The sequence below is a fragment of the Adiantum capillus-veneris genome, chromosome 12 (genome assembly GCF_014529385.1).
Source record: "Adiantum capillus-veneris isolate H3 chromosome 12, ASM1452938v2, whole genome shotgun sequence".
NCBI lineage: Eukaryota > Viridiplantae > Streptophyta > Polypodiopsida > Polypodiales > Pteridaceae > Adiantum > Adiantum capillus-veneris.
This window is the reverse complement of record NC_140942.1, coordinates 2,554,010-2,659,597: the sequence shown is the minus strand read 5'-3', so window position 1 is coordinate 2,659,597 and position 105,588 is coordinate 2,554,010. Positions and strand designations below refer to the sequence as shown.

The 105,588-nt window shown below is 42.4% G+C and overlaps 1 protein-coding gene across 2 annotated transcripts; it reads left to right on the top strand.

Annotated features, from left to right (window-relative positions):
- Positions 1–34,524: 34,524 nt before the first annotated feature.
- On the top strand, positions 34,525–97,613 carry LOC147445216 (uncharacterized). 2 transcript variants are annotated; one of them, XM_086524770.1, is made up of 3 exons: positions 34,525–34,937; positions 93,918–94,568; positions 96,409–97,613. In XM_086524770.1, exons 1-3 carry the CDS (start codon positions 34,628–34,630, stop codon positions 97,479–97,481), a joined length of 2,034 nt encoding a protein of 677 aa, XP_086380896.1. In that variant the 5' UTR covers positions 34,525–34,627; the 3' UTR covers positions 97,482–97,613. The 2 variants fall into 2 exon arrangements, with proteins under 2 accessions (XP_086380896.1, XP_086380897.1); XM_086524771.1 differs by having other exon boundaries at positions 93,884–94,568.
- The last annotated feature ends 7,975 nt before the right edge of the window (positions 97,614–105,588 follow it).

Genomic DNA, 105,588 nt, shown 5'->3' with positions numbered 1-105,588 from the left:
GTATGCATTCTTGTGGACTCTAAGGATTCGAGAGTCGGATTCATCACAGGTTATGTGCATTGACTTGTGCGATTAAGTAGATTTCAAGAGTGTGGTGCACGGATTTGTAGACAGTTTTGACACATGTTTGATGCTTGTTTATATTGCCATGTGGATGCACATGATGTGCGCTTTTTGGCGGATTTTTTTGTTCAGCCATTGTTGTCATGTACTAGAGACAATAATGCAAGTTCACATGACATTTATGACACTTTGTTGCCTCCTTTCATTGGTGGAAGTTTGAATGTAAATTTCAATGAGGCAAATGTACAACCTATGGGGGTTTTTGAAAATGTTACAGATCAGCCTATTACTGATGTAGATGTACATGATGTACTTAATGAGGAAAGGGCTGAGAATGAGCAAGCTAGAGTTATGACAAAATGGCTGGTGCATACTTTGTGTAATAGTAAATTGGATGCACCTTTGTCTAGTTGTGCTCGATTAGGTTCTCACCATGCATCTTATGCATCAGAGTGTTATGCTTTGGCTGTGTCTAGCTTATGTGATGTTGAGGAATCTCTCTCTTTTGATGAAGCACATAATTCAAAAAATTAGATGGCTGCCATGCAATCTGAATATGATGCGCTTATAAAAAATGACACATGGACTTTATGTGATTTGCCCCCTTGCAAAAAGGCCATTAGTACGAAGTGGGTTTACAAGTTGAAACGCAAGCCGGATGGTAAGATTGATAGATATAAGGCTCGACTTGTTGCAAAGGGTTATGCACAACAAAAAGGCATAGATTATGAAGCGACTTTTGCTTCCACTTGTCGTATGACTACTGTGCATTTTCTATGTTCATTGGCAGCTCATTTTGGTTGGGATGTACATCAGCAATCAGACATTGTTACTGCTTTCTTGAATGGTGACATATTTGAGGAAGTTTATGTGATGCATTCTCACGGTTCTGTCATTAAAGGGCAAGAAGATAAAGTGTGCAAATGTAAGAAAGCTTTGTATGGGTTGAAGAAATGTCCTCGTGCTTGGTAGGAGAATGTTGATACTCATTTGGTCAAACGAGGCTTTTGTAATAGTCCAACAGAAAGCAAATTGTATGTAAAGCATGAGGGTGATGTACTTCTCATTTTGGTTCTCTATGTAGATGATTTGATGAGATCAGTGGACCAAATGGGAGACATATTTCTGAATTTAAGGCTAAATTGATTGCTACTTTCAAGATGAAGGATTTTGAATTGTTGCATCATTCTTTGGGTATATAGTTTAAGCAGTGTGATGGTGGTATTTCCTTGTGTTAGACAAGTTACATAGAGACATTGCTATGTAAGTTTGGACTTGAGGATTGCAAATCTATTTCCACTCCCATGGAAACAGGTTTGAAATTGAGTCCTCATGATGCTGGTGATCCTGTCGATGTCACTCTTTACCAATTTTCTATTGGCTGCCTTATTTATGTATGCAATACGAGGCCGGATATCCAGTTTGCGAGACAACAGATTCATGCGTAGCCCAAGGTCTAGACATTGGTAGGCTGTCAAGATGATTTTTTGCTACGTGAGTGGCACATTACATCTTGGCTGTTTTATCCCAAGGGGGGATCATTGCTGCCAAATTTACATGCTTTTTCAAACTCAAATTGGGTTGGTTGTTTTGACACACGATTGTCCACAAGTGGCTTTTGTTTCATGCTTGACAGTTCATGCATATCATGGTTGAGCAAGAAGCAACCTATTGTAGCCACTTCGAGTTGTGAGGCTGAGTACATGGTAGTCTTCACAGCTACAATTGAGTGTGTATGGCTTAGACGCCTTATGGCTGATTTGGGTGTTGGATAGGACACTGCCAACACTATCTACACTGACAATCAAAGTGCATTTGTAGTTGTGAGGAACCCAATTTTTCATGCTCGCACAAAGCTCATTGAGGTGCCTTACCAATATGTCAGGGAGAGGCTCTCAACCTTAGAGATCAGCTTGGCTTATGTGCCGACACAGGACACCCTTGTAGATCTTTTCACGAAGGCATTGTCTTGTGAGAAGTTTGAAGCTTTACGCAATGCTTTGGGCTTACTCCCCTTTGTAGACTGATCATGTCCTTAGGGCATGGCACTTCCCTATACTCTATGTGCCAAATTTCGTTCATCTCATCACTCCCGGGGGGATTTGTTATCGTATACATGTGGTAGTGATGTGTGTGAACACACATACGACTGGCATGGCATTTTTCCCTCACTAGAAGGTTTTTCTCCCTGTGGATTGTATATACGTCCATCACTCTAGGGCTATCTTATCTTTCCATTGCACACTAAGTAATATACTCTCAGTTGTGTGCCTTGAGATTCCTTCATCTTCTTCAAGCTGTGTGTGTTTCCGTGCAACTCTAATTGAATTTAATGCATTTATGGCTAGTCGTGGGATAAAACACCAATGTACAGTGTGATATATACCTTAGCAAAATGGTGTTGCTGAGAGGAAAAACAGGCCTGAGGCTATTATGTGTGCCACTTATGTACTTGATAGGTGTCCTACAAAAGCTTTGCAGTCTATGACTCCATATGAAGCATGGCATGATAGAAAGATTTTTTTTAAAAAAAGTGGTGAAAGCAAATTTTACAGGTTGTACCATCCGCAAACAAAGCGTATCTTGGTTTCACGAGATGTTGTGTTTGTGGGAGATTCTGTTTAGCCCTTGTTATCATGTACTAGAGACAGTAATGTAAGCGCACATGACATTTATGACAGTTTATTGCCTCTTTTCACTGATGAAAGTTCGAATGTAAACTCCAATGAGGCAAATGTAGAGCCTATGGGGGTTTTTGAAAATGTTACACATCAGCCTATTATTGATGCAGATGTACATGATGTACTTGATGACGAAAGGGCTGAGAATGAGTAGGCTAGAGTTATGCCAAAATGGTTGGTGCATACTTTGCAATTTGTCTAGTCGTACTCATTCAGGTTCGCCATGCATCTTATGCATCAAATTGTTATGCTTTGGTTGTTTCTAGCTTATGTGACGTTGAGGAACCTCCGCCTTTTGATGAAGCACATATTTCAAAGAATTGGATGGCTACCTTGCAATCAGAATATGATGCACTTATAGAAAATCACACGTGGACTTTATGTGATTTGCCTCCAGGCAAAAAGGCCATTGGTACAAAGTGGGATAACAAGTTAAAACACAAGTCGGATGGTGAGATTGATCGCTATAAGGCTCGACTTGTTGCAAAGGGTTATGCGCAACAAAAAGGCATACATTATAAAGATACTTTAACTCCCACTTGTGGTATGGCTACATTGCATTTTCTATGTGCATTGGCAGCTCATTTTGGTTAGGATGTACATCAATTAGATATTGTTACTGATTTCTTGAATGGTGACATATTTGAGGAATTTTATGTAACGTAGCCTCGCGGTTTTGTCATTAAAGGGTAGGAAGATAAACTGTACAAATGTAAAAATCTTTGTATGGATTGAAGCAAACTCCTCGTGCTTGGAATAATGAGAAAGCTAACACTCATTTGGTCAAATGGGGCTTCTGTAATAGTCCAACAGAAAGCACATTGTATGTAAAGCATGAGGGCGATGCACTTCTCATTGTTGTTCTATATGTGGATGATTTTCTGATCACTGGTCCAAATGAGGCACATATTGGTGAATTTAAGGCTGATTTGAATGCTACTTTCAAGATGAAAGATTTGGGGCCATTGCATCATTACTTGGGCATAAATAAGCAGTGTGATGATGGTATTGCCTTGTGTCAAAAACTTACATAGAGACATTGCTATGTAAGTTTGGGCTTGAGGATTGCAAACCTATTGCCACTCCCTTGGAAACAGGTTTGAAATTGAGTCTTCATGTGCTGGTGATCCTCTTGATGTCACTCTTTACGAGACTACTGTTGGATGCCTTATTTATGTATGCAACACCAGGCCAGATATTCAGTTTGCAGTCTCACAGGTCAACTAGTAGGATCTTTCGCTACTTGAGTGGCACTTTACATCTTGGGTTGTTTTATCCAAGAGGGGATCATTGTTGCCAGATTTACGAGCTTTTTTGGACTCAGATTGGGCTGGTTGTTATGACACGTGAGTGTCCACAAGGGGTTTTTGTTTCATACTTGATAGTTCATGCATATCATGGTTGAGCAAGAAGCAACCTACTGTCGCCACTTCGAGTCGTGAGGCTGAGTACATGGCAGTCTTTACAGCTATGGTTGAGTGTGTATGGCTCATATGCCCTATGGTTGATTTGGGTGTTGGACACAACACTGCTAACACCATCTACATTGACGGTCATAGTGCATTGGCAGTTGCGAGGAACCCAGTTTTTCATGCTCGCACAAAACATTGAGGTGAATTACCACATCATTACCACTATGTCAGGGAGAGGCTCTCAACATGAGAGATCAGCTTGGCTTATGTGCCAACACAGGACAACCTCGCAGATCTTTTCACAAAGGCATTGTCTTGGTGGGAAGTTCGAAGCTTTTCGCAAAGCTTTGGGCTTACTCCCCTTTGTGGACTGATCATGTCCTCATTGCATGGCACTTCCCTATACTCTATGTGTCAGCTCTGCTTCACCGCATCACTTCTAGGGGGATTTGTTACCGTATACATGTGGTAGTGATGTGTATGACCACACTTAGGACTGTCGGGGCATTTTTTCCCTCACAAGGAAGTTTTTTCCCCCGTGCATTTTATATATGCCCATTACTCTATTGCTATCTTATCTTTCCATTGCACACTAAGTAATACACTCTCTGTTGTGTGCCTTGAGCTTCCTTCGTCTTCTCCAAGCTGTGTGGGTTTCCCTGCAACCCTATTTCCAACAAAAATGACCCCTCTTTCTTAAAAAACTTACGGGTTTTTTTAAAAATCAATTAAAAAACCCTTTTGTTAATATAATCCTGTTAAATTTTTACAACTTTGGCAGTTAAAAAAACCCATACATTTGAACTCACATAGTAACGTTCATGTCTAAGAGGTGAACCCCCCGAGGATGAAGCCTGCACCATTCAAAATAAAAATGGTAGATCATTAAATGGTGCAAGCCAGTGGCCTAGTGGAGAATCTCAATATCAAGGTTGGTTCAAAAAAGTTCAAGATGAGTTTTCTAGTAATGAACGTACAAGGTGCTTACAATATTTTGTGGGAAGACCATGGCTAAGGAGTGCAACTACCATGCATGATTATGCTAACTAAACAGTCGCTATGGAGGGACCAAACATAAGGATTCAAATGGAGACAAATAACATTAGAACATGGAAGAAAGCAATGGAACCTAAAGAAATATGTTAAAAGTATGGCACAAAGAAGATAGAGAGAATGCTAGCCTCCACAAACATATTTCCCATAGCTGAAATTGGCCTCAATGGAATCCTTAAAAAACAAAGTAAAGAAAATAGAATCGAATAAAAAAGAATCCAAAGCCGGTTAAAAACGATTTAAAAATAGGAAAGTAGATAAAGAAAAAAAATAGGAAAAAGAAATAAAAGTGTGTGTGTGTTCAAGATTGAGCACAAGTAGTGGCGTGTGTGCATGCGAGAACATAAATTAGTGATAATATCCAAAAAAATCACCAAAATTTGTCAAAAAATCTCAATAAACTCTAGAAAATTCAAGAAAGCACTAGCAAGCAAGATATTACAATTTGCACACAAGTTTTAGATTTTAAGGTGTAATTAGTTGATAATTATGTGCATAAAATAGTAAATTGATACAAAAAAATTGCTCAAAAATGACAAATATTACCAAAGTATTGTTGAAAATTTTGCAGCATTTTGGCTCAGTTTATAGACATCAAAGCATAAAAAATATAGCATCTATCATTGCAAATCAAAATCATACTCCAATGGTGCATATTTATTCCAATTCCAAATTTTGCACTCAAATTTGCATGTAATTTACTTCAAAATCAAATATTTGCACATACTTGGATCAATCATAAAGAACCATAAAATTATGCATATACACACTGAAATTTAGGTGCACACACACCCAAAAAATATGCATATACACACTGAAATTTAGGTGCACACATACTTAAATTGATTGAAATTATTTGATATCAACACAATCGACCACACGATAAGCAACCAATTACTAATTAGATTTGCCAATTATATGCATACATTCATGCAATTTTTAGCAAAACTTTTGCATTATGAAACGAGATAAAAATTGGTCATTCAAAAGTCTCAAAAGTGTCAAATTGATCAACAATGTAGCATAATTGCATTTGAAAGAGATGTGCACTCACATCAAATCATATCCAAGCTTTCCTAGCCCCAGATGTAAGACTATGAAATCCCCAGATTAATCTTTGCTAGCAAGTTCACCTACTTTACACACACATGAAAAATGCATGTTAGAAATAAAATTCTTGTAAATCAAAAGCATAGAAGTGTTGACACACATTTCAATTAGGCATCTATCCATATAATGCACATGCGATTAATGATTAATTAAGTGCCATAATCAACAAAAAACCAAATAATTACGCACTTCTACATCACTCAAATATCATGCAATTTTGGAATTTCATTTCATAAGAATGACGGCCATGCCTCTAATCAAGCAGACAATCATGCATAACCCAAAACTAATTAGTGTGTTAGTGCATAATTAAGGTCTCTAATTAGTGAAAACTAGAGTTTTGATTAGGCAAAATTAGTGTGAAAAATCAACAAATTAGTGCGTAACGGGAGTGTTGGTGCATTAAGCACATGCAAATAATGCACACACAAAGATTTCACGATTAAATTGCAGCCCAAATTCGTACACACACATTGACAAAACAAAAAAATTGCAGAAATAATCAATGAAATTAAACTCAATACCTAATCCAATTGGCTCCTCTAGTTTAAGTGTGATGTCCTTGGAAACGACGCCAAATGTTGGGGGGTCATCATAGCACAACCAAACCAACACTCAATTGAGAATGGTAGCTACCCAGTTAGGACATGGAAATATCACACACACATGGTGCATGTGAGAGCTAATTAGAGGATTAAAAAAGAGAGCTAGCCTATGTTGCCTAATTTAATCAATTATGCACGTGAGTGTGGCTACTAATCAAATGTGTGTTGGGTCAGCCCAACTTGGGCGGCCATCTTTGTGCGTGAACAAGATGTAAGCCTATTTAAAGGCTAAGAAAACCTAATCCAACCTCTCTTTTCATTGTTTGTAAATGTGTACCTTATCCTTTCAATCTCTCTCTACTTGTTCTCTACCCCTCCATTGCCATGTCCATTTGCAACACCATCTTCTTTGTATGCTCAATAGCTGGTATCAGAGCAGAGGTAGCAAGCTTGTGGAACTCGTGAAGGGATGAAGAAGGCACACTAGTTACACAAATGCTTGTCAACATCGATTTGAGGTGGTTGAAGCTCAAATTATAAGCAATGAGAGTAGTGCTAAGTCAGTCGGATAATCTTACCATGTCATAGAACCTTGTCTTCATGTCGAAGGATAGCTTCGGGTTGTAGCACCTCTTCTTGGTCTTTGATTTCTGGAGGGTCTTCAATAATTGGTTCTCTTAGTGGATCTCCTTTGTAGAGCTTAAGTAGGCTCACATGAAAAGCATTGTGTATGAGCCAATGGTTGGGCAACTTGAGTTGCTAAGCCACGTCATTGATTGGCTTCAAGATGTCAAAAGGACCATAGTATCTTTTTGCTAGTTTAGCATAATACTTTTGATGGCCCGTAGGATTTTTGCCCGTCGTTTGCCTCAATCGAGCCTTGGGAAACTTAAGTAAGACCCAATCATTTTCTTTGAACATTAAGGCCCTTCTGTGCTTGTCAGCAGCAGCTCGTGGCTATGGCTCTTGCTACCCTTTGAGAGGTGGGCACCAATGCTCCTTGGTTCTTAGAGAATAACAGCAAGCAACAACGTCATCCATGATGCCAGGCAAGCGGTGGCACAACAATCGGCATTATCTTACACGCCAGATGCAGTTTAAAAAAAAAGCTTATGTATGCTTTATTAAAATAGATCTCTTAGAGATCTTTCACACCAATCAGCCCATGCAACTAGGATTAACACGTTTTAAGTTTGTGAATATTTTGGACAAAATGATATGTATGCCAAATAAATTGTGTACAAAACCCCACACTTGCTTACACTCTCCTTCAAGATGTTCATGATCGTGTTTATGACAACGTTTTTTGTTGATCGTGACATAATCATGTATGATTACAATTATACACATGATTGCCTAATATCATGATTACAATGATGTAAAAGGAGTACATTGTCCAGACTAAGAGAATAAGAGGCCCGAGGTAAGACCTTCCCAAATGTTAAGCCCCATGTCTTTGTATTCCACACTCGTGAGGTAATTGGGTAAACCTAAAACCCAAGATTTGGGAGTAAACCAAAAAGCCCAAATGCGTTGTAGCCTGCGTGTTCAGGGGAAGTTATTAGTGGTAGCACTAGGTTATGGGAAAACCTAAAATCATTGGTTGTGAAAAAACTAAAACTCAGGGTTGGCGTGTAATGGAAATGGCCTATGAACTTTGAGGATAGCCGAATTAAGAAAATTAGAGAGAGCATTTTTTGAGATTACTTTGAGAACATAGAGGGTGAACTTAATTGATGTTAGCAACATAAACATAGAACTCAATGAACTCCGCACGAACAATGCTTTTGCAAGAGAGAGTATTAGAGAACATGGCAATAATTGAGGACCGGATTGACTTGGAATCGGTCCCCCCTCCAAAAGCCGTTTGTATTATAGATTCTCCCATCAAGAAAGACTTGGTACAATACAATCTTTGTGTTCCTTGTGGCCTAAGTGATGCAATGAAGATGGAAAGCTTCATGCATCACAAGCATAACATAAAATTTGCAAAAAGCATTAACTATCCCAAGGCCTCAAACACCTTCAAAGGTGGAGAGAGCGAGCAGGGAATGAGGGTAGGGAAGAGGAAGAAGAATCATTCATAGGAGAAAGAAATAGTTCCTCGCTTATCATCACTCTTCTTGCTTAGCATAGCATAACAACATAATACTGAAAATGAAGAACATGGCAAGCTTAAGCATTGAAGCATGGCTCTTTGTTGGATTTGCGTTCCATAGCCAAGAGTGTTGGTGTAGGCTCTCAACTTCGCAACAAGCTTGGAGAAGGAGATGGAGATGGAGCTCTTGCACTTTGCACTTCACACAATGAGAGAGAGAGAGAGAGAGAGAGAGAGAGAGAGAGAGAGAGAGTGTATGGGAGAATATACTCCCTCTCATGCTTGGTACACCCCTCTCTCTCTCTCTCGTATTATTTGATTATATCATATGGACAAGTGGCCTTATTTTTCCTCTTTGAGAGAAAGAACTAAATTATTTATTCTTATGCATTTATATTCTCATTGGACCCCCTTAAAGCCTATCCAATAGGATTCAAGCACATCATGGGGGCCAAATGGGGAGGATCTTGACATGTGTCTTTTATGCTTCGTAAGATATCATGTTTGAATTGAACACTTCAAGCACCTTAGTCATTTAAGCATGAAAATTATTTATGCCTCTTGAAATATCATGTTTGAATTGAATACTTCAAGAACCTTAATCATTTAAGCATGAGAACCCCTCAAGCTTGGGCAAGGTTCCCACACACACTTTAAGCACCTTAGCTAGCAAGCATGACAAGCACCTCATGCTTGGGTAGGATTCCAACCTCAAGGTCAGTCCTAGCTTGCCTAAGGTCAAAGGACTTTTTAACACTAACTTTTAGAGGTCTTTAATGAAGCTAACCCTAAGGTCTTTAAGCTCCATAGCATTGCTCGTTAACACACCATCTCTCATCTGGACCCCTTTAACCTTGGCCTTGTGTTGAGACAGATCCATAAGCACATTGTCTATATTCTAACCCTTGTTCCCATTTATTCTCCCACATTAAATGATCAGTTTAATATGAGAAAATCATTTGGATTGGTCAAATATTAGGTTTTATGACATTACCTCTCTCTTGAAATCATAGTCGTCCTCGACTATGAGGTAGAAGCAATAAAGTCTTAGTCATTAATCTACATTTCTTAGTAGGTAGAGGATCCCTTTACACCCTACAAAATCATTGCGGAATTGATGACTAGTCCATTTGGTGCTTGGGAGACGTAGCTACCGTAAGCATGTTTGCTCTTTAGTCCATATCATACTCCCAAAGTAGAGTGATAAATTCTACTTGGTGTTTGAGTGACGTCGTCATCACAAATATGATTCTAAGCATGCATACTATTTAAACTTGTGCACAAAAGAGGATTAGTCCTATAAGACAAAAACATTGTTCATTTAGAAATCATTTACATTTGCTTCCTCTAGTGTAGCACGATAAGCATTGACAAGGTTCATACTATCCTTAAGTTGTATTCCTAGCATCCATCTAGCATCTTCAAAAGGATAATATTTGCACTTAATAAGATACCGTTGGATAATCTTACCATGTCGTAGAACCTTGTCTTCATGTCGAAGGATAGCTTCGGGTTGTAGCACCTCTTCTTGGTCTTTGATTTCTGGAGGGTCTTCAATAATTGGTTCTCTTAGTGGATCTCCTTTGTAGAGCTTAAGTAGGCTCAAATGAAAAGCATTGTGTATGAGCCAATGGTTGGGCAACTTGAGTTGCTAAGCCACGTCATTGATTGGCTTCAAGATGTCAAAAGGACCATAGTATCTTTTTGCTAGTTTAGCATAATACTTTTGATGGCCCGTAGGATTTTTGCCCGTCATTTGCCTCAATCGAGCCTTGGGAAACTTAAGTAAGACCCAATCATTTTCTTTGAACATTAAGGCCCTTCTGTGCTTGTCAGCAGCAGCTCGTGGCTATGGCTCTTGCTACCCTTTGAGAGGTGGGCACCAATGCTCCTTGGTTCTTAGAGAATAACAGCAAGCAACAACGTCATCCATGATGCCAGGCAAGCGGTGGCACAACAATCGGCATTATCTTACACGCCAGATGCAGTTAAAAAAAAAAGCTTATGTATGCTTTATTAAAATAGATCTCTTAGAGATCTTTCACACCAATCAGCCCATGCAACTAGGATTAACACGTTTTAAGTTTGTGAATATTTTGGACAAAATGATATGTATGCCAAATAAATTGTGTACAAAACCCCACACTTGCTTACACTCTCCTTCAAGATGTTCATGATCGTGTTTATGACAACGCTTTTTGTTGATCGTGACATAATCATGTATGATTACAATTATACACATGATTGCCTAATATCATGATTACAATGATGTAAAAGGAGTACATTGTCCAGACTAAGAGAATAAGAGGCCCGAGGTAAGACCTTCCCAAATGTTAAGCCCCATGTCTTTGTATTCCACACTCGTGAGGTAATTGGGTAAACCTAAAACCCAAGATTTGGGAGTAAACCAAAAAGCCCAAATGCGTTGTAGCCTGTGTGTTCAGGGGAAGTTATTAGTGGTAGCACTAGGTTATGGGAAAACCTAAAATCATTGGTTGTGAAAAAACTAAAACTCAGGGTTGGCGTGTAATGGAAATGGTCTATGAACTTTGGGGATAGCCGAATTAAGAAAATTAGAGAGAGCATTTTTTGAGATTACTTTGAGAACATAGAGGGTGAACTTAATTGATGTTAGCAACATAAACATAGAACTCAATGAACTCGGCACGAACAATGCTTTTGCAAGAGAGAGTATTAGAGAACATGGCAATAATTGAGGACCGGATTGACTTGGAATCGGTCCCCCCTCCAAAAGCCGTTTGTATTATAGATTCTCCATCAAGAAAGACTTGGTACAATACAATCTTTGTGTTCCTTGTGGCCTAAGTGATGCAATGAAGATGGAAAGCTTCATGCATCACAAGCATAACATAAAATTTGCAAAAAGCATTAACTATCCCAAGGCCTCAAACACCTTCAAAGGTGGAGAGAGCGAGCAGGGAATGAGGGTAGGGAAGAGGAAGAAGAATCATTCATAGGAGAAAGAAATAGTTCCTCGCTTATCATCACTCTTCTTGCTTAGCATAGCATAACAACATAATACTGAAAATGAAGAACATGGCAAGCTTAAGCATTGAAGCATGGCTCTTTGTTGGATTTGCATTCCATAGCCAAGAGTGTTGGTGTAGGCTCTCAACTTCGCAACAAGCTTGGAGAAGGAGATGGAGCTCTTGCACTTTGCACTTCACACAATGAGAGAGAGAGAGAGAGAGAGAGAGAGAGAGAGAGAGAGAGAGAGTGTATGGGAGAATATACTCCCTCTCATGCTTGGTACACCCCTCTCTCTCTCTCTCGTATTATTTGATTATATCATATGGACAAGTGGCCTTATTTTTCCTCTTTGAGAGAAAGAACTAAATTATTTATTCTTATGCATTTATATTCTCATTGGCTCCATAGCATTGCTCTTTAACACACCATCTCTCATCTGGACCCCTTTAACCTTGGCCTTGTGTTGAGACGGATCCATAAGCACATTGTCTATATTCTAACCCTTCTTCCCATTTATTCTCCCACATTAAATGATCAGTTTAATATGAGAAAATCATTTGGATTGGTCAAATATTAGGTTTTATGACATTACCTCTCTCTTGAAATCATAGTCGTCCTCGATTATGAGGTAGAAGCAATAAAGTCTTAGTCATTAGTCTACGTTTCTTAGCAGGTAGAGGATCCCTTTACACCCTACAAAATCATTGCGGAATTGATGACTAGTCCATTTGGTGCTTGGGAGACGTAGCTACCGCAAGCATGTTTGCTCTTTAGTCCATATCATACTCCCAAAGTAGAGTGATAAATTCTACTTGGTGTTTGAGTGACGTCGTCATCACAAATATGATTCTAAGCATGCATACTATTTAAACTTGTGCACAAAAGAGGATTAGTCCTATAAGACAAAAACATTGTTCATTTAGAAATCATTTACATTTGCTTCCTCTAGTGTAGCACGGTAAGCATTGACAAGGTTCATACTATCCTTAAGTTGTATTCCTAGAATCCATCTAGCATCTTCAAAAGGATAATATTTGCACTTAATAAGATACCGTCGGATAATCTTACCATGTCGTAGAACCTTGTCTTCATGTCGAAGGATAGCTTCGGGTTGTAGCACCTCTTCTTGGTCTTTGATTTCTGGAGGGTCTTCAATAATTGGTTCTCTTAGTGGATCTCCTTTGTAGAGCTTAAGTAGGCTCACATGAAAAGCATTGTGTATGAGCCAATGGTTGGGCAACTTGAGTTGCTAAGCCACGTCATTGATTGGCTTCAAGATGTCAAAAGGACCATAGTATCTTTTTGCTAGTTTAGCATAATACTTTTGATGGCCCGTAAGATTTTTGCCCGTCGTTTGCCTCAATCGAGCCTTGGGAAACTTAAGTAAGACCCAATCATTTTCTTTAAACATTAAGGCCCTTCTGTGCTTGTCAGCAGCAGCTTTTTGCCTTTGTCGAGAGATGGATATAGTCTCCTTAACTTATTGAAAAGATTTTTGTACGTCATGGCTATACTCATCTTCAACGAAGATCTTCCCATGTACTTTAAGTAGCAAGGGACTTTTAGGTCTTCCCTCTATGATCTCAAAAGGTGCTTTTCTTATAGTAGTATGGACAATATTATTATACGCATACTCTACAACGAGTAAGTACTTCTCCCATTGTGAGTGTTGATATACTTCTGTAACATGAGTCTTTAGTAGATCGAGTATCATAAGATTGGCTATCTCACTTTGGCCATTCGTTTGTGGATCATAGGCCAAAGAGAAATTCAAGCTTGTACCTAGATTTTGAAAGAGACCTTTCTAGATAGTACTAGTCATTCTAGGATCTCTATCTGACACGATGGATGTTGGTCAACTATTGTCCATATTCCCATATTCTCATGGATAGACTTGGGTAAACCAAAGGTAAAATCCATGGATATACTCTCTTAGGGATTGGCAATGGCTGGAGTAATCCAAGTTTCTTCCCTCTATCATACTTAGTCTTTTGGCATACCACACATTTTGAAACATATTCGTATGTCCACTTTCATGGTAGGCCAATAGAAGTACGTCTCTACTCCTCGAAGAGTAGGTTGAATGCCTCTATGCCCCGCATAGGGAGGAGCATGGGATTCATACGTGACTTTCTCACGAAGGGAGTGGGTAACACATAGCCTATTGCCATAGAGAAGATAACCACCGTGCAAGGTGAATGGTTTCTCTTTCTTCCCCAAAGCAAGGGCTGACATTACATCTTTAAAGTTAGGGTCAATAGCATTCTCATCTATCATAGAAGATAGATCATTGTGTGAGTTTCTATAGTCATCGCATTAACTTTTGGTCATCATGAAAGTGCATCAACCACTTGATTGTGCTTAGGAGCAATGTGAGCAATATGAAAATAAAATTGCAAAAGAATATTTGTCCACCTCATTTGTTTGTCGGAAAGCTTGGTTTGCTCATAAAGTACTTGAGACGTTGGTGGTCTGTTTGTAAAATGGAGTCCCCAATATATCTTACTTCCATGTGTCTAGGGTATGTAGAACAACTAAAAGCTCTTTCTCATAAATGCCCAAGATCTCTTCCATCCGTATTGAGCCTTCAACTCTCATATGCTATGGCATGCCCTTCTTTAAGCAAGACTGCTCCAAGGCAATTCCCACAAGCATCACATTGGACCTCAAATGGCTTTGAGAGACCCGGAAGCATGAGGACTGGTTGAGAGGGAAGCTTCTCTTTAAGCTTGTCAAAAGCATTTTGCTCCTTAGAAGTCCATGGATACTTAATGTTTTTCTTTGTTATGTCATGTAATGGTCTTGCTATTTGAGAAAATTTTGCTATCAAGCGTCTATAAGATGCACACATACCAATAAAACTTCTTAGCTCATGTAGATTCCTTGGATTAGGCCATGCTTTTATTACCTCTAACTTCAATGGATCCATACAGATACCATTTTGAGAGATAATATGACCTAAGTATTAAATCTCTTGAAGGAAATATTCGCTTTTCTTTTGGTTGAGAAAAAGCTTGTTCTCCCTCAATGCTTGAAACATCACTTGGAGATGGTGCTCGCGTTCCTCCAACGACTTGGAGTAGATGATAATATCATCAAAGAACACTCCAGTGAACTTGTGATAGGGTCTAAAGATTTTCTCCATTAATCGATTGAACGTGGCCGGTGCATTAGTCAAGCCAAAAGGCATGACTAGATATTCATAAAGACCAAACGTTGTGCGAAATGCGGTCTTTAGGATATCTTCATCTACTATATTTATTTGATGAGAGCCACTTTTGAGGTCAATCCTACTAAAGTAGGTAGAGCCTTGTAGCTTATCAAATGGATTTTCTATCAAAGGCATGAGAACTCTATTTTTTATAGTGATATGGTTTAGTGCTCGATAGTCCACACACATACGGTATGTACCATCTTTCTTTTGCACCAAAAGAACTGGAGAACAAAAGGAAGAGGAGCTAGGCCTCACCATCCCTTTGTCAACCAATCCTTGTACTTACCTCATGATCTCCTCTTGTTGAGCTTGGGAAACTCGATAAGGAGGCTTGTTAGGCGGTGAGCTTCCTGGTAGGAGCTCAATTTGCTGGTCATAGTCCCCTCATTTTGGAGGTAAGTCCATAAGGATATCATCGATAAAAACATCTTGGAATCCATTTAGAAAAGTAGACAAGTCTAACTCTTCTTGATTCCTACCATTTTCATTTGATAAATCATTAGCGTCATTAGTGGATTCTTTGACAAAAATCATGTACATAGAAACCGAGATTTTCATTGACTTATCAAAACACGGTGAATTTACAAGTGGTGTAGTACAACCAGACTCATTAGCATCTATATACATGCTCTTTCCCCTATAGGTGAAGTAGATTCTCCTTTCAGGGAACTCCATCTTGGTAGCCATGCGGTTGAACCATGGTGCCCCTAGGATAGAATCCTCATGTTGGAGAGGAGAGATGAAAAATTCTTCTTTGTTGACATAGCTTTCGACATGAAGCTCAACTTCCCAATCGAGGGAGTAAGGGTTGTCTTGAAAGTTGTGTCAGCAGTTACAGTATCTCCCATCTCAAAAGCTTGAATGCCCAACTTAGTGGCCAACTCTATTGATATGAATTTGCGAGTTGAGCGAGGGTCAAACAAGATGAAGGCATCATCTTCCCTTACCTTTCCCCAAGCATAGGAGAGAGGTGATCCTTTGCAATGAGCATACTCTTTTGGAGCTTCAATGGTGGAAGCTCTAGAAGTCTCACTACGGGAGTTTCTCTTGGGGCAAGAACGATAGCCATGTCCTTCCTCCTCACACTTAAAACACTTATGGTCCTTGCGAAAAGATTCAAGCTCTTCAGGAGAGAGTTTGTTTTTACCTTTGAGCTCCCTTCTCCTCGGACCGATTGTTGTCGTTGTTGTTGTTATTGGAATTGTCTTGGGAAGAATTTTGGGCATTGGTTTTCCCCTTTGCATCACTTTTGTCTTTGTTTTCTATTGGCTTGATATTCTGTCTAGCCCCTTGTTGGAAATTGATGCAGGAAGCAACCATGGTGTGGTGGATTACTTCGGTGATAGAACCAGGTCGTTGGGAGTTGACATACTCGGCCATTTCTTCAGGTAATCCCACACAAAATTGTTGCTTTTGCTCGGCAAAGTCTATCTTTTGGAAGACAGTAGCCTTGAGATGTAAATCCCAAACCTTGTCCACATATTTTTGAATAGACTCATGGGAGAGAAGCTTCAAATTGCGCCATTCGTCGGTAAGTACATTGCCCTTTGCATCGCTTGCATGGAATTGCTTCCTGATGGAAACTTGTAGAGTTTTCCATGTCTTTGGGGCTTCACCATTGCCACAAAGGCTAGCCCACCATTGACAAGCCAATTTCTGGAAGCGCATAGCTACATAGTATAGCTTGGAGGACTCCGTGAAGCTCTCATCTCCAAGGTTGCATCAAATTGCTAGATGAAGGCCAATACTTTGTCGGTGGCACCAAAGGTGCCATCATAGGCGAGAAAATAGATACTCTTTCCTCCCTCTTTGAACTTCTTGAGCTTTTGTGACCTTCGCCATATGCAGGGCATGATTTGTGACGTCCTCCCTTCTTGTATTCTCTAGGAGAATAGCATAGCTTTTGTCGGAAGAGGAGAAAGGTGAAGAAGAAGGAGAAGAGGGTGACTTCTTTTTCTTGACCTTTTCTTCCTTTGTTTCCTCTCTTCCCTTTTGGAGTTATGAGGAGAAGGACTGTGTGTTGCCCGTTTTCTCTTGGGAGGAGTTGGCGATCATCTAGACCGCCATCTTTGTGGAGCCACATCTTCAGAGGAACTTAGGAATTTATTACTTTCTTGGTCTTTGGATTCCTCCTCTCGTATGGGAGAGAGTCTTCTTTTGAGGGTCTCATCAAAAGGCCTCCTAAGCTCTCTCTCCTCTTGGAGAGGAAGGGAAATCCCATAAGCACAAAGTTGTTAACTTCGGCTTGCAAAGCAAGGTTGCCCATAGCTTGTTGCAACGTAGTAACAAGATAATTGACGAACATGGGGGCATCATCATTAGCACCTTCATGTGCAAAATCAAAGTTAGCAATGTTCATTCTACTCTCTTGGTTATTGCCAACCATGCTATTATACTTATGTGTTTACTTAGTGTATTATTTGGCAATTCAAAACCTTAGTTGCTACTGCTCTTAGCCTTTGAAAATCAGCACTTAAGTATCTGCACCCACGGTATTTAAACAGGTGAGGGTGCATTTTGCCTCTCACTTAGCCTTGAGTGTGTTTGATAGTGTGTGAGTTTGAAAGAGAGGATCGTGCGCATTGCTGCTTGCTGTGGTGGTATGGAGCTCACAGTGCAGCCCACACAGGTTTGTACGTGGCTTAAATTCATTCTTATATTGTAATATGTTAATCTCTCTATTAAAGGGTTGTTCTGAGGTGATGTAAGCACATCTGCTTTTTTTTTGTACCTCAGTAAGACACACAAAACTTGGAAGGATGATTTGCGGTAACTACCTAGCGGTTGGGTTAAAAAGGCTTGATAAGGCCCATGTATTAGTTAGAATAGCCTGTGAATGTGTATAACATCACCATAATAAGGCTGCTAACAGTAATTTTGGACAGTGTTAATGAGGTTTAAAGGTATAAAGCACAGTCTTTTTATGGCTATCTTTGGCTCTGTGTATGAATGATGAGACTTGGAGTGGTTGATTGTTATGTTATATTGACTGATACAACACCACAAGCGGCGGTTCCTTGTCAAAAAAGGCACTGTGTAAGATGAAAAACTAGGTATAGGGGTGTTCTATCCCATTGACGTTACTGCCCACTATGGTCTATATGGCACTGTAGCTTAGTACTGAGCTCTCCTTAAAAAAAACCCCACTGCATAATCCAAATTATACTTGGCACCCTTCTTGCCTTAATGTAGGAATCACACATGGAGGGGGAGTGTCTCACTACTTTTGTTTGGTAAGTTTTTCCATGGTCTGTTCATACTATAAACGGGACTATTTCCATATGACTTTGGATTCTGGCAGTACTGTACATAACTATGGCGCTTAGTAACTAGTAGGACCACTTGCCTTTTGGGAGTAAAAAACACAGATGTCTTGATTATCTGTTTGTTCTTTGGACTGTTTATCTGAAGAATAATAACCTTTGCTTATTACCGCATACTCTAGTAGGCTTTGCTTCCCTGGTACCATTTGGGGAACATTGCACTTGTCGGAGTAAATCTAGTACAATACTCTTGCTTACTGTATTTTGTGGCATTTAGCATGACATGTGAAATGGTTGATACGCTATCAGGACTGTACACAAGTATGTTTTTATGCTAAACAAGCTATAAAAGGATTTCACAAATGATGCATAAACATCTTAGTTCTGGCTTTTTTCTAATATGGAAGGATGGGTTACTACGTTGGTTTTCGAGGGGAGGGATTGGTACCTCGTTCACTAGTTTGGTCCTCATGAATTCTTAGATTGGTTGAGCCAAATATTAGCTCCATCTCTCTGTTGGTTTTCTTTCGGTATAGTTGTATCTAGACCCATACACAAGTTAATATTGTAATAGCATGGTTGATCCTCTAGATGAAATATGGATCTAGTAGAGTACAGAGGTTCTACTCTCAACATCTGGGTATAGTTACACTAAGTCATGGTGGCTTTCAAGTACTTCAACATGTTATTTCATTTACTTTTGTAGCATAGAGAGTGCTTTCTCTAAAGATTGAGTATACGAAAACATTTTTAAGTACATGGCAACATTTAACTCGTTGAAAAGTGCAATATACTTGGTGGAAAGATTGGTATACAAAATGACACGGGACATACAAACTAAAGTAGGATGATTTAGTTTGCCCAAGTGGACTTATATATTTTTGTTGTGTTTGATAAACGTGGCCGAGCTAGATACCTTTTTATTGTCAAATGGAATTTTTTGTTAAGCAAAGCCTTTTTGATCTGGTTACTTTATAGCTTCATGGTACTTAAAAAGCTAGAGGAATTGGAGCTTGACAAATTTGGCAAAGTAAATCTGATATTGATTGATGAGATGCTATAGGTTGGATCAGAAGGGGTTGTGGCCTTCTAAACAAAATATTATGTTTGCTATTATCTATTTAAGGTCTAATAAGAAATGGGGATATTTAGAAACCATACTTATAAATACAATTTTGTTTAAAAAAATCTTTGGGATAATAAAACCTTTTTTACAGAAAATCTGGAATACTTGAACACTTTGCACAGTGGTTTTAAGTTAAAAAAGGTTGCAAGTTGGACATGGATAACAACTGATATAATCCATTGACACCTGTAAAACACATCCAAGGCTAGCATATGTGTTGTCTTGTTTGGATGGATGCAGGTGAGGGCCCTATCCTTTCTTGGAATTTTTTGGCTTAAAGCAAATGTCTGTCCATGATTACACTTGCTCGTTCTACTTGGGAAGTACTTCTACTATCAATTTATATTGGAACGAGGATTCATTATCATAAGCCATGTACAAAGATATTTCTAAGACTGAGTTGTTTTTGTACTTATCATTGCCTTTTCTCTAAAGCAAGCTAAGTTTTGAATGTTAAATTTCAATTATGTCTTAGTAGTTAGGTAAAAACAGCTACACACACACACACACATACTAAGGTACTGATACTTAAAACGTGGCCAATCAACCTCTTTTACTCTACTCATTGTATTGAGGAAGGTTTCACGCCCCCACTCTCCCCCTCTACAGCACTCAGAGTTATCTACACTCCTAAACCTTAGATTAGTAGCCTCCATTGAGGCAGCCACATTTGCTTCTCTACTTCGTTTACTACAGCTTGTAGATCTTACAGATCTTGGTGGATGATTTTTCCTAGAGCATGTCATGATGTTGCCACTGGCCTGGACTACTACTTTAAGAGGTGAGGGCGCCTTTTTCCCCTCACTTAGCCTTGATTGTGATTGGTGTGCGTATGTGAAAGAGAGGAGTGTGGTGGTTGCTGCTTACTGAGAGAATGGAACTTGTGGAGCAATCGTCTTAGGTTTGTGAGTTCTCTGTTTGGTTTTATCGATATATTCAGAGGCACACTACATTCGATCAAAATTATCAACTGCCTATGGTTTATTGCATTGTATTTTGTTTATACTATGTATTTAGAGGTTTAAAATGGGCTCTTCATAATTTAAGGTTTTTTTTTGGAGGCTCACAAGCCTTTTAATAGCACACCTTTGTCTTTTTAGTTTTACAAACATCCTTTCCTATTGTTGCCCTCCATGGGGGGTAGTGAGGATATAGTAACACTTCGGTATATAATGGCATGCTGCACAATTAAAAAAACAACAACAATATTGTGGCATTTTTTGGCATCTAGCATGGGATACCTAGCCCGGCGGCTGCACATGACAATCAACCACTGTTTTTTTGGGGGGGACTCTCGTTTTTGCATACTGTTTAGTAATGATTGGTTTACTCTGCATATGGTATACTGCACAATGATCATGATTTTACTGCATAAGCATAATGTTATTAGCTTGGTCATTAGTTGGTTCGGTTCAAAACATCTAGTGCTATTTGTTCAAAACTCTCGCAAGTTTTTAAGGTTCTTACTTGCCCTGCAAATTGGTATGTTGACTGGGTCTTTTGGAAACTTGGAACTGTTTACCAGAGGTGGTAAATAAAACATGATCACTTAGTGACCATTTTGGCTGCTACATTACTTTGTATATATACCACGCCCATTGAGGTTTTTTGCAGGCATAAAAGGGTTGTTTTTTGCTTTTAATATAATGGGTACCTCGGTAGGTTTTAAGGTATTACAATTTAAGGTTTGCCCAATAGGTAATTAAAAGGGGTTTTTGTGTTCTGGACATGGTAATGCCTTATTGCACGAAAATAAGTAAGATAAAGACAAGTGGGATGGTACCTCATCCATTTTTTTGGTTTTTTATTGCTTTGATTAAACTAGGATATGAAGATCAAGGGTACATCGTTTTTTTGACATTCAGTGAAAATATGGGAGGAACTGATTATCGTAGGTGGTAAAGAAAACATGATCACTTAGTGGCCATTTTGGGTGTTACACGGCTCTATATATATACCACGCCCTTGAGGTTTTTTGCTGGCATAAAAGGGTGGTTTTTTGCTTTTAATATAATGGGTACCTCAACAGGTTTTAAGGTATTACAATTTAAGGTTTTCCCAACAGGTAGTTAAAAGGGGGTTTTATGTTCTGTACATGGTAACGCCCTATTGCACAACAAAAAGTAAGATAAAGACAAGTGGGATGGTACCTCATCTTTTTTTTTTTGCTGCTTTGATTAAACTAGTATAGGAAGATCAGGGGTACATGTTTTTGTTGACATTCAGTGAAAATATGGGACCTAATTGGGACTTGGACATTTGGATCGGAAGGATATGTATTTAAATAGATATTTAAGGTCTTAAAAAAAAATTTAAGTACATAACAACCTTATCTATAACTTAAAAAAAACATACATGGATCTTAAAGGAGTGATGACCTTTATGATTTCAAGTTATAAAATGAACAAGTAAACAATAGATATAGAAACCAAATCTTCACCAAGGACTCTTAGAATAGAGGCACAAAATCAACATGCATGGGTGGGTAGAGGTGTGTGTGTGTGTGTGTGTGTGTGTGTGTGTGTGTGTGAGAGAGAGAGAGAGAGAGAGAGAGAGAGAGAGAGAGAGAGGCTATTGTGGGGTGCATGATTAAGCAAAAAAAAATAAGCGAGTCTTAGAAGACTTGCTGCAAAGCTTGTGTGCGTTAGTATGTTGGGCATCATGAGAGCCACAATGGAAACCTAGGGAAGATGCATAAGAAACCTATGTGTGAATTGAAATGTCACAACCATGTCAAGAGAAAAAGCAAGAGACACAGAGAGAGGTTTCCTACTTCCTTGAACTACCTATTTGGTTTGAAGTTGTGAGTAAGAATAGAGTGAAATCCATTCCAATATATGTTCAGCTGGAAACACGTTGTTTGGTGCAAAGCAACCTATGCTACTCTCTCTCTCTCTCTCTCTCTCTCTCTCTCTCTCTATTGAAAGAGCGCTTGAGCAAAGTTGAGAGTGATCATGTATTGAAAGAGGAAACAATAGATACAATACGACATGATGTATGTGAGATGAGAAATGCATCCAAATCATGGGCTGATATATGTAAGGATAATGTGGTTTCTACATCTCCTATCACGCAAGCCATTGTCCAAGCAAAGAATGTAGAGAATGTGGACACTCAAGAATTGCAAGAACGACAAAAATGCTCAAAGAACATTGTCATTCGTGGAATCAAGGAGGAAAGCATGGAAACACCCCAATCTCTTGCAGTTGCTATTGAAGATTTTTTTGCTACACACTTTGGCATGTCAGGAATCATGGCTTATGGTGCACATCGAGTTGGAAAACAAGGAGTCCCTCGCTCGAGAGAAAGACCTATTGTATGTACCATGGCTGATGAGGTAAAGAGAAAGATCATCCTTGACAATGGTTGGATCTACCTCAAAGGAACAAGTTGTAATGTATATGAGGATCGCACTATTATGCAACAAAATGTACGTCGCAAAGCATATGAAGAAAGAAGCAAGAAGGTTAAGGTATCACCTCAAGAAGAAAATCCACTTAAGGAGGATGCAAGTCCACCCAACAAATAGGGACACATGATCTATGAGACCAACTCACGCTTGCGAATGAGCTTTTGGAATTGTAACGGGTATCCATGGAATGCGGGAATTGGCATTGATGAGCTTACCAATGACTCCGATGTGATACTTCTTGTCGAAACATGGGAGCATGATGCGCAACGAATTCTTGGATTTGACAAATACGATGTGCATTCTTTGATGTGGGCCAAAAATGCAAAGCAACGAAGAGGCCAAGGAGGCGTAGCATGTATGATCAAAAAGGGTTTGAAATATGTTTCCATTGTCAAAGAAGATAAGTATAAACGCTACTTATGGCTGAAAATCAGCCCACCAAATGGTCAAGTCATGTTTGTGGCCGGTTGCTACATTCCTCACTATGACTCCAACTTTTATGCTTGTTTGAATATGGATAGAGATCAGCCCTTTGTTGAACTAGAGGAAGACATTGCTCATTACAAGGATCAAGGTGAAGTCATTGTTTTTGGAGACATGAATGCTCGCACAAATATGCTACAACACGACACACAACAAGTAGACATGCCGCATGTCTCAAGAAGAATGGATGACTCATACATGTATAATCGAAGTTCTAATGATGCAAAAGAAGTGGATCACTATGGAAAGTCACTTCTACATATGTGCAATAGTACCGGAATGCTCATTGCAAATGGTGTATCTCTATGGCAAGGCACCAATGACTTTACATGTAGAAAGCACAACGGTGCTAGCGTGATTGACTATATGTTGTTCTTGGAAGCCACTCTAGAATGCATACAAAGCTTTACACTTGGTGAATGGAATCCGGAATCGGATCATAGGATGTTATGTATTGACCTCAAGTGTGGTAAACGGCCCGAGCATGTAGCCTCCAATCATGATGTGAATCATTTGTACCTACGTCTAGACTTCAAACGAGCACTTATATATGCTAATATGGTGGACCAAATGTTAAGCATGATCGAGCATCAAGAGACCCCAACATTAGAATGCAAGTGGAAATTTTTCAAAGAAGTAATTTTCTCTTGTGCGAAGGAATGCTTTTCGGTGAAACACATGTCTTGCAAAAGGTCTAAGAAGGGTAGCACCAAGAAGAAATGGTTTGACATGGAATGTAGTCAAGCCCGAAAACACTTGCTAAGTTTGGATGCAATAAAAAACAAGGAAGTTTACTTGGAATGTTCACACACATACAAAGCACTTGTTCAAAAGAAGAGGAGAAGGTGGGAAGTCGAAAAACAACTTCTTTTAGCACAAGAGAAAGCACATGCATGTGGCAAGTTTTGGCAAAATCTAAAAGGCAAGCGCGTTGAGAGCTTTGGTGACTTGACTCTTGAGGATATGTATATGCATTGTAAGAATCTCTATGAGCAACCCAATGTTGATAAGATGGAGTGTTGTAGCTCCCTTCCGTTTATGTCTCCCTTCTTTACCATTGAAGATGTATGCCACGCGCTTGAGAAACTTGCTACTCGTAAGGCAGGTGACCTTCAAGGTTTCAAGGCTGAAATGATTAAATGGACAAGCAAGAAAACACGATATTGGATATGTGATATGTTTAACCTTGCACTTCAGTATGGCATGCCTCATGATTGGAGTGCAAATTGGATCAAACCTTTGCACAAAGGAGGAGATGTAAACAATGTGAACAACTATCGCACTATAATGGTTGGTTCTTTAATGGCAAAGTTATTTGGATGTATCATGGAGATGAAGATAAGTGAATGGGCTGAAAAGAATGGCAAACGTGCACTTGGCCAAGCAGGTTTTCGAAAGCATCATAGCACTATTGATCACCTTGTCACTCTTCGAGTTCTTATGGAAGCGTCTCGATTGAAAGGAAAAAAGTTGTATTGTTGCTTTGTGGATTTAAAGAAAGCTTTTGACATGGTACCACGAGGAAATCTTTGGAGACGTATGCAAAGCCTTCAAGTACCGAGAGAATTTATGCATGCAGTCTTTCGCATCTACCAAAAAGTGATATGTCGATTACGTATGGGAGATGGAATTTCAAAATTTTTTGCAAGCGCTATTGGTGTCAAACAAGGATGCCCACTTTCCCCAACCCTCTTTGGGCTACTCATTGATGAATTGGAATGCATGGTTCTTGACTTTATGCAGCAAGAAGGCATAGAAGAGGTTAAGATTGGAAATGCGGTGATCATGCTTTTGCTTTATGCCGATGATGTAGTGCTCTTGGCACATACCTTAGAAGATGCACAAAAGCTTATGAGTGTCTTGGAACGCTTTTGCCTACATAGCGGGCTGATCGTGAATGGATCCAAAACCAAGGTTATGCTTGTAAAGACCCTCAATGATGAAAATCCATGCATTGTATATAACAATGAGAAACTTGAAGTGGTAGATCACTTCAAGTACCTTGGCCTTGAGGTTCCATCCAATCATAAATGGAAGGATTGTGCAATGCGTCGCTTGGAAGCTGGAAAGAGGGCCTATTATGCATTTGAGAACATGTGCAATGCAGGAGAGATCAAGTGTTGGGCTCTCAAAAAGTACCTCTTTGACACATTGGTGACACCCTGCTTCTTTATGGAGTGGAGGTGTGGGGTGGAAGCATCGGGAAGTCTACTTGGAAAGAGTTTGAGAATGTCCAAAAGCGTTTTCTCACCAACTTTCTCCAAGTCAAGACACAAACACCCTACATGCTCTTACTTCTTGAGTCCGGATTGCTTCCCATTGAGGTCTTGGGCATGCAAAGGGTTGTGGAGTACATGCGTAAGACACAACGTAGCCCTTTGCATCGACTTCCTAGAATCGCATATGAAGCAAGTCAAATGGTTCAAAAGACATGCAAGAGCAAAATACTAAGTTCGGGGTGGATGCTTGATATCAAGAAATGGTTTGGAAGATGGGATGCATGTCACTCGGTCAAGGATGCGTCGATCGACTCCCAAGTTAATGAGGCCTTCTTACAACGCCAATGTATCACGGCTTGGGAGAAATCCAGAGGTTCTCGCTTCAGCCATTACACCACACACGTTGCCCCAAACTACAAATCTCTCTTCTTCTCGGAACGAGGTAACCGAACCCATTCCTACATCCTTGAGCCCATTCCGTTGAGTGCGATCCGCACCATTGCCTCCATTCGTCTTAGCTCCCATTCTCTACGCTCCGAGACAGGACGTTGGGGCACCGGCGAGGAGTGTCATCGACTTTGCACCTTATGCCCTCGTCAAGTGCGAGAGAGTGAGTACCACACACTACTTGAGTGCTCAGCTTTTGACCACATTAGGTCCTCTTTTCCCCATATATTCAGCCATGATCTCTCCCTACATACCTTCCTCTCCCAACCACGATGTGGACTCTCTATTGCGACGCTCATTTCAGCCATTTTTGAGCATCGAGAGTCACTTATGAACTCCATTCACACCACGTGACATGTTCATTTGGTCCCATAGGTCATATTTGACCTCCCAGGACGATAATAGAACTATCTATCTATCTATCTCTCTCTCTCTCTCTCTTTCTCTCTCTCTCTCTCTCTCTCTCTCTCTCTCTCTCTCTCTCTCTCTCTCTCTCTCCCAAATAGAGGATAGGGCAAAATTATTGGTTAGTTATTAGTGCTTGAGTTATGGAATGTCTATTTGTAGCAAAGCATCACCAATATAGCACCCACATCATGGATAGGGGTTTTCTCTATAGGAATCTAAAAATATTCCTCCTCTCTCTATTTGCATCATCCAATCGTTTTTACAATTTCTATTTTTACTTGGTTGATCTAGTAGCTTTTTATACAATGAGCCTCCTAGACACAGCCCCTTGGCCTAAACTTGGCTGCTTGGCTCAAACCAAATCAAACAATCAAACCTTACTTGTGTGCTTTCAAAAGGATCACTCCACAAGTTCATGTGACGAAGGGTGCTCTCTACAACATGGAGAGTCACTAGCCAGAATAACAAAAGTTTCATTTTGAAACCATTTAGTCTCCATACAAAAGGTGGTTTCTTGTGCCACCCTTATATGTAGTAGCAACCCCTTCTCTCGGCCGATGGATCTAATAGCAGGTTGGGATAGAGGTGTTGGCCATGGACAATGCATATTGTTAACAACATGTAAGCATGAACAACATCTATCTTGTATAGACCTTCATGATAAGTAGAAGCTGGCTTTGGTTAAAGATCATTCACATGCAATCTCTCTCTCTCTCTCTCTCTCTCTCTCTCTCTCTCTCACATGCGCACACAATTTAGTGTTAGTCACGAGGTGAAAAACCTTTAAGTATCTTTCTCATATGTAGGTTTTCCAAGTTTTACGAAAGAGATCTTTTTTGAGCAATGATGCATGGTAGACCTATAGCTCCGTCCCTTTCCTTACACCTAGGATAGCCTTATAGGAAAAAAGCTCATTGTGTGCGTTGAAGGATTCCAGTGGCACATCATGGGATTCGGGAAGGTGGAAGCACAGTAAGAATTTGAGCATTGCGCGTGTGAGGCTGGCACTGGAGCTACAAGTTTGGTGGCAAGGGTGATGATTAGAAGTAAGACTTGTATGACACATGGGCAGTAGACAAGCCCAAAAAAGACGTGCTTGGGCATTGTGACAAATTGCAATTTTACAAATGTTTTGTTTGAGGAATTAGCGTGTACCAATTCGAGACGTGTCTACACTTGCTGGGTTGCACTGAGTTCAATTCCCCATTTTTGTAGGTTGCATGACGAACCTTTTGCATGTCCGTAGTATGGGTGAGGAGGTGAGAACAATAAGGCTTGCTTTGTAACAGACACAAATGCCGGCTTATCACCTTTTGTCACCTTACTCACTAACATGTTTGTTCAAGTCATGGTGGTAACTGGCCTATGATCATGTTCATAATGGATGTTATGGCAAGTTTTTGAACACTATTAATAATTCATCTCAAAAGGTTAACGATCCACTTTTCCACTACTCTACAACCAAAAACGTCCATACAAAAAGAGCTAACATATGATCACATCAAAATGTACCTATCATAGACCTCCCTTGATCATGTTGTTTCCTTTGGTATTGGACTTTTATCTCATGGTAATTGCAAACATGCTGAAAAGATCTTAAGAACATTTAATATAGAGTTTTCCACAAAACAACACATTTTTATCCTTATTCATGTACACATATGACTCTGTAAAGAAAGGTCTTCATCTCTATAAGGCAAAAAGAGTTGTACTCTAGATTCAACACGTCAATTGTAATCTCAATTTTTCTAGCTCTAGTGAAAGGTTTAGTGAAGCAACCAAGTTGACTTGATCAAGAAATCAAGTTGACCTAATCAAGCAATGCCCTTTGTAGTAAGTACAATGCTATTTATGAACTTTGGAGACACTGTGCCAACTCTCCATATGGGAGTGGAAATCTGCCACTCTCTCTCTCTCTCTCTCTCTCTCTCTCTCTCTCTCTCTCATGCAAGTTGTCTTGATGTGATAAAACGTGCAGAGTTTTGTAGATTGTAGTTATATTGGTGTTTCCATACGATCCCTCACTGTAAGTGACTATAGTGGTATCATAGTTCAAGTTGCTTCTTTTGCCCTCTGCAAATCAAAACACGATCCTAACAACATGGACAAAGAGCATGGGAATTGGAATGGAGAAGTGGAAAATTCACCGATTTAGAAGCATCCAAAGGAGACTCATGCTCACTGGAAGATATGGAGTTTGATGAAGAAGAAACAATAAGAAAAGGAGGAGAAGAAGAAGAAGGATGCTTTTTGATGTTTTTAAAGTGTTGCAAAAGCCTCTAAAAATCCTCTTACACATGGACGCAAGTGGATTTTCATTTTGATAACTTTAAAAAAATAGGGCTTTTGCAAACTATTTCAACATGTGTACAATACATGTTTTGGGAAGCTCTTGTTATAACTATAAATTTTGTTTTGTTTAATGGAATTTGTATGAATTTATGACAAATACGATTATGAATTTGATATGGTATGGCTGATTTCATGCGTCCATCATATCATGAGGAAGATGTTCACTTTTGTGACTCTCCATGGACTTTGGATGAATGATTGCATCCAAAGAGACATGAATTGGGTATTTTCCCTCTAGTTGTTGAAGATGATGAAGCAGGAAACAGAAGGAAGACAGCAACTCAGAGTAGGAAGAAGATGGAGAAGGAGAAGACACAGAGCTTGTGTACGAGATCTCTGTAGTCTGTCTCTTTGTATTAGAATAATAGAGTATATAAACTCAGAGCTACAAAGCTTATATGAAACCCTAAGAGATAAGGTGTCCTTTCACACCAGATGTCCAGGGGGAAAAACCCAATGGGAGAAAAGTGCCCCTGGTGAAGCGCGTATACACACTAACACTACTACATGTCTACAAATCCCCCCTGTAGTGATAGTGTGAATCCGTACAAGGTAGCAGATCATCATGTGTATGAGAGTAAGCCCAAAGCTTTTTGGAAAGCTTCAAAATTTTCTCGTGATAACGCCTTCGTAAATAGATCTGCAATGTTATTCTGTGTAGGACAGTAAGTTAGTGTGATCTCCCCTGCATGTAGCCTCTCCCTGACATAGTGGTAGTGAACCTCTATGTGCTTTGTTCTTTCGTGAAATACTGGATTCCTTGCAACTGCCATAGCACTCTGACTGTCAATGAAAATGGTAGTGGGTGCCTGTTGACACTCACAAAGATCTGCCAATAACCTGCGTATCCATACACAATCAACTGTTGCCTTGAAAGCTGCCCTGTACTCAGCTTCACAAGTTGATGTAGCCACTGTGGGTTGCTTCTTGCTTAGCCAAGATATACATGCATTTCCCAAGAAAAAACAATTGCCACTTGTGGAATGTCGTGTGTCAAAATCACCAGCCCAATCTGAATCGCTGTAACCAAGAAGCTGCATAGAACTTTGCTTTCCATACATATCCCCCCTTGGAAAGAACATGGCAAGATTAGGGGTACCAGAAAGGTAACGAAGTATGCGCTTCACAGCCTGCCAATGATGCATACCTGGGCTGTGCATAAATCTGCTTGCTTGTGAAACCCCAAATTGAATGTCTGGACGAGTGTTGCCTGCCAAATATATCAAGCAACCAATGGCTGCTGCATAAGTATGTACATCAAAAGGTTCTCCAGCATCATGCATGCTCAACTTTGATCCAGTTTCTACGGGTGTAGAGATTGGCTTACAATTTTGCATACCAAACTCGTCCAAAATTTTATGCAAATATTTTGCCTGCAACATGTATATGCCATCCTCTGATTGCACAAACTGAATACCCAAGTAATAATGTAGCAAACCAAGATCAGACATCTCAAAGGTTTTTCTCAAAGCATCTTTAAACGCTTCAATTTCATTTGCATTATTGCTTGTAAGAAGTATATCATCCACATAAAGTGTTAGCATAATGAGAACTCCATCTCTCTTTTTGACATACAAAGTACTTTCTGTTGGACTATCTGAAATCCCTGGCCAATCAAATAAGTATGTATCTTCTCATACCATGCTCTTGGAGCCTGTTTGAGACCATACAAAGCTTTACGCAATCTACATATCTTTTGATCTTGACCTTTTACAACAAAACCACTTGGTTGACTTACATAAACTTCTTCCTGCAAATCACCATTCAAAAAAGCAGTTTTGATATCCAACTGATGCACTTTCCAACCATGATGAGCAGCAATTGCAACTAGTGATCTAACTGTGGACGCACGAGAAGTAGGAGCAAAGGTTTCATCATAATCTATGCCTTTCTGTTGCGCATAGCCTTTTGCCACAAGCCTTGCTTTGTACCTGTAAACAGTACCATCTTGTTTTCTTTTTACCTTAAAAACCCACTTTGTACCAATAGGCTTTTTACCTGTAGGCAAGTCCACTAGATCCCATGTATGATTCGTATGAATAGAATCAATTTCTTGCTGCATAGCATCTTTCCACTGAACACACTCTAAAGCTTGTTCAAATGAATCAGGCTCATCTGCATCACAAAGAGTGCTAAAGCAAGTCAAATCTACTTGCTCTCTGCCAAAAGTAGTACTAGCACGTTTTTTTCGTGGCAACGGTGCATCCAACTTGCTATGCTGCAAAGTTTTCTGAACCCATTTAGGCAAGGTTCTTTCTTCCCTGAGAACTTCTTGCTCTTCACGCACAATTTCCTCTACATCATGAGGTGTCACATGCTGATCAAAAGATTGAACAAGATTATCAACCTGTTGTGATTCTTGATTCTCCACAAAAGAAGGAAGCAAACCTTCAAATACATCATGTGTGTGCATATGAGGTACATCAAAAGCAACCATAGGTTGAGCAGTAGTTTCTGCAAAAATTACATCACGACTTTCAAAAATCTTGTTTGTAGCAGGATTGTAAAGTCTATAACCTTTACTTCCACTACTGTACCCCACAAATATACATTTGATTGCCTTATCATCAAGCTTCCCATGTAACTGCTGAGGGATGTGAGCATAAGCAAGACAACCAAAAACACGAAGATAACTGACCGAAGGTTTTCTGTCATAGCAAGCTTCATATGGAGTAATGGTCTTCAAGGCACGAGTAGGACACCTGTTCAAAACATGTGTTGCACAAGCAACTGCCTCCATCCATAGCTTATGAGGCAAACTCTTAGCCTTGAGCATACATCTAGCTGTCTCCATTAAAGACCTGTTCTTCCTTTCTGCAACACCATTCTGTTGTGGTGTGTATGGCATAGTGCATTGGTGTTTAATGCCTTTCTTTCCCAAAAAATCCTTAAATGCACCTGCCATGTATTCACCTCCTCGATCGGTACGAAGAGTCTGTACTTTGCAACCTGTTTCATTTTCAACCATGGCGACATAATGTTGAAAAACTGCAAACACATCTGACTTTGCTTTGAGTGGATACACCCAACAAAACCTGGAAAAGTCATCAATGAAGGTCACAAAATAAAGGCTGTTTCCTATAGATAATCCCACAATCCTTTACCAACCAAAATATTTTTGGCCATAAAAGACCAAAGAGAATAGTTGGTACCATCCAATTTGTCTTCGGATGTAAACGCACCAAAAATCTCTTTCTCCATAGATTGAGCCATACTGTGGATGCACACAAGAGAGCAAAAGAACCTCCGAGAGATTCACAAATCTCCTCTCCAATGCAAGCAAAACTCTACACAAAATCTCAGCACAAAGCTAAGACAAGATGCTTCCCAAAAGAACTGTTTACCTGAAGAAAATCTGTCCAAAAGCACACCCTCTTGATCTAAACGCCTCCGAAAGGTAACTTCTGCTACGCTACTCAGAACAAAATTCTGAGGGCTCGAACGGCTTCGAAAGGGGGGTAAAACTTCAGGTCACCTATTCAGAATACTCCCGGAACGTCGAGGATGCTCCCACAAGCAAATTTTCCGAAAACTGCCTGAAAATTGCGATTGCGCGCGCGGATGCGAAAATGCGAGTAGAGGCTCTGGAAATCACCTTGCTCTGATACCAATTGTTGAAGATGATGAAACAGGAAACAGAAGGAAGACAACAACTCAGAGTAGGAAGAAGATGGAGAAGGAGAAGACACAGAGCTTGTGTACGAGATCTCTGTAGTCTGTCTCTCTGTATCAGAATAATAGAGTATATAAACTCAGAGCTACAAAGCTTATATGAAACCCTAAGAGATAAGGTGTCCTTTCACACCAGATGTTCAGGGGGAAAAACCCAGTGGGAGAAAAGTGCCCTTGGTGAAGCGCGTATACACACTAACACTACTACATGTCTACACTAATGAGATCCAATGTCATCTGTATATGCATTGAAATGGTGTACATTTGTGACATATTGTTCATATGACTAGGAGTATGAAGATGTAATGGAAATGGACTATGAACTTTCAGAATTGTGGAATTAGGAGAATTAGAGAGATCATTTTTGTGATATTACTTTGAGAACATACAGGGTGAATTTATTTCACGGTAGCAACTTAACCATAATACTTAATTAACTAGGCACGAACAATACTTTTGCAAGAGAGAGAGTTTAAAGAACTTGTGACAACAGTTGAGGACCGGATTTATGTGGAGCCGGTCCCCCCTCCAATAGGCTTTTGTATTATAGATTCTCCCATCAAGGGAGACTTGGTACAATACAATCTTTGTGTTCCTTGTGACCTAGGTGATGCAATGAAGATGGAAATCTTTATGCATCACGAGCATAACATAGACTTTTTAGAAAGAATTAACCATCCCCAGCCTCAAACACCTTCAAAGGTGGAGAGAGCTAGTGGGGAATGAGGGTAAGAAAGAGGAAGAAGAAAGATTCATAGGAGAAAGAAATAGCTCATCATTTTATCATCACTCTTCTTGCTAGCATACATAATCGCATAGTAATGAAGATGGAGAAGATAACAAGCTTAAGCATTGAAGCATGGATCTTGGTTGGATTTGCATTCCATAGCCAAGAGTGTTGGTGTAGGCTCTCAACTTCTCTACTAGCTTGGAGAAGGAGATGGAGCTCTTGCACTTTGCACTTCACACAATGAGAGTGTTTGTGGGAGAGTATACCCCCCAAGCATGCCCCTAGCTTCCTTGGTCAACCCCCCTTGTAGTTCATGCTTGATGCTCATGAGACCCCTGCAAGACTGACCAATCACATGCAGGATACATTACAAGCAACAAGGGTAGTCTCGGGACAAGTGTCCCCCTTTTCCTTTCCCCAAAAGGGAAGGGACTTGATAAATGTAAAAATAATTAATTAAATCCACTAAATTATCATTGGGCCCCTTAGAAGGCTAACCAATAGGCTTTAGGCACACCATGAGAGCAATACGAGGAGGAGCTTGACAAGTGTCCCTTTTGCTTTCTTTGCACTACGATTGCCTTGTGTGAGGGCGTGTGTGTTCTCTCTCATACCCCTAGCTTTAGGGCTCGCCTCCTCTCTTATAGGGATGGGATTTGACTTTTTGAACACGTTACCTCCAAGCACCTTAGTCAGCAAGCATGACAAAGCACCTCAAGTTGGGTAGTGTTCCCACAAGCACCTCAGGCTCCCCAATCATCAAGCACGACGAGCACCTCAAGCACCTTAGTCATCAAGACGACAAATACCTCAAGCTTGAGCCGGGTTCGCACCTCAAGCTCAGCTCTAGCTTACCTAAGGTCAAAGGATTTTTTAACACTAACCTTTGGAGGTCTTTAATGAAGCTAACCCTAAGGTCTTTAAAATCCATTAGCTAGCCTTGCTCTTTGACAGACCATCTCTAATTTGGACCCCTTTACCATTGGTCCCGTGTTGAGATAGATATGAAAGCACATATTTATATTCTAACCCTTGTTCTCGTTTATTCTCCCACATTAAATGATCAATTTAATATGAAAAAATAATTTGGGTTGGTTAGATATTAGATTTTATGACATAAGGTCTAAAAGCTCCATTAGCTAAGCCCTTCGACAAAGCATCTCTCATTTGGACCCTTTTACCATTTGCCCCGTGTACTACGTAAGCTTGCTCACATTAGAGTTGAGTTTTATAGTATCTTAGGCCCTAGTCACACATGGGTGCCGGACATGCGGGCGCTTACAGAGTCCTGCTGTGAAAGGCGTACCTCCAGCAGCGTGATGTCCCGCAGTTCAACGCTGATCTGTGTATGTCGTGCGCAGTTTTTACATGTGTCCGCAGCTTGCTGAAGAGAGCACTTTTTGACGAGCAGCCTTTCACACACACATGCGCGCGTGCACAGCTGCACGGAATGCCGAACCTCTTGGAGCTGGACCAATGGCGAACCACGATGGAGCTGTACCCATGGCAGGAAGAGCAGATGGAGCAAAGAGACAGGAGCAGAGAGAAATTTTTGGAGAGGGCAGGGCTGGATCCCCCCGCCTTTTTGCGAGTCATTGATTGCCAGCACTCTGTTAGCGAAGGGGCCGTGGTGCTCATCGATTGGGACCTCTCGCCAGGTACCCCCCCTTTCGCTCCCCTTCCTTTAGGCACATAGGGCATCCAAAGCCCCAGTTTCATGGGTGCAAGATATGTGGGTGTACCGGGTCAGGTTGTTGCACGAACCGACCCAGGCTGTTCGCGAGGGAGACACTAACGAGGTGGGTTGTGTGTCAGCCTGCAGACGATGCCAGAGGTGTGCCTCTCGGGTTGCGGGCAGGTTTGAACAGGGATGCCGAAGGGCGCTCTCTCTTTCTCAGATCCAAGATGAGTTCGACCCCCTCTGTCTTTCTCTCTCTATGTGTGTCTTTGTGCGCAGGTCCGAAGAGACGAGAGGAAGCAGGGCGAGGCGAAGGGGATGACGTGGATTTTTAGGGGGAGGGAGAGCAGGGGAGAGAGAATATCCAAAGGGTATCTGGCTAGTTGGGAGTATAGCAGATTGCTCAAGGGGTATGCAGATTGCTGAAGGGAAATTCTTTGAGCTGGTGCCATTCTAGCAAACTGGATTGCCACCTAGTCCAAGACAACTCCTGAATTGGGCTGGGCATTGTTCAAATCCTGAAAATACTTTTAGACATGCCCATTCACGCTTGGACAGACAATAGCATTAGACCTATTGCACTCAGGTTTATGAGAGAGTCACGTGACTGCACCAGGAAATTGGTGGTGTGATTTTCCTCTTCTTAGGCTATCATAATCTACATGCTATAGATATTACATTACATTCATACTAATGCATCATCCTGGATTGTGTAAAATGTGGCTCTTGCTGGAATTTCTCAGATTTTTCTTTTCACAATTTGTTGAACATCTCTGTGGATCATTGCAACATCATCTTTGTTACCCGGCACTTAAATTTGTATGAATTGCATCGACTGATTGCCACCAACATTGCTTAATGAGTGGTCATAGTTCACCTTCATTTTTCTGTGATGACCCGCTTCTTATGCTTGGTAAGTGGGTAGTGAGAAGATGCTCAGCAGAGAGCCTGCTTCCATGGTAGTGCCAATGTGCGAGAGGAGTCCAAAAGCAAGGCATGTTCATTACTTTCTAGCCTACCTTTTAGCCTATGTTTGTGCGCCATCCATTCTTTAAATGCTTATTTGCTGGCTCTAGACCTCTCTAGACGCTTGTTTTTGTGTGTGGAAATGTAGGGGGTGTGACATTCTCTCTGCCTTTAGGAAGGGAGCGTCATGGGCAATGGATGTAAAATGTGAACACCTAAATCATTTATCCCACAAACATGCTCCTTTGCCCTTGTTATGGGTCTTTCTTGGATTGTTGGAGGCGACTTCAACAATCTGGAGTGCATTGATGATGTGCATGTAGTAGAAGGGCAGCGGGACATCTAGTGCTCCAATCATAGTTATAGGGAATGGCCGTTCCCCGTTCCCATTCCAACTTCCTATTTCGAATCTCCGCTCCGTGTTTTAGACGTGAATATCTGTAATAGGGAATGGCACTTCATGCTTGGGATTCTTTTTTGTTTGCACTCTCAAGTAATGGATGCATGGCGACTGCCAGCCTTTGTGCACACATTTGCAGTCCATAGCTTTTTTGGAGAGAGGAGTGCAGGCTATTGGACAGATTGGACCGTTTCTACATTGGATATTGGGCTACTTTCGGGTGGTTCTGTCACGAGGACGTGGCAACTGCTAACCTTAGTTGTTGGTTTCTTTCCAATGATTTTTGTTTTATTTTTGAGACCCTCTTTTTGAAGTAGCAAACGGTCGAACATTGTATTGCCAATGTGAATGGTAGTTTCACCCGCAGACGGGAAGTTGGAATTTGTATAGTAAGAGGATGTCTAGGCTCAGAGCAAGATCATGTAGGTCCCCCTGTCGCACTTAGCAAGTTGGTGGATACTAGGAAGTGAACTCAATAAAGGCATAAAGTCAAGGTGGGACTACCAACAGAAAGTATCGGACAGTTGGGCCACATTGCACTTTTTGATGCGGTCCCAATGAGGATAGATGGTCAGATGACTAGTGGGAGCCCAATAGAAGCACCTCCTAAAAATTAGGAAACTGCTATTTTAATGTGTTCGCGTCATTACCTTCGGTATGACCAGGGGAACACTTTACAACTCTGGGCGAAGTCAAGTGGGCAACCAATCGGGAGATTTTTAGGTGGCAATTTCAAAACGGGCAAAAGCTTGTAATTGCGCCAAGTGGCAGATTTTCATGCACTTGCTCCATTCAAAAAAATGGACGCTGAATTTTATGTTGTGAGAGGCCTCATTTTGGTTTTTGGTCACAGGTTAAGAGCTATGGAGTGCTTTCTTTCCCTCTCATGTACAGTGTGGTGCTAGGAGTGATGCCCTGCACTCTACACACTTCTCTCTCCCCCCCCTACGTGCAGTTATGTGATGCCCCACAAGAGGGCTCTTCATTTGGCTTATGTACAACTATGTGGATTCATGCTTTTGTGCCGAGGCAAGAGCCTCCTTGAGCAGGAATAGGGGTAGCTAACTGCTACTCCAAAGCAGGCATCGGTGAGGGTCATAACCTCACCGTACAGGTGCGTTTTCAGCGCTGTGTATGCGTTGTAAATTGACTGTTTTTCAACCATGTGGACGCTAGAACCCTTGGGAATCGTGTCCCACTGGCAGAGGACAGCTAGGGGACTGTTTGGGGCTGAAAACAGAGCAAAAACCAGTAAATACAGCGTGCTGAATTTGCTGTTTTTGGGTAGGAATCAGAGGGCATATGTTAGTGGAAGTGAGTTCTAGCAGGGGAATTGGTTTTGCGCAAGTTTTGGGGTTGTTATGTTGCTGAAATTTGGCGAAAATTGGTAGTATCTAGCGGGATACATGTAAAGGATTCCCAGGACTCTACTTTGTAATTTACCCTCTCAAAGTATAAAGAAATACCGAAAGGGGCGCCAATTTTGGGGCCTACAGGTTGTCGGCGTCTGCTCGGAGCATTCGAGCTTCCGAGCCGTGTGTGTACTCAAGTGTTAATTCCCGTCACAGGTTTCCTTTGCACGTTCTCTTTGTGTGTGTCTAAAGTAAAGAATTTCGGGTGAAAGCCAAAACCTACCGCCCCACGGGCCGGTTTCAAGGTTCCATTGCCGGGATATCAATCACTTTTTCCTCAAAGAGTGAGCCTCGGTTGTTTTGGGTAAAGACACAGAGTATAGGAACGCGGGATTACACTATGGCCGGCAAAGGGAAGGGCATTATGGAAGAGGGTTCCTCTTCAAAGCACATACAGGAAATCCCTATGGTATTTGAGATTGGCGAGAGCTCACGGCCACGTCAATCTCTACCTCCTGTCGATGTGAATGTCCCTCTAGTAGTATAGGGCTTTATGACTGGGCAACTTTAGGATGATGCGTTCAGGACTCAGTAAGTTGCCGCGGTGAATGTCTTTTTGCAACTAGTGCAAAATCCAAGGTTTATGGAGTTCTTGCAAGTGCCACCAGTACAACAACAAAATAGACAACCTACACCGTGTACGGAGCTTGTTGAGACTCAAGCCCAAGTACTTAATACGACTCAGTAGGATAGGGAACACTCGCATGTTGTGGAGTCAGGGGCTCCAAAACAGGTTCCTCCCATGCTTGAACAGGTGGCTAGAACGCCTATTCCACAGGTTATGCCAATTCAGCCCGCCACCTTTCAGAGTCCGCATGTTGTCTTGAATGGACAGGGAATTGGTTACCAGGCAATGCACCCAGTTTTTTCACCACCCACGGTACATCCTGGGTATTTCGGGGGTGGATCAGTGTTCCAAAGTATGGTTGGTTATGCGCCTGGAAGTCAGCCGTACATGCCAGGAACAATGTTTGGAGGTATGCAAGGTATGATGCCAAACCCCATTTATGGAAGTATCGGCATGCACCAGGGTTTTCAGTGCAACCAGGGCCAGCTTGGGGTGCCACAGGGTCATTTTGGCATGGCTGGTTTTTCTGGTCAGCAGCTAGATATCGCACCTCTGACGCAAAATGTGAATGGCCAAGATGTGCCGATCATGCCTACTATAGTGCCCATGTTGCTGACCATTCCTTATGACAACTTTGGGGCACTGGAGAAGCCAAAAGCTTATAAAGAAGGTGGTGCAGCTGTGAAGTTTAGCTCTTTTAGCGGCTTCGAGGATAAGACAAAGGCTCTCACTTTCCTCCAGTAGTTTGATACAGCTTATGCAGGAGGGAATTTTACAGAGGCCTCCAAGGTCAAGAAAGCTGCCACTTTCTTAAAGGACAATGCGCTTACATGGTGGACGACATTGTTAATGCAAGGGCAGGCACCCGCCACTTGGGTTTACTTCAAGCAAATGTTTGCATCTACTTGGCTGTCAAATGAATTTGAAGCGGATGTCATGACAGATTGGCCCAGCTTACTTCGGCTACATGCAAGAGCTTGTTGGAGTACAATCGGAGGTTTTGTAAAGCGTTACTCTCAGTGACCTACAGATTTGTGCCATTGACAGAGCAGATAGAGAAGTACTGTTGTGGGCTGCCTAAAGGGCTTCGTGATTACTGTACCAAGAACAGAGTGGCTACCCTCACTCAGCTTATGGAAGTTGCGAACATTGGTCTTGCCTCGTTGACAGGAGAGGATAGTGGGTTTCCGAGCATTGAAAAAGGAGGGCAGCAGAAGAAAAATTCAGCAAAGAAGCCCTTTGTGAAAACGGCTCCTGAAGTGTCACAGGGGTCTGAAAAGGCCTCCAAAGACAAGGATTCAGCTGGGACTTCTGGAGCGCAGGCAAAGAAACAGAAAAGGAAGCCTTTTGTGAGCAAGTCGCTCGAGGAAAAGAAGGTCCTAATGGCTGAAAAAAAATGCTTTATATACGAGCAGCCTGGTCACTTTGCTACCAATTGTCCACAATGGAAAAGACCAGCTGACTCAGATGATAAAGAGGACCAGAAAGGCAAGAAGCCTAAACCCACGGCAGGTTTGGTGCCAGGCATGGTGGGTGATAGTTATGTAGGGTATGAAGTAAAGTTAGGGATCAGACGACACTCATCTTCTTTGATCCAGGTGCCAAAGCTAACTTTATCTCACCAGAGTTAGCTATGAAGCTGGGCATCAGAGCTGAAGAGATGGGGTACATAACAGAGGCAGGGTTGGCATGTCCTGGCCTGTCAGAGTGTGTTACTCCCATTATTGGAAAGCTGTGTCTGCATATTCAGTCATATGTGGACATAGAAGAGTTCTATATCATGCCATTGGAAGGGTGCGATGTGTTACTTGGGATTGCCTGGATGTTGAGAGTACATGGCGTGCTGGATGTCTTCAGCAAGACGATCACCCTTCAGCATAGGGGTAAAACTCATGTTTTGGATGTAAAGCTCAAAGGGGAGTCTATCACTATTGTATCTGCTTTTGCTATCACTTCTGTAATAAAGAATCATCTTTCTGTGTACTTGATTTTTGCACGTGATGTCTCAGATAATGATTAGTGAAATTTATTTGTGTTAGATAAAGAAAGGTCAGTATTTTTGCAAAAGTTTAGTGACTGTTTTTTTGATTCATTACCGTCGCAATTGCCGCCAGAGAGACCTGAGGACCATCGGATAGATTTGGTGCCAGGGTGTAGCCCACCAAATAGACCTCCCTGTTAGGGAATAAAGGCCTAAGTGCATTGTACTTATAACTTATAAGTTAAAAAGACTTATAAGTGAGGGGGCCCAAGTGTGAATGGCCCCCTAGTCACTTACTCATATACTCAAATGTGAAGCCCAAAAGAAATATAGCGTGACTTTTCCCAATCTACGTGTGTTCTCTCTCTCTCTCTCACGTTCATCTCTGCGTGAGCTTCTTCTCCGCCTCTCTTCCCTTCTCCTTCACTCTCATTGCATAGGACAGCAAGTGGGCTCTCTCTCCTGCTCCCCCACACATGGTATCAGAGCTTTAGGGTTTCCAAGAGAGCCATCTTCGCAACACAGATCAGAATTCTGTTCTTGCTCGCTGCGGGAAGGATATTCAACCGTTTTCGATTAACTCTGTCGCGAAGGGATCCTCTCACCGTGTAGAATCGACCTCCGGTGACAGTTTCCCCAAAATTAGGGTTTCAAAAACTGGCGAACAGCAGCCTATTTCTGCTGAAATTGACCAATTTCGGGGTCAATTTGATGCAATTTCATTAGGGCAAGTCTCACAGGTCAATCTTACAGGTGTTTCCACCAACGAGGTTCTGAAAATTCAGCAAAACAAGTGTTTACAGGTCTTATTTTTGCCCTAAAACAGGGAATTTCAGCAAGCAAATGATGTATACACCTTGTGGAAACCTTTGGTAAGGGTTTGGCAGTGAATGTACGCCGTTTTGGGGTGATTTCGCGTGAAATTTGCTCGCTGTTTTTCTGTAACAGCAAGCTGTTTTTTGCCCGATTGCGCACATTTGGGCGTGTTTAGGTCGGCAAAACAGGGTTTCAGTGTTTGCAATCACTCAGAATGGCTTCTAGCAGTGAAAGTGGCAATTTGTTGCACATTCGCAAGCTTGAAGGTGTCCATAACTTTGCTATATGGAAGAAGCAATGTTATAATGTGATGTTGCAGAAGAAACAGGCGAAACCTATTAAGTTACAGGGTGTGAAACCGGTTGATATGGAGGTTGAAGAATGGGAAGAAGTGGACGAGTTGGCTCGCTCCACGATCATGCTTTCGGTGTCTGACAATTTACTCTTCAATGTAGAGAATGAGCAGACAGCATGGGGCATGTGGAAGCGTTTAGACGAGTTGTATGCACAGCAGAGTGCTGCCAGTAAAGTGTATTGGCTTAAGAAGCTTATGGATCTCCGCATGAAGGAGGGCACGCACATGTCAGTGCACCTCAATGAATTCAATTCTATTTTCAGCCAACTGACAGAGCTGAAATTCACGATTGATGAGGAGTTCAAAGCTACTTTTCTGCTATGCACATTGTCAGAGAGTTGGGATGTATTCCGGACAGCTCTTAGTAACTCAAGTGCGTCCCTTAAGTATGCAGATGTAGAGAGTTCTCTCTTGATGGAAGAGATGAACAGGAAGAACACCACAGGTGGGTCTTCTAATGCATTGCACTTGAGAGGCAGGTCTCAACAGAGGGAGAAATCTGACAGTAAGGACAGGGCACGCAGCAAATCTCGTAGGAAAGATGTTGTGTGTCATCATTGTGGAAAGAAAGGGCATTATAAACGGGAATGCTATGAGTGGAAGAAAGAGAAGAACAAGGGTGCTGAAACTGATGCAAAGGACAAGGGAAATGCCAAGAAGAGCACTGTGTTGATTGAGGAAATCAATGTTGCTAGTAGTTGTGACAGTGACAGCAGCACTGATGTACTCAATGCCTCTTCTGTGGATGCACATACCCTTGCTATGGGTTCTGATGTGGACATGCATACTTGGATTCTTGATTCAGGTGCCTCCTTTCATGTAACACCTCATAGGGATTGGTTTACACAGTACTCAGGTGAGGTGTAGGGCACTGTTTTTTTGGGAGATAACTATGCATGTGACATTGCAGGTATTGGCAGTGTCCAGTTTTCCTTTGCTGAGGGTATGACTTTTGTTTTGCACAAAGTGCGTCATGTGCCACAACTCAAGAAGAGTTTGATTAGTACAGGGCAGCTAGATGATGCAGGCTATCACACCACTTTTGGTGATAGCAAGTGGAAAATTTGTAAAGGGGCCCGGATTGTAGCCAAGGGTTGTAAATTGGACACTTTGTATCCTTTGCATGTATCTAGTGTGCGTGACCATGTTGTCGTCGTAACCGAGCAGCCAAGTGTCTCTTTGTGGCATGGCCGGTTGGGACACATGAGTAAAAGAGGAATGGAAACTCTGTCTCGTTGTGGTTATTTGCCGTGTTTGAGGTATGCTGATTTTTCTCATTGTGAGCACTGTATTTATGGTAAGCACAGTCAAACACCGCACAAAAGGTCACTTTCTTTGAAGTCTGACAGGTTAGACTTAGTGCATTCCGATGTATGTGAAATGCCACAGTTGTCCTTAGGGGGAAAGAAATATTTTGTCTCGTTTATCGATGATGCTACACGTAAGGTGTGGGTGTATCCAATACGTGCTAAAAGCGATGTTTTGGATACTTTCAAGAAGTTTCTTGCGTTTGTTGAGAATCAAACTGACAAGAAGCTTAGGTCTTTGCGCTCAGACAATGGGGGGGAGTATGTATCAAAAGCATTTATTGACTTTTGTGCTACTAAAGGTATTAAAAGAGAGCTCACGGCTCCTTTTAATCCCTCTCAGAATGGAGTTGCAGAGAGGTTGAACCGGACTATCCAAGAGAAAGTTCGGAGTATACTGTCACATGCTGCATTACCTTATGGTTTTTGGGCAGAAGCTGTACAAACAGCTATTCACGTTATTAATCGCTCACCTAGCAAGGCTTTGGGTGGAAAGGTGCCTGAGGAGGTGTGGTCTGGCAAGCCACCCTCATATGCACATTTAAGAGTGTTTGGTTGTGAGGCCTATGTTCACATCCAGAGTGAACTGCGCACCAAACTAGAACCAAAGTCTCATAAATGCATTTTCCTAGGATATGGTGAGGATGGTGGGATGGTGAAATGGGGTATAGATTATGGGATCCCGCATTACGGAAAATCATACGCAGCAATGATGTCATCTTCAATGAGAATTGCATGCACAAACAGCCCACAAAGGTCGAGGAAGTGCGCCGGGTTGTTTTTCGTGAAGATGTTACATATGGACAGCCAAGAAGGCCCAATGTTCAGCAGCCTTTACATGCTGAAAATGGTGCTGAAAATCAGCCATTAGCTGCTGAAAATCAGCCCCAACAAGTTGCCATTGATGCACCACAGGTAGGGGAACAGGTTGATGCTCCTAGACCGCCCGTTGTTGCGATGCAACCGGCTGAACAGCCTGCTGTTTTTGATGGTTTACAGGCTGAAAATCCACCTGTTATGGATCATTGGGTGCGTAGGTCTACTCGGGTGACAAGGCCCCCCGATAGATATGAATCGTCTTTGGACTATGTCATGCTTACTGATTGTGGTGAGCCGTCTTGCTATAAAGAGGCTATGCAACGGGAAGACAGTAAGAAATGGTTCAAAGCAATGGTTTCGGAAATGCAGTCTTTGGAGAAAAACCATACATGGGACTTGGTTGATTTGCCTAAAGGGCACAAGGCTCTGCCATGTAAATGGGTTTACAAGACCAAGGTCACATCTGATGCTTCTTCTAAGTACAAGGCACGTTTGGTTGCTAAAGGGTACAAGCAAAAGCATGGTGTTGATTTTGATGAGATTTTTTCTCCTGTTGTAAAGCTTGCCACATTACGTCTTGTTTTAGGCCTGGTTGCTTCTGAAGATATGGAGTTAAAGCAAATGGATGTCAAAACAGCGTTTTTGCATGGCGATTTGCTTGAGATGATCTATATGATGCAGCCAGAAGGTTTTGTGTCAAAGGGGCAAGAGAAGAAAGTATGTAGACTCTTGAAGAGCTTGTATGGTTTGAAACAGTCTCCCCGTGCATGGTATCACAAGTTTGATACATTCATGAGGTCTCAAGGATACAAAAGAAGTAATTCTGATCACTGTTTGTATATCAAATCCGCAAGTGATGGATCTCTTCTATTGTTGATTTTGTATGTTGATGACATGCTTATTGCGGGTAAAAATGTCACGGAGTTGGATGCATTACAGCAAAGCTTAGAAAATCGCTTTGACATGAAGGATCTTGGTGATGCTAATCATATTTTGGGCATGCGTATCTCTCGAGATAGACTTCACAGGCGTCTGTATCTATCTCAACGAGATTATGTTAATAAGGTGCTACATCGTTTTCATATGGATGGGGGAAAGGCACTTGGTACTCCGCTGCCTCCATATGTAAAACTGACTGCACATGACTGCCCAAACACAGATGATATGCGGGCTGAAATGGCCAAGATTCCTTATGCATCAGCCGTTGGCAGTTTGATGTATGCTATGGTTGCTACACGTCCGGACATTGCATTTGCGGTGGGAGTGGTAAGCAGGTACATGAGCAATCCTGGCAAAAAGCATTGGGAAGCAGTGAAGTGTATCTTGAGATACTTGAAAGGCACTAAAGACTTGTGCATTTGTTTTGGGAAGAGTGGGACATCTGTGCATGGCTTTACAGATGCAGATTTTGCTGGACATCCAGATTGCAGGAAGTCTACCTCTGGATATGTGTTTACATTCACAGGAGGTGCAGTTTCTTGGATTTCTAGACTGCAAAAATGTGTTGCTTTGTCTACCACTGAGGCTGAGTATGTGGCTGCCACTGAGGCATGCAAAGAAGCTTTGTGGCTCATGCGTTTGGTAGAAGAGCTTGGCATTAAGTCACCGGTTCCTGTGCTACACTGTGATAGTCAGAGTGCTATTATGCTTGCAAGGAATCCTGTTTTTCATGCCAAGACAAAGCACATAGAGGTGAAGTATCATTTTATCAGGAGTGTGCTTGATGACAAGAGCATTACACTTGTCAAGGTGCACACAGATGACAATCCTGTAGATCTTTTGACCAAGAGTCTTCCAGCAGAGCGGTTTGCATATTGCCGACAGATGATGGGTGTTGGATGAGTAAGTGCATGATCAGCTGATGTATCATAGTTAGTTGATTCTTTGATCTCCCAAGGTACATTGCCTTTAGGTGGGAGGTTGTTAGGGAATAAAGGCCTAAGTGCCTTGTACTTATAACTTATAAGTTAAAAAGACTTATAAGTGAGGGGGCCCAAGTGTGAATGGCCCTCTGGTCACTTACTCATATACTCAAATGTGAAGCCCAAAAGAAATATAGCGTGACTTTTCCCAATCTACGTGTGTTCTCTCTCTCTCTCACGTTCATCTCTGCGTGAGCTTCTTCTCCGCCTCTCTTCCCTTCTCCTTCACTCTCATTGCATAGGACAGCAAGTGGGCTCTCTCTCCTGCTCCCCCACACTCCCTACAGGGTTAGTGCGGCGCAACAGAAAGAGATTATGGGCCAGGTTGAGGAGTTATTAGAGAAGGGGCTGATTTAGCCTAGTTCTTCACCCTTTTGCTCCTTAGTGCTCCTAGTGCAGAAGGATGGCTCATGGCGCATGTGTATTGATTACCGTTCGTTGAATAAGAATACCATCAAGAATAGGTTTCCTATTACTTGGATTGATGATATTCTCGACCGTTTAGAGGGTGCTGCAATTTTCAACAGAATAGACCTTAAGAGTGGGTACTATTAGATTCAGATAAGGCCAAAGGACGTGCACAAGACAGCATTTAGAACGACATTGGTGTTTATGAGTTTCTAGTGAGATTCAGATAAGGCCAAAGGACGTGCACAAGACAGCGTTTAGAACGACATTGGTGTTTATGAGTTTCTAGTGATGCCGTTTGGGCTAACAAATGCTCCTGCCACGTTCAACAGAATGATGGACCGGATTTTCTGCTCGTATCAAGAGTTTGTTGGGACATTCTTCGATGACATGATAGTCTATTCGAAGAATGAAGAGGAGCATAGGCGTCACTTGACCATTGTGTTCGAAGAGCTGTGCAGTCACATGCTACTTGTCAATCCTAAGAAAAGTGAGATCCACTTTCTTGGCCACATAGTCTCAAAGGATGGTGTCAGAATGGATCCTGCAAAGGTCGATGCTATTAAGACATGGCCAGACTTGAAGACTGTGCACGATGTCAGAAGCTTCTTGCAATTGTGTTCCTACTATAGAAGGTTTATCAGGAATTTTGCAGAGATAGCATCGCCTCTTCACGCATTGCAAAAGAAAGAGGTCACTTTCAGATGGACCCAAAAAGAGATTTCAGCTTTTAGTCTCTTAAAGGAAAAGTTGACTTCAGATCCAGTAATTGTTTTGCCAGATCTCGGGAAGTCATTTATGGTCCAGTGTGATGCGTGTGACAGTAGCATTGGAGAAGTGCTAATGCAAGATGGACGGGTAGTAGCTTATGAAAGCCGAATTTTGCAAGGGCCAGAGAGCACTATGCAAGTCTATGAGAAAGAGTTCTTGGCCGTGATTCATGCGCTTTCTAGCTGGAAGCACTACCTCTTAGGTGCTGATTTTGTTGTCCATACAGACCATCAGACCTTGCGATACTTTTTGACACAATCAAAAGTATCCGAAAAGCATATGCGATGAGCAAACATTCTTTCCATGTTCCACTTCCAGATTATGCATGTGGAAGGCAAGAAGAATGTTGTGGCTGATGCGTTATCAAGGAAGCCACAAATTTAAGCTGTGTCAATTCCTTATCATCATGAGTTAGATGACATGAAGAACAATATGCTACTGATGAAGATTTTGCAAGGATCTTTGAACAGTTGCAAGAGGGGCAACATCATGAGCACTATCTCCTCAGAGATGGTTTTATAATGATGCATGGCAGACTTTGTGTCACTAGGCCATTGCGACATAAGGTCATGGAAGAGAGTCATGTCCCACTATATGTAGGGCATTTTGGTATTGATGCGATAGTTAAAGCGGTAGAGACATTCTTCTATTGGCCTACCTTGAGGAGAGATGTGGATGCCTTTGTGCGAGCATGTGTGATTTGCCAAAAGGTCAAGTTTGACAGGCAAAAGGCACTAGCGTTGTTACAACCACTGCCGATTCCGGATAAGCCATGGGAAAGCATTGCTATGGACTTTATCTTTGATCTTCCAAGAACGCCAACAGAGAATGATGATATATGGACCATTATTTGTAGGTGCAGCAAGCAGGCCCATTTTATCCCTTTGAGGAAGAAGATAAAATTTGATCAGATGGCACGTTTGTTTATGTACAATGTGTTTAAGTACCATGATATGCCACAATCGATTATCAGTGATCGTGATCCTTGCATGACCAATTTGTTATGGAGAGGATTGTTTCAGAACATGGGCACTGTGCTCAAGTTCTTGTCTTCGTTTCATCCACCAACTGATGGACAGTCAGAAGAGGCTAATTGTACTGTCTTAGATCTGCTGAAATTATCCACAGGCAAGGCACCTTTTGAGATTGTTGAAGGCGGCAAAAAAGTTCCTCCCATTTTGCATACAAAGGACAAGATCTTTGAGGCAGATCGATATGTTGAGAACATGGATGAAATGTATAAGAAAATTAAAGTTGCCTTTGAGAATACTCAGGCAAAGCAGAAAAAGGCTACTGATCGTCTCCGTCGTGAATTGCTATTATCACCCGGTGAGTGGGTTCTGTTAAGGTTCGAAAAGGCAAGGTTAAAGAAGATGAAGGGCAAGGAACGGCTGTTTCCTAAGCTCAGTATGCTTTACTATGGGCCTTTTCAAGTGCTTGACAAGATCAGCGATGTGGCTTATAGGCTGAAATTGCCTGATGCGTGGAAGATTCATAATGCGTTTCACGTGAGTCTTCTAAGACCCTTCGTGGGTGATGTGCCAGAAGATATACCTGATGAGGATCAGCCAGAAGTTGAGGAACTTGATGAGATCCTTGTACCTGAGCAAGTTTTGGCACACAAGGACAGAAAAGTTAAAGGACAAGTTGCAAGACTCTATTTGGTGAAGTTCAAGAACTATCCGCCTATGGATGCAAAGTGGCTGGAAGAGCATGAACTGTCAAAGTCACCAAATGTATTGCAACTTTACCTCTAAGCCTTTGGGTTACAACCTACTTATACCCCAACCCAACGTGTGCAAAGGAGGGGTAATGATAGAGCTAGCACATCAAATGTACATATGATTTCAGTGTAATAGATGGAAATGACAAAAGTATGAAGGTCTCATTAAGTCATTTGTATCTATGTGTACGACCTTTCTTGCGGATACATGCGATGATAAAAAAGTGTTGATAGCACAAGATCATCAGTGGTGTGTATTTATGGTATGCAATTGAGGACGTTTGCGATTTTAATAGGGAGGTATGTCACGAGGACGTTGCAATTGTTAACTATGTCACGAGGACGTGGCAACTGCTAACCTTAGTTGTTGGTTTCTTTCCAATGATTTTTTGTTTTATTTTTGAGACCCTCTTTTTGAAGTAGCAAACGGTCGGCCATTGTATGGCCAATGTGAACGGTAGTTTCACCCGCAGACAGGAAGTGGTCGGCACTGGAATTTGTATAGTAAGAGGATGTCTATGCTCAGAGCAAGATCATGTAGGTCCCCTCGTTGCACTTAGCAAGTTGGTGGATACTAGGAAGTGAACTCAATAAAGGCATAAAGTCAAGGTGGGACTACCAACAGAAAGTATCCGACAGTTGGGCCACATTGCTCTTTTTGATACGGTCCCAATGAGGATCGATGGTCAGATGACAATGGGAGCCCAACGGAAGCACCTCCTCAAAATTAGGGAACTGCTATTTTGGGCCATGAAATGTGTTCGCGTCATTACCTTCTGTATGACCAGGGGAACACTTTACAACTCTGCCGCGAAGTCAAGTGGGCAACCAATCGGGAGATTTTTAGGCGGCAACCCCGAAACGGGCAAAAGCTTGTAATTGCGCCAAGTGGTAGATTTTCATACACTTGCCCCATTCAAAAAAATGGGCACTGAATTTTATGTTGGGAGAGGCCTCATTTTGGTTTTTATCACAGGTTAAGAGCTATGGAGTGCTTTCTTTCCCTCTCATGTACAATGTGGTGCTAGGAGTGATGTCCTGCACGCTATACACTGCTCTCTCTCTCTCTCCCCTATGTACAGTTATGTATGCCCCACAAGAGGGCTCTTCATTTGACTGATGTACAGCTGTGTGGGTTCATGCTTTTGTGCTGAGGCAAGAGCCTCCTTGAGCAGGAACAGGGGTAGCTAACTGCTACTCCAAAGCAGGCACCTGTGAGGGTCATACCCTCACCGTACAGGTGCGTTTTCAGCGCTGTGTATGCACTGTAAATTGATTGTTTTTCAGCCATAGGGACACCAGAACCCTTGGGAATCATGCCCCACTGGCAGAGGACAGCTAGGGGACTCTTTGGGACTGAAAACAGAGCAAAAACCAGTAAACACAGCGTGCTGAATTTATTGTTTTTGGGCAGGATGTCACAAAGTGATGACGTGGCAGCAAAACCCTAACCCTAAAAGCCTGCAAAAACCCTAACCCTAAAAGGATGAAAACCCTAACCCTAATTCTGGCGTAGCTGCGGAAAATGTTGACGTGGCTGGCCGTACGGATGACTTGTGGCAGCAGTATGGAACCCTGTGATTTGCGGCGTTGTTTGCGGAGATTTAGGGCAGCTTTTGAGCGATGCTTTTTCTACGCAATTGTTGAGAGAGAGAGAGCGATAAAACATCCTTTTGCTTTTTGTTTACAAGCAAGAGAGAGGAAGAACCTTTGCTTTATTTTTCCAAAGCTTTTAAGGCTTTTGATTCTCAGCTTTTGGGCTCCGCTTTTGGCATCCCTTGTAACTTTAAATATGTGAGGAGGCCTCTCACAACTCAGAGCATTTGGACGCAAAGTCCGAGTGTGAGCGCCTGCCCGCACTCTTGTACTTTGAACTCAGATTAATACAAAAAGAATATCGAAAGGGGCGCCTGTCTTTGGGGCCAATATCTCTAGGCATAGAACTGTGCCGGGCCAGTGTTGAATCAATTGTGAATTGTGAACTGTTTTGAAGTGGTTGTTTGGTGTTTTCGTGGTAGATTCTTGACTTGGAGTGTCCAAGTCTATTACAGTGGTATCAGAGCACTGCTTTCTCTTCTACGGGAAATCCGATCCAATTTTTTTTTTCCCGCGGCACCTATGGCTTCAAGCAAGAAACAGTTGACTCCCTTTGCATCCGGAGATGCGGGAAGGGATCGTAACAAAGATTTCGGCAAGGAGTATGGCCTGTCTCGGCCTACTCAGGCGGAGCGTCGAGAGATGGAGCGTCACCAATTCATTTGCGACACAACAAAGATGATGCTTAATTTTGCCAAGGACCCGTAGATGGCAAAATATACGAGCACGAGCTCTTTGGAGGATGTGCACACGCAGTGGCAGAAAACCACACCACCACCCCCAAGACCCGCTCTCAAGAAACCTTCTGCTTCCAAGAAATATACAGAGAAGGAATTAGTAGAGGTGGTTGATGCGCGAATTGTCACAAAAATACGGAAGCATAAACTGACTTTTAATTGTACTTCAAATACTCAAGAGAATTAGAGAGAGAGAGAGAAAGCTTGACACTTCATTGGGGACAAGAAGATGGGCTAGTCCCCCCCATAAAGAGATTATCTTTATCACTAAGGGAGAATCTTTACAAGCACAAGAACGGGGCAATAGCCCATCCTCTATTCTTTCTGTTCTCCTTCTGACTGAGAAAGCTACTCTCTGAATATTGAGAGGATTTTCCCTCTGCCATGAGATTTTGGGAAGCTCTCGAAAACGAGAGTCTATCTTCCACAAAACTCAACGGCAAATGAGAGTCTACCTTCCGCTAACTGAGTCCCTTTATGCATAATCATTCCTGCAACAAAAACAAGGGAGAAACAAAATGCACGCACACATGCTTGCCGTAATTTTCTGCACATAACCTGAAAATGTTACCTGAGCACCTTCCAAAGCCGAAATAGAGGCCTTTTCCACGATGGATTGCGCGAAACTGTGTACGCGTAGTGTAGGTAGAGAAGAGCTCGATTGTATATGAATTTTGCTGAAATTCACCCTAAAGGAGGTGATTAAGGGCTGAAAACAGAGAATTTACAGCCACCACACTCTACGAAGAGAGTGCCTGCTGCAACTTCTCGCGATGAAACTTTACCAAAAGTTGGCTATGGCTATGAGAACCCTTGTTCTAGACAATGGGAGCACGAGGCCACCACATATGTCGCAAGGGGTTGCTCTCAAGCTTCCATGGAGGGCTCCAATGCGTAGAGCATACTCACAATAGGGGAGGTAGGAGCACTGCCAACACTGAAAATGGGGGAGGGGGGGCTCCTAAATAGCCATTAGGGAGAGGGGGCGCTAGGAAGAGAGAGAGGGTGAGAGTGAGATTGAGAGAGAGTTAGTTTGCATTGGTAAGTGTGCCAAGTCTTAATAACTTAAAAACCCTTCAACTTTCACTTTTAAAACTTCACAAACTATTAATGAAATGTGCAAATTGAACCACAACTGCACACATAGATGCAATCCAATGAAACTGTTACCTGCTCCCGAGCGCAATGCCGTACCAGCACTGCTCTAGCATTACCTGTTCGTACTCGTTCGGTCATTTGATCCGGCATAAACAATTTAAAAATACTTTAACTAACTTATCTTAAGGCAGTAAAATAATTCAAGCCTTACGGTTATTATTCTAAGGACCCCATCTCATTCCTGTGCTTGCACTAGCGCGTGTAATTTTCTGAGCCTGAAATCTGAGGCTACTATCTACCCCTTCATTGAAGACCTGATTTCCCAATCACTAGGGCTTCAGGGTATTTTCTGCTAGGGTCTCCCTGAGGTGCATTGGCCCAAACTTGGGCGCACCTGAGGCCCCAGAACTGCTAGATCTATTCTGATGTGTACACAACTAATTAGTTAATTCTTTTCTCGTAAATACATTAGTTATTTACAAAGTCTGACATAGTTACATCCGTCTTGGTTCTAAACAGTTGACCTCAACTGTAGAGCGTCAACATAACTGTGCAAGATGTCTAGGTAGTCCTTAAGATCGGACTCATTCATCCACTTTGCATCTGAAGGGGTGTAATTCTTGAACTTGACTAAATACTTTCGATGTAGGCTCCCCGACTTGAGTTGTCTCTCCGAGTGATGTATTATCTGTTCAGGTTGAAGGATTTCCTCAGTCTCTTCGACTACTGGAGGATCTTCTTGTACTGGCGCCACTGGAGGAGGTCCAACATATGGTCGGAGGAGATTGACATGAAAAGCATTATGGCTGCGCCAGTGAGAGCACAAATCTAATCTGAAAGTCACGTCATTGACTTTATCTGTAATTTTGAAAGGGCCGTAAAATCTATGGGAAAGTTTGCAAACATCCCTTTTCCGACCCGCTTTTTCAATCTAGCATTCTCAAACCGAAGCAGGACATATTGTCCTTTTTCAAGATTGAGATTCCTTCTGTGCTTGTCTGCTTTTCTCTTCTGTTGCTCGTGAGTACGAAGAATCGCTTGCTTTACTTGTTGATGGGCAATATCAATATTGCGCACAAATTCATCTGTGGCGAAGATATTTTCTTTGGTAACCATAATAGGAAGTAAGAGTGGCTTCCCGTAAATAATTTCGAAGGGAGCTTTACTAATTGAGGAATGTATGGTATTATTATACGCAAACTCAACTATTGGTAAGTACTGTTCTCATTCGGATTGTCGTTCCGAAACATAGCACTTGAGGAGATCTTAAACAGTGGCATTAGCGATTTCGCTTTGACCATCTGTTTGAGGATGATAAGCTGATAAAAAATCAAGCTTAGTTCCCAAGTTTTCGAACAATGCCTGCCAAAATAGACTAGTCATGTGAGAATCTCTATCACTGACAATAGTCTTTTGCAATCTATGGTGTTTAAAAATCTGAGCTAGAAATATTCTAGCCATGTGATCAGCTTTGATCGTCTTCTTTACTGGAAGGAAATGTGCTTGCTTACTGAATCTGTCTACTATAGTCCAGATAGCATCATTTTCATTCTTGGATAAGATCCGTAATAAAATCCATGGCAATACTTTCCCATGGCGTGTTAGGCACAGGGAGTGGCTGAAGCTTGCCATAAACTTTATGTCTATCATATTTTACTTTTTGGCAGACTAAACACTCACGTACATGTTTTTCAATGTCCGCACGGAGTGTTGGCCAAAAGAAATACCTTTCGAGGGCACTAGTAGCAGCAGCAATTCCCCGATGCCCGACATAAGGAGAATTATGTGCTTCATCCATGACCTTCTGTCGTAAGGGCTGAGCTATGCATATTGCTTGTTGACGATAGAGCGTATTATCCCTAATGGAATAAGATGGCCTTGAGAGTGACCAGCTTGAAGATTTGCTCAAATTGTAGCGAAGTCTGGATCGTGAGGATACATCTCGCGGAGAGATTCTAGCTGCTCATGATAAATTGTTGTTAATGCATTGATCTTTGGACTCCTGGAGAGAGCATCTGCAACTGCATTCTTTGTTCCAGAAGTGTGTAAAATCTGAAAATGGAACATTGAAAGAAAGTTGGCCCATCTCATCTGCTTCTCTGATAACTTTCTCTGTGTGAGAAAGTAGCGAAGACTCTGAGGATCTGTCTTGATAATAAAATCAGCTCCTAACAAATAATGTTTCCAAATGGAAAGAGCATGAATTACTGCCATTAGCTCTTTCTCATATATGGAAGCATGCAACTCTGCATCTTTAAGGCGTCGACGTCCGTAGGCTATGGCGTGACCCTCTTGGTTCAAAATTGCTCCTACACAATCTCCAGATGCATCGCAGTATACCTCGAAAGGTTTGCGAAGATGAGGGACGGTGAGAATAGGTCCGTGACTGAGTAGATACTTAAGCTTGTCAAAAGCTTGTTTTTGTACAGGCCCCAAATGGAATGGAATCCGCTTCTTTTTCAGATCATGGAGGTGATCTGCTATGGCGGCAAAGGCTCGATAATAGGAACAGAGGCCGAGAAAACTTCGTGCGTCATGTACTCTAGTTGGCGTAGGCCAGTCTACAACTGCTTGAATTTTATCAGGATCCATTCTCTCCTGGTTATGAGATACTATATGGCCCAAGTAGTGAATTTCTTTTAGAGAACTCACTCTTCTTAGCATTCACAAATAATTTGTGTTTGTGTAATTCTTCAAACACTAATGCGAGATGCTTATAGTGTTCGTCTTCCGTCTCTGAGAAGATTAAGACGTCATCAAAGAAAACGCCTGTAAAGATTCTATATGAGTGGAAGATTCTATCCATCATTCTGTTGAATGTAGCTGGTGCATTAGTGAGTCCAAAAGGCATCACTAAGAATTCATACAACCCGAAGGTTGTTCTAAATGAAGTCTTATGCACATCCTGAGGAGCTATGCGGATTTGACTATAACCGCTCTTCAAGTCTATACGACTAAAGATACTTGCTCCTTGTAACTTGTCAAGAATGTCTTCAATCCGAGGGATTGGAAATCGATTCTTGATTGTGATCTTGCTTAGATATCTATAGTCTATGCACATGCGGAATGTGCCATCCTTTTTCTGTACTAGCGAGATAGGTGAACAATATGGAGAAGTACTAGGCTTTATTAAGCCCTTCTCCAAAAGTTCGTTAACCTGCTTGAGAATTTCCTCTTGCTGCATTAGAATAACTCGATAAGGGGGCTGATTTGGAGGAGAACTTCCTGGGATCAAATCAATTGTATGATCCTCAGGTCACGAAGGGGGGAGTTCATTTGGAAGTTCATCTGCAAAACAATCTTTATAACTTTCTAATAACTAAAGTCTTTTTTGCTCTAAAGAGGAAGAAAGTTGTGAAACAGAAACATCTCTCTCTCTTACAAAAATCAAGTACGTTGAAACACACTTTTTCATTACTTTCTTGATGGCAATGTGATTGGCGATAAGGATACGCCAATCATTTGCATCTGCAAGTACAAGATACTCCTTTCCTTTATGATCAAAGGATAAGGTTTTCTGAACATAGTTAGGAATGGGATGCATCTTGTAGTGTCAAGGCATTCCCAAGATAACATCGCATCCTTCAAGTGAAGCTAGTAAGAAAGACTCTTGATCTTTGTAGTTGTCGACCTATAGATTCAGCTTCCCTATGATTGGAGTAGAGTTAGAGTTCTGCCCTTTGAAAGCAGATTGTGCTTGAATAGAAACTCCAAAACGATTGGGCTGTAAGTTCAGGTCATCAACTAACTTAGTAGAGATGAAGTTATTTGTACTGCCAGGGTCAAACAGAATAAGAGCCTGTTGGTTGTTGATGCTACTCCATGCTTTGAGAAGAGCTCTTTCTTTTCCATCCTTGGTTGTGTTTCCCCGTACATCTGGGACTGCATTGGAAGAGGGTGGTTGCGGAGGTTTGTGTTAGGTGCAGCGGAATGAATGTTGTATTTTCTCAAGATTAGTGATCTTTATTGCTCAAGGTTCCTTTTAGTTCTTAGGGAAGGAGAGAGCCTTCCGTCCTTATGGAGAGTGCTATGATCACGGACAAAGTGAGTGGATATTGTGCGTGCAAGTGAATGAGACTGAGAGAAGGAGAGAGAAGAGATACGACACCCGAGAGGTTGTAAAACCCTCCTCCGAAGGCCCCACTCTCGTCGGCGAGAGTGGTCTACTTTGAATTCACAAAGGTGTTCAATGCGTATGCAATGGACTGATTCAATGGGACTATGCCAATGACGACGACGGTGGTGACGACGACGACTCGATGGCTGAAATCTGTAGTCTTCTATCTGCTGTTTTTCGGGACTGTTTCAGTGGCTGAAAATGACTGTTTTGGCTGCGTTTTGATGGCTGAAAATGGGGGAGCATCTGCAACCAACTTGGGGTGAATCTGCTACTTTGCTAATTGCTGAAAACCTGTGTTTTCCAATACTGAATTTGCTGATAAAAACGCTGGGTTTGCTGATCCAAAAACGCTGAGCTTTTGCTGATCTGCTGCTAGTCAAAACGCTACAAAACGCTGAATTTGCAGATGATGCTAGCGTTAGTGAATTTGCTGCTTCTGGCTGAAAATTGTGAGTCAAACGCTGATGTTGCTGATGTCAAAACGCTAATGATGCTGATGTCAAAAACACTAATGATGGGGTGGTTGGTCGCGGGAAAAACGCTGAGGATGGGCTGATCTGCTGAGGGCGATCTTGCTAGGGATGGGGGAGCTGGTTCTACGGCGATGTAGTCCTGCTAGAAAACGCCAGGGTGTCATGAAGGGGGGGTACTGCTAAGAAGTTGCCTGTTGAGCGGGAAGCTCCTGCTGCCTCGCCTCGTCTGCCAATTACTGCTAACTTGGGTTTGCTTATATCTTAACTTAGCAAAATTGCCCTACCTACTTTTGTTGGAAAGTCACTTAAAAATAATAAGTGAAAATAACGAAAAATACGAAAATAGGCTAAATGCACTGGAAAATTCCCCTAACTGATGCTAATGGATTCTGATCTACGAATAGACTCACAAAAGTGCCAGATCACTGCTAATCTAGACTTGACTGAACTGATTGAACCTTGCTGTGGTGTAGCTTGTCCACGGACACATAGGGTTGGGATGTGTCACGTGACAGTTTGGTAGGACAATCACCCTTCATATGACCAACTTGTCCACACTTGAAGCATCTTCCTTCACTAATGTAGGTTCGCAACTCAGCAGGAGAGAGATATCTCCCTTTCTTGGGTGATTTGGCTTTGCTTCTGCTTCGGAGGCGGTTCTTTTCTTCTTTTGAGAAGAAGAAGTAGAGGTAGGCTGCTCATGGAGAGCCTTCTGCTTTGCATGGTAAGTGCTTTGCTCCATCTTCGTGGGAGTATCCTTGTAATGTATTCCATCAGCTATGCGGGCTGATTCCATAAGTATCTGCAAGTTACCTCGAGGGTAAAGCTTCATAGCCTTTTGCAAGGCTTCATGCAATCCTGCTTCAAACTTGCGTATCTTTTCCGAATCGTCAATCTTCTTGAATGGAGTGACTTTCAAGAGAACGTCCCAAAACCTATCCACATAGCGTGGAACAGTTTCGTTCTCTGACTGTGAAAGTCGATCCAATTCTTTCTTTACCTCTTCCTCATAGTCTGGAGGAAGGAACTGTGCGTAGAACTCCTTCTTGAAAGCAGTCCAATCTTGGGGTTTGCGATCTTCTAGGATAAGGGTTAACCACCAACTACTGGCGGTGCCTTTCAGGTACATACTGACATGGTGAAGTTTGGATCTTTCTTTAAAGTTCCCTTCAACAAATGCAACTTCGAATTGGCGGATGAAAGCCAAAGCTTTGTCATTATCACGCCGTCCATTGTAGGTGTCAAATTTCATATCTTTGTCTCCAGACTTAAATGTTTTCTGCCTGTGGTGCTTCTTCTTATGGTGCTCCTTCTTTCTATGCTTAGACTCCTTGAGTACAGGAGTCCTTTCCCTTGAATGCACTTCTTGCTGCAACGGGTCGTCCACAAACATGTCCTCTAGAGAGACGATGTCATCCAGATCCTTCATAAAAGAGAACTGAGGGGAATCAGGGGGATCCTACTCTTGAACCTTTGGATTAAACCGCACATGACGTTCTGGAGGTTTCCTCTGCCTCTTGTGCATGCGGGAGGTTCCAATCAAAGAATCTTTTCTTGGTTCTGGCGCCTTTGGGTTCTACGTCTCTCGACCCCATCGGCATTTTCTCCTTCCCTTTCTCAAGAGTATGGAGAATCTTTTGGACTTCTGGATGGGAGAGCTTTTTGCAACTCTTCCACCTGCTGTTGAAGGAGAGAGAACTCTATCTCGCGTCCTCCCATTTCTGCAGTCTGCCAAGACTCGTCAATCCCTTAAGGAAGAGAGAGATTACCTTGCTCTGATACCACTGTCACAAAAATACGGAAGCGTAAACTAACTTTTAATTGTACTTCAAATACTCAAGAGAATTAGAGAGAGAGAGAGAGAGAGAGAGAGAGAGAGAGAGAGAGAAAGCTTGACACTTCATTGGGGACTAGAAGATGGGTTGGTCTCCCCATAAAGAGATTATCTTTATTACTAAGGGAGAATCTTTACAAGCACAAGAATAGGGCAATAGCCCGTCCTCTATTCTTTCTGTTCTGCTTCTGACTGAGAGAGTGCGAAAGCTACTCTCTGAATACTGAGAGGATTTTCCCTCTGCTATGAGATTTTGGGAAGCTCTCGAAAACGAGAGACTATCTTCCACAAAACTCAACGGAAAATGAGAGTCTACCAATGAGAGTCTATCTTCCACAAAACTCAACGGAAAACGAGAGTCTACCTTCTGCTAACTGAGTCCCTTTATGCATAATCATTCCTGCAACAAAAACAAGGGAGAAACAAAATGCACGTACACATGCTTGCCGTAATTTTCTGCGCATAACCTGAAAATGTTACCTGAGTACCTTCCAAAGCCGAAATAGAGGCCTTTTCCGCGATGGAATTGCACGAAACTTTGTGTACGCGTAGTGTAGGTAGAGAAGAGCTAGATTCTATATGAATTTTGCTGAAATTCACCCTAAAGGAGGCGATTAAGGGCTGAAAACAGAGAATTTACAGTCACCACACTCTACGAAGAGAGTGCCTGCTGCAACTTCTCGCGATGAAACTTTACCAAAAGTTGGCTATGGCTATGAGAACCCTTGTTCTAGACAATGGGAGCACGAGGCCACCACATATGTCGCAAGGGGTTGCTCTCAAGCTTCCATGGAGGGCTTCAATGCGTAGAGCATACTCACAATAGGGGGGGGTAGGAGCACTGCCAACACTGAAAATGGGGGAGGGGGGGCTCCTAAATAGCCATTAGGGAGAGGGGGCGCTAGGCAGAGAGAGAGGGTGAGAGTGAGAGTGAGAGAGAGAGTTAGTTTGCATTGGTAAGTGTGCCAAGTCTTAATAACTTAAAAACCCTTCAACTTTCACTTTTAAAACTTCACAAACTTTTAATGAAATGTGCAAATTGAACAACAACTGCACACATAGATGCAATCCAATGAAATTGTTACGTGCTCCCCAGCGCAATGCCGTACCAGCACTGCTCTAGCATTACTTGTTCGCACTCGTCCGGTCATTTGGTCCGGCATAAACAATTTAAAAAATACTTTAACTAACTTATCCTAAGGCCGTAAAATAATCCAAGCCTTACGGTTATTATTCTAAGGACCCCATCTCATTCCCGTGCTTGCACTAGCGCGCGTAATTTTCTGAGCCTGAAATTTGAGGCTACTATCTACCCCTTCATTGAAGATGCGATTTCCCAATCACTAGGGCTTCAGGGTATTTTCTGCTAGGGTCTCCCTGAGGTGCATTGGCCCAAACTTGGGCGCACCTGAGGCCCCAAAACTGCTAGATCTATTCTGATGTGTACACAACTAATTAGATAATTCTTTTCTCGTAAATAGATTAATTATTTACAAAGTCTGACATAGTTACTTGAATTGCTCAGCTTTTTGACGCACAGAACAAAGCCAAAAAGCATGGAAAAAAACAGAAGAAAGGCATTGACTTCTCGGGCTATTTGGGTCGTTAGTCCACTCTGAAAAGGCAAAGAAACAGAAGAAGCGTATTCGATTTCAAGGAGTACCTAGTTCTTCTTCTTCTTCTTCTTCTTCTGACAGTTCTTCTAGCTCATCTGACTCTAGCGAAGAAAACCGAAAAGGCAAAAAGCGAAGCAAGAAACAACGCTTCGGAAAGGGCAAGAAAAAGGCAAAGAAGTCTAAATCTCGCCCAGTGAGAGATAGTTCTATAGAGGACTCGTCTACAGACAGTTCAGACTTTGACGACAGCAACTTTTATGCAAAGAAGAATAATTTTTACAAAGCCAACCAGTATGACTTTCTGGAAGACAAAAGCAAGAAAGTCCGAGAGTGTAAAGAAGGTGGACAGTCAATTAAATTTGACACGTTTTCGGGATATAGAGATGCTTCGAAGGCTTTGTCTTTTGTATAGCAGTTTGACATCGCTTTCGCGAGAGGACGTTACTCAAAGCACTCTAAGATTCGGAGAGCTGCCTCTTACTCTAAAGGGAATGCTCGAACTTGGTGGTCCACTCTTCTATTAAGCAAGACTGCGCCAGTTAAATGACTGAAATTCAAGATGCTTTTTATTTCTTCTTGGTTGACTCGAGAGTATGAACGGGATATCCGAACTGCTTGGAACCATCTTCGGATGACCAAGAAAGATACAGTGGATGCTTATTGCGAGAGATTCTGGAGCACTTTTCTACCCGCCTCTTCATTTAAGAAGATCTCGTTCAAGGTACAGATTGAACGGTTTACCTTGGGTCTACCTACAGAGATCCGAGATCACTGCTTGGAACAGAAGTCAGCTTCTATTCAGGAGTTGATGAGTCATGCGAAACGGGGTTTTGCCATCCACTTTGGCAGTATGACTTACCCCACCGCTGAGATCATGACACAAAGAGCTGAACAGACTTCGACCAATGAAAGTAGAAAGAGAAAGAGCAACTCAGAAAAGAAAGATTGACGACCGAAGCTTACTCCTCAGCAGAGCTCGCTTCATCAGGGAGGGGAAGTGCTTTGGATGTAGGGAACCTGGACATATCTTCGCGAATTGCCCTAAAAAGGCACAGAAAGAACAAGACGACGAAAGGCCTGAGAGTTCGTGAGCAGCTGAGGAACGTGGAAGAAAAGGCAAGATGAAAACAGGACTGGTTCCAGATTGCGTGGGTACCTATCCGAGCACGTTGGACGAGAGTACAGAACTTTGCCGAGCTTGGGGCAAAGTGAAAGACCAAGAGGCCTTGATCTTCTTTGATGGACAAGCCAAGGCCAACTTCATTTCACCGGAAATTGCGGCGCCGCTCGAGATCACTCCTGACCGGATGGGACCACTTGCGGAGGCAGTTCTAGCGGCACCCGGCAGGGACGTAGCCATTACGCCTGTCATTGGCAAACTTCGGTTGCATTGTTAGGGGTATTTTGGGACATGAGATCTTTTACATAATGCCTTTGGAAGGTTGTAATGTTCTCTTGGGACTTCCCTGGTACCACAAGAACAACGCCGTGGTTGACTATCGGGCGAGGAAAGCAACATTGACTATAGAGAAGGGTAGAACCATTGTACTTGACATTAAACTTAAGGGCAAGCCTGTCCCTATTGTATCGGCTTCGGCCATTTCAAAGTTAATGAAATCCAGTCTGTTTGTTTACTCGATCTTTATGAAAGAATTGAGTGATGAGGATAGGACAAATATGACTGAACTTGATAAAGAACGCAAAGATTTTCTCCACTCTCATGCCGATTGCTTCTCAGAGGGCCTGCCAGGCGAGTTACCACTTGCTCGTCCTGAAGATCATACTATTGATCTGATTCCTGGAAGCACACCATCGAACCGGTCACCTTACCGTGTGAGCCGAGCACAGAACGAAGAGATTATGAACCAAGTGAAAGACCTCTTGGAGAAGGGTCTTGTCCAGCCTAGTACTTCACCGTATTGCTCTCCAGTGTTGTTAGTTTTGAAGAAAGATGGATCTTGGAGAATGTGCATCGATTATAGAGCTCGCAACAAAATCACCATCAAGAACAGATTTCCGATTCCTAGGATCGATGATATACTCGACAGGTTACATGGATCCTCGTGTTTTAGCAGGATTGGTTTGAAGAGTGGATATCATCAGATCCGAATCGCGCTGGGAGACGTCTACAAGACAGCCTTTCGGACAACTTTTGGGTTATTTGAGTTTTTGGTGATGCCTTTTGACTTAACCAATGCTCGTGCGACATTTAACCGGATGACGGCCAGGATTTTTCGAGAGTACAGGCTATTTGTTGGCACTTTTTTTGATGATATCATTGTTTTCTCTCAAGAATGAAGTAGAACACAGACATTATTTGCTTCAGGTCTTTCAGGCATTACGAGATCAGAAGTTAGTGATTAATGCAAAGAAAAGTGAAATTTTCCTACCAGAGATACACTTTCTGGGACACATTGTCTTAGTAGCAGGAGTGTAAATGGATCCGGCCAAGATAGAGACTATCCGTGATTGGCTCGATTTGAAGAATGTCCATGAAGTTAGAAGCTTCTTGGGATTGTGTTCATACTAGAGGCGGTTCATTCGAAAGTTTGCAGAGGTTGCTTTTCCTTTGCATATATTGACACAGAAAGGAGTCCCTTTCTTGTGGGGACCCACAGAGGTGAGTGCCTTTCAGACTTCAAAAGAGAAATTGACTACATGACCATTTTTGACTTTGCCGGACTTGTAAAAGTCATTGGAAGTATATTGTGATGCTTGTGGTCGTAGTCTGGGTGCGGTCTTAATGCAAGAAGGCCATGTCATTGCTTACGAGAGCTGATTGTTCTCAAGGCCGGAAATGACAGCACAAATTTATGAGAAAGAGCTTTTGGCGGTTATCCATGCTCTTACTCAGTGGTAGCATTACCTACTCGGAGCGGATTTTACTGTCTTTACAGACCATCAGAGTTTACTCTACTTCTTGTCACAGAAGCAGCTATTGGAAAAGCAGATGCGGTGGGCGAACATCTTGTCACAGTTTCACTTCTAGATTGTCCATGTTCAGGGAGAGAAGAATGTGGTGGCAGATGCTTTGTCTCGGAAGCCGTTGGTTCTCGCTATTTTCGCGATACATCATAGGAGCTTCGAGGATATGGTTGACCAGTATGCCACAGATCCATATTTTGCAGACGTTTTCTCACGGATACGGGATGGGGAGACAGTAGCGGGATATTGCATTTGGGATTGCTACTTGATGAGGAAAACCATGTTGTACGTTACACAATCATTGAGGGAAAAGGTTATGATTGAATGCCACTGTCCACCTTTTACGGGTCACCGCGGCATTACCGCCGTGAAAGGGGTAGAGAGAGACTTCTTTTGGCCGAGACTCAAGAAGGATGTGGAAGAGTTTGTGCGCAGTTGCTTGGTATGCCAGAAGGTCAAGTTTGATAGGCATAAAGCACAGGGATTGTTACAGCCTTTTCCCATACCCACCCGCCCCTGGGAAAGTATTGCAATGGATTTTATTTTTGATCTCCCGAGAACACAGAGTGGTCATGATGATATCTGGACTGTTATTGACAGATTTAGCAAGCAGACTCATTTCATTCTAGTGAAGAAAACAGTCAAGCCGGATCACTTAGTGAGACTGTTTGTGGCCCAGATCTTCAGATTACATGGCATGCCTGAGACGAATGTCTCTGACAGGGAGCCCAGATTTACGAGTTTGTTTTGGAAGGCAATTTGGGAGAACATTGGCACGCGTTTGCAGTTCTCGTCATCGTTCCACCCACAGACTGACGGGCAATCTGAGATTGCCAATTCAGTGGTTTTAGATTTATTGAAATCTTATATCTCGGATCAAAAGACTCAATGGGAAAAGTATCTACCTTTGGTGGAATTTGCCTACAATAACACGATACACTCTTCGACGGGGAAGGCGCCATTTGAGATTGTTGAAGGTGCTGCGAAGGTTCCACCCTTTCTAAGCAGGAAAGATAAGATTTTTGAAGCGGATGAATACACGCACGACTTAGACACGGCTTTTGCCAAGGTCCGCGAGGCTTTGCAGAAATCTCAAGATAAGATTTTTGAAGCGGATGAATACACGCACGACTTAGACACGGCTTTTGCCAAGGTCCGCGAGGCTTTGCAGAAATCTCAAGAACGACAGAAAAAGATAGCGGATCGCCATCGTCGCGATTTGAAATTGAAGGAGGATGATTGGGTGCTCTTACGTTTTGAGAAGGCACGCTTGAGAAAGAAGAAGGGAAAGGAGAGGCTTTTTCCAAAGCTTAGTATGAGATACTACGGACCTTTCCAGATCTCCGAAAAGATCAATGATGTCTCCTTGTGACTGAAACTGCCTGACACTTGGAGGATTCACAATGCATTTCATGTGAGTCTCCTGAAACCTTTTAAAGGTGATGTGCCTGATGATGGGGAGCCTGATGAGAAACCCGAAGTGGAGGAAAACGAGATCCTTGATCCTGAAGAGATTTTGGCACATAAGGACACAAAGAATAAGGGTAAAGTACGAAGGTGGTTCTTGGTTAAATTCAAGAACTATCCTGCATTGGATGCGAAGTGGATGGAGGAGGAGGACCTAGCAGATACTCCTCAGATTGTTACCTCGAAGCTTTTGGTTTAGCATAGTCTACAACCCAGAATTTAGCTTGGCCGCAGATCTGGTGCAGTGGATGCACAAGAGGGGAGTTACTCCGCTCCTTTGTCAACAGATGCCTTGAGTTTTAGAATACTAGAGTCACTGATGTCTCTTTGAGCTTCAGGGATACCGAGAGCTAACAGTATTCTGCTGTATGACTTTATGAAATGGAATTCTTGAATATGAAACTGATTTGTTCTTGACTTGTTTTTATGTGCAGGAACTGATAGACGAAATGACTGCAGCATTTTAGTCTAATTGATCTCGAATAGACATGGTTGCAATAGGGGTTACTCAATCGGACATCTATCAGGTCTTGACTGGATCTAGATGCGATTGCTAGCTACATTGCGGATAAATCATGCTCTATGATCTGAATGAATGTTTAATGTCTTGTCATGTCGAGTGATGTCCTGTGATGTCGTGTGATTTGATTGTCGATTGGTACATGTGCTAGATGTGTGTTCCCTAGTACGTAGGTACTAACAGTCAGTGTCTGCTAAGACGTTTTTTGGTCTCTGTCCGTTTTTGCAGGCGTAATCGAGGGCGATTACAATACTTTCAAGAGGGGGGTATGTCACAAAGTGATGATGTGGCAGTGAAACCCTAACCCTAAAAGGTTGAAAAAACCCTAACCCTAATTCTAGCGTGGCTACGGAAAATGCTGACGTGGTAGATGTTGACGTGGCTGGCCGTACGGATGACCCGTGGCAGCAGTACGACGTGATTTGCGGTGCTGTTTGCGGAGATTTAGGGCAGCTTTTGAGCGATGCTTTTTCTACGTAATTGTTGAGAGAGAGAGAGATAAAACATCCTTTTGCTTTTTGTTTACAAGCAAGAGAGAGGAAGAACCTTTGCTTTATTTTTCCAAAGCTTTTAAGGCTTTTGATTTTCAGCTTTTGGGCTCTGCTTTTGGCATTCCTTGTAACTTTAAATATGTGAGCAAGCCTCTCACAACTCAGAGCATCTGGACGCAGAGTCTGAGTGTGAGCGCTTGCCCGCACTCTTGTACTTTGAACTCAGATCAATACAAAAGAAATACCGAAAGGGGCGCTAGTCTATGGGGCCATTATCTCTAGGCACGGAACTCCGCTGGGCCAGTGTCGAATCAATTGTGAACTGTGAACGGTTTTGAAGTGGTTATTTGGTGCTGTCGTAGTAGATTCTTGACTTGGAGTGTCCAAGTCTGTTACACAGAAATCAGAGGGCATACGTCAGTGGAAGTGAGTTCTAGCAGGGGAATTGGTTTCGCGCAAGTTTTGGGGTTGTTATGTTGCCGAAATGTGGCCAAAACTGGTAGTATCTAGCGGGATATAGGTAAAGGATTCCCAAGACTCTACTTTGTAATTTACCCTCTGAGAGTATAAAGAAATACCGAAAGGGGCGCCAAGTTTGGGGCCTACAGGTTGTCAGCGTCTGCTCGGAGCATTCTAGCTTCCGAGCCGTGTGTGTAAGTGTTAATTCCCGTCACTGGTTTCCTTTGTACGTTCTCTCTGTGTGTCTAAAGTAAAGAATTTCTGGTGAAAGCCAAAGCCTACCGCCCCACCGGCTAGTTTCAGGTTCCATGCCCATTTGGCCAGGGTTGGCCCTCTCAGACCATTAGCCACTTTCCTTGAGGATTCAGCTAGACACTCCATGGGCCACTCAGAGAGGTTGCTGGATTGTAAGTATATCCCATACTAGGCAGTCTGTGAGAGATCAGATCACTTAGTTTAGGGCTAGAGACCTTTGTTCAGAGGATACTCTTCAGGAGATGTTGGCAATCGGAAGGTTGCCACATGTAGCACAGATTATCAGGATAGAGCAGCTCTGCCACACAGAGACACACACACACACACACACACACACACACACACACACACACACACAGAGAGAGAGAGAGAGAGAGAGAGAGAGAGAGAGAGAGAGAGAGAGAGAGAGAGAGAGAGAGAGAGAGAGAGAGAGAGAGAGAGAGAGAGATTTTACACCTCCACTAGGGTTCATTTTGCATTCTGCATATAGGCCACCTTGATGCACACATAGCCCTCACATTGTTCTCCCCGTTTTGGACATCCTCTGGGTGATAGGCTTTGAGCCTCTCTGGAGGCCTCTTTTGTACGCAATGTACAACCACTTTTCCTTCCAAAAAAAAGAGAGATTTGCATGCCAGTTTGAGTGGCTCCTGCAGGAGCATCTTTGTGACTGCTATCTTGCTCACTAGGAATGCTTGGCCCGTGCGGTGTGTAGGGTTGACGAATACAAGATAAAATAGCGCCCAGCTAATAAAGTTGGGTATGGTAGCCCTGAAATGAAGCTACAATATCCTCAAGTCACACATGATGGGCAGGGTTTCCCTGAATACAAGATATCAGCTTCATCTATTTATCAGACGGTTAACAGCCATATATACACTAGACTACTAGACTATGTATGCAAACCAATGAGAGTACAGGAGCAGAGATTTGAGTTCGCCTATCATACCAAGGCTGACAGGATGAATTCTTCACAGCATTCAGCAGCAACCACTCTGCTCCTCATTGGGTTGTTAGAGATGCAGATGGGATGTTGCATTCTCTCCTAGACCAAGTTGTATCCATTGCTACCGATTATATTGATTTTATGTTTACAAGCTTAGCTCAGATGCGATTAGTGCATTCTAGATGTCACAAAGTGATGACGTGGCGTGCGCAAATTGGAAGAGAAATGGCTGAGTGGACAAGAGAAACTGAACCTAGCAAACTTAAAGAACTTGTGAAGCTCCAGCCGAGGGGCCTAAAACCCTAAAAACCAAAAAAGCTTGATCTCTAGAGGAATCCCGTATATCGCGTTGAATGGTGACGTGGCAAGGTAGTACAGACTATTGACGTGGCATGATTGTACGAAAATCCCGCCTTCTGTGTTGATAGTGCCACGTGGCAAGCTGTATGGGTTTCCATAATTTGTGCTGGCAGATTTTTACTGTTTTTACGCATGGGATTTTCGAAGCAGATGCTTTTGGTTGAAGTGCTTTTGGGGTTCTGCTTTTGGGCATCTTGTCACAAAGTGATGACATGCCATGCCCAAATGGAAGTGAAATGGCCGAGTGGACAAGAGAAACTGAAGCTAAAGAACAAAAGGAAGTTCAGAACCTAGAAGGATTGGCCGAGGGGCCTAAAAATAAAGATTTTTAACTCTTTAGTTTGTACCAAACTTATGGAGCACCGGCCAAGGGCCCAAAACCCTACAAACCCAAAGCTTAAAGTCTGAGACCGACTTTCGTAAAACGCGTTGACTGTTGACGTGGTAGGTGTACAGATTGCTGACGTGGCAAAGATGTACGAAATTCCGCAATTTGCGCTGCAGTGTTGATGTGGTAGGCTATATGGATTTTTGCAATTTCCATTGGCTGCTTTTTGCAGTTTCTAGTGCTAGCTTGTGGGGGTAGATGCTTTTTTCTAGATTAAGTGCTTTTTGGTGAAGTGCTTTTGGGGCTGTGCTTTTAGGTAATCCTTGTACTGTTTATAACTGCCCCTGGGGCCTCACTTTGCAGAGCATTTGGACGTAGAGTTTGAGGTAGAGGACCCTCAGGAGTTGTACTGTTGCGAGCATAATAATAAAGAAATACCGAAAGGGGCGCGAGTCTTTGGGGCCATCGCATCTGGGCACAGAACTCCACTGTGCCGTGTCAAATCTCTCTCTCTCAAAGTGATTTTGCAGTTTTTGTTAGTGTGTCACTCTTGATTCCTCGCTTGGAGTGTCCTGTAATAGTGGTATCAAAGCTTAGAAAGATTCTTCTTCTATCGAGGATCCGATCCCTTCTGCAACGCACACGGGTTCTCCTGGAGAATCTGACAGAGACCACCTCTCAGCGGGGAGGCAAAGAAAAGTTGAAACCCAGCGTGGGAACTGAAGAAACCAATGAAGACCTAGGCAAATTTTTGGTGGGGGAGTTTGCCGGAGCGGAGTACAAATGTCAACTGCAGGTTGACACGTGTGTGAAAAGATTGATCAATTACTTTAGAGACCCAAAATTTGCAAAACACCTGAAGAATTATCCGATTGATGAGATTCACTCGAGATGACGTGAGGCCATTGATTCTCCTCTCAGGTAGGGAAGAAAGCTGAGAGACAAGCGGAGTGCAGAAAAGTGGAAATTGTACTCGCAGAAAGAGCTGGATAGAGCTCTTGAAAAGAAGATGAACGAGATAATGGAAGGCTTGAAGCACTCTCGGAAGAAAGGGAAATTAGCAGATTTCCCTGGTTCTTTGAGTTGGAAGTCAACTTTCGAGGTGGCCAGCAGATCCAAGAAGCGTGCTTGGATGAGGATGACCAAGAGTTTTCGTTGTCTTCAGAGAATTCTGACAGTTTGTTGTCCTCTAGTTCCATTGAGGATGAGAAAAGGCGGAAGAAGTGGAGAAAAAGTCTAGAAAGCATGGGAAGCCATCTAGCAGTTCAGAGGAGGAGAGCTCATCCTCTTCTAACGGTAAACGGATGAGCAAGAAGACCAAGAAGTAGGAAGGGGGTTAGGCCGCCAGGTTTGAGACGTTTTCAGGCTACCAGGACACCCATTGAGCCCTTGAGTTTATACAACAGTTTGTCATCGCCTTCTCTGGAGGTCGGTTCATGGAACACTCCAAGGTGCGAAGGGCGGCATCCTACTTAAAGGAAATACACAAACTCTACTCTATTGTTACGCAGAGAAGCACCTACGACGTAGGTAAAATTCAAGAAAATTTTCACGTCAACTTGGATAACAAACGAATACGAAGGAGATGTTATCACGGCTTGGCATCATCTGAGGATGACTAAGAAAGACACGTGGGATGACTATTGCCGGAGGTTTTGGGATACTTATTTGCGAGTGTCCTCGCTTCGGAAGTTACTTTGAGGGACTAGATTGAGTGGTTTTGTTGTGGTTTGCGAAAAGAGATTTGAGAGAATCGTCTGGAACCAAAGTTTGACTCTATTGAGAGACTTATGGGACATGCTAAGCAAGGATTTGGAATGCATGCCGGCTCATTGACTTATCCTACGGACAAGACAATATCCACCTCAGTTGGGCAAGAGTCTTCTAGTACAGAGAATGAATCATGGGAACCAGATGACAACTTATCACAAGATTTTGGAGCAGTAAGGGATCAGATGGTAGCGCAACCAAGGGTTTCAACAAACTAAGAGAACTAGATGCAACTTGCAAGTTTATCAGAGGATTCCGGAGAAGAAAGGGGATCAGATGATAGTGCGTCGTAGGGTTCCGACGATTGAGATTGACATGCAACGGATAGGGGAGGCCAACGAGGCTCCCCACATGTCTGAGGGCACAAAGAATGAAAATAAAGGGAATCAATCGGTAGATAACAGAATTCCACAAATTCAGATCGAGGTGCCAAGGACAAGGAGACCATCAAGGCTACCAATAGGTCACAAGGCACAAGAAAAGAACAAAAAGGTAAGCTATGTCCATTGGATAAATTGATCAAGGGTACTTTTGGCCCTCAATGCAAAGTGGATGGAGGAGGAGAACACCACAAATTCTCTACAGAGAGAGCTATACCTTGAAGCTTCTGGGCTATTAGCAGTGTCTTTGCCAAAAGTTACCAACGAATCAACATGTTGAATATGGTGCGGTGCGAACTGTACAAGAGGGGAGCCACCTCCACTCCTTTGTCACAAATTGCCTAGATTGAATAAATTCACTGATTTATCATTGAGAAATTAGGGTACTAACAGGCTGACAGTATTTTGCGGAATGACTTTATGAAGAGATGTGCATTGAAAAGAAAATTTTCTTAATTGATCTGAAAGCATGTGCTCTTTCATGTGTGTATTGTTAGAGACATGTAGAGAAAGATGAAATGTCTGTAACATTTTGTTTAATGAATGATTTGAACTTAGTGCATCCAACCATCTATTAGAGATCAACGAGATCTCGATGTGATGGTTAAGTGATTTTAATTGAATGAAATTCTAGTGCATCAAGATGTCTATCTAGATGAGATGATTGGATACTATTGTGAGTGCATCAAGAGTTTCGGAAGGATGAGATTACACAATGATCTAGGTGTATTAAGAGTTCTAACTTCTCGACGGAATGGGGTGGCTAGATTGAATGATTGAAACATGGTGTTCAATGTGAACAAAGCGTCTGATTTTGTGAATTGCATGCTATGTGGATGCACTGTCTTTTGGGGATGGTCATGGACATGGCTTGCTTGATTGAAATGTGAAAAGAAAAAATATGAATATGATAGTATAAAGATTTACTAGATCAAGACATTTGTGAAAAGATCAACGCGGTCTGTATGTGATTGATAAATGTTTACGATGATCATGATTTGTATGTGAGACCCTCGACATAAATGTGATTGATGAGTGACTGATGTCTTTGTAGAAGTGTTGGATTGGTGGAGTCTCGTGAATGAGTACATAGAGTCAGTGTCTATTGAAGAAAGTTTCTGTACTATGGCTGTTTTTGCAGGTGTAATCGAGGGTGATTACAATTCTTTCAAGAGGGAAAGTGATGACGTGGCATACCCAACTGGAAGAGAAATGACGGAGTGGACAAGAGAAACTGAAGCTAAAGAACCAGAGGAAGTTTTGAACTTGAAGGATTGGCCGAGGGGTCTAAAATAAAGATTTTTAAGTTCCTACCCAACTTATGGAGCACCGGTCGAGGGGCCCAAAACCCTAAAAACCCAAAACTTGAAGTGTGAGGCTGATTTCCGTAAAACGCGCTGGCTGTTGACGTGGTAGGTGTACGGACTGCTAACGTGGCAAACATGTATGGAATTCCGCAATTTGCGCTGCAATGTTGATGTGGCAAGCTGTAAGGATTTTTACAATTTTACTGGCTGCTTTTTGCAGTTTCTAGCGCTAGCTTTTTATGGGTAGGTGCTTTTGGGTGAAGTGCTTTTGGGGCTTTGCTTTTAGGAAACCCTTGTACTGTTTATAAGTGCCCCTGGGGCCTCACTCTGCAGAGCATCTGGATGCAGTCTCAGAGTAGGGTACCCTCGGGAGTTGTACTGTTATGAGATTTATAATAAAGAAATACCGAAAGGGGCGCGAGTCTTTGGGGCCAATGCATTTGGGCGTGGAACTTCGCCGCGCCGTGTTGAATCTATCTCTCTCTCTCTCTTGGGATAACTTCCTACGACGCTAAAATTCTCTTCTTCTTCTTCTTCTCTCTTAAAATTTAGTGATTTCGCAGTTTCTATTCGTATGTTGCTCTTGATTTCTCGCTTGGAGTGTCCAAGCCTATAACACATCCCTTGTACTCTTTATATTGCCCTTGGGGTCACTCTCTTTGGGAGCATCTGGACGCAAAGATGAATGATTTGAACTAAGTGCATCTAGACATTTGTTAGAGATCAGGGAGATCTAAATGTGATGGCTAAGCGAATGAGAACTGAATGAGATTCTAGTGCTCAAGATGGCTATTTGGATGAGATGACTAGATACTAATGGTAGTGCATCAAGAGTTCTGGAAGGATGAGATGGCTGTATAGTGATTTAGGTGCATCAAGAGTTCTAGATGGAATGAGATGGCTAGATTGAATGATTCAAACACGGTGTTCCGTGTGAACTAAGTGTGTGACTTTGTGAATTGCATGCTATGTGGATGTACTATCTTTTGGGGATGGTCATGGTCATGGTTTGCTTGTTTGAAATGTGAAATGAAAGAATATGACTACGAAAGCAACAAGATTTAGTAGATCAAGACATTCGTGAAAAGATCAGCATGGTTTGGATGTGATGATCGTGAGCTGTATCTGAGATGCTCGACAAAAATGTTATTGATCAGTGACTGATGTCTTTGTAGTGGATCGATGGATGCTGATGGATCTTATGCTTTTAGGGCTTTGCTTTTGGGCATCCCTTGTAGGAGCATCTAGACGCAAAGTCTCAGCTAGAGTTGGACCCTCGGAGTTGTACTTTGCAACGATCAATAATAATAAAATATCGGAAGGGGAGCCAGTGCGTCTGGGCTCAGGACTCCCCCGTGCTATGTCGAATCTCCTTTTGTCTCTCTCTTTTTCTAGTCAAGTTCAGTGATTTTGCAGTTTCTGTTCTTGTGTTGCTATTGATTTCTTACTTGGAGTGTCCAAGCCTGTATAGAATACACGAGAGAGAAAGAGAGAGAGAGAGACTGCTGAAGCAACCAAGTGGGCAATGAATTAGTGATTATACAATGGGGGGTTGGGTGTTGCTTATATACTAGCGTGGGGGCCTTAAGTGCTGTCCAAAACTTTGACAAATAAGTAAAATAAATACCTAAAGCCAAAATAAATATCACTTTGGGCCATTCAATTGAGATGCTATAACTTTAAGATCCAGTTCATTGAGAGAGTTGGTTTTAGCTTTCAATGGGAGAGCTGGAGGATGCCACTTCAGCTCTCTATGCTCTGTCATGTGCACATCTAACCCTATGTGCATGTGGACAAGTTGTAACTCCTATTTCTAGGGTTTAGGATAGCCTAGGTAGTGTTCTGGCACCCTTGTGAGCTTGTACGCAGGACTTGCATGCCCAGACACTTTATAGTAGCTACATACCCTCTGATCGGACATGAGCATTGTTAGTGTCTGCTACGTGCGTCGTGTAGGCATTGGGGAGTGTTTGCATAGAGTTGCATTAGTACCCAACCTACTAGCCTAGGTATTTATGTGCATATGAAGCACCTCTTGTGAGCGAGTTTATTAACTCTTTAATAAATGTCATTTTAAGAAATTGTGGGTTTTTATTGGCATTGCCCGACCCAACTTTAACTCCATATATAAGTGATTCTAGGGGTCACTTCGCAAGCATAAGTAAGTACCCTCAATACAAGCACCAAGTAGCAATACCTCAGCATCTCTGGCTTTTTTGCACTGGATCAGGCCATCAACACAATTGTTTTCAGCTTTCAGCCATAACCTCGCTGTGCCGTCACAGATCCGTAGCAACGTTTTCAGTTTTCAGTCCAAGACAGCAGATCGGCCAGCGTTTTCAGATTCAGCCTTAGATCAGCCAATGTTTTTCAGTTTTCAGCCCATTGCCATCATCGGCGACATTAGATCTGCTAGTAGCCTTTTTGCAGTCGTAGATCCCATTCAACATCCCTAGTGTTTTCAGTTTTCAGCCTTTACCCTTGCAGACCCAAGCATCAATAGCAAGATCCCATCAACATTGGAGCATCTAGTGTGAGAGTGAGTAGTGGAAAGAGTGTGAGCCACGCGCGCCGAGAACGCTGGAGGGAGAGAGAGAGAGAAAACGCAAGTGCTCTGCAAATGATGCTCTCAATACACAATTTGAATGACTACAACACCCTAAGCATTCTACTTATAGAATCTTAGGTTGAGGTAGGGCAAAAATGTGTAACTGGTGCAAAAAACATAAAAGCCCAAAAATGGCTAAAAATGTGTGCACCCAGCCAGGCTCAGAAAATGACCGGCCAGACACATGCTAAAAGTGTCCGCCCATGCAATCTACATGATGTGTGATGGGTGGCCAACCCAGGACAATCACTAGCCGTACAAAATGGCGGGAGAGAGAAAACGCACGTGCTCTGCAAATGATGGCCATAAAATCTATGGGAAAGTTTAACAACTTTTACTTTTCTGACCCGCTTTTTCAATCTAGCTTTCTCAAACCGAAGCAAGACGTATTGTTCTTTTTCAAGATTGAGATTCCTTCTGTGCTTGTCTGCTTTTCTCTTCTGTTGCTCGAGTACGAAGGATTGCTTGCTTTACTTGTTGGTAGGCATGATCAATATTTCGCACAAATTCATCTGCGGCGAAGATTTTTCTCTGGTAACCATAATAGTAAGTAAGAGTGGCTTCCCATAAATAATTTCGAAGGGAGCTTTACCAATTGAGGAATGTATAGTATTATTATACGCAAACTCAACTAACGGTAAGTACTGTCTCCATTCGGATTGTCTTTTCGAAACATAGCACTTGAGGAGGTCTAAAACAGTGGCATTATCGATTTCGCTTTGACCATCTGTTTGAGGATGATAAGCTGACGAAAAATCAAGCTTAGTTCCCAAGTTCTCGAACAATGCTTGCCAAAATAGACTAGTCATGCGAGGATCTCTATCGCTGACAATAGTCTTTGGCAATCCATGATGTTTAAAAATCTAAGCTAGAAATGTTCTAGCCATTTGATCAGCTTTGATTGTCTTCTTAACTGGAAGGAAATGTGTTTGCTTACTGAATCTGCCTACTATAGTCCATATTGCATTATTTCCATTCTTGGATCTTCATAAGATCCGTAATAAAATCCATGGCAATACTTTCTAATGGCATGCTAGGCACAGAGAGTGGCTGAAGCTGGTCATAAACTTTATGTCTGTCATATTTCACTTTTTGGCAGACTAAACACTCGCGTACATATTTTTCAATGTCCGCCCGGAGTGTTGGCCAAAGAAATATCTTTTGAGGGCACTAGTGGTAGCAGCATTCTCCGATGCCCGGCATAAGGAGAATTATGTGCTTCATCCATCACCTTCTGTCGTAAGGGCTGAGCTATGTATATTGCTTGTTGACGATATAGCGTATTATCCCTAATGGAATAAGATGGCCTTGAGTGACTAGCTTGAAGATCTGCCCAAATTGTAGCGAAGTCTGGATCTTGAGGATACATCTCACTGAGAGATTCTAGCTCCTCATGATAAATTGTTGTCAGTGCATTGATCTTTGGACGCCTGGAGAGAGATCTGCAATTGCATTCTTTGTTCCAGAAGTGTGTAAAATCTGAAAATGGAACATTGAAAGAAAGTTGGCCCATCTCATCTGCTTCCTTGATAACTTTCTCTGTGTGAGAAAGTAGCGAAGACTCTGAGGATCTGTCTTGATAATAAAATCAGCTCCTAACAAATAATGTTTCCAAATGGAAAGAACATGAATTACTGCCATTATCTCTTTCTCATATATGGAAGCATGCAACTCTGCATCTTTAAGGCGCCGACTTTCGTAGGCTATGGCGTGACCCTCTTGGTTCAAAATTGCTCCTACACAATCTCCAGATGCATCGCAGTATACCTCGAAAGGTTTGCGAAGATGAGGGACGGTGAGAATAGGTCCGTGAATGAGTAGATACTTAAGCTTGTCAAAAGCTTGTTTTTGTCCAAGCCCCCAATGGAATGGAATCCGCTTCTTTTTCAGATCATGGAGGTGATCTGCTATGGCGGCAAAGGCTCGAATGAAACGCCGATAATTGGAACAGAGGCGGAGAAAACTTCGTGCGTCATGTACTCTAGTTGGCATAGGCCAGTCTACAACTGCTTGAATTTTATCAGGATCCATTCTCACCTGGTTATGAGATACTATATGGCCCAAGTAGTGAATTTCTTTTAGAGAACTCACTCTTCTTAGCATTCACAAATAATTTGTGTTTGCGTAATTCTTCAAACACTAATGAGAGATGCTTATAGTGTTTGTCTTCCGTTTCTGAGAAGATTAAGATGACATCGAAGAAAACGCCTGTAAATCTTCTATATGAGTGAAAGATTCTATCCATCATTCTGTTGAATGTGGCTGGTGCATTAGTGAGTCCAAAAGGTATCACTAAGAATTCATACAACCCGAAGGTTGTTCTAAATGAAGTCTTATGCACATCCTGAGGAGCTATGCGGATTTGATGATACCCGCTCTTCAAGTCTATACGACTAAAGACACTTGCTCCTTGTAACTTGTCAAGAATATCATCAATCCGAGGGATTGGGAATCGATTCTTGATTGTGATCTTATTTAAAGATCTGTAGTCTATGCACATAAGGAATGTGCCATTCTTTTTCTGTACTAACAAGACAGGCGAGCAATATGGAGAAGTACTAGGCCTTATTAGACCCTTCTCCAAAAGTTCGTTGAATTGTTTGAGGATTTCCTCTTGCTGCATTAGACTAACTCGATAAGGAGGCTGATTTTGAGGAGAACTTCTTGGGATCAAATCAATTGTATGATCCTCCGGTCGAGAAGGTGGGAGTTCATTTGGAAGTTCATTTGCAAAACAATCTTCAAAATTTTCTAATAACTTAATTCTTTTCTGCTCTAAAGAGGAAGAAAGTTGTGAACCAGACACCTCTGTCTCTCTTGTAAAAATTAAGTACGTTGAAACACACTTTTTCATTACTTTCTTGATTGCAATGTGATTGGCGATGGGGATACTCCAATCACCTGCATCCGCAAGTAATGATCAAAGGATAAAGTTTTCTGAACATAGTCAGGAATGGGATGCATCTTTTAGTGCCAAGGCATTTCCAAGATGACATCACACCCTTCAAGTGAAGCTAGTAAGAAAGACTCTTGATCTTTGTAGTTGTCGACCTTTAAATTCAAGTTCCCTATGATTGGAGTAGAGCTGGAGTTCTGCCCTTTGAAAGGAGATTGTGCTTAAATAGAAACTCCAAAATGGGTGGGTTGTAAATTCAGGATATTAGCTAGCTTTATAGAGATGAAATTGTCTGTACTGTCACGATCAAACAAAATAAGAGCCCGTTGGTTGTTGATACTACCCTATGCGCTCTTTCTTTTCCATCCTTGGTTGTATTCCCCTGCACATCTGGGACTGCATTAGAAGAGGGTGGTTGTGGGGTTTAAGTAGGGCAATCACCCTTCATATGTCCAATTTGTCTACACTTGAAGCATCTTCCTTTGCTGATGTATGTTCTCAATTCAGCAGGAGAGAGATATTTCCCTTTCTTGGGCTGATTTGGCTTTGCTTCTGCATCAGAGGCGGTTCTTTTCTTCTTTTGAGAAGAAGAAGTAGAGGTAGGCTGCTCATGGAGAGCCTTCTGCTTGGCATGATAGGTGCTTTGCTCCATCTTCTTGGGAGTACCCTTGTCATTATTCCATCAGCTATGCGAGTTGATTCCATAAGTATATGCAAGTTACCTCGAGGGTAAAGCTTCATAGCCTTTTGAAAGGCTTCATGCAATCTTGCTTCAAACTTGCGCATGTTCTCCGAATCTTCAATCTTCTTGAATGGAGTGACTTTCAAGAGAACGTCCCAAAACCTATCCACATAGCGTGGAACAGTTTCGTTTTCTGACTGTGAGAGTCGATCTTATTCTTTCTTTACCTCTTACTCATAGTCTGGAGGAAGGAACTATGCATAGAACTCCTTCTTGAAAGCAGTCGAATCTTGGGGTTTGTGTTTTTCTAGGATCAGGGTTAACCACCAACTGCTGGCGGTGCCTTTCAGGTACATACTGACATGGCGAAGCTTGGATCTTTCTTTAAAGTTTCCTGCTGCAAATGCAACTTCAAATTGGCGGATGATAGCCAAAGCTCTGTCATTATCACAGCGTCCATTGTAGGTGTCCATTTTTACATCTTTGCCTCTTGACTTGAATGTTTTTTGCCTGTGGTGCTTCCTGTTATGGTGCTCCTTCTTTCTATGCTTCGACTCCTTGTGGGCAGGAGTCCTTTCCCTTGACTGCACTTTTTGCTGCGACGGATCGTCAAGAAACATGTCTTCTGAAGCGACTATGTCATCTAGATCCTTCATGAAAGAAAACTGAGGAGAATCAGGAGGATTCTGCTCTTGAACCTTTGGATTAAACCGCACATGACGTTCTGGAGGTTTCCTCCGCCTCTTGCGTATGCGGGAGGTCCCAATTAAAGAATCTTTCTTTGGTTCTTGCGTCTTTGGGTTCTGCGGGATTTCTCCTGACCCTATCGGCACTTTCTCCTTCCCTTTCTCAAGAGTATGGACTTCTGGATGGGAGAGAGCTTTTTGCAACTCTGCCACCTGCTATTGAAGGAGAGAGAACTCTATCTCGCGTCCTCCTATTTCTGCAATCTGCCAAGAGTCGTCAATCCCTTAAGAAAGAGAGAGATGACCTTGCTCTGATACCACTGTCACAAAAATACGGAAGCGTAAACTGACTTTTAATTGTATTTCAAATACTCAAAAGAATTTCTTAGAGAGAGGAAAAGCTTGACACTTCATTGGGGACTAGAAGATGGGCTGGTTCCCCCTGATAAAGAGATTATCTTTATTACTAAGGGAGAATCTTTACAAGCACAGGAATATTCTTTCTTTTTTGCTTCTGACTGAGAGTGTGCGAAAGCTACTCTTTGAATACTGAGAGGATTTTCCCTCTGCTATGAGATTTTGGGAAGCTCTCTAAAACGAGTCTATCTTCCATAAAACTCAATGGAAGCTCTCCAAAATGAGAGTCTATCTTCCACAAAACTCGAGGGAAGCTCTTGAAATGAGAGTCTACCTTCCGCTAACTGTGTCCCTTTATGCATAATCATTCCTGCAACGAAAACAAGGGAGAAACACGCAAAAATGGACGCACACATGCTTGCTGTAATTTTCTGCACATAACCTGAAAACGTTACGTGAGCACCTTCCAAAGCCGAAATAGAGACCTTTTTCGCGATGGAATCGCACCAAACTTTGTGTATGCATAGTCTAAGTAGAGAAGAACTACATTCTATGTGTATTTTGCTGAAATTCACCCTAAAAGAGGTGATTAGGGGTTGAAAACAGAGAATTTACAGCCACCACACTCTACGAAGAGAGTGCCTGTTGCAACTTCTCGCAATGAAACTTCACCAAAATCTGGCTATGGCTATGAGAACCCTTGTTCTAGACAATGGGAGCACAAGGCCACTACATATGTCGCAAGGGGTTGCTCTCAAGCTTCCATGGAGGGCTCCAATGCGTAGAGCATACTCACAATAGGGGGGTTAGGAGTACTGCCAACCTGAGAAATGGGGAAGGGGGGGCTCTTATCAAGCCAGCAAGAAAAGGGGGCGCTAGGAAGAGAGAGAGGGTGAGAGTGAGAGTGAGAGTGAGAGGGTTAGTTTGCATTGATGAGTGTGCCACTTGGCACACTTACTTAATAACTTAAAAACCCTTCAACTTTCACTTTTAAAAGTTCACAAACTATTAATGAAATGTGCAAATTGAACCACAACTACACACATGGATGCAACCAATAAAAATGTTAGCTGCTCCCCAGCGCAATGCGGTACCAACATTGCTCTGGCATTACTTGTTCGCACTTGTCCGGCCATATGGTCCGGTATAAACAATTTAAAAATACTTTTACTAGACTTATCCTAAGGCCGTAAAATAATTCAGGCCTTAGGGTTACTGTTCTAAGGACCCCATCTCATTCCCGTGCTTGCAGTGACGTGCGTAATTGTCTGAGCGTGAAATCTGAGGCTACTATTTACCCCTTTACTGAAGACCCGATTTCCCAATCATTAGGGCTTAAGGGTATTTTCTGCTAGGGTCTCCCTGAGGTGCTCTGGCCCAAACTTGGGCGCACCTGAGGCCCCATAACTGCGAGATCTATTCTGATGTGCACACAACTAATTAGATAATTCTTTTCCCGTAAATAAATTAATTATTTACAAAGTCTCACATAGTTACACAAACCGTTTGGAGAAAATGGAGAAAGCCCAGGAATCGACATGAGAATGACCGGAAGCCTGTCAACAATCCATGAAGCTGTAACCAGTGTGGCCAGGTGGCTAAGCTGTGAAAAACTCCAAGAAGGCGAGATGTAGCAATCTGTGCCGTAAACGTTCTCCGAATCAAGGAAAGCCAAACTAAACAGTCTTCACCGTAGAAGCTATCGTAAGCTGCTGCAGTCATCGTGAGACCACACGGACCACAGGGAAGCCAGACTCAGAAGTCTGCGCTATGAAGATTCTCTCAGAAAAGGAAAGGCCTGACCAATCTGTCTGCGCCGTCTTGCCTGTATCTCCTGCCTCCAATCCTTCGGTGTCAACCAAAATAGAATCTGCGCCAACAATGCCACCAAACCGCAGGTCGGTATGGCTCTCAATGTGAATGAGCTGGGAGTGGCCTACTGCCCAGGTCCAGGGATAAGTCTGCTGTTAGGTTACCGAGGGTGAGTGTAAGCAACTCTGGGTAGCAATCCAAATGATCAGGAGTGTAGAAGAGCAGCTGCACTACCATCCAAGCAAAGCTCCGGGTGACTCCGTATGTAGTCGTGGGATGCCTGATCTTTCGCATCTCGCGGGTAAACTCTCGAATAGAGTCCAAAGCACTGAAGTCCCACTCCATGCTGTAGATCCAAGCAATAAACTTGTCCAAGAAGAGATACAAGATCCTCTCCCTAAATCCATGTAGATGCTCTTGTGTGAGCAAGCGATTTGACATGTCGAGGTCAAGTAGCCAAGATGGTGGTGTCCTCTCTGGGAATGTCGGAATCCCATATGCCATGAGCATGGCCATATCTCGTGTGAACTCCTCTGATGAGTGCATAGGTGTGTGTGTATAGCAAACCACAAGTCACCACCCCCTCTGGAGTTCGCAACCGCCGAATGATGGCTGGATCACTGTCACTGTCACTACCCCAGATGGGCTGAAAACAGAGAAAACAGCCAGTGCATATGGCTGAAATCGGAAGAAAACGGAGAGAATATTCGTTGGCAATGCACTGGATGCAAAGCCGGGAAGAAAGGCAGATCTATAGGAGCTATGCTGAGCGCTGCCCCCTCTGTCTTGGCTGAAAAAAAGACGCAGGTCCATCTCCCAAAAAACGCACCATCAGCCCTGAAAACACAAGGGCCTGCTGTAAACGCTGATGGAGAAAAAAACTCTGCTGTCTGAGAGTTTCTTCGCGAGGGAAAGGCTTCCCATACCTCCCTAGACCCTTGAGACTGTGATCGCTGGCTGAGCTACAGGAAAATGCTGATGCTTTCCAAAAACGCTGGCTGTTGTGATCCCTTGTGTAGAAACCTCTACTGATGATGAAGTGCTGGTCCCATGAAGAGCCTCAAGCTGTTGATACCGTGCGCGCGCGCACGAGAGAGAGAGAGAGAGAGAGAGAGAGAGAGAGAGAGAGAGAGAGAGAGAGAGAGAGAGAGAGTAGACACCAAAACGCTATGTGTAGGAAGAGGGGGCGATTAGCCCCCCATGACTACCATGAGCAGAAGACCCTCAATACAATCAGGATGATGGAAGTGGGTACCCCCCTGTTCCTATAAATAGGTGCCCAAGGGGAGATAGGGCAAGGCTTGATAAAAATCCTCATGATCCAACAAAAAAATGATATATGGAAATATATGAGGGTGCCCTGACAAAGGTGGGTGGCCGGCCCCAAACTCGGGCGGCCGGACCAAGTACAACCTAGACTATGGGTGGCCAGCTTGGAGACATACTAGCCGTACATGTATGCCCTAGACCTGTGAAGCAGCAGAGTGGTGTAAAGCGAGTGTCACAGCAGACAAGGCAACCGTCTCATACAATAGAGCTTGTTGAGGCTCAGGCCTAGGTCCTTCATGCGTTCCAGCAGGATAGGGAGCACTCGCACGTTGCGGAGTCTCTTGGGGCTCCAAGACAGGTTCCTTCCGTCCATGAACTGGTGGTTAGGACGCCAATTCCACAGGTTTTACCAGTTCAGCCCGCCACCTTTCAGAGTCCACATGTTGCATTAAATGGACAGGGAACCAGTTTCCAGGCAATGCATGAGGTTTTTCCACCACCCACGGTACATCCTGAGTATTTTGGGGGTGGATCTGTGTTCCAAAGTATGGCTGATTATGCGCCTGGAAACCAACAATATATGCCTAGAATAGTCTTTGGGGGTATGCAAGGTATGATGCCGAACGCCATGTATGGTAGTATTGGCATGCAACAAGGGTTTCAGTGCAATCAGGGCCAATTTGGGGTGTCACAGGGCAATTTTGACATGGCTGGTTTTTTTGGTTAGCAGCCAGATATGACACCAGCGATTCAAAATGTCAATGGCCAAGGGGCGCCGATGATCCCTATTACAGTGCCCATGTTGCAGACACTTCCCTATGACAATTTGGGAGTATTGGAATTTGGAAAAGCCAAAGCCATACAAAAAAGGTGGTGTAGCGGTAAAGTTTGATACCTTCAGTGGTTTCGAGGACAAGATGAAGGCTCTTACCTTCCTTAGCAGTTTGATACCCCTTATGCAGGGGGGAATTTTACAGAGGCCTTCAAGGTTAGGAAAGCTGCCACCTTTTTGAAAGGAAATGCGCGTTCATGGTGGACGACATTGTTGATGCAAGGACAGACACCCGCCACGTGGGTATACTTTAAGCAAATGTTTGCATCTGCGTGGCTGCCAAACGAATTTGAAGCCGATGTCATGACGGATTGGCACCAACTTACTGCCGCTACTTGCAAGAGCTTAGAGGAGTACAATTGGAAGTTCTGTAAAGCGTTGCTCTCAGTAACTTCCTACAGGTTCGTGCCATTGATAGAGCAGATAGAGAAATATTGTTGCGGGCTGCCTAAAGGGCTCAGAAACTATTGCACAAAGAACAGAGTGGCCACCCTTACCCAGCTTATGGAGGTTGCTAACACTGCAAATGACTTGTTGAAAGGAGAAGACAGTGGATTCCAGGGCAACGTGAAAGGGGGCCAGCCCAAGAAAAATTCAGCGAAGAAGCCATTTGCAAAAGCAGTTCCTGAAGCATCCCAGGAGCCAGAAAAGGCAAACAAAGGCAAGGACTCAGCTGAGACTTCTGGAGCGTAGGTAAAGAAACAAAAAAGGAAGCCTTTTGTGTGTAAGTCGCTCGAGGAAAAGGTCTTGATGTCTGAGAATAAATGCTTTATATGCGAGCAGCCTGGTCACTTTGCTACAGATTGTCCACATAGAAAAAGACCAGCTGATTCGGATGATAAAGAGGACAAGAAAGGAAAGAAGCCCAAGCCCACGACAGGTTTAGTGCTAGACATGCTGGGTGACAAGCCTAGTACAGATGCCAGTGAGTTATGCAGAGCATGGGGTAAAGTCAGAGATTAGATGACACTTATTTTCTTTGATCCAGGTGCCAAAGCGAACTTTATCTCACCAGAGTTAGCTATGAAACTTTGCTACAGATTGTCCACAAGGAAAAAGACCAGCTGATTCGGAGATAAAGAGGACAAGAAAGGAAAGAAGTCCATGCCCACGATAGGTTTAGTGCTAGACATGGTGGGTGACAGGCCTAATACAGATGCCAGTGAGTTATGTAGAGCATGGGGTAAAGTCAGAGATTAGATGACACATATTTTCTTTGATCCAGGTGCCAAAGCGAACTTTATCTCACCAGAGTTAGCTATGAAACTCGGCATCAGAGCTGAAGATAAGGTAGACGGCAGAGGCAGGGTTGGCATGTCCTGGTCACTCAGAGTGTGTTACTCCCATCATTGGAAAGCTGCGTCTGCATATTCAATCGTATGTGGACTCAGAAGAGTTCTATATCATGCCATTGGAAGAGTGCGATGCGCTGTTGGGAATCCCATGTTTGTTCCGAACACATGGCGTGCTGGATGTCTGCGACAAAACGATCACCCTTCAACATAGGGGCAAAACTCGTGTTTTGGATTTAAAGCTTAAAGGGGAGTCTGTCCCTATTGTATCTGCTTCAGCTATCACTTCTGTAATAAAAAAATCATCTTTTGCGTACTTGATTTTTGCACGTGATGTTTCAGATAATTGTCTGTCAAATTTATTTGTGTTAGATAAAAAAGGTCAGCATTTTTGCGAGAGTTTAATGCCTGTTTTTTGATTCATCACCGTCACAATTGCTGCCGGAGAGGCGTGAGGACCATGCGATAGTTTTGGTGCTAGGGTATAGCCCACCAGACAGACCTCCCTACGGGGTTAGTGCGGCTGAGCAGAAAGAGATTATGGGCCAGGTTGAGGAGCCTTTAGAGAAGGGGCTGATTCAGCCTAGTTCTTCACCTTTTTGCTCTCTAGTGCTCCTAGTGCAGAAGAAGGATGGCTCTTGGTGCATGTGTATTGACTACCGTGTGTTGAATAAGAATACCATCAAGAACAAGTTTCCTATTCCAAGGATTGATGTTATTCTTGATCATTTAGAGAGTGCTGTAGTTTTCAACAGGATAGACCTTAAGAGCGGGTACCATCGGACTCGTATAAGGCCAGAGGATGTGCACAAGACTACGTTTAGGACGACATTTGGTCTCTATGAGTTTTTAGTGATGCCATTTGGTCTAACAAATGCTCCTGCTACGTCCAATAGGATGATGGACCGGATTTTCAGCTCGCATCAAAAATTTGTTGGCACATTCTTTGATGACATGATAGTCTATTCCAAGAATGTAGAGGAGCATAGGCGTCATTTGACCATTGTGTTCGAAGAGTTGCGTAGTCATAGGTTACTTGTCAATCCTAAGAAAAGTGAATTCTTCTTGAAAGAGATCCATTTTCTTGGCCACATAGTGTCAAAGGATGGTGTTTGAATGGATCCCGCTAAGGTTGAAGCGATCAAGACACGGCTAGACTTAAAGACTATGCACGATGTTAGAAGCTTGTGTTCATACTATAGAAGGTTTATCAAGAATTTTGCAGAGATCGCTTCACCTCTTCACGCTTTGCAAATGAAAGAGGTCACTTTCAGATGGACCCAAAAAGAGATTTCAGCTTTCAATCTCTTAAAGGAAAATAGAAAACCACAAATTTCAGTTGTGTCAATTCTTTATCATCATGAGCTTGATGACATGAAGGAACAATATGCTATAGATTAAGATTTCGCAAGGGTTTTTGAACAGTTGCAAGGAGGACGTCATGAGCACTACCTCCTCAGAGACGGTTTTATGATGATGCATGGCAGACTTTGTGTCATTAGGCCATTGCGACATAAGGCCATGGTAGAAGTCATGGTAGAAAGTCGTGTCCCACCGTATGCAGGGCATCGTGGAATTGATGCGACAATGAAACCGGTAGAGACATTCTTTTATTGGCCTACTTTGAGGAGAGATGTGGATGCCTTTGTGCGAGCATGCCTGATTTGCCAAAAGGTCAAATTTGACAAGCAAAAGGCACCAGGGTTGTTACAGTCACTGTCGATTCCGGATAAGCCATGGGAAAGCATTGCTATGGATATTATCTTTGATCTTCCAAGAGGGTCGATAGGGAATGATGGTAAATGGACCAATATCTGTAGGTTCAGCAAACAAACCCATTTCATTTTTGTCAGGAAGAAGATAAAATCTGATAAGATGGCACGGTTCATCATCTACAATGTGTATAGTCAATTGTTAGTGATCGTGATCCCCGCATGACGAGTTTGTTATGGAGAGGATTGTTTGAGAACATGGGCACTACGCTCAAGTTCTCGTCTTCGTTTCATCCACAAACTGATGGACAGTGAGAAGAGGCTAATTCTACTGTCTTGGATCTACTGAAATGTTATGTGTGAGATAATAAGGGCAAGTGGGAACATTATTTGTCTATGCTTGAGTATGCGTACACGATATGATGCATTCGTCCACAGACAAGGCACCTTTGAGATTGTAGAAGGTGGCAGAAAGGTTCCTCCCGTTTTGCATACAAAGGACAAGATCTTTGAGGCAGATCGATATGTTGAGAACATGGATGAAATGTATAAGAAAATCAAAGTTGCCTTGAAGAAGACTCGGGCAAAGCAGAAAAGGGTTTTCACCTGGTGATTGGGTTCTATTGAGGTTTGAAAAGGCAAGGTTAAAGAAGATGAAGGGCAAGGAACGGCTATTTCCTAAGCTCAGTATGTGTTACTATGGGCCTTTTCAAGTGCTTGATAAGATCAACAATGTTGCTTATAGGTTGAAATTGCTTGACACTTGGAAGATTCATAATGCGTTTGACGTGAGTCTTTTAAGACCCTTTGTGGGTGATGTGCCAAAAGATATGCCACAAGAGGATCAACCAGAAGTTGATGAACTTGATGAGGTCTTGGTACTTGAGTAGATTTTGGTACATAAAGAAAGAAAATTTAAGGGACAGGTTACAAGACTATTTGGTGAAGTTCAAGAACTATCCACCTATGGATGCAAAGTGGATGAAAGAGAATGAAGTGTCAGAGTTACCAAATGTATTGCAACTTTATCTTGAGGCCTTTGGGTTACAGCCCACGTATGCCCCATCCCAATGTGTGCAAAGGAGGGGTAATGATAGAGCTAGCACATCAAGTGTACATACGGATTCAGTGTAATAGAAGTGTGTATCGCTCTTCAAGTATTAAAGGTATAATGTTCACTTCCATAATAGATGGAAATGACAAAAGTATGAAGGTCTCATTAAGTCGTTTGTATCTATGTGTTATGACCTTTCTTGCGGGTACATGCGATGATAAAAGGGTGCTAACAACACAAGATCATCAATGGCATGTATGTATGGCATGCAATCAAGGACGTTTGTGATGACGCGACAATTGCTAACCTTAGTTGTTGGTTTCTTTCCGATGATTTTTTTTAAATTTTTGGGACCCTCTTTTTCAAGCTGCAAATGGTCAGACATCGTATGGCCAGTGTGAAATGGCCGACGATCGAGAGTTTCTCCCGCAAATGGGAAGGCTGACCGGCATTGGAATCCGAGCAGTAAAAGTATGTCTAGGCTCAGTTCAAAGTCATTTAGGCCCCTCGCTACACTTATAAGTTGGTGGGTACTAGGAATTAACTCAAAAGAGGCTAAGTGGACATTTGGCGACTCTTGATGCATTTGCCAGAACCATCAGCAAGAGAGGGCGCCCAAATTGAGAGAGAGGGCTGATTTGCTTCATATGTGAACTACTGTGTGTGTGAGTAGTGGGTGCAGGTGATCACAACTTTAATGGAAAGCTCGCATTCTCCCTTGCTCTATGTTGCGCAATGATTCCACTCGTGTATCTCTCTCTCTCTCTCTCCCTTTGAATACAAAATCGTGATGCCCCGCTCAAGGGCTTTTCATCTGTATGTACAATTGTGTGGGTTCATGCGCGATTGCCGAGGCAAAATCCTCTTGCACAGGTACTGGATTAGCTAGTTGCTAATCCCCCGCAGGTACAGGTGAATTCGGAGAGATTTCAACCCGAGAAATCTCGTCCGATTCGGAGGGCAAGTAGCCCAACAAGTGCGGGAGTACGAGGGCTCGCTACGGATGCGTTTGGCTTGCGAAACGGGGCCCAAGACAGGAAATTATAGCCTGCTGTGTAAATTTGTAGATTTAGGCCCTAATCGGTCCCTTGTATCCCCAGGAGGTCTGGGGAAGCGAGGGGATCGTTACATAGGTGATCTGGAGTAGTTTTAGGGCAGGAAACAGAGAATTCAGCGTGTTGCAGATTCTCACCAAGTTTTGTAAAGTGTCCGTATGTGTCGGGAAAGTCATCCATTGCGTGGGGAGTTTGTCAATTTGAAGTTTCCTAGTACAGTTATGCTACCGAAATCGGGCAAGAACATGTCTTTTTCAGCCCGGATTATGCAGGACAGCTTGCAAGAAATCATAGGTTTTATTCCCTTTTTGATAAGAATAAAGAAATACCGAAAAGGGCGTTAGTCTTTGGGGCCGTCGGCGTTTGCTTGGAGCGCTCTAGCTTCCAAGCCGTGTGTGTTCGAAGTGTTAACTTCAGTTACTAATTTTATTTGCAAAGTTTCTCTGTGTCCTAAAGTCTAAAGTAAAGTTTCGGGTGAAAGCCAAAGTCTACACGGGCCGGTTTCACATGTCAGCAGTTTGTGACATCCCCCCTTCTTGAAAGAGAGTAATCATCCGCGATTACAGGATATCTGCAAAACAACTCAATTTAGCTCAAAAATTTTCGAGGGTTATTCCGAGGGACAATCAGTTTTCTCATTCCAAATCGGAACTCTTGATTTTCTGGGTGGTTGGCTTCCTAGAAGAATCTTATCCAATAAGGAGTCTCATTCCAGATTGGAACTCTTGATATCCTGGGTCGTTTACTTCCCAGAAGTATCTTATCCAAAAAGGAATATTTAGTGGTTGGCACATCACAATGCAACACAAATGCTCACATATGCATGTTACAAGACACAACAAACAGTGCCGCTGAGCACTCTCTCGAGACAAACGGTTTGCGATATGAAGCTACTCAATGACTACCTCGTCACTCCCCCCACAAATAACCTAAAAAGGTCTGGGCCATGAGTTTAGAGGACTTGTACAACTAAACGCTCCCCAGACCGCAGCTTGCGTCGCTTGGAGCTTCAAGCATACAATCAAACGCTCCCTAGACATCCCGTCTTCGTCGTTCGGAGGTTTTTCAGCATACAACAGAACGCTTCCCCGACATCTCGATCTCGTCTACGTCGTTTTGAGGTTCAAACATTAACAAAACAACATTTCTCACTACTCCACCTGGGAGTAAAATCACCAATCATTGAAACCAATATTAAAACCATAGTAACAATTCAAATCTGCACCAAGACAGGTTCAAAACAAATACCATCCATTTTAAACAAATTTCAAACAGGATCACGAAACAAAACTGAAACTTAAAAAGCAATCTCAACATCAATCGAGCTTGTAAAGACAACTGGCCTTCCATCCTGAAACCTGCACCAAGATTAGGGTTAATTTCTTCTATAAGGTTGTAGCCGCCCGCAGCATGGTCCATAAGGCTCTTGAATTGTTGAAACAAGCCTCGACAAGCAATGTTCCTGTGGCGGTGATGGTAGTCCCAAGACCTTGCAATCACACTGGACCTCCAAGGTTTTTAGCTCGGGAATAGACACCTGATGAGAGATGTCGAGTAATTTCAAGTCATAATCAAGTCCTTGGGAGGATGATTTCGGAAAAAAACCAATTGAGTGGAATGCAAGTAAGATGCTCCTAACAAATCTAAACGAGACCCGAATGGTGGTCGCAGTTGTATGGCAGATGGCGACGAGGTAAAAGAGGGAGTCTCTCTCTCTCTCTCTCTCTCTCTCTCTCTCTCTCTCTCTCTCTCTCTCTCTCTCTCTCTCTCTCTCTCTCTCTCTTCGAGGTTGGGGGGCGGCTAGCTACCGCCTTCTTGCTCCTTGCAGATGTGGGCGTACCGGGTCAAGCTGTTCGCGAGGGTAACAATAACGAGGTGGGATGTGTGCATCAGCCTTTCTGACGATGCCAGAGTTGTGCTTCTCGGGTTGCGGGCAGGCTTGAACGGGGATGCCGAAGGGTGCTCTCTTTCTTAGATCCAAGGCGAGCTCGCCCCCCTCTGTCTCTCTGTGTGTCTCTGCGCGCAGGTCCGACGAGACGAGAGGAAGCAGGGCGAGGCGAAGGGGATGACTTGGATTTTTAGGGGGAGGGAGAGCAGGGGAGTGTGCGGCTTGGTAGCTATAAACATTCACCACTGCATGGCATTGCTTTTGAGAAAAACATCAGCTCGAAACAAATCTTGGATCCTTCCCTTGCAAGTGATCTTCAAGGCTTATGCCTTGTAGGACAGAGCGATGAAGATGCGCGATGAAGTAAGGGTGGGAGTTTCTAATAAATCCGGGGTTCGGACATGAAGATACTTCAAATAAAGTTCCAGTAAACTTTCGAAGCGCCACCTTGATCTGTCTGCTCTTTGGTAGGACCGGTATGCTTTCAGAAAAGTACACGCTTGAAGCTCTGATACCACTGTTACAAGACGGGCACCACGTGCCAACGGAAAAGAACAGTTTGAACAGACTTTTAGCACTTCAATAACAACTGAGCTGAAAGAGAGAGAGAGAGAGCACACGCGACATGGAGTGGCGGAATTCCACCCCAGAGAGTATTGGCCCCAAACCTTGGTGCCCCTTTCGGCTTTTCTTTATATTGATTCAACGGAGTACAATGCCGGTACTCCAATCCCTGCACCTTCACACTGAAGCATGCCAGAGACTGAGCCCTCTGCACATATTTAAAGGCCCTTGGCCTTGAGAAGAAGTTACATGAAAAGCTATAAACTCGAAAGCAACTGGCCCCAAAAGTAGATGCCCAAAAACTGCTAGCGCAAAAGCAAAAATCCGTACAGCTCTGCCACGTCAGCAGCCAGCGTAAAACGTGGAAATCCGTCCCATGTCAACAGTCAGTGTAAAACCTGGAAATCCGTATAGGCTGCGACGTAAGCAATCAGTGCAAAAATTCGGGAATCCGTACAATTTGCTTTATTTTAATATCTTTAGTTCACTTGGGCCCCATCAGCCGGGGTCCCATACGTTGGCGGGAACTTCTCTTTAAAAATAGGCCTCTTGGCAAGACTTTGCAAGTTGGTAAAACTTCTTATGCTGCATCTGCTTCTTCAGTTAGGGTTTAGGCCCCTTGGCTAGGATCTGAAGGTTGGCTCCGTTCTTCAGTGACTTCACACGTCAGCAGTTTGTGACAATTAACCCTATGTATGGAAACAAAGGTGTCCAACAAAGTTTTCGGGGTGAAGGCAACATGAAAAATCTTCCTCTTGGTGACATACCCCCTTCCCCCACCTTGGAATATTGCAAGTGACCTCACTTGCATGCCAAATAATACATGCTGACATCTCTTGATATCACATATACTCTATGATGGGAATCTAAGATATACATGCTTCCGGAAATGTAGCGTTGGACGATTAAACAATCTTACCGACCTCACTCCCTTGGGCCATCCACAACAGTACTTCTCAATTTGTTCCGACAATGGCACGAAGCTATAGGATCTTACTAGCAACAGAGCGGCCAAGACTGCTTATTGTACTCTTCACGGGTTGCACAGTTTGTCCCATTCAACTCGTGCCATGTTGTCATCACATCCACATCAAAAGTGTTTGTAAGCCACGCAGGTGCAAAACGATACTTGACTGGACCCATGTCACAAACTGCTGACGTGTCAAGCCACTGAAGACCATGAGCCAGCCCTAGCCAACCTGCAGATTCCGACCGAGGGGCTTAAATGTCGAAGGTGCAGCGGAAAAGGGTGAATCGGGTGATGAACTTGTCTGCAACCGCGAGCAAACCTCCTCTTTGGACCGGGCAGCCAATAGATCTCGGATCTATTGCAATGGATCTCCTCGTACTCAAGCTCCTAGCGCGAACCGTCCACCGTATGGGCATGAAAACTCACCGCAAGCAATGCCACACCGAGAGGGTGTGCACACGGCAAGGAAGAGTAGCGGTAGCAAGAGGGAGAGAGATCGCAGGTGGAAAACGAGAGAGAGAGAGAGAGAGAGAGAGAGAGAGAGAGAGAGAGAGAGAGAGAGAGAGAGAGAGAGAGAGAGAGAGAGTTGGTGAGCAAAAACGCTAGAGCGGGATGAAGCTTCACAGAGAAAACGCTAGAGAGAGCGTGTTCTCAAATGCTCGAGCTCTGCAATGATCACAACATGTGTGAAAAGTGCAAGGGAGTGAGTTGCATATATAGGCAATTCCCATAATTGCCCTACCTACTGCGAAACCCCAAGATCCTCATTAATGGCTAAAAATGCTGATAAATATGTAAACTCACTAAGAGTGACCTCACGCACATATTTAGTAGCACAACTGCAAACCACTCAAGACTCTGACCCCGGAAACCCTGGGACAAGGGGTCCCAGTTCCCTCGCGACAGATTGCGAAACAGGAGAGGTTTCTCGCGTTAACTCATTGAAATCAAAGGGGAAGTGTCCACTCAAAACGTAGCATCCGAGGCAGTGCTCTTCCCAATTTGAAGTATCTCTTGCTGCACTGATTTCATGTTGTTGATGTGAACCCTCATGGAATTCGGGCTACATCAAGGGTGATCAATTGCAGTTTCTACACGCTTCATAGGACCCTCGAGATGGATTTTCCACCTTCTTAGTCACAAAGAACGGGAGCTCATATGAGTCGAACACCGCCATCATTGTCATCCTCCAAGTACTATAGTTGGTACCATCTAATGACGATCGTTCGGAAAAGTTGGAAGGGTAGGTATCTTCACCACTTTGTCACCCGTCTTCTTCTCATACTGGTCCCAGTAACATTTGACAATGATCCAACATCACCACCATTTGAGCCACGTTCTGACATGTCGATAGGAAGGGTATAGCCGTGTGAAGAGGATAGAGTCGGGTATATTGAAGAAAGTGCTTCAAATCAGTCGGTACAACTCCAAATCTGAGACACAAAATGGTTGGTGTCACAAGTTTGTGATGTGGCATGTCCAACTTAAATTTGTGCTGAGAGGATTAGGGGCTTAGAGCTTAAAAACTTTAAACCTGACCAACTTGAAGATTATGGCCAGGGGCCTAAACCCTAAAAATACATAAGTGCTCCAAATCACTCCGTACAACTCCAAATCTGAGACACAAATGGTTGGTGTCACAAGTTTGTCTATCTGACCCACTAGAGATACAGACTAAAGCTTTGATTTCAAAGGTTATCATTTGGACCCTTTTCTCTGGAGATGAGGCTTGGAAAGTACTCCTTCGGGCTGTGGTTCTTTAGTGCTCTTCAAAGAAGGGAGAAGCTTTTACACTTTCCCACAAATTAATTTTCTCGGATGCCCCCCTTCAGTTGCCTCCATCTCCCTTCATGCACTCTATTTTAAGTTCTCTGTGCAGGTATTGTTGCAGAAATGTATGATAGTCCGCGTGGTGTATGTACACACATACAGGTGCGGCTATTGCCGAGCAGTGGATAGAGAGACTTTCTTAGACATAGCTATGATATGGAGGTTCCGCTTTCCGAGCCCAACTTGGTCAGACATAGGAGGCTCATTGTCACGGTTAATGACTCCCTACTACGACTATATTTTGAGCTGACTTCTTATACCTTTGATTCCATTACTTGGACTAGGATACGTGTGGTAGGTATCAAAGGGAGCATTGCACTGAAAGTACTGGTCTCCAGTTTTGAACACTGGCCATGGCACTTATGGGTATGGGAGGGTGTTCCTCTCTCCAGGCCGCTCCTGCACCCTCTCAACCTTGTCAAGACTATGCGGGAGTTCAGTTGTCTCAAACATTCCATGAGCAGCCTCTGTCGCAGGAGTCTTCAACTGCCCCTCCTCCTCCTCCTCCTCCTCTGCCTGCCCATCTTATTAAGAAACATGAGGAAGACTACATGGTTAGACCAATTGTTGGATATTTTTCCTGTCCCTGCCCTTTGCTGGAAGCACTGAGGACATGTCACAGAACCGCCAAAAGGTGTCCGAGGTGCCAGAAATGGTCATCAAAGTTCTTGGCAAGGGTCAATGGCCTTTCTGCAACTTGCCCGTTTCTCTCTTCTAGTGGACACCTGTGGTCACTCCCAAGCTCAAGCTTACTCTCTTTCTGGTTTGGGTTGAGCTACCGAATCTCTCTCTCCAATATCACCCCTTCTACAAGCTCATGAGTCATCGGTATTCTGCTAGGTAACATACTGGGATATAGGCCCCAACAAGACTTTAGTCCCCTGTGGCACCTCTGAGTTCTCGTGGAACTCGACCTCTCCAAAGAACTCCACGATCACGTCTGCATCCAAAGAGAAGATAGCTTCAGATTTCTTCAAGAGGCACACTACAAACATGTCCCTAAAGCATGCTTTCATTTCGTGATACAATGACAGCTCATCAGAGAGTGTCCTCGTGAGAAGGGGCCAGGGCAGTCGAGCCGCCTCACCTCCTCTTATGTTAAAGTATGCCGATGAAAACAAAGCCTGGAAGCTTCAGCCTACCAAACCTTGGAATGTAGATGCATTCTCAAGCTTATGCTTAAGGAGGACCTATTTAGACACCCTTAAAATATTGGTGGAATTGGTCTTTAACTGGTGCTTCTTTACTTCATTTGTTTATAAATAGTAATGAAGCTTTTGGTATGCTAGATTTTATCCTTGGAAGACACTTTCACTTTTGCAGACACTGCATGCATTCATGGTGCTGGTGGATACACGGCTATCTCACACACTTACGGAATGGAGGTGTATGAAGTGTTTGACTGTGTCTGTGCGGCAAAATGCTTTTGCATCAAACAGCGTGCCAATCCGTCAAAAACTCATTGTGAAGGCCATTCTTGGGACCCTAACCCTCTCTTGCAGAAGAGCAAAATTTTAGACATCCTAACCATGTGCCATCACTTACTGCAAGGAGGGTGCTTATATGCTTGGCATGACGGAGTGTGCATTGCCCAATTTGACAAAGAAGAGGTGAGCCATTTCATCCAACATATTGGTTGGATTTATGCCCATGCCCAAGACACTGTCATCTTCCTTCACTACATTGGCCAACCAATGGCTCCCATTGCGGCTGGACCACGTGCCATCGACCTCGTATCACGGTGGCAAACACGAGTCTGGACTTTCCAAGAGGCTGCTCTCTCCAAGCGGCGCCGCTTTTGCGTACGGAATGGCCTTCACCTACTCGGATGTCGAAGTTGGGCAGAGTTTGAGTTAAAGCTGGCCTTGATGTATGAGCCTCCATACTCCAATGCTATCACTATTATGGATGAAAAGGAGTTTTACAATTATATCCTTGAGCTATTGCTAGCCATGAGGGATGTGAAAAGAGCAGGTACTTTTATGCAACAAGTTTTCTTTTCTAAAGCATCTTTACTTTGAATTGCCATTTGTTGATTTATTGTAGATGCAGTGTGAACATAAGAAGGAAGCTAAATGTGAAATGTTCCCTGTGTGTTTGTGCTTGAAAATTTATGTAGAGAGGGGCCCATAAGTTAATTTCAAAACTGTAGAAAGCAGGTTCTAGTGATTCATAAGTTTGGACAAGGTTCCAAGAGGAAGTGGAGGCAGGTGTCCCAAAAGTTTACTCACGTGTGCATTTTCAGTGTCTGTTCACGCATGGCCAACCTATGACTAAAACCCACAACTTTGACCCAAAAGCTCAATCAAGTTAGCCTCAAGTGGCAGATTCTAGTACACGAGTGCATGCATATGTTGTGAAAATTCTAGTATAGGATTACATGCATATGTTTTGTGAAGGTTTTACGTTATCCACTTGAACATAGAGAGAGGTATTGTCAACATGTACTGATTAAAGTCTGCCTAGAATTCTACCATATATATGGACCAATATCATGGCCTGCATAAAGATGTCTTGTAGGTCGCTTATCACATCATTTTCATAAAGGTTGCCTAGGAGAAGGATAAGATTAAGTTGGAGAGGTCAAGCATGATAAAAGGTGGTGTATTAGCTAGCTGCCCCTCCTATGGAGATTGAGGCACTTACCAGATCAGTCTCCTTTGTGCACAGCTTGTGGGATACTATTAGAGACAGATATGCTAGATTGGCCCTTGAGTCTTCCAGACAGTTAGGTCTTTAGGGGGACACTTCATGCTGGTATGCACAGATGACATCATGGTTTCAGACGCATGGTTTCACCATGGACAGGCTGCCCCCTTTCCAGTACTCTCTTCAGTCACCCTCGATGTCTCTTACATGGGTGGAGATTACTTGACTCATTCGTCAGGACCATCCAGCTGGATACCAGGAGGACATGGATAGAGCCGCCACAGGAGTTGGGCACGAAGATGGCTTTCTATAGAGAGCATCTTCTCCACCTCACAGGAGATGCGTTTGTGATTCGACCAAGCTACATGGACACACATATGGCTCATGGTTTGCGGTGTGCCATTGGTGAGATACGCACATCCTCACATTAGCTGGAGATTAAGACTGGTAGATTTAGAGGGATACCAGTAGACAGCAGGATATGCTGCTTATGCCAGTTAGAGCCAGAGACAGAGCTACATTACACATGTCATTGCAGAGTGTACTATGAGATACGGGGTCATTTCCACTGCTTATTCAGAGAGGGTTTCGGTCCTTTCTCTAGGGTCATGAGTTATGAGGATCAGAGATGTCTTGGGCTATATCTACTTGAGTTACACAGATATAGACACTTTACTGGGGAGAGATAGAGAGAGACAGTCCTAGAGACAGATTACAGATTTCTTTTCACTAGATATGAGACAGCCAGAGTAGCAATCATCATTGCAGAGCTCGGTCCACACTCATTCGACCACTACCGGCACTCTCATCGACCGAGCACTGGAGCTACGGAGATCTAGACGGCCACGATTGAGGAGAGGGACTACACAGCATGGACAGAGACTTTAGCAGAGGATTTGAGCCGTACTCTCTCGATATCCAGAGTGCAGATGAGGATGGATTCTAGTAGTAGTATCTACTTCTTTTGTACCCAGACATGGTATTAGATTCACCATTTTGTAACAGATTGGTCTCATAGGTCATTTTGGCCTTTTGAAGACGTCAATATAACATTTCATTTCATTTCATCTCTCTCTCTCTCTCTCTCTCTCTCTCTCTCTCTCTCTCTCTCTCATTTACTCGCATTATTGTTTAAACTTGTAAAGCTTACAATGATTTCATGCAGATGGCGAGGAGTGGCCAAACAGCACAGTATGGTTTGGGTGTATATGTTCGTGGCTAAGCTTGATAAGCACAAGCTTCTTCTCCTTTCCCAACATAGTGCTAGCACTAGAGCAGTGCTCACGGCGAGAGAGCAAGCATGAAGGAGACCGAATCAACAGCATTCTCGCCCTGGCAGGCATTCAAGGGTACGATGCACCCAAAGATGAAAAGCTAGAAGAGTCCACGATCCAGTTTTTCAGAAGCCTTAAGGCCCACATTAAGGGACTTGCCCTTGCCCTCTTCACCACCAACTCTCATGCTCCGCCTGCATATGCTGCCTCTTGTGTCTTCTCACACACTTGGCTTCCCTGCTTATCTGGACCCTTAATGATTTGCATTAGCCACCTTGAAGAAGAAGGTTTGCTTGGCATTTGCACCAATGACATAGAGTTCGAAGTGCTTGAAGATGGTAATCTTGAGCTCACTGGCTTGCTTTCATGTGTACATGTGCAATGTCATGTGGTTCAGAAAGAGGAGGATGTAAACAGCTTATCAGAAGATATACGCCAGTGTTCATGTGAGGATGGACTCAATGTGGTGATTTGCACAGGCAACTACAACTATGTATATTATAAAGCCTTCCTTGCAGGGGGCAATTTGGATGTGAGCTTGGGAGAGCTATTACTTCCCAAGCTCTGTAGGGCAGATGATGGAGAGATGGAGGATTGTGTGTGGAGAACGTATTTTAAGGGCTTGTCTACTGAGAGGTGGCAAGATCTGCAAGCCTTCTCTGCTTCCAAAGATGAAGAAAGTAGGACCTTTTACTTGAACCGACTCAAGTTGCCTAGTGTTCAACATTTTTGTGGCAACCCGAATATAAATTTATTGAGCTTTTGTGCATCCCTTATTCTTCCTGCTAAAGTGCTTGAGCTCGACTTTAATGACTTTCTTTTGGTTCCTTCAATTGTTGTACAAGGTGATCTTTCCAAGCCAGTTGTCAAACTTGGATGCTTTCATGGTAACAAAGCTTTTCATGATATCTTGCGGCAACAACTTGCGCCTTGTACCACTCTCACCCATTTACTCATCAGATAGTTGCTGATGATGTTGAGGATTCTTTACAAGGACATCCATTTGTTTTGTAATACGTTACCCTTATTTGATTATCTCACCAGAGCATTCTTTTTTACAACACATTTTGAATATTAGCCTTTGAAATTTCAACCAGCATTATGGGAATAGGCAAAGAATCTGCGCTTTTTCTAACTCTGTCTCTCTTTTTGCTTGCAATATAGAAAGAGCCTAGAGAATGTGTAAACTTTGATGGACAAGTACACTGTATATGTACAAGTACATACATACATATATATGGTCGTTTGCAATCTAGCTATGTTAAACTTTGTAGGTAAGAAGACAGTATATAATTGTCCCTTAATTTCAAATTATTAAGTAGTTATAAGAATAACATACATTAGACAACTGATGAAGGTTGTGATTTTTGATACGATTCAGATACTTGTCTGCATGAATAAGGATCTACAATCCTTAAATCACTTTGTCAACATGTCTCATGGCTTGCCTAAGGTAGTGACTTTTGATCAAGATTCAACATTTTGTAGTGCATTTTTGGTCACTTCGTTTGAAGATTTGGACGCCACTTCACTTCATCCTTTCATTCTAAGTCTAATGGTGAAGCTGAGTCATTGATCGTAGTATCATTGATTTTCTTAGGGCATATAAGCATTCCCATTGGACAACCTCAAAAATGGGATGACTAGTTGCATATTATACCACACTCTACAACGGGTAAATTTCCTTTTGCAGTAATTTATGGTCACATACTATCTTTATTCTAAGTCTAACGGTGAAGTTGAAGTCATTGATCGTAATATCATTGATTTTCTTAGGGTATATAAGCATTCCCATTGCACAACCTCAAAAATGGGATGACTAGTTTCATATTATGCCACATTTTGTAACGGGTAAACCAAGTGATTTTGTTATGTTGAGAATTAAAAAAACATAGGATCAAGAGTGTTGATACTAATGCTTTTGTTAACCTTGCTCGTCACTTTTAAAGACCGTTTTGCATTTCCAAAGGTATTGATAATGTCTCTTTAAAGCTAGATTTGCCCTCCCATTGAAAATATACAATGCTTTCCACATTAGTCTTTTAAGACCTTTGAAGGAATCTCACACCACATCTAATTTATGAAGACCCACATGACCTTGTAGACCAACAAGAACAATTATTGCTTGGAAGGATAGCTCACCATGACAATACCACACTACATGCAGTCACAAAGTGTACAAAAGATATCTTTGAGCTTTCAAAGTTGATATCTCTATTCGATTATTTGAGAATAGTTGCTATCTTTTATGGGAGAGAGATGTTATGATCTTGTCTTCCCTCTATGAATTTAAATTGTCAATTCAAGGATAGCGTAGACGTGGCTAGGGCATGGAAACATCTCATGTAAGTACCATAACATTGTTAGGGTTAAAGGGTCGACGTGTCCTGGTCGGCGGACGTCCAGTGTCTATCTGGCTGCCCATTAACTCACTTTACTAACATTTGGTTCTTATTTTATTTACACAAGGTACACATAATAAGGAACTACTAGCGAACCCATATGCTGCTGGAGGAGCTTCACCCCCGCACACGTTCAATCCCACACCGTGTGTGCTCTCTCTCAAGTGTGGTAGATTAGTTATGCCATTTCCATCTTGAATAACAAGTCTTGAGTTCAACTGTCGTCGGTTGAGGTTTCCTACGACGTTAAAATCCTCTCTCTCTCTCTCTCTCTCTCTCTCTCTCTCGCGTGCGCGCGCACGCACACTCCGAACTTCAAGTGGTATCAAAGCTAATAGCTTAGCTTGGGCACTCGGAGAGTTGGCGGAGTCAAAAGCTTGTGCTCGTCGTCGGAATTTTGGAGCTTTGTAGCGAGGGTTGTGCAGATGTGTGTTTAATACGAGCATGAGAGCCTTAATATCATCAACACCTTGTCAGAAAAGCTGGGATAAAGCTTTCGAAAAATTCAGCGTTGGAAATTTATTAACACTAGCAGCAAAGCAGGTAGTGGCGGCGCCCAAGAGGGCTAGGTTGATGCGATATCTGCATGCAACAGTAAGCTGTTCTATCACCAGGCATCAGTTAAGCTGTTTATATCAGTGGATGCTCTCTCACAATTAATGTACGAAGTTTGGCAATACTAGCCAGTACGCTCGGGTGGTGCCAATCACAACAATCGTTTTGAGTTTGCACAACTTAATGGAGGGCCCACGTGAGGTTTTCTTTGAGTTGGGGGCTTCTTGAATGTTGAGAGCCTTCAGGTGAGACATGTTGCCCGTTATATGTGACCTCGTATAGGCTATGTATGATAGTGGTTATAGGTGCTCATTACAGCTTAGTTGGCTTTTGACAATGATGCATTGAGTATACTCCCTTCTGCAATCAAAGATTGATTAGTTTTACTCATGTTGATACCGGATTGTGATGTGTGTTGTTTACATGCTGCCTATTTGACTGTATTGGGTTGAGATTTTTCTCTCTGGACTGTCTGATTTTTGCTAGGATCGTGACTCAATTTATGTGTCTTTTGGTCACAGTTTTTGGTTGACATATTGTCTACTTTGTGCCAAAACTATGTCAAATTTTTGCCACTGCTTCTTGCCATGGTTTTGACATTGGTTTATGAGTTTTCTCTTGCAATTTTTTATGATTGACATTTAACCTAGTTACTGTCAAAACTCTGTCAACTTTTCTTGTGAGTTTTCCACAGTATTGCGATTGATAATGGTAGTTCTTGCTTTATAAAAAAAATATTTACAATGTTCATAATTTCAATGGTAACAATTTCTCTTTTTGTAAATAGCAAAGTCAAGATGTTCTTATCCAAAAGAAGCATTCAAAGCCATTGTTTGGCGTTGAGTAAAAAAACTTGTCACCATATTTGATGAAGAAGGGCTTGAGTTACATGCATTGGCTACGATTAGACTTTACTTGCGAGATTCTATATACTTTATTGTGATCAATAAAAGGACTAATACACCTTTATGGAAAAACTTCTGTAGCATTTATGAGAAGGAAATTGGTGCCAACAAAGTCTATCTTATGAAGAAACTCTTCGATTGAGGATGGAAGAAGGCACTTGCGCTTCTCATTTGAATGAGTTTAATGCCATTTTAACACTACAATGGTAACAAGACACTTTTATGTCCTTGGAAACTTTTGTGTCCTGTTAAGTGACCATTTTGCTTGAATTATTTGAAGAGTATGAAAATGAATTTCTAGGTGCTATATATCCACAAAGTTGCCTTATGAGCTGAAAAAAACTTGGTATTTTTTTTGGAGTATCGATCTCACCATTAACCTTACTCTTGCACAACATTTTTGAACCTAAACTGTGTGACAAAACGGGTCCTGTTTTTGTTTTTTTTTTCAATTTTTGGCAACTATACCACTCTAAACTTCATGTCTATGAGGTTTAGATGGCTAGAGGTTAGGCCTTCATAGTTCTCAACATATTTTGATGCTTGTAGTGAGAGCTAAGTGTTAAAATTGAAAGTTATGACCAATTTACAAGAATTGCATAATCCTGTTTTTTTGGCCAAAATTAGCACTTTTATGATTTTTTTGATGGCTTTCTTGATATCCAAATTCAATTTTGATTGTGTAAGTGTAATGTATAACATTAAGCTAATCTTCCTTGAGTTTTGGGGGACCTAATATGCTATATAGCATAGTATATGATGATGGTTGAGTTTTTTGATTACTGAAGAATACGATACATTTTAGATTAGCAAGTATAACTTTCTCAATATTGCTACTTTCTTAGGCCAATTGTCTGTATTTTGTAGGTAGTAACCATATCTAATCATAGACTACAAACTTGGCTAGATATTGAGTAGTTTCTATGGGTTTCTAGAGGTCATAATGCTAAACCCAGTTTTTTCATGTTTGCTGTATTTAGCACTTTATCATTGCCCCCAAGGTTCCAATTGTAAGAGATCCATTATCCTTTTGACATGCTCCATGGATCCTTTTGAATCCAAAGGCCCAAAGGGAACTAAGAAAACATGTATATAGTATATGTATTGAGCGTGACTATAGAAACTTTGATGATAGGTCCGCAGAATGGCAAAAATGCAACTTTTTTGTACCTATTTTTTTTGCCCAAAACAAAATTAGTGAGGTAAAAGCAACCATATGTTTTGGTCACCAACCCATTGAAGTTAACGGGGCATTTTATCTCATGTCCTACAAAAATCCCCACTCTTATTTATACCATAAGAAATTGCTATTTTGGGCAAAATCCACTGGTCCATCAACTTTGGAGGCTTGTAGTGACCAAGGGATGAGAAAAATTACAAGTTTCTCATTTTTTCCATATGTAGTAGTTATTGAACTATAAGCTCATGAAAGGATTTTTCAAAATGAGTGGATCTACTATGGTTTTGGAAAATTTTTCCAAAACCCTGAAAGGACACTTTTATGTCCTGTTAGGTTACCATTCTAGTGTAAAACCGGTTACAGGCTCAAAAATTGAGATTAGATAAGGAAGTAAAAGCCATATGTCTTTTATGGTCATTGCCTTTGTCATGAGATACATATGTAGCCACTGTTTGTAATTCTACTATGGCTATTGGTTCTCTAAAGTTTGATGATGTAGTCGACAACTATGGCTATGGGTAAAAGCATGTATTGGTGGTACCACTATTTCACTTTTTGTTGGTTGGCTTAGCAAAAAGTAGGACATGGTAAAATTTTTGCAAATCTTATCAAAATTTTACGGACATTGCAGTTTCTACCTATGATATTGTCAAAAGTGGATGCACACATTTGGGCAATAACTTCGCTTGTAATATTGCAAATAAGGGTGGCATATAGCTTGTTAATGGTTCTCCATTTTTGTTTAAGAATGTGAGATAGGTGCCTACTCTTATCACGATTTTAATTTTTGATGGGTAGTTAGATGACTGGGGTTATTATACATGCTTTGGCAATGACACTTAGCAGTTTTAGAAGGGATCTTTGGTCTAGCTAGAGGAGACACATGCGGTACACTTTACCCTTTATATAAGTCTATATTCCAAGATAATGTTTTCAATATAATTGAGCAACCAAATACCTCTATAGCACAACCAATTAGGCCATTTGAGCTAGAATGGCATGAAGGCTATTTCTCGTTTGGGGCCTAGGCTACTTGCAGATCTTCAATTTTTGAGACTTTGAAGTGCGTGAGAATTATATATATGATAAGTTTGTAGATGACCCCACTCTAATGTATCAAATAAGAAGAAGCTTAAAAAGTTAATACTAGTGTATTCAAATGTGTATGGGCCTATACCTACCAAGTCACTAGGTGGTGTTGTGTATTTTTTCACTTTCATAGATGATGCAACTCACAATGTTTGGCCATATCCATTGAAATGTAAAGATGATGCCTTTTGTATCATGCACGGTTGGATCTCATTTGTCCAAAATCAGTTATGCATAGCATAAGGAGAAAGCTTAGTGCTCCTCATACACATGAACAAAATGGAGTTACTATGAGAATGGATCACGATTCAAGAGAGAATATGTAGTATGTTACCTCACATTAGGTTTTCAAATGATTTTTGGGTTTTCAAATGATTTTTGGGATGAAGCTCTTAAGAATGTAGCTCATTTGATCAATAGATCACTGAGTAAGACTCTTGATGGTGGTATGCCAAAGGGTGATATGCCAACGGAAGCTTGGAGTGGTCAAAATCCATCATATGATCATTTGTGAGTCTATGGTTATGAATCATGAGCTTAGAAAGAGGCTAGATCCAAAGTTTCTTTAAAATAAAATTATCTGTCGCAGTGATGTGATGTTCAATGAGAAGAAAATGCATAAAGGTTCTCTTTGAGAGGTTGAGGTGAGTTACATTTTAGAATGTTACACTAACTATTCATGAACAAAGACAACAAGCTATCCACGTGCCACAAGGTGAGCAAAGTGTGCATAGTGATGCTCCTAGTAGCTCTAACCATAGCAAGCCCAGAATCCCAAGGTGATAATAAAGTTTTTCTCACAGTGGGGGCATCTGATTTGATAGACTTGTATATACACTATTATATCTCAACTTTCAAATGTGGGCTAATAATACCCACTAAAGACCATGATACAGACAAAATAAAGTTTAAGGGCAATTGAGACCTTTTTGCAAATTTGAAAATCTAAACCAAGAATTTCTTGCCCAAGATAGACCATACACAAAGTATACATACATAATTTTAATAGTGATGATACTAGGATTTCTCTACAAACTTGGAGCTTTTCTGGAGACGAGAGTGCTTAGTAGTAGTGAGTCAAAAATTGCTATGGATTGACAGATACTTGGTAATCAATAGAGCCATGTTAGAACCTAAAATTCTACTTGTGAATTGCAAAATTTATGAACCTTAGGCCAAGTGGAGTTCTAAAAAACTTGGGATCAGCTAGAGATCTAGAGAGCAAGGTTTCAACTAAAGAGAGTGTCAATAAGGATAAAAGGTTGCCTACCATTTTTTGAATAAGAATGTGACACCTACTCTGAAACTAGTTCAAACATGGCCTCCACCTGGAATAACTCTAGGACTAGAATCATAGTGAGATATCTAAGTGGCATGATGTAGTGCATGAAGCATGAACATGGAGCTCACATTTACATAGACCCTTTGGACGAGTATGTTGTTAGGATAGACGACCGCAATGAATAGTTTGAGGCACAACTCTTGACTTGAAAGCAAGGGGACTATTACATGGACCCTCAGGGTGCCAGATTCCTCAAAGTGAAGGATCACAATGATAATACCAGCAATACCAAAATATCCAATAGAGAAAGTCACTAAAAGACCACCTCTAGTTGGTCTAGTTGGATACGTTCTTTCACATTTGGTGATTGCTAAGAGAGTGAAAACTGATGATGAGAGATAGGGGGTATAACATTGGGAAAATGGGAGTTCAACAGTCCTCAGATGGACATTAAAATCCATGTCTGAGACTCTATAATACAATTAGCTTGTTTACGTCTTCAAAATAGATGAGAAAAAGTTTTTTACCTAAATGTGTAATCAAGGATAAGTTCAACAATGGATTCAATATCAAGAGACAAAATGAAATTGAGAAAATCAAATACAAAGATCATTCAATCAAGCATTGGCTTCCAAACAAAAAGTGAGTAGAGCCTCAAGCTTCAAACGTTTCATTTGGGAGTATGAACACAGAAAAGGGATCTATGCAACAAACACAATAGGGAATGATATTGGGAATTTCATTCCCAAAGATTGGAATAACGAGGGTTTAAACACCCTTAATCTCGACAAAAAGGGCAATCATGCTAATGAGCCAAGGGAGCCAAGTTGAATGGCACTTTATTCCAAGATCTAGACTAATTGTCAGCACCTCCGATTCATAGAGGAAGCAACATATATAAGAAGATCCTAAAGATGCCTATAAAGTGCATCTGAAGGCCTTAGGGTGCCAAAAAGATACAACAACCTTCAAAAGTGACAATGCAATTAGGTCTAAGGTGCATCTCAAGACCTTAGGGTGCTCAAAGGATGATGTATCCTTTAGAAGTGCCAATGGAATTCTTTCCAAAATAAAATGTGCTTTTACGTGACTAAAATGAATTAAAAAAGGGGCCTTAATGCCTTCGAAAGTATGCGGGAATGCCGACCAAAAGAGAGATGTGGACTAGCTTGAACATGGCTTGAAAATGCCTAGTTATTCATGCACACATACTTCTGAAAAAGGAATGGTGGACACTCTTCAAGAGAAAATAGGTGGATAAAGAAACAAAGGAAAGGGTCCAAGAGTGGTTGGATTTCCAAAAGGAGACATTGTGATACTATTTTTCAAATACCTCATGATAGGGAGACGGTATCTAGATCTAAAGTAAAAACGATGAGATATACAACTTTGTGGAATACTTTTTGAATAGAGGAGGAACATAATAGAAGTGAAAAGTGCAAATCACTATTGCATAGAGGGCTAATCATAGCCTACAAAGCAAGGCTTCTGACTCTCAAAAGGCCCACTCTCTCTCTCTCTCTCTCTCTCTCTCTCTCTCTCTCCACACACACACACACACACACACACACACACACACACACACACACACACACACACACACACACACACAAATATCTCCATAGCTACTATGCTCCACCTAGGGCTCTCTTAGAGAT

What these genes read in the sequence shown, in the direction of transcription:
- LOC147445216 (XM_086524770.1), top strand. Translation starts at nt 34,628, where the DNA reads ATGTCGTGCGCAGTTTTTACATGTGTCCGCAGCTTGCTGAAGAGAGCA. An exon ending in CGATTGGGACCTCTCGCCAG is followed by an intron (nt 34,938 to 93,917) that starts GTACCCCCCCTT and finishes TCACTTTTGCAG; the next exon opens with ACACTGCATGCATTCATGGT. An exon ending in GAGGGATGTGAAAAGAGCAG is followed by an intron (nt 94,569 to 96,408) that starts GTACTTTTATGC and finishes GATTTCATGCAG; the next exon opens with ATGGCGAGGAGTGGCCAAAC.